The sequence below is a fragment of the Coregonus clupeaformis genome, chromosome 9 (genome assembly GCF_020615455.1).
Source record: "Coregonus clupeaformis isolate EN_2021a chromosome 9, ASM2061545v1, whole genome shotgun sequence".
NCBI classification, from domain to species: domain Eukaryota; kingdom Metazoa; phylum Chordata; class Actinopteri; order Salmoniformes; family Salmonidae; genus Coregonus; species Coregonus clupeaformis.
The window spans coordinates 27,370,341-27,514,086 of record NC_059200.1 but is presented as its reverse complement, the minus strand read 5'-3'; the positions used below and the strand labels follow the sequence as shown (position 1 = coordinate 27,514,086).

At 43.7% G+C, this 143,746-nt stretch overlaps 8 protein-coding genes, 2 long non-coding RNA genes and 1 pseudogene across 17 annotated transcripts in view; 5 read left to right on the top strand and 6 right to left on the bottom strand.

Moving 5' to 3' along the window:
* Positions 1-1,729, bottom strand: part of LOC121573895 (poly [ADP-ribose] polymerase tankyrase-1) — a 128,268-nt gene extending 126,539 nt beyond the window's left edge. The window contains exons 1-2 of one of the 2 annotated variants that reach the window (XM_041886278.2): positions 1,235-1,729; positions 1-87 (exon numbers count right to left, since the gene is read on the bottom strand). The exon at positions 1-87 is cut by the window's left edge and continues 138 nt beyond it. In XM_041886278.2, coding sequence (XP_041742212.2) covers positions 1-87; positions 1,235-1,682 — 535 coding nt within the window. In that variant the 5' untranslated portion in view covers positions 1,683-1,729. The remainder of the gene's footprint in view (positions 88-1,234) is intronic. The other variant, XM_041886279.2, reaches the window with a different exon arrangement.
* A 3,080-nt stretch (positions 1,730-4,809) lies between these two features.
* On the top strand, positions 4,810-5,607 carry LOC121574404 (heat shock protein 30-like). The gene has a single exon (XM_041887029.1). It carries the CDS (start codon positions 4,866-4,868, stop codon positions 5,532-5,534), a length of 669 nt encoding a protein of 222 aa, XP_041742963.1. The 5' UTR covers positions 4,810-4,865; the 3' UTR covers positions 5,535-5,607.
* A 2,681-nt stretch (positions 5,608-8,288) lies between these two features.
* On the top strand, positions 8,289-9,309 carry LOC121574403 (heat shock protein beta-11-like). The gene has a single exon (XM_041887028.2). The coding sequence runs from the start codon at positions 8,446-8,448 to the stop codon at positions 9,073-9,075; it is 630 nt and encodes a 209-aa protein (XP_041742962.1). The 5' UTR covers positions 8,289-8,445; the 3' UTR covers positions 9,076-9,309.
* Positions 9,310-14,919: 5,610 nt separating this feature from the next.
* Positions 14,920-16,180, top strand: LOC123491586. The gene is made up of 2 exons (XR_006661444.1): positions 14,920-15,261; positions 15,340-16,180. It is a non-coding gene; the product is annotated as an uncharacterized LOC123491586 (long non-coding RNA).
* Positions 15,721-16,789, bottom strand: LOC123491587. Its single transcript, XR_006661445.1, has 2 exons — positions 16,177-16,789; positions 15,721-15,984 (listed from the first exon to the last, which is right to left on the bottom strand). It is a non-coding gene; the product is annotated as an uncharacterized LOC123491587 (long non-coding RNA).
* A 425-nt stretch (positions 16,790-17,214) lies between these two features.
* Positions 17,215-18,008, bottom strand: LOC121574220 (heat shock protein 30-like). The gene has a single exon (XM_045222685.1). It carries the CDS (start codon positions 17,974-17,976, stop codon positions 17,215-17,217), a length of 762 nt encoding a protein of 253 aa, XP_045078620.1. The 5' UTR covers positions 17,977-18,008.
* Positions 18,009-20,528: 2,520 nt separating this feature from the next.
* On the top strand, positions 20,529-27,682 carry LOC121574219 (histone-arginine methyltransferase CARM1-like). The gene is made up of 10 exons (XM_041886851.1): positions 20,529-20,691; positions 21,421-21,543; positions 21,597-21,664; positions 21,758-21,862; positions 21,942-22,038; positions 23,787-23,800; positions 25,992-26,117; positions 26,391-26,427; positions 27,108-27,195; positions 27,608-27,682. Exons 1-10 carry the CDS (start codon positions 20,529-20,531, stop codon positions 27,618-27,620), a joined length of 834 nt encoding a protein of 277 aa, XP_041742785.1. The 3' UTR covers positions 27,621-27,682.
* Positions 27,683-36,502: 8,820 nt separating this feature from the next.
* LOC121574217 lies at positions 36,503-49,206 on the top strand (annotated as a pseudogene).
* An 816-nt stretch (positions 49,207-50,022) lies between these two features.
* On the bottom strand, positions 50,023-53,326 carry LOC121574401 (potassium voltage-gated channel subfamily V member 2-like). The gene is made up of 2 exons (XM_041887027.2): positions 51,907-53,326; positions 50,023-50,659 (listed from the first exon to the last, which is right to left on the bottom strand). The coding sequence occupies exons 1-2, from the start codon at positions 53,191-53,193 to the stop codon at positions 50,381-50,383; spliced, it is 1,566 nt and encodes a 521-aa protein (XP_041742961.1). The 5' UTR covers positions 53,194-53,326; the 3' UTR covers positions 50,023-50,380.
* A 1,588-nt stretch (positions 53,327-54,914) lies between these two features.
* LOC121573893 (very low-density lipoprotein receptor) lies at positions 54,915-104,287 on the bottom strand. 4 transcript variants are annotated; one of them, XM_041886274.2, is made up of 20 exons: positions 103,887-104,287; positions 97,987-98,106; positions 68,267-68,389; positions 65,059-65,181; positions 64,348-64,719; positions 63,673-63,795; positions 63,141-63,263; positions 62,473-62,592; positions 62,126-62,251; positions 61,305-61,476; positions 60,799-61,020; positions 60,564-60,682; positions 60,316-60,455; positions 59,719-59,860; positions 59,120-59,269; positions 57,741-57,803; positions 57,167-57,208; positions 56,619-56,699; positions 56,078-56,286; positions 54,915-55,902 (listed from the first exon to the last, which is right to left on the bottom strand). In XM_041886274.2, exons 1-20 carry the CDS (start codon positions 103,951-103,953, stop codon positions 55,867-55,869), a joined length of 2,673 nt encoding a protein of 890 aa, XP_041742208.1. In that variant the 5' UTR covers positions 103,954-104,287; the 3' UTR covers positions 54,915-55,866. The 4 variants fall into 4 exon arrangements, with proteins under 4 accessions (XP_041742208.1, XP_041742209.1, XP_041742210.1 ...); XM_041886275.2 differs by having other exon boundaries at positions 56,117-56,286; positions 103,887-104,285; XM_041886276.2 differs by lacking the exons at positions 57,167-57,208; positions 57,741-57,803 and having other exon boundaries at positions 103,887-104,285.
* Positions 104,288-113,881: 9,594 nt separating this feature from the next.
* LOC121573892 (SH3 domain-binding protein 2) lies at positions 113,882-139,721 on the bottom strand. 4 transcript variants are annotated; one of them, XM_041886273.1, is made up of 14 exons: positions 139,313-139,721; positions 138,794-138,990; positions 128,248-128,387; positions 125,245-125,347; positions 122,354-122,471; positions 119,459-119,526; positions 119,096-119,181; positions 118,929-119,000; positions 117,984-118,668; positions 117,665-117,785; positions 115,823-115,878; positions 115,536-115,611; positions 115,141-115,200; positions 113,882-115,008 (listed from the first exon to the last, which is right to left on the bottom strand). In XM_041886273.1, the coding sequence occupies exons 3-14, from the start codon at positions 128,381-128,383 to the stop codon at positions 114,871-114,873; spliced, it is 1,719 nt and encodes a 572-aa protein (XP_041742207.1). In that variant the 5' UTR covers positions 128,384-128,387; positions 138,794-138,990; positions 139,313-139,721; the 3' UTR covers positions 113,882-114,870. The 4 variants fall into 4 exon arrangements, with proteins under 4 accessions (XP_041742207.1, XP_041742206.1, XP_041742205.1 ...); XM_041886272.1 differs by lacking the exon at positions 138,794-138,990; XM_041886271.1 differs by lacking the exons at positions 138,794-138,990; positions 139,313-139,721 and adding an exon at positions 132,526-132,754 and having other exon boundaries at positions 117,665-117,782.
* Between the last annotated feature and the right edge of the window lie 4,025 nt (positions 139,722-143,746).

The following is a 143,746-nucleotide window of genomic DNA, read 5'->3' as shown; positions in this document are numbered from 1 at the left end:
GCAGAGGGATCAAACCTCCATCATCACGGGCGTGAACGTCGGCCCCTGTCTCAAGGAGGTGCTCCACAACATCCTTCCTCCCAAATCCTACAAAGTAAAGGAAATGGTGGAAAGATTATCAGGTGTGCTGGGCCAGTTCCAGGCAAAAGCTTCATAAGCGGTCACTTAGGTGGCCCCCTGACCAAAAAATAAGAATAATTGTATACATGTATATTTTTTTAGAAACTCAGTTGAGGTCTCAACTTACTATTGCGATTAACACTAACAGATACACCAGGTACATTTCTAAATGTGGTTGTGCATCAGCAGTTTCTCTCTTGTTATGTCAAGCAGTCACTCAATTAGCCATGTCATCTAAACATTTTTAGATTGGTAGTTAGTCTAGCCAGCAATCTAAACTTGTAGTAATCATGGCCGAATACTGACCGGGCACGTGCCCAAGGGCCCTGCCCTCCAGGGGGCCCACATTGATTTAGTTAGTCATTCTCACTCAGATATCATATTAAGATGGCAAAGGTCATTTCAAAATGTGTAGAATTGCAGGAAATTAGCTTAAAAATGGCAAAAGAAATAGAGCCCCCCAACCAAAATCTTCCTTAGGGCCCCCAAAAGGCTAGGGCCCGCTCTGAAGGTGTGTTTATCATCCATAACAGACATCCTGCCACGAATGGGTCACTAATACAGTGAAACACAACCTTCAATCATTGTTTAACATATTTCCTTTATTGTTTATTATGAGAAGACATACTGGTTGTGTGTGTCACATCTACTACCTCTGTCGTTTTTGTTTATTGTCTGCCATGTTGAAAGTTCCTTGTTTAAGACAAACATATCTTACCAAGCCAACTAGCTAGTTAGTTAACTATAATTGTTTTTATATTAATTCCAAATCACGCTGGCTGCCTGACAGGGCCTGTACTTTTTGCTTGCAACTTTCTGGCTAATAGCAACCCCTCCCCCTACCCGAATGGGGAGTCAAAATGTAGGCTAGCTGGCTCGGCCCTTTCGACAATCTAGCCTAACGTTAGCGAACTAACTATCCAAGTTTGTTAGGCAACGTTAGTTACCTAGTTAACAAACTGAGTGAGCAAGATATCGAGCAAACGTTGGCCCAATAAACTTTAGTTAGTTAGCTATTTATCGACGTAGTTGGCTAGCTGCTAGTTAGCAAAACAAACCAGCTCATCATAGTGAGCATAACATGCTAATACGGGTCCCTAAACGCCGTCGTTACCTGCAGCGAAGTGCAGCGGAGTGGATTTTCGCCCAGCCATGTCCTTGGCATTCACGTTAACCGTATCCACCAGCCTCTTCACACGCGATACATCCCCAGTGCGACAGGCTTCAAACAACTCTCTGAAAGCCCCGCTTGTCTCGCAGTCGCCGCCCGTGGGGCTAGTGCTACCCGAGTCAGGACTGGAGCCAGCGCTGCTGCCACCCCCGGTGGTACTAACATTAGTGGAGCTGGTGCTACTGCTCAGGGCCGGGGCGGGGATATCGGGGGAGGCCGGAGTTAACAATGGATCACCGGCGCTGTCTAGTTCAGCACCCGCTGGAGCCGAAATTACTCCACCACCGGGAACTGGAGGAGATCCCGGAGAAGTGAGGGAAAGAGAAGTACTGCGAGGTGGCGAGGTTATGCTCTGTTGTTGCTGATGAGTAGAGCGACGAGACGCCGCCATTTTTACAACAGTCCCACTGGGAACAATAAATATATTGGCTAAACTTCCTGGAAGTGGAGACTGTAACTTCCGGTTTCGATTGTCAGCAGTGAAAGTGGACCCAAAAAATATTTTTTTAAAACTGTTTTAATATTTTTTTAGTGTGTAATCCCACATTTCTGATAAAAAGCTTGTTATTGATACGTTTATTTTTGCTCTTTCAACCAAATAGACTAGCCAATAAACCAATACGATTTGATTTGAATAGACTAGGCAGGGGACCGGCGTGAGACTCCTACTCATGCACAGCAGAATCTGAGGTTTTATAACTCTTCCATGATCTGATCTCTATATCAGTTTAGTGTGAGAGACATAACAGCTACCATAGCCAGTGGCGACCCATCATTCAGGGAAGGTGCACCTGTTTTGAGCCCCACATTTTTAGCTTGCCTGTTTTGCATGTTATTTTGGCATTAATACGTGTCACATATCAGTTTGCAAACAATGTAAAAAATATATATATATATCGTTGAGTTAATAAAGCTGCATACAAACATGGTCTCTCTGTTTTATTGAGTAAGGCAGCTCCAAAATGCAGGTGTTTCAGCGTAGCTCAGTGCTTTCTGTGGTGGTGGGGCAGCCAGCGGAAAATACTGAGTGTAGGTGTTGGTAATGTTCTCTAGTTGCGCCGTGATTGGTTCAGTGTTCTGTCACTCATGGGACACTAGTCACCGCCAAGTCTAAGGGTAGAGCTAAAAAATTCAAACCCCTTGGGTGCTGCCATAGAGTTACATTAGAAGTGCCCATCCAAGAAGTAGCTTTGATTGGACTGATCATGTCAACATCATACTTTCAAAATCTTAGCTAGCAGTCATCATCATGAATCAAGTCGACAATCTACTGGCAAATCCTTTTTAATCCTTGTCATATGAAGATAAATAATTAAGAGAAATGATAGATAAAATGTATCGGCCAATGGACATAAACATTACACAACAAGTTGGAAATAGCAAATTCAAAAATGAGTGGTTTGGAAGGAATCAGTGGCTAACTGCAAGCATTGCAAAGCAATCACTAGCCTGCCATTCAGTGGAGTGGCTGTGTGGTCCCAAGTTTAGGATTAAGGGTCTCTTTTCCAAACCTAAAATGATAAACATTCAACATTGGCCATTCAACATTGGAGTTCAAGACAACTGGGAACTCGGGAAAAAACGAGCTCCGACTTGGAAAATACGTTTTGAACGGTCATCCAACTCAAAATTGTAAATCCGGAACTCGGGGCTCTTTCTAGAGCTATGACCTGAAGATCCCTGATGTCATCATGTTCCCAGTTGTCTTGAAAGCACCATAAATCCAGAGAATGCCAGACATTGATGACAAAGTTTGATGTCAGAATTTGCCCAGGAAGGACCGCCGCACCACCTTCCTGTTCAAGTGGGCACAACACAACAAGGTGAGTCCAAAAATGTATTGTATGCTGCTGCATATCTAAGGAAGTAATACTAAGTGTATGTTGTGTAGTAAGCTGTTAGTAGCCCATGTGCCTCACCCTAATAATTTGGCCTATTTTCCCCTCTTAATTTCGCCTACTGTTCTGACTTGGTGGTGCACATGTAGCCTATAAACTGTTTGACAGAAATGTAATCATCGAATATTGTAAGAGCTTTCATTGTCTGCTTATATGCCCCCTTTATTTATCCTACGGTTCTGACTTGGTGTACAGGGAGAACACTGTAAGAACGGCCCATGTTCTGAATTCTGTTGCTGTACATTTCAAAAGTGCTGAACAAATAGTTACATTGACTACGTCCGTCCTAGTTCGCTCATTAATGTCTTAATCGAAATTACAGATTGCCTCTTATCCGCTTGTCGTCCCCTTATGCCATAGTTTGTACATCTCAATTGTCAGTAGAAACCATATTTGTTTAAGCAAGTCAGCCATATCAGCTGTGTTTTTTTAAAGTATGAAAAATGTATGCACTCACTAACTGTAAGTCGCTCTGGATAAGAGCGTCTGCTAAATGACTAAAATGTAATGTAAATGTTAATGCAGTAAATGAGGCTGAATGAACTGTCTCGCTGCGAGACAAGGCTCCGCTGATAGCCAGGTGTAGCAGTGGTAAGGTTTTGGGACTGCTGTTGGGACTCTGCTGTTGGGACAGCTTTATTTAGGCCCTAACAGTTTGTGGGCACCGTTTGTCACCGTTATAGTGCAATTAATGTATTGTTTAGTGGCTTTGCTGGCATGCATCCCACATTTTTGTTTTGTTTGCCCCACCAAGATTTACATGCAAAAATCGCCTCTGACCATAGCTACAGTATAGCAGCTATACTATAAAATCAACCTTTCCATTTTTGCACCAAACGCAACCCCCAGAATAGCAGAAATCATCTGTCATATGAGATAAGGAAGATTCATTAAACTAAACACAATTTCCCTCTACTCTGTGAAATTCAGTTCGCACATACTGCACAATGACTAAGCATGATATTTCCCTATGCAGATCACATTTTTCACTTAATCTCAAGTAGCCTGAATCACTGCCAGGCTGCCTGTCCTGATATTGACACGGACGTGAAATGAAGCATATCTAACAGGCAATATCTGTTTCAGAAAAGAAAGCTTTCTTGCATGACTTAAATAGAAAATGTAATTTTCAATGAGCAGCTGAAATCACTGTCAGTCAGGTTGGCCTATATAGTTGTTCTGCCTTGCCATTCATAGCCTTGCAAATTATATATTAAAAATGAAAGCTATTTTAAAAACTATAGTCTATAGTTACAATGGTGAAAATGGACATTCTGCAACCATTCCGGTCCTGCCCATTTGAACATTGTAAGCCTATGCTTTTTAAATCTTGGAGTGTATAAGGAAAACTTATGGGAGAAGTACTCTTGGCCTGAAGTGCTGGGAAACACATAGTGAAGAAAATATACTCAAAATCATCACAGATAAAGGACAAAATATGTGCACTGCCTATTCAATTACTGAACATCCAGATTTAGAAAATTAATCCTATGCAGGGTGACACCCAGTGGAGAACTGAGGCAAAGAAAGGAACGTTCCTGAAGACACTGGAGCTCCAAGTGGAAGAATATAAAAGCTGTGAAACTCCCACTGCTTAGACAGAAACCAACACAACCAACACTGAACACACGGTACCATCTCAGAGCAAGGGGACTCAACATTAACACTGACTGAAGATGCTGTGCTCCCAAATATTCCAGTCTTCCCTCAGCCCATTGATGGACTTCTACTGGCCTGTGTGTAGTCTTTGGCCAGAGGTTCAACCTCTTTTTTGCCAGCGGGATCTACTGCAGAGAAACATGCTGGAGCTCAAGAGCAGGCTGGAGCTGATGGAGAAACTTCAGCAGCACATCTTTGAGGAGATGGACTATGTCCCAGCCTCTGTGGTCATCCAACCAGTCTCCTACACACTGGAGAAAGAGGGAGAGGGCTTTGCCCTGACACTGGAGACTAAAGACTTCTCCCCAGAGGAGCTGTCTGTCAAGCAGGTGGGCAGGAAGCTGAGAGTCAGTGGGAAGACAGAGAAGAAGCCGGATGAAATGGAAGGCTCTTACTCTTACAGATGCCAGGAGTTCAGACAGGAGTTTTATCTGCCTGAAGGGGTGAATCCTGAGACAGTCACCTGCTCCCTGGATCATGATGGGAAGCTCCACATTGAGGCTCCAAAGAATCCATTATCTGCTGAGGAGGAAGTGACTGAGAGAGTGGTGCCCATCAACTGTAGCATGGATGTGAAGACGCCACAATTCCTCAGCTCACAGACAGAGGACAGCACCACAGAGGGAAGCACCACAGAGGACAGCACCACAGAGGGAAGCACCACAGACATACAGAGGAATCAATAACTGGGCAAAAGGTTGATAGCCTAAAGACTGAACCTATTTTCACTTCTAATCTCATGTTTTTTATAACACTATCTCTGGAATTTTGTCTTCATATGTGTTGTTTTGTTACCCAATAAAATGTAAAAACTAAATCTATTTTTGTGTACCAATATAAAGCACAAACAGTACTTATAACAGTTGTTTTGAGCTAATTTCATTAACAATATTTCAGTCCCAGTCTTTGGAAAGTCGTTGAAAAGGACCCACTGTAACCCTGACAAAGGTCTGTGAAAACCCAAATATGTTGTGTCATAGTCCTGATTTATATTCAGCCCTCTAGTGTCTCCTCCAAAAGGCTCAGTGGATTTCATCTGATGGTTTAGATATACAGTAACTCATTTTTCTCTTATAACATCTTCCCATATGTTCCTTAAAATTGATTGGCCATGGCAATAATCTGTGTCCAGATCAAGTTCCCCTTGAAACAGTTAATGAACTTGTTGCTGGAAAAATCCCACGAATAGAATCTTAACAGTTCTTGTACATTCAAATCAAGCATATTATTGCATTACAGATGGTGGCTAATTATGCTACTCAATACACAATATGAATAATATTTTGGTTGTGTGATCTTCTCTCTCAATAACCACAAAACTATATTTAGAGACAGCGTAAGGAAGCAATGTTGTCAGTGGGGGTGTCCATTTCAGGGTCACATCCAACAAGAGGGTTGAGGGAAGTTGAATACTGACTAAAGCTATATTAATATATTTACTGCAAGTCATATCAATAAGTGGAACAGATTGCTGAAGTGCACTTGTAATTCCTTCTATGTCTGTATCACTCTTAAGGCAGAACCAGATATTACAGTGAGGGAAAAAGGTATTTGATCCCCTGCTGATTTTGTACGTTTGCCCACTGACAAAGAAATTATCAGTCTATAATTTTAATGGTAGGTTTATTTGAACAGTGAGAGACAGAATAACAACAAAAAAATCCTGAAAAACGCATGTCAAAAATGTTATAAATTTATTTGCATTTTAGTGAGGGAAATAAGTATTTGACCCCTCTGCAAAACATGACTTAGTACTTGGTGGCAAAACCCTTGTTGGCAATCACAGAGGTCAGACGTTTCTTGTAGTTGGCCACCAGGTTTGCACACATCTCAGGAGGGATTTTGTCCCACTTCTCTTTGCAGATCTTCTCCAAGTCATTAAGGTTTCGAGCCTGACGTTTGGCAACTCGAACCTTCAGCTCCCTCCACAGATTTTCTATGGGATTAAGGTCTGGAGACTGGCTAGGCCACTCCAGGACCTTAATGTGCTTCTTCTTGAGCCACTCCTTTGTTGCCTTGGCCGTGTGTTTTGGGTCATTGTCATGCTGGAATACCCATCCACGACCCATTTTCAATGCCCTGGCTGAGGGAAGGAGGTTCTCACCCAAGATTTGACGGTACATGGCCCCGTCCATCGTCCCTTTGATGCGGTGAAGTTGTCCTGTCCCCTTAGCAGAAAAACACCCCCAAAGCATAATGTTTCCACCTCCACGTTTGACGGTGGGGATGGTGTTCTTGGGGTCATAGGCAGCATTCCTCCTCCTCCAAACACGGCAAGTTGAGTTGATGCCAAATAGCTCCATTTTGGTCTCATCTGACCACAACACTTTCACCCAGTTCTCCTCTGAATCATTCAGATGTTCATTGGCAAACTTCAGACAGCCCTGTATATGTGCTTTCTTGAGCAGGGGGACCTTGCGGGTGCTGCAGGATTTCAGTCCTTCACGGCTTAGTGTGTTACCAATTGTTTTCTTGGTGAATATGGTCCCAGCTGCCTTGAGATCATTAACAAGATCCTCCCGTGTAGTTCTGGGCTGATTCCTCACCGTTCTCATGATCATTGCAACTCCACGAGGTGAGATCTTGCATGGAGCCCCAGGCCGAGGGAGATTGACAGTTATTTTGTGTTTCTTCCATTTGCGAATAATCGCACCAACTGTTGTCACCTACTCACCAAGCTGCTTGGCGATGGTCTTGTAGCCCATTCCAGCCTTGTGTAGGTCTACAATCTTGTCCCTGACATCCTTGGAGAGCTCTTTGGTCTTGGCCATGGTGGAGAGTTTGGAATCTGATTGATTGATCGCTTCTGTGGACAGGTGTCTTTTATACAGGTAACAAACTGAGATTAGGAGCACTCCCTTTAAGAGTGTGCTCCTAATCTCAGCTCATTACCTGTATAAAAGACACCTGGGAGCCAGAAATCTTTCTGATTGAGAGGGGGTCAAATACTTATTTCCCTCATTAAAATGCAAATCAATTTATTACATTTTTGACATGCGTTTTTCTGGATTTTGTTGTTGTTATTCTGTCTCTCACTGTTCAAATAAACCTACCATTAAAATTATAGACTGATCATTTCTTTGTCAGTCGGCAAACGTACAAAATCAGCAGGGGATCAAATACTTTTTTCCCTCACTGTATATCTGTTATCTTCATAAGTACAGTGATATCAGGAATACTTTGGATTTGTTGTCAGGGGAAAAGGTTATTCAGGAACAGAAAATGGCAGCATGACAAAGCAGCTGTTGTAGATTCCTTTCTAACTTTGTAGGCTACTCTTGTTTAAAGGACGTTATGTGCCCCTGTGACTCCGACCTGCTTCTGTGGTCACTCTGTAAATAGAGCAAAGATATATCCCAGAGGCATTTGGCAGTCAGACTGCAGTATTACCAGAGGCTTGTTTTGGAGTATGACAGAAGTTGCGTAGTCATAACACTCTAACGTAGCAGTCAAATGGAATGCTACTGGAACTTTCCACTGGACAGTATAAAAGCTGTGAGCCCTAGTCTGCTCGGGACATAAGCTCTCAGAAACACACTCAGAAACAAGAGACCAACAGAGACCAGCAGAAACGACACAGACAGAGTTGATTTGAAGATGCTTTGCCCCAGCATGATGCAGCCTTCCCTCAATCCAATGAGCCCAATGAGCCCCTTCATGGACTTCCACTGGCCCGTCCGCAGCCTATGGCCAGAGACACGGCCTCTCTTCTTCCAGATGGAGCAGGAAATTATGAGAAATATGCAAGAGATGAGGCACAATATGGAATATATGCAACGACTGCACCAAAAGATTTTTGAAGACATTGAAGGCCCATTATCTTCAATTGACTTCAAGCCCATCGCTTTCCAGGTGGGAAAAGAAAACAACCGTTTTGCATTGACACTAAACACTAAAGACTTCTCCCCAGAGGAGCTGTCTGTCAAGCAGGTGGGCAGGAAGCTGAGAGTCAGTGGGAAGACAGAGAAGAAGCAGGATGATATGGAAGGCTCTTACTCTTACAGATGCCAGGAGTTCAGACAGGAGTTTGATCTACCTGAAGGGGTGAATCCTGAGACAGTCACCTGCTCTTTGAACGATGGACAGCTACAGATCCAGGCACCAAAAATGGTGGCTGTGACAGAAGGCAATGAGAGAGTGGTTCCTATCACTTGCTTACCAGCCATAACCTCACCCGGCGCTGCAGCTGAGAGCACTACTGTAGAGGCAGAGCCCAAGAAGGACTGATTACGATGACTCTGTATCATGATATACTGTAGCTAATACCATTAGCTTAATGGCTGGGCAATAATAAAGAACTCCCATGAATACCATTTAATTCACTCACGTCTGTACTATCTCAAGTAAATTGCTATTTTGTGAAATTTGATGAACGCAACATCAATAATTCTCAATGGCATGGAATGTAAAGCCAATGTTTTTGCACATTCAATAAATATAGTTTTTTTTTTTTACAAAGTTTTGCCTTGTTTGATGTCATGTTGTTGTACAAACCAGTATTTCATTATGTTGCATTTGGGTAATTAATATTTTTCCATTTAAATCATGTCCCTGGAGTGGGTGTGATGGGTATGCCCTGGCTTGGTATAGCTGCCATTTCAATAGATGCCTTGAAAATCAAATAGTGGATCGAAAGACTATGTCTTGATATCATAACAGAGTTTGATTTCATAAAGAGTAATGTAGTTAAACAAAATGTTGTTAGGGTAGTTAGAGTAATGTAGTTAAACGGCCCTGTGTAGCTCAGTTGGTAGAGCATGGTGCTTGCAACGCCAGGGTTGTGGGTTCGATTCCCACGGGGGGCTAGTATGAAAAAAAATGTATGCACTCACTAACTGTAAGTCGCTCTGGATAAGAGCGTCTGCTAAATGACTAAAATGTAAATGTAAACAAAATGTTGTTAGGGTAGTTACAGTTGAAGTCGAAAGTTTACATACACTTAGGTTGGAGTCATTAAAACTCGTTTTTCAACCACTCCACACATTTCTTGTTAACAAACTATAGTTTTGGCAAGTCGGTTAGGACATCTACTTTAGGCATGACACAAGTAATTTTTCCAACAATCGTTTACAGACAGATTATTTAACTTATAATTCACTGTATCACAATTCCAGTGGGTCAGAAGTTTACATACACTAAGTTGACGGTGCCTATAAACAGCTTGGAAAATTCCAGAAAATTATGTAATGGCTTTAGAAGCTTCTGATAGGCTAATTGACATCATTTGAGTCAATTGGAGGTGTACCTGTGGATGTATTTCAAGGCCTACCTTCAAACTCAGTGCCTCTTTGCTTGAGATCATGGGAAAATCAAAAGAAATCAAACCTCAGAAAAAAAATTGTAGACCTCCACAAGTCTGGTTCATCCTTGGGAGCAATTTCCAAACGCCTGAAGGTACCACATTCATCTGTACAAACAATAGTACGCAAGTATAAACACCATGGGACCACGCAGCCGTCATACCGCTCAGGAAGGAGACACGTTCTGTCTCCTAGAGATGAACGTACTTTGGTGCAAAAAGTGCAAATCAATCCCAGAACAACAGCAAAGGACCTTGTGACGATGCTGAAAGAAACAGGTACAAAAGTATCTAAATCCACAGTAAAACGAGTCCTATATCGACATAACCTGAAAGGCCGCTCAGCAAGGAAGAAGTCACTGCTCCAAAACCGCCATAAAAAAGCCAGACTACAGGTTTGCAACTGCACATGGGGACTAAGATCTTACTTTTTGGAGAAATGTCCTCTGGTCTGATGAAACAAAAATAGAACTGTTTGCCCATAATGACCATCATTATGTTTGGAGGAAAAAGGGGGTGCCTTGCAAGCCGAAGAACACCATCCCAACCGTGAAGCATGGGGGTGGTAGCAACATGCTGTGGGGGTGCTTTGCTGCAGGAGGGACTGGTGCACTTCACAAAATAGATGGCATCATGAGGAAGGAAAATTATGTGGCTATATTGAAGCAACATCTCAAGACATCAGTCAGGAAGTTAAAGCTTGGTCGCAAATGGGTCTTCCAAATAGACAATGACCCCAAGCATACTTCCAAAGTTGTGGCAAAATGGCTTAAGGACAACAAAGTAAAGGTATTGGAGTGGCCATCACAAAGCCCTGACCTCAATCCTATAAAAAATTTGTGGGCAGAACTGAAAAAGCATGTGCGAGCAAGGAGGCCTACAAACCTGACTCAGTTACACCAGCTCTGTCAGGAGGAATGGGCCAAAATTCACCCAACTTATTGTGGGAAGCTTGTGGAAGGTTACCCGAAACGCTTGACCCAAGTTAAACAATTTAAAGGCAATGCTACCAAATACTAATTGAGTGTATGTAAACTTCTGACCCACTGGGAATGTGATGAAAGAAATAAAAGCTGAAAGAAATAATTCTCTCTACTATTATTCTGACATTTCACATTCTGAAAATAAAGTGGTGATCCTAACTGACCTAAGACAGGGAATTTGTACTATAATTAAATGTCAGGAATTGTGAAAAACTGACTTTAAATGTATTTGGCTAAGGTGTATGTAAACTTCCGACTTCAACTGTATGTAGTTAAACAAAATGTGCACGAACAGGTTATGTGTATGTACAGTATGTTAGGTGCATAGAATAAGGAATTATAATGGTGATTTAATAGGATCTGTATCGTTCTGTGTGTCTGTCTGTGTTAGAGTGTCATATTCACAGTGTTCCAATGTGCTAGAGAATATCCGAGGGTCACAGAAGTTGAGTGGTAGTAGTGGTCAAACCAATCATGTTGTTGTCGTCATGATATCACTGAAGAGACCCTGACATATCTGAACTATTTCTCACAACACTGTAATAGGTTAAGAGGAGTGTGAATACTGCATATCAAAAAGGTGATGAGCAGGAAATTATCCCATGACCTGAACATGTAACTGCAATTAAAGGTCTAGTAAGGTTGTACTGAACTTACAGGGTTTTTCTGATGATTTACAGTGAGGGAAAAAAGTATTTGATCCCCTGCTGATTTTGTACGTTTGCCCACTGACAAAGAAATGATCAGTCTATAATATGAATGGTAGGTTTATTTGAACAGTGAGAGACAGAATAACAACAAAAGAATCCAGAAAAACGCATGTAAAAAATGTTATAAAATGATTTGCATTTTAATGAGGGAAATAAGTATTTGACCCCTCTCAATCAGAAAGATTTCTGGCTCCCAGGTGTCTTTTATACAGGTAACGAGCTGAGATTAGGAGCACACTCTTAAAGGGAGTGCTCCTAATCTCAGTTTGTTACCTGTATAAAAGACACCTGTCCACAGAAGCAATCAATCAATCAGATTCCAAACTCTCCACCATGGCCAAGACCAAAGAGCTCTCCAAGGATGTCAGGGACAAGATTGTAGACCTACACAAGGCTGGAATGGGCTACAAGACCATCGCCAAGCAGCTTGGTGAGAAGGTGACAATAGTTGGTGCGATTATTCGCAAATGGAAGAAACACAAAAGAACTGTCAATCTCCCTCGGCCTGGGGCTCCATGCAAAATCTCACCTCGTGGAGTTGCAATGATCATGAGAATGGTGAGTAATCAGCCCAGAACTACACAAGAGGATCTTGTCAATATCTCAAGGCAGCTGGGACCATAGTCACCAAGAAAACAATTGGTAACACACTACGCCGTGAAGGACTGAAATCCTGCAGCGCCCGCAAGGTCCCCCTGCTCAAGAAAGCACATATACATGCCCTTCTGAAGTTTGCCAATGAACATCTGAATGATTCAGAGGAGAACTTGGTGAAAGTGTTGTGGTCAGATGAGACCAAAATCGAGCTCTTTGGCATCAACTCAACTCGCCGTGTTTGGAGGAGGAGGAATGCTGCCTAAGACCCCAAGAACACCATCCCCACTGTCAAACATGGAGGTGGAAACATTATGCTTTGGGGGTGTTTTTCTGCTAAGGGGACAGGACAACTTCACTGCATCAAAGGGACGATGGACGGGGCCATGTACCGTCAAATCTTGGGTGAGAACCTCCTTCCCTCAACCTTAATCCCATAGAAAATCTGTGGAGGGAGCTGAAGGTTTGAGTTGCCAAACGTCAGCCTCGAAACCTTAATGACTTGGAGAAGATCTGCAAAGAGGAGTGGGACAAAATCCCTCCTGAGATGTGTGCAAACCTGGTGGCCAACTACAAGAAACGTCTGACCTCTGTGATTGCCAACAATGGTTTTGCCACAAGGTACTAAGTCATGTTTTGCATAGATGTCAAATACTTATTTCCCTCATTAAAATGCAAATCAATTGATAACATTTTTTAAATGCGTTTTTCTGGATTTCTTTGTTGTTATTCTGTCTCTCACTGTTCAAAGAAACCTACCATTAAAATGATAGACTAATCATGTCTTTGTCAGTGGGCAAACGTACAAAATCAGCAGGGGATCAAATACTTTTTTCCCTCACTGTATGTCAATAACCATATTCTGATATTTATTTTTTAAAGATTTAAATAAAGATATGGGCCTGAATGTTAAATATACTTCCCTCTAGTTAGCATACTGTAATGGTATATTTAATTTCACAAAAATGAATTTAACAACTGTATTAGAAGTTGTGGAGTACTGCGGACAAGCCACCAGGGGGAGACTCGTCGAGGCCTGGTGACTGACGGAGTATACATCACGCGGCGGTGGCTCCCTCTGCTGGACGTGCCAGGTCTTGACGGGTCCTCCGGCCAGGACTAATTGGGGCTGATTGATGCTGGTGAGTAATCAAGGGTCTGATTGCTCACCAGCCGTACGGGGCCCATAAAGCTGCCAGGAGGGCAGCACACGAGATGGTTGGAGGTAGTGAGACATTGCTACCGGGCAGACGTCCTCACGATCTGATAGAACTGAGGGACTCAGTGTTCTACCCCAGAAAAGACCGCATTCCCCGGAGCCCAGAAGGCGGTGACCCGGAAGAGGTCTCCTGGAGGAGACCTGTTTCTTTTCTTTACATTTACATCATTTAGCAGACGCTCTTATCCAGAGCGACTTACAGTTAGTGCATACATTATTCAAATTTTTTTTTTTTTCTCATACTGGACCCCCATGGGAATCGAACCCACAACCCTGGCGTTGCAAACGCCATGCTCTACCTCCCTGCTGGCCATTCCCTCCCCTACCCTGGACGACACTGGGCCAATTATGCGCCGCCCCATTGGTCTCCCGGTTGCGGCCGGCTACAGCAGAGCCTGGATTCGAACCAGGATCTCTAGTGGCACAGCTAGCACTGCGATGCAGTGCCTTAGACCACTGCGCCACTCGGGAGGATAATACTTTATTGTTGTAAATAAACATCCTTGAAACTGAGGCATCACACTTGTCTCCTTGTCTGATCTGTGTAAACGTCATGATCAAACCCCCTGGGGCCTCATGTATCAATCTTGCGTACGCACGAAAACACGGCGTACGCCAGCTTTCACGTTCACGGTCAGATGTACTAACAGTGAAATTAACGTAAGAATGTGCGTTCTTCCACGTAAACTTCAGGCCTGGCGTACGTACATTTTTGTGATGTTTGTCCGTTGGCGACTCATAGAGGCAATAAAGTGAAGTGGCAAACATTACACTACGAACTGTTCTATCGCACCTGCCAGATATTGCTTATAATTTGTAATTGATAAATGATTTGCCATATTATTGTCACACGAGTCTTATTAGAATATTCTATTAATTATGCAATTAAGTAAGAACATATATAAAGGATGTGAAAATTGATACAACCCGTCTAGCAATGGCAGCTTTGGCTTTATTAGAAGACATTTTCAATGGACAAATCCGGAGAGAACGAGTTTTTAGGGACCACGGTGATTTTCTGGCCCACGACGATGACTGGCTCATCAGCCGTTTCAGATTTCCAAGGGCTATACTCTTGGAGCTCTGCGCTGAGTTGGGTCCGAATTTGGAAAGAGAGACAGTGAGGAGCCACGCATTACCCGTTCCTTTACAGGTGCTTACTACACTTGGTTTCCTAGCAACCGGTTCTTTCCAAAGAGAACTGGCAGACCGCTCAGGAATAAGCCAGTCGTGTTTGAGCCGTGCAATGCCACCTGTATGGGGACGGCATCATCCGCTTGTCTACCAGGTATATAACGTTCCCATACGATGCAGGTGACCAGCCAAACATCAAAGCGCAATTTGCAGCGATAGCCGGTTTTCCTAATGTAATCGGAGCGATCGACTGCACACATATTGCTATAAAGGCGCCATCTGAAGACGAATTTGCATATGTGAATCGGAAACATTTCCATTCAATAAATGTGCAGATTATATGTGATGCACAAATGCGCCTAACAAATATTGTGGCAAGGTGGCCTGGGTCAACCCATGATTCATATATCCTTACAAACAGCATGGTTGGGATGAGACTCCAAGCTGGCAGGGTGCGCGATGGGTGGCTACTTGGTAAGTTATGCATTTAAATGTATGGTTCTATCTAAAAGTAAAATGTTTGTGTCTGTAATTATTATTACTGCCCATCAGGAGACAGTGGTTATCCACTAAAGACGTGGCTGTTAACCCCCCTCACCAACCCACAAACTGACCGAGAGCGCAGATACAATGATGCCCATTCCCGCACTCGGTCAGTTGTGGAGCGGGCGATTGGGCAGCTGAAATGTAGGTGGCGCTGCCTTGACAAGACCGGGGGGATGCTGTTATACCGCCCTGACAAGGTTTGCCGCATCATACTGGCCTGTGGAGTGCTGCACAATGTCGCGCACAGGCATGGCATACCCCTTGGTGAGGTGGGGGCACCGCCAGATGACCCTGACCCAGGACCAGTATATGTGCAGCACAATCAACAAGCCATTCAGGCCCGTCAACGTGTAATTGCGACAATATAAATGGTACTCAGACACAAAGTTCATTTTTTGACCAATTCTTTTAATGAATGGCTTATTTCTGTGAGTGCGTCAGTGACATTTTTAAGGTGACTGTTCATTTCTTCAATGGCCCTAACAATTTGTTGTTGTGACTCCAGAACAGCATGCGTCAAGACACGGCCAGATGGACGGGCTTCAGCACTGGGGGGAACATTAGAGACACGGGAGACGCTGGACTGAATGGGCTCTGGCTGCTCAGGTGGTGCGGACTCTGAGTGCGTGCCAGTGGACGTTCCTGCGGTTCCTAAGTCCAATTAAACACAGGCACATCTTAACAGTAATTTGAGTCTGTTCCTTATTAATGGGTACACGCATTTGCAATAAAAGCAGTGGATACGTGAAATCTCTGGTGTACCTTTTGCTATATTGCATGCATTTTAAAATTAAACGGTGGCTGGCTATGTATATCAAAGTTAAGGAAATAAATCTGAGTCACCTTGCTGGCAGTCCTGTAGTATATCCGAGTCTCCTACATCAGCGGATACGATTCCAGAGATTAACGTGTCTCCTACAATAGAGGCAACTCTCTGATCAAAGGGTGCAAGTTCATCGGTCCCTGTACCACCGCCTGTTCTGCCCACACTTTGTCGGTGCGCAGCAGTTCTCCGCTTAACTTCCACCTTTATGTCTGACCATTTCTTCTTCAGTTCATTTACGGTGCGACTCTCAGATCCCACCGCGTTGACGGCATCAGACAAACTCGCCCACTCTTTTTTCTTTCTTTTGTTATTAATTCCAGAGGACAGATTTCCAAATAAAATATTTTTTCTTGTTTCTACCTCTGATAGTAGCACCTCTAATTCGTTTTCAGTGAAATTTCGTTTCTTGCTTGCTTTAGCCATGTTCTTGCAGGTTTCTTTTGCCAAATTGGACTAATTACCATATTTAAATTGATTTAATTGAGGGAGGAGACAGGGTGTGGTGTGGTGCTCGTGCATGTGCGCTCAATTTCGCGTTGATTGGGATGTACAAAGAGAATGTATGTGGAATGCTGCGTACGCAGAGATTCATACATCAGATTTTTTTGGTGCGTACGCACATTTATGGCTTTGTCCATACGCAATGTTTTAGTATGAATTCAACGCAAGTCTTTGTACATGAGGCCCCTGGTCTGCCACAAAGTATATTGAACATTTTATTGTGTAACAAAACTACACATTGTATCTAAACATATCATGATATTTAGATAATTCATTTGAAAACCAAGACATTCTATAAAGAAGACAGTGAAAATCTTTAGGCCAGCCTTAAGCCCTGTTATTGATTCTCGTTATGTTGATATTCATTGAAGAGTTGATAACGACTGCAATATTGTGTAAAAGTATAGATTTTATTGATTAAATTAAATAGCATCTCAGACTGATTGTTACAAGATATAAAATGTAAATGCATACAGTATCTTAACATGAAAAATATATATTAGAAAATGTAACATCCAGTCAAATAGAAATTAGCATAATAATATGATCAGTCCTTATGTGGAAATAGTGTTCTGTTGTTTCTCCTGTGGGTCTGTGGTGCTTCCCTCTGTGGTGCTTCCCTCTGTGGTGCTGTCCTCTGTGGTGCTTCCCTCTGTGGTGCTGTCCTCTGTGGTGCTGTCCTCTGTGGTGCTGTCCTCTGTGGTGCTGTCCTCTGTGGTGCTGTCCTCTGTCTGTGAGCTGAGGAATTGTGGCGTCTTCACATCCATGCTACAGTTGATGGGCACCACTCTCTCAGTCACCTCCTCCTCAGCAGATAATGGATTCTTTGGAGCCTCAATGTGGAGCTTCCCATCATGATCCAGGGAGCAGGTGACTGTCTCAGGATTCACCCCTTCATGCAGATAAAACTCCTGTCTGAACTCCTGGCATCTGTAAGAGTAAGAGCCTTCCCTATCATCCTGCTTCTTCTCTGTCTTCCCACTGACTCTCAGCTTCCTGCCCACCTGCTTGACAGACAGCTCCTCTGGGGAGAAGTCTTTAGTCTCCAGTGTCAGGGCAAAGCCCTCTCCCTCTTTCTCCAGTGTGTAGGAGACTGGTTGGATGACCACAGAGGCTGGGACATAGTCCATCTCCTCAAAGATGTGCTGCTGAAGTTTCTCCATCAGCTCCAGCCTGCTCTTGAGCTCCAGCATGTTTCTCTGCAGTAGATCCCGCTGGCAGAAAAGAGGTTGAACCTCTGGCCAAAGACTACACACAGGCCAGTAGAAGTCCATCAATGGGCTGAGGGAAGACTGGAATATTTGGGAGCACAGCATCTTCAGTCAGTGTTAATGTTGAGTCCCCTTGCTCTGAGATGATACCGTGTATTCAGTGTTGGTTGTGTTGGTTTCTGTCTCAGTAGTGGGAGTTTCACAGCTTTTATATTCTTCCACTTTGAGCTCCAGTGTCTTCAGGAACTTTTCTGTCGTTGCCACAGTTCTCCACTGGGTGTCACCCTGCAGGAAGTGGTGATGTCAGTCCAGTCAGCTTCTAAATCAGGTAGTTGGAACAAGCTGGATGTTTTCCACATTCATTTACATTACATTTACATTTTACATTTACATCATTTAGCAGATGCTCTTTTTTTTATGGGGGGGTAGAAGGATTACTTTATACTATTCCAGGTATTCCTTAAAGAGGTAGGGTTTCAAGTGTCTCCGGAAGGTGGTCAGTGACTTCGCTGTCCTGGCGTCGTGGGGGAGCTTGTTCCACCATTGGGGTGCCAGAGCAGCAAATAGCTTTGACTGGGCTGAGCGGGAACTGTGCTTCCGTAGAGGTAGGGGAGCTAGCAGGCCAGAGGTGGATGAACGTAGGTAGTGCCCTCGTTTGGGTGTAGGGTCTGATCAGAGCCTGAAGGTAGGAGGTGCCGTTCCCCTCACAGCTCCGTAGGCAAGCACCATGGTCTTGTAGTAGATGCAAGCCTCAACTGGAAGCCAGTGGAGTGTGCGGAGGAGCGGGGTGACATGAGAGAACTTGGGAAGGTCAAACACCAGATGGGCTGCAGCGTTCTGGATAAGTTGTAGGGGTTTAATGGCACAGGCAGGGAGCCCAGCCAACAGCGAGTTGCAGTAATCCAGACAGGAGATGACAAGTGCCTGGATTAGGACCTGTGCCGTTTTCTGTGTAAGGTAGGGTCGTACTCTGCGAATGTTGTAGAGCATGAACCTGCAGGATCGGGTCACTGCTTTGATGTTAGCGGAGAACGACAGGGTGTTGTCCAGGGTCACGCCAAGGTTCTTTGCACTCTGGGAGGAGGACACAATGGAGTTGTCAACCGTGATGGCGAGATCATGGAGCGGGCAGTCCTTCCCCGGGAGGAAGAGCAGCTCCGTCTTGCCGAGGTTCAGCTTGAGGTGGTGATCCGACATCCACACTGATATGTCTGCCAGACATGCAGAGATGCGATTCGCCACCTGGTTATCAGAAGGGGGAAAGGAGAAAATTCAGGTATTAGTGTGCTCTTACCTTCTCACAGATGATTGCTTCAGCCAAATAGGATTATTACTTGTGAAATGAATTGTGAATTAAAATGTGTTTTGAATCATATAATTTTGACATTTGCAATATATATGGAGCATATACAGGCTATTCTTCTTCAGTGTCTTGACATAGATGATGAGCAGAACCAAACCGAAGTGGAAGTACGATCATAAGCTAAGTTATAAAGATAATTGTCATCACAGGTCAGGACTTGTTGTCACAGAGGTCAAAATTTAGATGAACTCATTCAAAAATATTGCAGGGAGAAATCAAATTTTAGACCATTTTTGGGAGATTGTACAGCATTATGAAATTGATAATGTGTAGATGTTGGTGTTATTATAATATTGTTAGAAATGTAATAAATGTTTGTTTGGCAATATATTTGGCATGCATTTTCTAATTAACAATATTTTCAGAATTGTGTGAAAACAATTCCCTCACGTGCAATTAATCTAAAAACACTACAAATGCTCAAAAAGGCCTACATTGCAAACCCTGACAAGTCCCCATAAAAATTTTTTTCAGAAGGTTTATAAACATGTAATGAACATGTTAGAATACAAATAATTTTAGTAGAGCTTTAGAAAATTGAATTTATTGAAACTGATTATTGAAAAATATCAGGCCAGTGAGCTATTGGAATGTTAGCGTTATGTTGATATTGTGCAAACCCACAGTTTCATCAGCGGTCCAGGTGGCTGGTCTCAGACGATCCCGCAGGTGAAGAAGCCTGATGTGGAGGTCTTGGGCTGGTGTGGTTACACGTGGTCTGCGGTTGTGAGGCCGGTTGGACGCACTGCCAAATTCTCTAAAATGACGTTGGAGGCAGCTTATGGAAGAGAAATTGACATTCAATTCTCTGGTAACAGCTTGGGTGGACATCCCTGCAGTCAGCATGCCAATTGCACGCTCCCTCAAAACTTGAGACATCTGTGGCATTGTGTTGCACATTTTAAAGTGCCCTTTTTTTGTCCCCAGCACAAGGTGCACCTGTGTAATGATCATGCTGTTTAATCAGCTTCTTGATATGCCACACCTGTCAGGTGGATGGATTATCTTGGTAAAGGAGAAATGCTCACTAACAGGGATGTAAACAAATTTGTGCACAACATTTTAGAGAAATAAGCTTTTTGTGTGTATGGAACATTTCTGGGATCTTTTATTTTAACTCATGAAACATGGGACCAACACTTTACACATTGCGTTTATATTTCTGTTCAGTATATTAGCTAAATTGAAACTAAAATGTGTTGATTTTTTTGTTTTTATACAGTAATAATTCCCCTCCCACCTCCACCAAACCCATCTGCAGAACCTAATTACAGGAGTTGCTACAGATGGAACTATGGAGAGGAGTTCAGAAGTGACCTGTTTCTCCATCAATCTGTTTTCTGTGAATGAGGACCAGGTACAGGGAGAGATACAGGTGGCCAAACAGAGGCAACACCAAGGCCTTTCTCTACAGTTGAGCTCAGGCCTGGAGGAGACAGAGCTCACTATTCAGAATGGTAAATATGCATGCAAGAAACTAGAACAAGCTAATATGTCAAATTACAGATTTTTTATTTGTATACCTCATACTAGCTCTTTCCATAAGAGGACAATCAATAAGACATATTGGACATAAGTAAATCATGATAGTCTCTTTATTTATGAGTAAAATTACCAATTACCTTCTTTTTCTAAAGACAAACGTAGACATTGTATCGTCCTCTCTCTGGTCTATGAGAAGTCCATGTATGTGTACAAGAGTTTCCCATATGGCAATTTTACTTCTTTCTGTGTGGTCGCTGGACCTGCTGTGTTGACAGGTCTGGAAGATTTACTTCGCCGTTGTGTGCAACCTGTGTATGTGTGTGTGTCCGACTCTATAGCTATGGAGTTCTGCTGGACAGTATGGACCCAGACAGTGTTTTCTATACGGTACAGAGGTCCTAGCCACCATAGCTCTCTGCCTCCTGGTGCACAGAATCAGATAGTGCCACTAAACATTAGTAGCCTTTTGTCACAGTCCACTGCCAGAGTGTGCTGAAGGTCTTCCTGGGATAAAGGCTGACATTGTTATTTATGGTTCTTTTACTGATACATTTACAAAAGGCCCAGTACAAATGAAACTGACTCAGGGCAAATAACACATAGGAACAGACCTCTGGACAATGGATGAGACAGAACACTGTGATTTTATCTTTTATCTTATATTTGAATTAACTGTCTGTTGTGGATTTTTTCCTGTACAGGTGATGGGGTCTGTGTTTTCAAATTCACAGTCACCAGGGAAACAGACTATTGTCAGGTGGGCACCCAGTCTTTCCTCATAACCGTTGGCTGCCTGAGCGTTCTCCTGCCGTTCAGAACACACAGTAGAAGGGAAGATAACCGTTCAGACAGCTGAGAAGGGAAGATAACCCAGCAGCCAGACTGTCTGAGCAGTCTGTGTTTGACCAGAGAACAGAGGACCCCTCTGCCCTGCAGTACTTCCAGGTAGCTTTACTGTACCAATCAACCAGGCCCTCAGAGAGACATACTGGTTGTGTACTAGGTTGTGACTGAACTCGTTCCTCCTTTACAACGTAGTTTTACGGCTGTCTATCACAACAACAGAATATGTTGCAGGATTATTTGAGGACAGCCACATGTCAAAAGGCCATTCTGCTAAACGAGACTGACTTCAAGGACAAGGTAAGAGTAACCAGAACAACAGAACCTGATCGTCTGTTACTGCATGTAGATGTAATGTCTGGCTCCTTCCTGTATCCAGGTAGTACTTGATGTTGGCAGTGGATCAGGGATCCTGTCTTTCTTCGCCATCCATGCTGGAGCAAAGAGGGTGTATGCTGTGGAGGTCAGCCCTAAAGGTGTCTGTTTTACTGCCTGCTCTGGCAGCATCTGATTTTGTTCCTATCAACCTTCCAGGAAATGTTAAAGGAAATTATAAATTAGCATCCTTTTGCACTTTAACATGCACTATTGGGCATTTTCAATCTATAGCACCAGAATTGTTAATAATTGCTCAAAGGTGTATTGTATGATGAATAGGTGGTAACTTCAATAACGTAATTGGTCTGTTGAGATAATTGAACGCTCTTTGCTGTTTTGAAATCTGATTTATGTTTTTGCTGTTTTAGCAGCTTTAACCACTTACGCCTAGAAAGAGAAGGAAAATCTTACGGCTTTGATCAGTGAATAAAGTCATTTGTATTGCTTGGCCCAATAAGTCCCGGGTAAAGATGATGAATCACTTATCACAGTCTTATCACCTGTGTCATCAACGCATCTTGCTCAAACCTCATGGTGTCTACATGGAGCCAAGAACAAACCCTTGATAAAAATCGCACAGCCCTGGAAATGCTATCTCAGAGAGTCACACCTCCAGAACAGAACAGCCCCTATAAACGGACCTCCTGCTTCGCGCACAGAGCATGAAATTCTGAGGGTGTAATGACTTCAGGCTGCTCTTGGCCCAGAAACCAGCTTGGTGGTGAAGGAAACATATTTTCATGGATGGATGGCCTCTAGATTAGCAGTCAGGCATAGTTCACTCTGTTCTATTTCTACTGCTTTACTTGTGTTCATTTCTAGACTGCAACCAAATGTGTCCCTTCCACAGGAGGTTGGTGGCACCTTAATTGGGGAGAACAGGCTCGCGGTAATGACTGGAGCGGAATCAGTGGAATGGTAACAATACATCAAACACATGGTTTCCAGGTGTTTGATGCCATTCCATTTGCGCTGTTCTGGACATTATCATGAGCCGTTCTCCCCTCAGCAGCCTCCTGTGGTCCCTTCATATTTATTTTCTTCCACATTGCAGCTTATCGGCCAATAGCAGAACCCTATACTCAGTTGACAAACGCTACACAAAATAATTGCGGACCTCCATAATGTATTCCTGTTGGGGTGGTTGCATGGTCTCTCTGAGCAGGCTGAATCCCTATCATACTGTAGGCCTAAGCTGTGGTCTATATAAATAGTGTGAGCCTGGGACCACCCCTGTGGATGCTTGGCCAGCGTCAGTATGCATGTGCATGGGACACAGCCTCACAGGAACACTTAACATGCCAAGGTCTGGAAAAACAGGAAGGATGCTCTGCCACGCTCTGGGATGATGAACTACACCGAGAGCACTAACAAATGATTTATACCAGGAGCGCAACTTTGGTTTTAGAAGTGGGGGGGACATCATTATTATTATTTATATTTTTTTGTCAGATAAACACTCCAAACAGCCTACCTGACCGCTCGGAAAGTTGCGCCCCTAATTTATACACTAGATGACTGAAAGCGGTCTCTGTTTTGGCACTCTCCCACCATTGTAAGAAATATTTTGGAATATAGAAATGCATTTATTAATGTCTACATTTGTTTTTGCCACATTTATTATATTACACATACCTTAATGCATACTTTAAAATGATATATTACTTAAATACATGTAATTCTGTCCTTTGTCCTCATTCCTATGGAGGGCTGCTCCTTCTGAGGAGTGCCAATATGGCCGCAAGGTGGCTTCAAAGCCTCTCATTGGCCAATACATAGCATCAGCAATACAGGGTTTATATTTACATTTACATTTATGTCGTTTAGCAGACGCTCTTATCCAGAGCGACTTACAAATTGGTGCATTCACCTTATAGCCAGTGGGATAACCACTATACAATTTTTTTTTTTTTATTCTAAATTTTTAAATTCTTAATTTTTAGAGTATATTTATAATTTTCATTTGTTTTATATATATTTTTATTTATTTATATATTTTTTGTTGTTGTATTTTTCAATCATTTATTATTTATCTTGTCATATTTTTTTTTTTTTTTGTGGGGGTGGTATAGGGGGGGTAGAAGGATTACTTTTATACTATTCCAGGTATTCCTTAAAGAGGTAGGGTTTCAAGTGTCTCCGGAAGGTGGTCAGTGACTCCGCTGTCCTGGCGTCGTGAGGGAGCTTGTTCCACCATTGGGGTGTATTTATATATATATACAGTGGGGGGGAAAAGTATTTAGTCAGCCACCATTTGTGCAAGTTCTCCCACTTAAAAAGATGAGAGAGGCCTGTAATTTTCATCATAGGTACACGTCAACTATGACAGACAAATTGAGGGGAAAAAATCCAGAAAATCACATTGTAGGATTTTTTATGAATTTATTTGCAAATTATGGTGGAAAATAAGTATTTGGTCACCTGCAAACAAGCAAGATTTCTGGCTCTCACAGACCTGTAACTTATTCTTTAAGAGGCTCCTCTGTCCTCCACTCGTTACCTGTATTAATGGCACCTGTTTGAACTTGTTATCAGTATAAAAGACACCTGTCCACAACCTCAAACAGTCACACTCCAAACTCCACTATGGCCAAGACCAAAGAGCTGTCAAAGGACACCAGAAACAAAATTATAGACCTGCACCAGGCTGGGAAGACTGAATCTGCAATAGGTAAGCAGCTTGGTTTGAAGAAATCAACTGTGGGAGCAATTATTAGGAAATGTAAGACATACAAGACCACTGATAATCTCCCTCGATCTGGGGCTCCACGCAAGATCTCACCCCGTGGGGTCAAAATGATCACAAGAACGGTGAGCAAAAATCCCAGAACCACACGGGGGGACCTAGTGAATGACCTGCAGAGAGCTGGGACCAAAGTAACAAAGCCTACCATCAGTAACACACTACGCCGCCAGGGACTCAAATCCTGCAGTGCCAGACGTGTCCCCCTGCTTAAGCCAGTACATGTCCAGGCCCGTCTGAAGTTTGCTAGAGTGCATTTGGATGATCCAGAAGAGGATTGGGAGAATGTCATATGGTCAGATGAAACCAAAATAGAACTTTTTGGTAAAAACTCAACTCGTCGTGTTTGGAGGACAAAGAATGCTGAGTTGCATCCAAAGAACACCATACCTACTGTGAAGCATGGGGGTGGAAACATCATGCTTTAGGGCTGTTTTTCTGCAAAGGGACCAGGACGACTGATCCGTGTAAAGGAAAGAATGAATGGGGCCATGTATCGTGAGATTTTGAGTGAAAACCTCCTTCCATCAGCAAGGGCATTGAAGATGAAACGTGGCTGGGTCTTTCAGCATGACAATGATCCCAAACACACCGCCCGGGCAACGAAGAAGTGGCTTCGTAAGAAGCATTTCAAGGTCCTGGAGTGGCCTAGCCAGTCTCCAGATCTCAACCCCATAGAAAATCTTTGGAGGGAGTTGAAAGTCCGTGTTGCCCAGCGACAGCCCCAAAACATCACTGCTCTAGAGGAGATCTGCATGGAGGAATGGGCCAAAATACCAGCAACAGTGTGTGAAAACCTTGTGGGAGAACTTGCACAATTGGTGGCTGACAAAATACTTTTTTCCCCACTGTATCATTGGAACCAACCAGTGTGGACAACGCCCTATTGAAACACTCCCAGTCAGAGGATATTGCCTGGCCAGCTTTACCTGGTTTGTGTATAATACACCCTACGCTTGTGTCTCTTACTAATCTAAAGACCCAGCAGACTAAGTCTGTCCCTCTCACTCAGTGTGTGTGGAGAAGCTGCCCACCAGCTCTCGCATCATTAAAGCAACTCACTGTTTACACAGCAGGCAAGTGTACTGTACCAGAGCACTTCGAGGGAGAGTTTGCATGCATGAGGGTTTACCAAAACACAATTTGTCAACAGCGGATTATTTCTCTCTAATTTTAGCCAGCAGATGAATGTCTTTATCAAAGCCTCAGGAGTGCAGTGGATCATCAGTAACAAGGAAATCCATCTGATGCAAACAACAGAAACCTTCGTTTAATTTTTTGACAATATGTTTTCTGTTTCCCCTTCAGATGCTGGTCAAGAGCAATGGTCTGTCAGATAGGATCATAGTCCTGGCTGTGAAGATTGAGGAGCTGTTGTGCCCTGAGCAGGTGCCCATTGGATACATGCTGCTGAACGAGAGGATGCTGGAGAGCTACAGTGGCTTGCGAAAGTATTCACCCCCCTTGGCATTTTTCCTATTTTGTTGTCTTACAACCTGGAATAAAAATGTATTTTGGGGGGGGTTGTATCATTTGATTTACACAACATGCCTACTACTTTGAAGATGCAAAATATTTTTTATTGTGAAACAAACAAGAAATAAGACAAAAAAACAGAAAACTTGAGCGTGCATAACTAAATTACAGGTTGTAATGCAACAAAATAGGAAAAACACCAAGGGGGATGAATACTTTTGCAAGGCACTGTACCTTCACTCCAGGAAGTGGCTCAAACCAAGGGTCAGTTCAGTCAGAGAGGAAGCGGTATACTCCACCCAAAACCTGTCCACGAAAATATGCCCACGAAGTGAGGGATTTTTCTATGGAGGTCAATGAGAGTGTTGAATTTGGTCAACCAAAAATGTAATTGCTAATTTGCTACGTGGGGCTTATACGATCGAATAGAAGATGCGTAATGCTTAGGTTTTTACGAATGCCCTGATATAAGTGGACTCACGTGGCATTGCAGCAACTTTGAAAAAAAGACTTTATATCGGAGTTGTGCCTGTTGTCATAGAGATAGAGGACTCATCCTGGATATAACCCATTTTAGAATAGACATTGCCAGTGAGGGCTTCCACCATACAGATATAAAGATGAGTCATCTATCTCTATGGCCCGTTGTGCACATGCGTATCTGCCCTCTCATTGGCTAGAATAGTCCCACCTAATTTCGCCTCCTCCCACCTGCCTTCCATCTTTGAGAACATGTATTTCCATTTTTAGAGTGGTCCCTCGACTATCTTGTCAATAGAATAGACAATATTTGGTTCAGTTCCAACATGGAAAGAGAGATGCCATTTTCCATGCTGCCATCAACCTGTGAATAGTTTTGTCAACGTCTGTATCAAGAGGGCATTATACGAACATCTATGGTTTTGTTTTGCTAATGTAATGTCTCTCTTCTTCTCTTTGCTTGTTCAGGTATGTTACCAACCTATAGTGGCATGCACCTGGCTCCCTTCACAGACGAGCAGCTCTCCATCGAGCATCATGGACACTCCAGCTTCTGGTGAGAGAAAAAAACACATTTCAGAAATATAGCATATGAACACATCATAAACCATGGCAAAAAAAATAGAACCACAGGAAATGAGCTCCAAAACGATTTTTTTTTTTTTATCTCAGCCTCATGGCACAATGTGTAGAATAGCAGGAAATTAGCTTTAAAGATGCACATTTCTCTAAGCCTCATGGCAAAATGTGTAGAATAGCATGAGATTAGCTATAATATTGCAAATGTCTCTCTCTGCCCCATGGCAAAATGTGTAGAACTGTAGGGAGTTAGATGTTTTCCCCGAAACTGCGATATGCCACTGTAATCAGCCACCCACAGCTACAGGTCCTACTGCTACTGGACTGTGAACCCAGCCTAGTGGGTTTCCTGTCAATGTAAAATCACAGGGAGTATTTTCTCTCTGCAGGATGACAGTGTGACTGTCCACTGCTCCTAGTGAACCTCTGACTCACTGGTACCAGGTCCACTGTCACTTCCAGACGCCTCTGTTTGGCAAGGGACAGACTCTGTCCGGAACTGTCCAGTTCATAGCCAACACGAGGTAAGCCGGAGAAGAAGGACAGTGCCTGTAAGAAATGGAATGGGGGAAATTGAAACAATATTATACAGAGATTATAGTGTTTGCTATTCATTTCTACCAGGCAGAGCTACGACATTCACATCACAGCAGTCGTTGATCAGTCAGGCTTCAAATCTGGCAACAGTTTAGAGCTAAAGAATCCTGCTGTTTGGGTCCACAGTGATATTCAATGATATGTTAGTTTTCTCTGTATGGAGACGTCTGTAATGTTGGTCCATACATTTACATTTTAGTCATTTAGCAGACACTCTTATCCAGAGAGACTTAAAGTAGTGAGTGCATACATTTTAGTACCTTTTTGTCCATAGCAGGGCAATAGCAGAAGCTAATAATCTATTCATATCCTTTCAACGAATACAGTCTTTGGTAGAAGCGGGTAGATATGGTAGTATTGTTATTTCCTACTTGCCTAATGTGCTCTGTTGCCTGGACTACACCTCTGTCTGTCCGCCTGTTTAGAGTACCACTGTGGCAGGCAGGCACAAGCCCCGGGACTATAGGCTAGGTAAAGTACACCAGAACTGGCCTGTAGGGTCAGTAGTATAGTCAAATATATATCCCCTTTTTAAGAAAGCACATAGTTCCATCCAACAGGCTCTGTCGTAGCCGGCCGCGACCGGGAGACCCATGGGGCGGCGCACAATTGGCCCAGTGTCGTCCAGGGTAGGGGAGGGAATGGCCGGCAGGGATGTAGCTCAGTTGGTAGAGCATGGCGTTTGCAACGCCATGGTTGTGGGTTCGATTCCCATGGGGGGCCAGTATGAAAAATAAAATAATGTATGCACTCACTAACTGTAAGTGGCTCTGGATAAGAGCGTCTGCTAAATTACTATAATAATAATATGCCATTTAGCAGACGCTTTTATCCAAAGCGACTTACAGTCATGCGTGCATACATTTCTTTGTGTATGGGTGGTCCCGGGGATCGAACCCACTACCTTGGCGTTACAAGCGCCGTGCTCTACCAGCTGAGCTACAGAGGACCACTGTCACGATCGTAGGAGGAAGTGGACCAAGGCGCAGCGTGATATGCCTACATACTTATGTTTATTAGAGTACCACACGAACAAAACAACAAAACGATACGTGAAGTCCTAGGTAACAGACACAAACCATACACGGAACAAGATCCCACAATACACTGTGGAAAACAGGCTGCCTAAGTATGGTTCCCAATCAGAGACAACAAGCAACAGCTGATACTCGTTGCCTCTGATTGAGAACCACCCCGGCCAACACAGAAACACATGAGCTAGATAATGAACCTAGAACACAAACACATAGAAACTACACACCCTGGCTCAACATAACAGAGTCCCAGAGCCAGGGCGTGACAACCACGATGAGTTTGACTTTGTTTCTTTGGTTAAAAATGCATTTTCCTTTCAAAGACATGCCTGAAGTGATCACCACCACTTCAATCAAGTTCCAGGGAACGTCATGTCCTTCACCATAAAACCACAGTTTTAAAAAAGTACAATATTTGTTTATTTTATATAATCATATCTATGAATAGCCAAAGCTATATTTAATGTATTATAGAGTGTACAGGGACACCAAGTGGAAAGAAGTGGCTCTGCAGTACCAATGCACTAAAGAGATCGAGTAGAGATAAATGTGTTTGTTAACCTGTAATACAAAACCAACAAACTTGTGTTATCCATAATAATAAGCTATCATTACTTCTCTACATCAACTAAGATCTGGTTCTAGTTCGTTCCCTGGCTTGTTAGCTCTTACCTGGATTTGATCAGTGACATTTTCAACCTGTTCCTGGCTGAGTCTGTAATACCAACATGTTTCAAGCAGACCACCATAGTCCCTGTGCCCAAGAACACTAAGGTAACCTGCCTAAATGACTACAGACCCGTAGCACTCACGTCTGTCGTCTGTAGTCATGAAGGGCTTTGAAAGGCTGGTCATTGCTCACATCAACACCATTATCCCAGAAACCCTAGACCCACTAATTTGCTTAACGCCCCAACAGATCCACAGACGATGCAATCTCTATTGCACTCCACACTGCCCTTTCCCACCTGGACAAAAGGAACACCTACGTGAGAATGCTATTCATTGACTAGACCTCATCATAGCACTGAGACTGCACTCGTGAAGGTGGTAAATTATATTTTAATGGCGTCAGACCAAGGCTCTGCATTTGTCCTCGTGCTCCTAGACCTTAGTCATGCTTTTGACACCATCGATCACCATATTCTTTTGGAGAGATTGGAAACCTTAATTGGTCTACACGGACAAGTTCTTGCCTGGTTTAGATCTTATCTGTCGGAAAGATATCAGTTCGTCTCTGTGGATGGTTTGTTCTCTGACAAATCAATTGTACATTTCGGTGTTCCTCAAGGTTCCGTTTTAGGACCACTATTTTCACTATATATTTTACCTCTTGGTGATGTCATTCGGAAACACAATGTTAACTTTCATTGCTATGCGGACGACACACAGCTGTACATTTCGATAAAACATGGTGAAGCCCCAAAATTGCCTACCCTGGAAGACTGTGTTTTAGACATAAGGAAGTGGATGGCAGCAAATATTTTACTTTTACACTCGGACAAAACAGAGATGCTAGTTCTAGGTCCCAAGAAACAAAGAGACCTTCTGTTGGATCTGACAATTAATATTGATGGTTGTACAGTCGTCTCCAAAAAACTGTGAAGGACCTCGGCATACTCTGGACCCTGATCTCTCTTTTGACGAACATATCAAGAATATTTCAAGGACAGCTTTTTTCCATCTTCGTAACATTGCAAAAATCTGAAACTTTTTGTCCAAACATTATGCAGAAAAGCTAATCCATGCTTTTGTCACTTCTAGATTAGACTACTGCAATGCTCTACTCTCCAGCTATCCGGATAAAGCACTATATAAACTTCAGTTAGTGCTAAACACGGCTGCTAGAATCTTGACTAGAACCAAAGAATTTGATCATATTACTCCAGTGCTAGCCTCTCTACACTGGCTTCCTGTTAAGGCTAGGGCTGATTTCAAGGTTTTACTGCTAACCTACAAAGCATTACATGGGCTTGCTCCTACCTATCTCTCCGATTTGGTCTTGCCATACATACCTACACGTAAGCTATGGTTACAAGACACAGGCCTCCTTATTGTCCCTAGAATTTCTAAGCAAACAGCTGGAGGCAGGGCTTTCTCCTATAGAGCTCAATTTTTATGGAATGGTCTGCCTATCCATGTGAGAGACGCAGACTCGGTCTCAACCTTTAAGTCTTTACTGAAGACTCATCTCTTCAGTACGTCCTATGATTGAGTGAAGTCTGGCCCAGGGGGGCGAAGGTGAACGGAAAGGCACTGGAGCAACAAACCGCCCTTGCTGTCTCTGCCTGGCCGGTTGCCGTCTCTCCCTATTACGGGGGCTGAGTCACTGGATTACTGGTGCTTTCCATGTTGTCCCTAGGAGGGGCGCGTCACTTGAGTGGGTTGAGTCACTGACGTGGCTGGGTTTCTGTATAGCACTTTGTGACATCTGCTGATGTAAAAAGGGCTTTATAAATACATTTGATTGAATTTGATTGACTACAGCTCAGTGTTCAACACCATAGTGCCCTCAAAGCTCATCACTAAGCTAAGGACCCTGGGACTAAACACCTCCCTCTGCAACTGGATCCTGGACTTCTTGACGGGCCGCCCTCAGGTGGTAAGGGTAGGTAACAACACATCTGCCACGCTGATCCTCAACACGGGGGCCCCTCAGGGGTGCGTGCTCAGTCCTCTCCTGTACTCCCTGTTCAGACATGACTGCATGGCCATGCACGACTCCAACACCATCATTAAGTTTGCAGAAGACTCAACAGTGGTAGGCCTGATCACTGACAACGATGAGACAGCCTATAGGGAGGAGGTCAGAGACCTGGCCGTGTGGTGCCAGGATAACAACCTCTCCCTCAACGTGATCAAGACAAAGGAGATGATTGTGGACTACAGGAAAAGGAGGACTGAGCACACCCCAATTCTCATTGACGGGGCTGTAGTGGAGCAGGTTGAGAGCTTCAAGTTCCTTGGTGTCCACATCACCAACAAACTAACATGGTCCAAACACACCAAGACAGTCGTGAAGAGGGCACGACCAAGCATATTCCCCCTCAGGAGACTGAAAAGATTTGGAATGGGTCCTCAGATCCTCAAAAGGTTCTACAGCTGCACCATCGAGAGCATCCTGACTGGTTGCATCACCGCCTGGTATGGCAACTGCTCTGCCTCCTACCGCAAGGCACTACAGAGTGTAGTGCGTACATCACTGGGGCCAAGCTTCCTGCCATCCAGGACCTCTATACCAGGCAGTGTCAGAGGAAGGCCCTAAAAATAGCCAAAGACTCCAGCCACCCTAGTCATAGACTGTTCTCTCTGCTACCGCACAGCAAGCGCTACCGGAGCGCCAGGTCTAGGTCCAAAAGGCTTCTTAACAGCTTCTACCCCAAGCCATAAGACTCCTGAACAGCTAATCAAATGGCTACCCCCCCGGCTACTCAAATCAAATTGTATTTCTCACATATACGTGTTTAGCAGATGTTATAGCGGGTGTAGCGAAATGTATATATTATGGACAAGCAATGACAGAGCGACATGGACTAAGATACAGTAGAATATTATAGAATAGAATGCAGTATATACACTGCTCAAATAAATAAAGGGAACACTTAAACAACACAATGTAACTCCAAGTCAATCACACTTCTGTGAAATCAAACTGTCCACTTAGGAAGCAACACTGATTGACAATAAATTTCACATGCTGTTGTGCAAATGGAATAGACAACAGGTGGAAATTATAGGCAATTAGCAAGACACCCCCAATAAAGGACTGGTTTTGCAGGTGGTGACCACAGACCACTTCTCAGTTCCTATGCTTCCTGGCTGATGTTTTGGTCACTTTTGAATGCTGGTGGTGCTTTCACTCTAGTGGTAGCATGAGACGGAGTCTACAACCCACACAAGTGGCTCAGGTAGTGCAGCTCATCCAGGATGGCACATCAATGCGAGCTGTGGCAAGAAGGTTTGCTGTGTCTGTCAGCGTAGTGTCCAGAGCATGGAGGCGCTACCAGGAGACAGGCCAGTACATCAGGAGACGTGGAGGAGGCCGTAGGAGGGCAACAACCCAGCAGCAGGACTGCTACCTCCGCCTTTGTGCAAGGAGGAGCAGGAGGAGCATTGCCAGAGCCCTGCAAAATGACCTCCAGCAGGCCACAAATGTGCATGTGTCTGCTCAAACGGTCAGAAACAGACTCCATGAGGGTGGTATGAGGGCCCGACGTCCACAGGTGGGGGTTGTGCTTACAGCCCAACACCGTGCAGGACGTTTGACATTTGCCAAAGAACACCAAGATTGGCAAATTCGCCACTGGCGCCCTGTGCTCTTCACAGATGAAAGCAGGTTCACACTGAGCACATGTGACAGACGTGACAGAGTCTGGAGACGCCGTGGAGAACGTTCTGCTACCTGCAACATCCTCCAGCATGACCGGTTTGGCGGTGGGTCAGTCATGGTGTGGGGTGGCATTTCTTTGGGGGGCCGCACAGCCCTCCATGTGCTCGCCAGAGGTAGCCTGACTGCCATTGGTACCGAGATGAGATCCTCAGACCCCTTGTGAGACCATATGCTGGTGCGGTTGGCCCTGGGTTCCTCCTAATGCAAGACAATGCTAGACCTCATGTGGCTGGAGTGTGTCAGCAGTTCCTGCAAGAGGAAGGCATTGATGCTATGGACTGGCCCGCCCGTTCCCCAGACCTGAATCCAATTGAGCACATCTGGGACATCATGTCTCGCTCCATCCACCAACGCCACGTTGCACCACAGACTGTCCAGGAGTTGGCGGCTGCTTTAGTCCAGGTCTGGGAGGAGATCCCTCAGGAGACCATCCGCCACCTCATCAGGAGCATGCCCAGGCGTTGTAGGGAGGTCATACAGGCACGTGGAGGCCACACACACTACTGAGCCTCATTTTGACTTGTTTTAAGGACATTACATCAAAGTTGGATCAGCCTGTAGTGTGGTTTTCCACTTTAATTTTGAGGGTGACTCCAAATCCAGACCTCCATGGGTTGATAAATTTGATTTCCATTGATAATTTTTGTGTGATTTTGTTGTCAGCACATTCAACTATGTAAAGAAAAAAGTATTTAATAAGATTATTTCATTCATTCAGATCTAGGATGTGTTATTTTAGTGTTCCCTTTATTTTTTTGAGCAGTGTACATATGAGATGAGGAGTGCAAGATATGTAAACATTATTAAAGTGACTTGTGTTCCATTTCTTAAAGTGGCCAGTGATTTCAAAAGGCAGCAGCAGCCTCTAATGTGCTAGTGATGGCTATTTAACAATCTGATGGCCTTGAGATAGAAGCTTTTTTTCATTCTCTTGGTCCCAGCTTTGATGCACCTGTACTGATCTCGCCTTCTGGATGATAGCGGGGTCAACAAGCAGTGGCTCGGGTGGTTGATGTCCTTGATGATCTTTTGGCCTTCCTGTTACATCGGGTGCTGTATGTGTCTTGGAGGGCGGATAGTTTGCCCCCGGTAATGCGTTCGGCAGACCGCACCACCCTCTGGAGAGCCCTGCGGTTGTGGGCGGTGCAGTTGCCGTACCAGGCGGTGATACAGCCCGACAGGATGCTCTCAATTGTGCATCTGTAAAAGTTTGTGAGGGTTTTAGGTGCTAAGCCAAATGTATTCAGCCTCCTGAGGTTGAAGAGGCTATGTTGCGCCTTCTTCACCACACTGTCTGCGTGGGTGGACCATTTCAGTTTGTAGGTGATGTGTATGCGACGGAACTTGAAGCTTTCCACCTTCTCCACTGCGGTCCCGTCGATGTGGATAGGGGGGTGCACCCTCTGCTGTTTCCTGAAGTCCACGATCATCTCCTTTGTTTTGTTGATGTTGAGTGAGAGGTTATTTTCCTGGCACCACACTCCCAGAGCCATCACCTCCTCCCTGTAGGCGGTCTCGTCATTGTTGGTAATCAAGCCTACTACTGTTGTGTCGTCTGCAAACTTGATGATTGAGTTGGAGGCGTGCTTGGCCACGCAGTCATGGGTGAACAGGGAGTACAGGAGGGGGCTGAGCACGCACCCTTGTGGGACCCCAGTGTTGAGGATCAGCGAAGTGGAGATGTTGTTTCCTACCTTCACCACCTGGGGGCGGACGGTCAGGAAGTCCAGGACCCAGTTGCACAGGGCGGGGTTCAGACCCAGGGCCTCGAGCTTAATGATGAGCTTGGAGGGTACTATGGTGTTGAATGCTGAGCTATAGTCAATGAACAGCATTCTTACGTAGGTATTCCTCTTGTCCAGATGGGATAGGGCAGTGTGCAGCGTGATGGCGATTGCATCGTCTGTGGATCTATTGGGGCGGTAAGCAAATTGAAGTGGGTCTAGGGTGACAGGTAAGGTAGAGGTGATATGATCCTTGACTAGTCTCTCAAAGCACTTCATGATGACAGAGGTGAGTGCTACAGGGCGATAGTCATTTAGTTCAGTTACCTTTGCTTTCTTGGGTACAGGAACAATGGTGGCCATCTTGAAGCATGTGGGAACAGCAGACTGGGAAAGGGAGAGATTGAATATTTCCATAAACACCAGCCAGCAGGTCTGCGCATGCTCTGAGGCCGGCAGCCTTGCGGGGGTTAACATGCTTAAATGTCTTAATCACGTCGGCCATGGAGAAGGAGAGGCCACAGTCCTTGGTAGTGGGCCTCGTCAGTGGCACTGTGTTATCCTCAAAGCGGGCGAAGAAGGTGTTTACTCTGTTTATTATCAATGCATAGTCACTTTACCTCTACCTACATTTACATATTATGTAAACTACCTCGACTAACCTGTGCCCCCGCACATTGACTCTGTACCGGTACCCCCTTTATATAGCCTCACTACTGTTATTTTTACTGTTGCTCTTTAATTGTTTTTGATTTTTGTTATTTTTTATATTTTACTTCAGTTTATTTTAGTAAATACTTTAACTCTTTTTTTTTCTTAAAACTGCATTGTTGGTTAAGGGCTTGTAAGTAAGCATTTCACTGTAAGGTCTACACTTGTTGTATTCCGTGCATGTGACAAATAAAATTTGATCATTGATTTGAAGGGACTGGATAGGTGAAAACAAAATGGTGATGGTGAGTGACTTTCTTAGGCTATAAAGGGGATAGATGGAGACATGACTACATTAGGCTACTTAGCTAAATTTACAGTACGTATGTCACAGTTCTTTCTCTAAACAGAAATATATCATTAATGTTGTCGGCTACATGTCGGCAAAAGCCACAGTACCATATGCCGTATCGTTGTGGTATTGTCCCAATCAAAAACATCCAATGCATTTTACGCCAGTCAGGACGGTTTCTGATTGGTCAGATTGGAAGGCTCATGCCGTAAACCGTTACGTTCAGAACCCATGGTAAGGTACGTAACCGTGTGTATTCTATCTGCTGTGTAGGAACATCTTACAATAATGTTGTTTACATGTTTCTTTTGTCAGTGAAAATATATCTACCAGACATGTTTCATTATTGCACATCATACCTTATCTGTTCAGTTCTCTCTGGCCTACCAGGGTTAGTAGCTAGCTACTGTATTTAGCTGGAAAACACAGCACATGCAGTATACAAGCTGGAACTATGATTAGTACATAATGTAAACTGCAACTACCTACTGATCATGCGGGTTGTCATCTTTCGTTTGAATAGTGAGTTCTTAAAAATGGAACCTAAAAATAAACCCTTTTCCCCTAAAGGTGACAAGAAGTTCATACACAACGGGAAAGGTAAGGGAATTTTTGTTGTTGTTGTTTTTTAAGTGGTTTAATGATGCCCTGGATAAAACAACTTGTAGGCCTAACTGACTAGCTACAAATTCTGTTCAGAAGGTACAAGTAAACCTGGGACCAAACCAACAGGTAAACCACCAGGAAAAAGGCAATTCAAACCACTAGTGGCGCAGTGGTCTAAGGCACTGCATCACAGTGCTAACTGTGCCACTAGAGATCCTGGTTCGAATCCAGGCTCTGTCGCAGCCGGCCGCGACCGGGAGACTCATGGGCGGCGCACAATTGGCCCAGCGTCGTCCAGGGTAGGGGAGGGAATGGCCGGCAGGGATGTAGCTCAGTTGATAGAGCATGGCATTTGCAATGCCAGGGTTGTGGGTTCGTTTCCCACGGGGGGCCAGTATAAAAAATTAATAAAATGTATTCACTAACTGTAAGTCGCTCTTGATAAGAGCGTCTGCTAAATGACTAAAATGTAAATGTAAGACCGGAGGAAATGGGACTCCACAGAAATTCTTGAACAAAAAACCCACAGATGGAAAGTTCACCAAACCCAAAGATGCAAAGTTCACCAAAAAGAGAAAGTTCACTCCTGGGAAGGGCAAGGAAGAGGAAGGTATGAAATGTGTACAGTCTCCAATTCCAACGTTTTTAATAGGCTAACAGTACTTTTTGTATTTATTATGGACCCCCATTAGCTGCTGCCAAGGAAGCAGACTCTTCCTGGGGTCCAGCAACATAAGACAGTTACATACAGTTTAAAATACTACATGACATTACATTTCATAATGGCATGCTGAAATTTTTTTATGGTATTTCATGAAATAGGTATATTTCTTAGATTCTAAGTTGCATGAATCTACATCTACGTATGAATGATCAGCGATCACACTAATGGTGGAATGCTTGTCTGTCTGTTTGCTCAGGTTCTGAGACCAAGAAACCCAAATGGGACGAATTCAAACAGCAGAAGAAGGAACTGAAACAGAACCGGCAGCAGACTGAGAAAAAGGAGAGTTATCAAATAGTGAGCAGAGCCAAGCAGGAGTGGGAGATGGTCAGAAGGTAGGCTAAACCAGCTACTCTATTATACTGAACAAAAATATAAAAGCAACATGTAGTGTTGGTCCCTTATTTCATGAGCTGAAATAAAAGATCCCAGAAATGTTCCATATGCACAAAAATATTGTTTCTCTCAAATTCTGTGCACAAATATGTTTACGTCCTTGTTAGTGAGCATTTCTCCTTTGCCAAGAGAATCCATCCACCTGACAGGTGTTGCATATCAAGAAGCTGATTAAACAGCATGATCATTACACAGGTGCACCTTGTGCTGGGGACAATAAAAGGTCACCAAAATGTGCAGTTTTGTGACATAACACAATGCCACAGATGTCTCAAATTAAGGGAGTGTGCAATTGGCATGCTGACTGCAGGAATATCCACCAGAGCTGTTGCCAGAGAATTGAATGTTAATTTCTCTACCAACCGGCCTCACAACCGCATACCACATGTAACCACGCCAGCCCAGGACCTCCACATCTGGCTTCTTCACATGCGGGATCATCTGAGACCAGCCACATGGACAGCTGATGAAAATGAGGAGTATTTCTGTCTGTAATACTGCCCTTTTGTGTGGAAAAACTCATTCTGATTGGCTGGGCCTGGCTCCCCAGTGGGTGGGCCTATGCCCACCCATGGCTGTGCCCATAGATTAGGGCCTAATTCATTTATTTCAATAGACTGATTTCCTTATGAACTAACTCAGTGAAATTGTTGCATGTTGGGTTTATATTTTTGTTCAGTATAGTTATTGTGCCAGCAGTCTTACAAAACGTCCTTCCTTTTTATTGGGGGAGCGATTAGGTTGCATGTATTTAGACCTGTACTTATTTATTATGTATCCCTTTATTTCAATACAGGAAAGACTGCGACAAAGAGAAGAGGATCAAACTCATGAAAGAGCTTCAGGAACTTGTTAAAGGAAAGATCAAAACAGTGAGTACAGGATGACATTTACATTGCTGAAAGGCAGCATTCAAATCTATAATTTAGATTGTACATTATCGCAATTGACACTGCACAAATTGAGAGCATAGCACAATGGAGGATTTAAATAATAGGCCGTCTGCGATCTTTTAAGGTACTTACTACTGTATACTGTCTGTTCCAGGTGTGTAGGAGTCAAGGCACGACTCCAACACCATCATTAAGTTTGCCGATGACACAACAGTGGTAGGCCTGATCACCGACAACGATGAGACAGCCTATAGGGAGGAGGTCAGAGACCTGGCCGTGTGGTGCCAGGATAACAACCTCTCCCTCAACGTGACCAAGACAAAGGAGATGATTGTGGACTACAGGGGAAAAAAAGAGGACTGAGCATGCCCCCATTCTCATCGACGGGGCTGTAGTGGAACAGGTTGAGAGCTTCAAGTTCCTTGGTGTCCACATCACCAACGAACTATCATGGTCCAAACACACCAAGACAGTCGTGAAGAGGGCACGACAAAGCCTATTCCCCCTCAGGAGACTGAAAAGATTCGGCATGGGTCCTCAGATCCACAAAAAATTATACAGCTGCACCATCGAGAGCATCCTGACTGGTTGCATCACCGCCTGGTATGGCAACTGCTTGGCCTCCGACCGCAAGGCACTACAGAGGGTAGTGTGTACGGCCCAGTACATCACTGGGGCCAAGCTTCCTGCCATCCAGGACCTCTATACCAGGCGGTGTCAGAGGAAGGCCCTCAAAATTGTCAAAGACTCCAGCCACCCTAGTCATAGACTGTTCTCTCTGCTACCGCACGGCAAGCGGTACCGGAGTGCCAAGTCTAGGTCCAAAAGACTTCTCAACAGCTTCTACCCCCAAGCCATAAGACTCCTGAACAGCTAATCATGGCTACCCGGAGTATTTGCACTGCCCCCCCACCCCATCTTTTTACGCTGCTGCTACTCAGTTAATTATTTATGCATAGTCACTTTAAGTCTACCCACATGTACATATTACTTCAACTACCTCAACTAGCCGGTGCCCCCGCACATTGACTCTGCACCGGTACCCCCCCTGTATATATAGCCTCCCTACTGTTATTTTATTTTACTTCTGCTCTTTTTTTTCTCAACACTTTTTTGTTGATGTTTTATTTTACTTTTTTATTAAAAATAAATGCACTGTTGGTTAAGGGCTGTAAGTAAGCATTTCACTGTAATGTCTGCACCTGTTGTATTCAGCGCATGTGGCCAATAAAATTTGATTTGATTTGATTTGAAAATAAGAATACTGGAAAAGATGGAGACGTGCACACTGTAAAACAAAAAAATAATAAATCCAAAACTGATGCTTGAATGCAAAATAAAGATGTTTATTAAAACATCATGATGCACAAAAAAATAATTGCATAAATGAAAGGTGAAAACAAATATTTTTGCCTCAGGCCATCATCAGTTTGAATGTCGGCACACACGCCTGGCTTCTATTTCAGGATAATTGCATGTCACATGATCAAGAAGGAAACGCATCAGAAAATCTATGAATCAGTGCCTAGTAGAATAGAATGCATGATCTAGATTATATAAAAAAATATACAAAAGCGGACAGAGAAATGTCATCAATTATTGCTTTTACATATACCATGTGAACATTACCTCAGAATAAATAAGATAGGATTGTAAGAGTAGGGAGCTAGAGATACCACTAGATGGGGGTATCGAACACCAATAAGAGGCAAAATACCAGTTACAGAAAACACTTCAATAACAATTCTTCATTCATGCCGAATGGGTGGAGAGTTTTTAAATATAACATCCACCAGCATTCTGTCTGGAGAAGACTAAGTTCAAGATTACCACCCCTACGTGAACGTTTTATCTGTTGTATAGCACATCTTTATTTTGCATTCAAGCGTCAGTTTTGGATTTATTCCTCTTTTTGTTGACAGTGTGCGGTTCTCCATCTCTTACAATAGAGAATTTGCCATCCACTGAAATTAATGGACAGACAATGACTGTCAATACTTGAATACTATAAAACAGTTGAGCACAATAGACATTCAAATTCGTTTTCAGTGCATGACATCCAAATGCTCAACTCAAGTTTGCGGATAAAGTTAACATCCTTTTTCTTATTCAGATAGCATTTGCTCACGACTCCACCAGAGTCCTCCAGTGTTTTATCCGGTTTGGAAACGACAAGCAAAGACAAGTTTTTGATGAACTCAAAGGTCAGTAGTTTGTTAAGCGGTACTGGAGCGCCAAGTCTAGGTCCAAAAGGCTTCTTAACAGCTTCTACTCCCAAGCCATAAGACTCCTGAACAGCTAATCATGGCGACCTGCACCAGGCTGGGAAGACTGAATCTGCAATAGGTAAGCAGCTTGGTTTGAAGAAATCAACTGTGGGAGCAATTATTAGGAAATGGAAGACATACAAGACCACTGATAATCTCCCTCGATCTGGGGCTCCACGCAAGATCTCACCCCGTGGGGTCAAAATGATCACAAGAACGGTGAGCAAAAATCCCAGAACCACACGGGGGACCTAGTGAATGACTTGCAGAGAGCTGGGACCAAAGTAACAAAGCCTACCATCAGTAACACACTACGCCGCCAGGGACTCAAATCCTGCAGTGCCAGACGTGTCCCCCCTGCTTAAGCCAGTACATGTCCAGGCCCGTCTGAAGTTTGCTAGAGTGCATTTGGATGATCCAGAAGAGGATTGGGAGAATGTCATATGGTCAGATGAAACCAAAATATTACTTTTTGGTAAAAACTCAACTCGTCGTGTTTGGAGGACAAAGAATGCTGAGTTGCATCCAAAGAACACCATACCTACTGTGAAGCATGGGGGTGGAAACATCATGCTTTGGGGCTGTTTTTCTGCAAAGGGACCAGGACGACTGATCCGTGTAAAGGAAAGAATGAATGGGGCCATGTATCGTGAGATTTTGAGTGAAAACCTCCTTCCATCAGCAAGGGCTTTGAAGATGAAACGTGGCTGGGTCTTTCAGCATGACAATGATCCCAAACACACCGCCCGGGCAACGAAGGAGTGGCTTCGTAAGAAGCATTTCAAGGTCCTGGAGTGGCCTAGCCAGTCTCCAGATCTCAACCCCATAGAAAATCTTTGGAGGGAGTTGAAAGTCCGTGTTGCCCAGCGACAGCCCCAAAACATCACTGCTCTAGAGGAGATATGCATGGAGGAATGGGCCAAAATACCAGCAACAGTGTGTGAAAACCTTGTGAAGACTTACAGAAAACGTTTGACCTGTGTCATTGCCAACAAAGGGTATATAACAAAGTATTGAGAAACTTTTGTTATTGACCAAATACTTATTTTCCACCATAATTTGTAGGATTTTTAATGAATTTATTTGCAATGTGGTTTTCTAGAGAAAAAAAATCTCAATTTGTCTGTCATAGTTGACGTGTACCTATGATGAAAATTACAGGCCTCTCTCATCTTTTTAAGTGGGAGAACTTGCACAATTGGTGGCTGACTAAATACTTTTTTTCCCCACTGTATTACCTCAATTACCTCAACTAACCGGTGCCCCTGCACATTGACTCTGTACCGGTACCCTCTGTATATAGCCTCCCTACTATTATTTTATTTTACTGCAGCTTTTTTTTTTTTTACTTAACACTTTTTTTTATTTTCTTAACTGCATTGTTGGTTAAGGGCTTGTAAGTAAGCATTTCACTGTAAGGTCTACACCTGTTGTATTCGGCGCATGTGGCAAATCATATTTGATTTGTTCTGTTCTAATGTTCTGTTATTCCCTGAGTAATGAGTCAGTTGTTTTTGTCATGTCAATCACAATGCTCAATGATGTTATCCTGTTCCGTAGATGATATGGTCGAGCTGAGTAAATCAAAGTATGCCAGAAATATTGTGAAGAAGTTCTTAATGTATGGGTAAGTGAGCCTTTTGCCTTCTAGAAATTTTGCATTTACATAAAGTCGTAGCACTAGCAATACATGTAGTATTTTCATATCTGATATTAGCATTAGATCCTGGCAGGAAAGCTGGCCAAAATAGTCAAAACTAAATAAAAGGGTCATCTTGTTGAATAAATAATCATTGTAAATCTATGCATGATGTACAGTGGGGAGAACAAGTATTTGATACACTGCCGATTTTGCAGGTTTTCCTACTTACAAAGCATGTAGAGGTCTGTAATTTTTATCATAGGTACACTTCAACTGTGAGAGACGGAATCTAAAACAAAAATCCAGAAAATCACATTGTATGATTTAAGTAATTAATTTGCATTTTATTGCATGACATAAGTATTTGATACATCAGAAAAGCAGAACTTAATATTTGGTACAGAAACCTTTGTTTGCAATTACAGAGATCATACGTTTCCTGTAGGTCTTGACCAGGTTTGCATAGACTGCAGCAGGGATTTTGGCCCACTCCTCCATACAGACCTTCTCCAGATCCTTCAGGTTTCGGGGCTGTCGCTGGGCAATACGGACTTTCAGCTCCCTCCAAAGATTTTCTATTGGGTTCAGGTCTGGAGACTGGCTAGGCCACTCCAGGACCTTGAGATGCTTCTTACGGAGCCACTCCTTAGTTGCCCTGGCTGTGTGTTTCGGGTCGTTGTCATGCTGGAAGACCCAGCCACGACCCATCTTCAATGCTCTTACTGAGGGAAGGAGGTTGTTGGCCAAGATCTCGCGATACATGGCCCCATCCATCCTCCCCTCAATACGGTGCAGTCGTCCTGTCCCCTTTGCAGAAAAGCATCCCCAAAGAATGATGTTTCCACCTCCATGCCTCACGGTTGGGATGGTGTTCTTGGGGTTGTACTCATCCTTCTTCTTCCTCCAAATACGGCGAGTGGAGTTTAGACCAAAAATATATATTTTTGTCTCATCAGACCACATGACCTTCTCCCATTCCTCCTCTGGATCATCCAGATGGTCATTGGCAAACTTCAGACGGGCCTGGACATGCTCTGGCTTGAGCAGGGGGACCTTGCGTGCGCTGCAGGATTTTAATCCATGACGGCGTAGTGTGTTACTAATGGTTTTCTTTGAGACTGTGGTCCCAGCTCTCTTCAGGTCATTGACCAGGTCCTGCCGTGTAGTTCTGGGCTGATCCCTCACGATCATTGATGCCGCACGAGGTGAGATCTTGCATGGAGCCCCAGACCGAGGGTGATTGACCGTCATCTTGAACTTCTTCCATTTTCTAATAATTGCGCCAACAGTTGTTGCCTTCTCACCAAGCTGCTTGCCTATTGTCCTGTAGCCCATCCCAGCCTTGTGCAGGTCTACAATTGTATCCCTGATGTCCTTACACAGCTCTCTGGTCTTGGCCATTGTGGAGAGGTTGGAGTCTGTTTGATTGAGTGTGTGGACAGGTGTCTTTTATACAGGTAACGAGTTCAAACTAGGTGCAGTTAATACAGGTAATGAGTGGAGAACAGGAGGGCTTCTTAAAGAAAAACTAACAGGTCTGTGATAGCCGGAATTCTTACTGGTTGGTAGGTGATCAAATACTTATGTCAGGCAATAAAATGCAAATGAATTACTTAAAAATCATACAATGTGATTTTCTGGATTTTAGTTTTAGATTCCGTCTCTCACAGTTGAAGTTATGATAAAAATTACAGACCTCTACATGCTTTGTAAGTAGGAAAACCTGCAAAATCGGCAGTGTATCAAATACTTGTTCTCCCCACTGTACATGATTCAACAGTAATCCTTTGTGATCGCATTTAAAATTAATATTGGCGTGCGGCTTGATCTAATCTGTGGTTGAATTTACTGATCATTTGCTTAGAAGACATTAAAAATGGGAATCAAGTCAATAATTCAAAACTCCACTCATTGTAACCTTCTCTGTAATCCTGACCTTGGCTGAAGATACCAGCTGTTTTTGAGAATAATCTGATTTCATGGCTCAGATATTAAAATGAGGGGAAATGTTATCCCAGTATGAAGGCATATCTTGTAGGATTAATATAAAGGTCATAATTTGATTGAGTCTCTACTCACTACTAGTTTATCTGGCATGCAGTGATGTTTACAGATTAAATAAGTAATCTGACGTCAGGTGTGTGTGTATCGTGTCCCACAGGAGCAAAGAGCAGGTTACAGGTGTGATGGTGGGCTTCAAAGTGAGGCAGATGCTGCGTCACTCGGAGGCGTCGTCGGTGGTGGAGTACGCTTACAACGACAAGGCTATCCTCTCTGAGACTCATGCTCACTGAGGAGCTCTACGGAACCACATTCCAAGTCTTCAAGGTCAGGACACCTCCAACACCTCTCCCACTGTAGCAAAGTGTTGTTCTAAGTAATAGTATAGTTCTAAGCAGTAGTGTAGTTCTTCTCATACACCTCTTCTCTAGTTCAGTGAAAGTCTTGAACAGACTGCATAATCACGTTACCAATAAATCGTCTTTCTGATTGCTTGTCTCTGAATATCTGCTGGTGTGGATGATATGCAGAATCTTACTGACACTTGGTGTTTGTTCCCAGTCGGCAGTGTGCCCCACGCTAGAGAAGGTGCTGGAGGCTAACCCAGACAAGGTTAATGGCATTTTGGAGGAGATGAAACAGATCCTTACCCCCATGGCCACAAAGGGAGCATTATTGAGCACACACACCTCTAACCCTTCACTCTGCACACAGGAAATGATCAAATAAATCAAAATACTGCTTTTGATTTCTGTCCATGTTATCTTTTCCCACAGAGAGGCTGTGATCAAACATTCTCTGGTGCACAAAGTGTTTCTGGACTTCTTCCTGCATGCCCCAGCCAAACAAAGGACTAAGTAGAACCACCAATGACTGAATAAATTACTGAATCCTACATTTTGATCATGTGACTTAACAGGAAATGATTGAGTCGATAAGGGAGTCTGTGGTTTATACGGCCCACACCCACGATGGAGCTAGAGTAGAAATGCGCTGCCTGTGGCATGGGACACCTAAGGTGAGTATTCACTTAGGCCTTCTAGAGAGATGATCCTCACCAACCACAGACTAGTGTGTGTCCTGTGCATGTATGTACACTGATTTATTGGTTCTGTCTTTCAGGACAGAAAAGTCATCATTAAAACCATGAAGACGTACATTGAGAAGTTTGCAACGGTCAGCCAACACAACAGACAATTTGATCGCCGCGGTCAGACATGCAAATATGTAAACGTCAGTGTGTGTGGCTGCACTGGGCCTTTAACATACCTTAATTGCTATTGTGAGGCAATTGGACAGAAATGATGAGATGCCATCCATGCTTCATGCTTTATATAGTCTATACTTTAAAGGATCTGTCTCCATCTGACCCTTTGTCCCTGTAGCAAGAAGGACGTTGCCCTTCGTCGTAAGGAGCTCCTGGAGGCGGTGTCTCCGCCTCTGATTCAGCACCTGTGTGACCACGCCCGCACCATGGTGATGGACAAGGCCTCCAGCGTCACCGTTAGTGAAATTCTGGGGTCCGCCATCGGGGACCTGCGTCCTGCCATGGAGGCTGTCGCTGAGCTGGCCGCTGACGACTTCACACCAGGAGGAGTGGAGGGGCAGGTGAGGACGGGACGGGGCGGGTGAGGAGGGGACGGGGGCGTGGTGTGTCATATTAGAGATCCTCCAGTACTTTTTTTACTTTTTAGCCAGTAGTTCTGAAAGTAGCACTCACCAGCCAAATGTGGTCCCCAGAAATGTCATACTACAAGTGCAGATATGTGCACCACATCATTGCGCTCCCTCTCTCTACTGTGTGTGCATTAGCTGTCACCCAAATGGCGAGGGACTGAAGCTCATTGGCTAGAACTTGAATTGCTAGGGGGCTGGCCCACATGGGGGAAAATGTAGGGAAAATGGCGCAGCGCAACTTTCATCAAACTAGAGATTTTGTTGCTAATTTAGGTAAGACAGTAGTTCTGCTCATAGATGATGCATGTATGAACTGCACATTGACACATCCAGGCCAAATCGGGAGGTTTAAAAAATACTTAGTAATTGCAAATGTTCCGGAGCATGTCTTTAAAGTAGGAGAATTAAGTAGTCTCTCATAGGTGAGAATTGCAATTGTTTTGACGTCTCCATTGGGTTAGCTTTTTCAGTCTGTTTGGTCAACTGCGCGATGATTGAACTGGCTTGATATCAGGAACACTTAAAATGGTAAAATCTGTGGTCTCTACTGTCCTCTAGCAAGTGCTTGGTATTCAGTGTGAACATGTTTTCCTCCTCTGTATCCTGTTCTATAGCTGCACATGGCTGAACACCCTGCCGGGCATCTGGTGCTCAAGTGGCTGATCGAACAAGACAAGATGAAGGAGGCCGAGAGAGAGAGAGAAGGTACGACTGACTGCACAAATATCACCCAACATTTTTATTAAAATAAAATAAAATATGAAGACCTGTAGGCCTGACTGCACAAATATGACCCGCAGGCCTGACTGCACAAATATGACCCGCAGGCCTGACTGCACAAATATGACCCGCAGACCTGACTGCACAAATATGACCTGTAGGCCTGACCGCACAAATATGACCTGTAGGCCTTACTGCACAAATATGACCCGCAGGCCTGACTGCACAAATATGACCCGCAGGCCTGACTGCACAAATATGACCTGTAGGCCTGACCGCACAAATATGACCTGTAGGCCTGACCGCCCAAATATGACCCGCAGGCCTGACTGCACAAATATGACCTGTAGGCCTGACCGCAAAAATATCACCTCACAGTTATGAACTTGATGCGGTATTCTACTCGCAGACAACTGCAAAAATGGCTGTGGACGTGTCCATATTGACTCGGGACTCTATCCTGTATCCCCCTGACCATGACTGTATTGTGATTCTGTATCTTCCTGACCATGTCTCTACAGAGCGTTTCTCCAGGGTCCTGTTGGACAAGGTGGGGATGGACAAGCTAAAGACGTGGGCTGCAGTGAACCGTGGGGCTATCGTGCTCTGCTGGTGAGTACCTCTACACTGTGGGATCCAATTCCTCTACCCAGTCACATATCCAAAACTCTAGCACAATAGACAAATCCTGGAAAGCAAGCAAACTGGTGCTTAACAGTCAAACTAAAATGAGTGTTAATAGATCAGAAATGATTCCAGCTCCTAACGATTTGAAGTTGGCTATATGCTTAGAAATTATCCCTTCTCCTTATTTACAATCCAATCCTTGCAAAACTTGTAAACAAACTGTAACTAGAAGAGTGCTTAGAAATGTGTACCATGACTCTCCGAGCCATGAAAATGGTAATTGAGGACAAACACTTCAGGAATACTAAACACCATCTTTTAACATGAAAAGTTGGAGCATGAGTAAGATTCCTTCGGTCTTCTTAGTTATTTGTCTTCATTTAAACATTAAAATCTTCCCATCACTATGGATTTTCTGCTTGTCATGTCATCCTAGCTGTTTGTTAGTGTAAAGGGAGAATAGGCAGAGGTCAGCTGGGGGTTAAGCATGTTTTACAGGGAGGCTGTGTTTGTATTCATTCTCCATATCACTGGGTGACGTGGGTGAGAAAGGAGCGGGCAGTGGGGCACAGCTGCCCATTGTGAAACAGCAACACAAGCAGTGGATTACACTTCCTCAATACCTTTGCTTTCGTTTTCTTTTCTGGTTTCTCTGCCACTTCCCTTGTTCCTTTTCACTCTAGCCCCCGCCCCACCCCTTCCTCCATGTCTTGTACCACTGTTCCTCCACTGTCCTTCTGTAATCGCTCTAAGACGTTAAACACAGAGATTTGTCTGGTTCTCTTTATAGCTACTATAGTCTGTAACATCAAATTATTTGATTTCATTCTAGCCATTCACTTATTTCTTTGCTATTGATATCCCAAAAAATGTTTTTTGGTTAATTTAGTATGGGTAGAAATGTTGTTACTACCCAATAAGAGATGCATGGAAGAACTCCGTTTTTAAATGTGAGGTAGGTGTAAAGGTTACCTTCAACAAGCTATCTTGTTAGGGGGTTAGGGGAGGGTTTGGCCGGCGTAGGCCGTCATTGTAAATAAGAATTTGTTTTGACCTGACTTGCCTAGTTAAATAAAGAATAAAATTACTCTTTTTTTTTTTTTTTTTTTTACAGTCTCCTGAACAGTGCAGATGGGAGTGTTGCCGGGAAGATCAGGGCGGCATTGAAGGCCTACGCTCCGGAACTACAGAAGATCCAGCACTGTAATGGAGTGGAAGTTCTGCTGGAGAAACTGGCCTGATACTGATTCCATGTCACAGGTTTCAGGTTTCATTACAACAGGTTTATCTGCTGAAAATGACTTCACTGGGGTTTCTATTGTTTTCTCATAGCTATCCATACTGTCCATCCAGTCCTTTGACCTAACCATCCTGGTGAAATCCCTACTATGACATGAAGATGGATGAAAAGAGACGCTGATTTGTACTGCATTTATGTCCAATTAATTTAGGTGTGCTTGTTTGTAAAGCTGTGGAGCAAGTATTTAAATGTAAAAGGCACAGAAATACTGGCAGTGTTTTTGTATAATTTTGTAACTGATCGGTATGAGTTGTACTAGCCAACTGAGGAGCTGGAATTAACTCAAATGTATTATTGCACATCAATAAACTATCCATTGGCAGAGAATGTCAGTAAGCAAATTTCATAATGATTTTTTTCATATATAAAGCCAACTATAAATGTTAATCCTGATGGTGTGTGTGTCTGTTGTCACCAAGCCGTGGCCTGACCTATCAGTCTGCTGGTAGCCTGTTCATCTGTGACGGAAGCCTGCATGCTCACTAGCAAATTAATTTAGTGGGCCCTGCTCAGGTTCCATCTGTCCTGGTCTCTGTGATCCGGACGGACCCAGTCAGGCGAGAAACGGCTTATTCCTTCCAGAGACCTCACATTCTTCTAATCAGTTTAGAGGATTATCAATTGCTGCCTGTGTGGCCACTATTTGGGAGGTTTAGACTCATGGCAGTAGTCCGTCTGACTTGCACTACTTTTGAGGATTTTGTTGATCAAGACCAGTGAGAGCTGTGCTGTTATTTTGATTATGCTCTTTTTAGCTAAAGTCTGCTATCTGCTAAGTGGAAATACATTAGCAATGGCTGGGTGGCTGGTGAACCTTGTGGGTGACAATGACAAAGTTGTCATCTACAAATATTTTCCGGAAGAAAATGTTTGCTTATCTAAGAGTACTTGTGAGGTTTTCCAAACATACAAAATCACAGTGACCTACTCTTTTAATCTTCTAGCTAGTGCGGAAACATTACAAGCTGCTTCTATATTCATAAATCCGCTTTGGGAAGATTCAATCTTACACAGATACCCATACACGGGGTGAGGGGCAGTGTATTTAACCTGTCCGCAGATTCAGATTCATCCAGATGTTGCATTTTGAACATATTATTTCAGACCTGACTGGGTGCTGTTCTGCAGTGGATTATGTCTTCCTGTTGGGATGACATGGCCATAAGGACTGGAGGGGAATGGTGTGGTATAAAAAATATTTCTTTCAAAGGCCACATTTCTTCTGTATTGAAGTGTAATTGAAGGATAATTTTAACATGGAGAAGGGAATACACATTATTAGGAAAGAATAACGATATATTACTTTGTCAGCAGTATTTTTGCTACAATGCAAGGTTGCACTCCGCTCCTTGGGAGCGTTAATATCCAAGCATGTAATTGCATACAAGAATCTCATGTTTGGCAATGAAACTCATATCGATAGGAGAATCAATTTCTAAAACCTGAATTGAACCATTTATACAGTAAACATAGATGCATAGTAACTCCAGCTCCCTTGGAACCCCACTTGGTAGTGGCACAAGTCACAACATAATTGAATGGAAAGTCTCCCATAGTGCTCTTAAGAACATTCACCAGTGTGTCTATGGACCCCATCGTCACAGCATTCGGTTAACTTCCTGGCCGCCCTCTTGGTGAACCTGACCTTGCCCCGAGCCTTCACTGTGGAGGTGTACTCCTGAGACTTCAGCTTGGTGTAGTAGTCTGAGAACTTGTTGTACAGGATGGAGATGGGCATGCCGTTCAAAATGACGCCAAAGGAGATGCAGGTGAAAGCAAACAGCCGGCCCAGGATGGTCTCTGGAAACATGTCTCCATAGCCCACAGTAGAGATGCTCACCTGAGGGAGGGAGAAGGCCAATGGTCATTTTATTTGTAAACATTAACCTAGTCTCTACTGAACTTGCTAACATTGCCAGGACCTGAGCCCTGAGTTGACCCTTCATGATACGTGTGTCTGAGTGCCACAGTCTGCTCACGACAGGCCTGAGAGAAGGTCAAGGAGAGCCCATGTGAAAAGCTTTGTTTGGAGGATTAAATCGAGGGGAGGGCAAGTGAAGTAGTGCGTTTCTGGGGCTATATTCGCCGTCCGCCTGAAGGCTGTTGAATAATTGTTTAATGGAATTACAGAACTAAGGCACTAGGTTGGTCTACAGTGAATGGACATAGGACATGCATGTCCTCATCTAACGCCTTCAATTAATTAAGGTGGAAGTGCCTCAAGGGAAATCCTTCAATACCTTTCCCCTGGCAGAGTCCAGCCATCCTTAATACCATTGTACATGTATGTACACTGAGTGTACAAAACATTAAGAACACCTTCCTAATATTGAGTTGCGCTGCAGCATTGCAGTTGTTGACACAAACCGGTGAACCTGGCACATGCTACCATACCCCGTTCAAAGGCACTTAAACCTTTTGTCTTGCCCATTCACCCTCTGAATGGCACACGTCGCAGTTGTCTCAAGGCTTAAAAATCATTATTTAACAAGTGAGGGATCATAGCTTTCACCTGGTCAGTCAGTCTATGTCATGGAAAGAGCAGGTGTTTTTAATGTTTTGTACACTCAGTGTATATTTTAGGCATGGGAAAATAGCTTCCACATTGGCTCTAAATAAACAAGGTCAGGACATCAGTGCAGGACAGGCTACTTGCAATGTGAAAGTCTCTTGAAGGTAACAGTGATAATAGGCTACTGTAGCCGACGGGTGTGATGAAGCGATCTATTTCTGGCAGCATGTTGGCGACCTTGGCCTACTTTAGTTCTGGGTGGAATTGAAATGTCAGTGAGCAGACATTATCAGAATCTGCAGGTAACAATTAATCAATGTTGCTCCATGTTGTGTAAAACCCAATGGTGTGTGTTGTCAACAGTACCACATAAACAGATACTCAGACTGCAGAGAAGGGCCAGAATGGGAAGAATAATGACAGTCCAGGATTTGCAAATTATTTTAATATACCAGTTACTTACTGGGACATAACAGTACAAACATTTCAAAATAAAGAAACGAATCAATTAAGTAATAAAGTAATCTTTAGCCAATTACTTATAATGACCAATGAAATAGAATGGGATGACTTACAGCTGCCCACCACCATGCCTGAGGGATGCTGGTGAAGTTGGTCTGATGAACGTCATGCTCCACCGTGTACACCATGGCAGAGAAGGTGAGGATTCCCATGGCGATGAAGAGTAAGAGGCAGCCCACTTGCTGGTAGCACTGGCGCAGCGTGAAGCCGAACGCCCTCAGCCCCATAGAGTGACGTGCCAGCTTCAAGACACGGAAGATCCTCATCAGACGCATGATTCTCAGAACCTGGCCCAATTTGCCCACTCGGCCCACCGTCTCGATGTCTTGGTGCTTCCCGTAGTCGTCGTTCTCGAAGCACTCCAGCACCAGCTGCAGGTAGAGGGGTAAGATAGCGATCAGGTCCACCCCGTTCAGGACGCTTTTCCCGAAGCGCAGCAGGTCCGGCGTGGACACCAGACGCAGCAGATACTCCATGGTGAAGAAAGCGATGCAGAAGGTTTCCACATACTCCCCGTAGGTCTTCCCACTCAGCTGTCCCGTGGTGGTGGTATACTGCATCTCCTCCACCGTGTTCAGCGTCATGGCCACCAGGGACATCAGCACGAAGAAGCTGGAGGCCACGGCCATGAGCTTGGCGGTGACCGAAGAGAAGGGCTTCTCCATCAGGTTCCAGATGATGCGACGCGTCTGGCCCAATGCCATCCCGTGGAACAGCTCCTCATTCTCCTCCATCTCCACCTCTGCCTCCAGCTCCCGCTGGATCTTCAGCTGCTCGCTGAGCTCGTCCTGGCGCTCCTCAAAGGAGATTCGGCAGCAGCGGTGTGCGTTCTTGATCCTCACGCCCCAGTAGTTGATCTCCTCCAGGAAGTTCCTGGGACACAGCTCGTCCTTGATCCAGAGGACGCCCGTCCGGTAGAAGTTGAAAATGTTGTGGAAGATGTCTGGGTCTCTGTCGAAGAAGAACTCGTTGTTCTGGACAATATAGTCATCACACAGGTCCAGCTTCCTGTTGTGGTCCGTGTAGGTCGCCAGGCGGCCGATCCTGGTCTTGGGATACTTGGCAGCCACCCTGTAGGAGATCTGATACACCGTCCCACCCACGTTGATGTTCAGCATGTAGTTCTTCACAGGAAATGAGAGGCCTCTTGTCGGGTATGCCATTACATCTTCATACTCTGCGTAGAGGTCTCGGCTGAGCTCTTGCATGGAGTTCCATGGTTTCACCAAGTTGTTCTGGGTGAAGGGAATATTGTGGTCCTTCTCTGGGTCCTTGTATGTGGGGCCTGTCCCCCCCACTTTGTAGTTGGGGAAGAGGCTCTGTCTCCTTTTCTTGAGCATCCCGGAGGTTTGCGCTAGGACCTGGTTAGATGCGGCGGCTCACTGAGTGGTGTGGAGGCATTACCACAGGTCTAATACCCTCTCCTGAGTAACTCACAGAAGTATACCAGCAGAGAGAGAGAGAGAAACAACCCTGACCGTCTAATGTTGCTGACTGAGAGGATCAGGGTGCTTTAAGTTTTAAATACTATTATCCTCTTCCAGTCCCTTTCCCCTATTCTCTCTCGCTCGCTCTCTCTGGCTCAATAGGTCTCTCTCCCCCCACCCTGACGTCTTTCATTTGCCTACGTTCACAGATCAAGTTCCCTATCCAGAGCAGGGGACGCTCTGTGCTGTATTATGAACCATCGCTGACTTCCTGGTTAGTAGTAAAGAAAGGGTGAAGATGCAGCATAAATTCATCTTGAGTTTCAATGATTTTAACACTATCCCATCCTGTTATGTCAGCTAATGTCCAGTGTTTCCAGATTTCTTTGAAATATGACCTATAATTAATTACAATGAGTGAAAGTTTCTTCCAAATATTTTGTTAAAAAGCAGCTTTTCTGTGTTTTAACAGTGTGGGCATATACCGGTCATTAAAAATATTAATGTGAATAGACCACTGATTGGCCATAAACTTTCAAAGTGATATTTTCACTGGACATTTACTTTAACAGCTCTTTACTGCAGAAATTGATATAAGTCCTAAGGAAATCTTTCCGGTCATCTCATGAGACGTGCTTTCAACTTACGCTGCAATACATGCAGCTGCTAATAGTTTAAAAAATATATAATATGTGGAGTATTATAATCCTAGAGGCACGATAACACACCTCAGGCCTGATGTCTACTGGCATGAACATGCAGACCGGAGTCCGGTGGAGGCAGGACAACTCCAGCAGATGCGGCCACCTGCACTGTATGCGAATTCACTGCTCGCCACCAAGTGGCTCCAACCACTCTCTCCCATGCAAATAACTGAATGGCAAATTCCTACACCGTTTATTACCTGCAATGAAACTTTCCTGTGACCCTTCAATCCAATCTGTGGCAAACAAACTAGTTTAAAAGTGCTCTTAAGGAACCTGCCCTAGCGTTTGTGTAAATTCAGTTTCAACCACACTCCTTGTGTGCTTAATCCAGTTAGCCTTTTTGCTGTACACACACAGTCCTGCCCTCCACTGAAATGCAAATATTAGCTTGAAAGACTGATGATCAACCTCCAAGACATTTTTTCATAAGGGAAGGTGGGGGGGGTGAACACTGTTGGTTGCCCGGCAGTATTGGATGGGTTGTCTTTGGGATTACGATGCTGTGCATGATTTCCTGTACATCAAAGCTGAATCTACTGCCACCTGCCTCTGCAATTGTTATATCAGGCACAGCTCAAAATGCAGTTGAAATAGGTTGTCAATCATTAAATGGTGAAGCAATGCACTATTGAATAGCTACTAGGGCCACTACCTTAGTCCTTCAAAAAACCTTCTACACCCTAGGCTGTTTAGATTCTCTACCCTTCTCCAGAAGTGTGCACTCGTTCACCCCCCCGCCCGCATTTAAAAGCATTGGATTTTGGTGCATGCATGACATCCTCACACCCGTCAGTTCCTTTTGAATCAATGAGAGGTGTGTACAAGTGCACAATTCTGGAGAACTGTAGAGAATCAGAATGTAGCCCTAGACACATGGTGGTATAGGATAATACCTAATTCCTCAAAGTCAAGCAATGAGTTTTGAAAGACTTGTGGGGGTTTGTTTTATTTGAAGTGATTGCAAATCATTTTCTTCACGATACAGTATTTAGTCCCCCATATTGTACAAGGTTAGAAAAGGTCACAGCAACAGAACACTAACATACAAAATAGTTTAACAAATTCAGTTTTAAATAAATTTTTACTCTACCCTGGTACTATGCCCAACCATAGCATAAATGTATTCAGTCAAATGTATACAATCTTATTTACAGTGGAACATTTGATCAAAGTGCTTGAGAGTCCTGATTCTGTTCTTAGGGGAAGAGGGTTTATGTACAATATTTTACAAATGTTGTAGTACCATCACATTCCCTATAGCGCTCATATTCCCAGCAGTCACACAAAAATGCTTTAGAAGAATGTGCTTCTGGAGGTAATGTTGATAAGAAAAAAACATACATCTTTTAAGACAGTACTGCCTAAAGTATGCTTTTCATAAATATTCACAAAGACACTTGTCCACTAGGGGACTGAAGGTCAGAACCAGGATCTCTCCCTGCATCACCTCACTTACTTTTTAAATGTTTTAGGGCTGAGGGGGAAGGAGTGAGGATGTAGAGGCCAAGCTCCCAAAATCCCTTGACACTTTGGACACACTAAGGTTGCGTTTAGACAGGAAGCCCAATTCTGATATTTTTTTCCTACCAATTGGTCTTTTGACCAATCACATCAGATCTTTTTCAGAGCTGATCTGATTGGTCAAAACACCAATTTGTGGGAAAAATAAAAATACTCAGAATTGGGCTTCCGGTCTAAACACAGCCCGAGTGTGAGTAAGACAATTCATATTCACACAACTAAATGACAAACATCCCCCAGAAAACACAACTTCATGCTCTTCAGAAGGCATCTGGTTGTAACTCTGCTAAAGAAGCGGAGGTCATTGGCATGGAGACCAAAGGGTCAGTAAACCGATGGGGGTCATTTGGAAGGTTGGTTATGACAAGTCATCTTCTGTATTCACCACTGATATCTGGAAGGAAGACAAAAGCACAATGGAAAGTGGTCATTCGCAGAGAATCTAACCAATTAATAAGCTCTAAAGTGGTCTGGCTGCCAGTAACAATCCTTGCTTAAGATAAGCAGTTTAGAGGGTGGTAAATGTACGGTCATCAGTCACAAAGCAAAAGGGATTGGAAGTTATTTACAGAAGTGATGACTCCCAATCGCTCAAGTAGGCTTCTTACTGCTGGGTATGTGTGGCCTATATTGGAGGTGTGCCTGCTGATATCAATGTTGAGGTCTTCTTCTGTGGTTTTCAGGTACACTGGATTGTCGAAGTTCATGCTCTTTTTATTCTTCAGCTGCCAGTTACGCCACATCAAGTAGCCTCCTGCTGCAGCCATGGCAAGCAACACTGGAGAGAGAGGCCAAAACATAAACAATACTGTATTAGTTTTAGATGGTTCAAATCCAGCTATCAAGCGCTAAGGTTACCATAGCACCTGTGCTATTCAAGGGTTACTTTAATAAATCACGACATTCAATCAATAACTACTACAGCTAGGAAAACCATTGAAGTATTGCTCATCCAACCATTTATCATACAGTTGAGTGGCCTTTAATGCATGATTCATAGACAGCTGCAGGGGTCAAAAGAGAGTGCGAGGTGGAGAGGCAGAACGAGCCAGAAAGCGAGAGAGGGGCAGAGATGGAACGAGGCAGAGAGGGCTGGGCAGTAGCACTTACACACAGGGAGGATAGCCCAGGCAGCTGCAGATCCTCTAGCTGTCCAGTTCACCTCATGGATGGATGTACTGCTGTTGGCTTCTACAATAGAACATGTTAGTCTAAGAGAGAGCGTGAATCTTTTGAGGGACCATGTAAAAATAAATACCAAAATGTCATATACTGGTTCATGTCTTTTTCTCCATTAGTCTCTTATTAGTGTAAGATCAGTTGTAACCAGTACAATACACTTGACTAGTCATGAGTAATTATGGGTGATATGAGACGAGAGTCAGGGTAGTGACAGGACTTGCAAACAAGTGGATGAATGGAAGGGGGAACAAAGATGAGGATCTTTTCTGCTTGTCTGCCAACTGGGGTGGTTCTGTGGTTTCTGGCAACCCCTTGGGGGTCAGCTGGGCTCTGGAACATTATGGCCAACAGGAGCTGGCAGGGCCAGGCTGACAGACCAGTGTTTTGGCACAATCATAGTCTAAGGAAATCTACCACTTCTTTTCACAAAGGGCTCAATGTACTGGCTCGATCAGGGAAGAAGAACTGGGTCTTACCAGCAGGGACAGGTTTGGGGACAACTTTTGGCACTGTGGTCGCTTTGAACGAAACAAAACACTGGGATCAGTGCAACAAAAGGAATCTTACAAATTAAAACATCCTAGAAAAATCTGCCTAAAGAAATTACTTAAAAAGCGGGCTTATCAAATGAAATGCAATATTTGTTACTTTGATTATGGTCCTAAATTATGCATGCGTCCAACAGCTAATTGTAGATGTCACTTAAAAGTTCCTTTAAATATTTTTGGGTGGATTCCTGGGTGGATGGCATTAAAAGATACTTCCTAAATCCACATAAACGTTCCCGTGCTGTCAAACACTCCAGACATCTTTACATGACTGACCAACTTCCCATCTTCACACCACCTCACAACACCCCTAGTAGCAGGCTGCATGCTAATAGGCTAATCACCATGACGATAGGTAGCACAGAGGAGCCAGACCAGACAGTCATTCTAGTATGAAATTATTCTAGAAACTCAGAACCCAAAAGGCCATGAAACTAGTCCACTGGGTCCTGATGCATGGCTATCCAGTCAGGCCAGGCAGGCAGGCGGTTGACGGCTTTACCTTGGGGGTGAGTGGGATGTATTAGAGCTTTCCCATCATCCTTTGAGGGAGCTGAAGGTGTCACTGTCATAAGGGAGCAGAGTAATGCTTTGGCAAAACTTCAAAATCGAACATTTACATTCTGACTACAGAAAAGCTTGTTACCATGCAATACACGGCACTTTGTCATGTTACATTATGTGAAATTAATTCCTAGTGGAAAAACATGTAAATGGAGCAAAGCGAAGCACAAACGCAAAGTACCGTAAGAAGACATGCAGAAGTGATCCAAAATTAAAGGAAAATAACACCCAATTTCTATACTAAATGTCCAGCTAACCATAGAACCCTGTTCAGATATTCACTGGCCAAAGGAATTGGGAAATGAGCTGAAAACGGTAGGACCTATAGTAAGTACTCTATAGTAGTGACAAAACAGAAGGCGGCTCTTATGATTATGAATGGCATGAATTAAATGAAGCAGGAATCATGTGAAGCGGGAGAGAATGATTGGTTGAGATCAGACGAATCAGCAAAATATAAATCACCATACTAGACTCATTACTGGGCCTAAATCACCTTTATTCATTTGATAATTTAATGAAGATTAAATGGAGTAATAAATGCATAGGCTACCCTCTTCATGACACGCATAAGGGTATAGTAGGTGATAAATCTTGGTTAATGTCAGTGGGGTGCATAACCTGAGTGAGCGAGCTTTACCCCGTTAGTACCCTCTAACCAAATTGGACCCCTTTATCACACTCAAAATGAAAAGCATCAAAGCACACGACCAGATAGCCTAGCATTCCATCAATAACCAGACAAGACATTAAATTAATTCAGTTTGCTTCTATTGGGGTATAAAACATGTCACTTTCTGGATCAAATCTAAAAAGCTGTATGTAAAGCATTCATCAAGTGACAGGCGTCCCTCTTATTGGCCCCTACATCACCCCCGGTCCCCTCCCCCGTCCTCTCTGCGTCCTGGGTGGTTCATTCACTCAGAGGGTGTTTAAAAGCCTGGCACCATCTCTACTATATACCCAAACATCAGTGGATCTGGGAGGGAAAGAAAAGAGACCAACGCAGCACACAGAGGCTTCAGCAGGGCAGGGGGACGGAGCAGAATGCAGGCAAACAGACTCAGCCTGGATACAGCAGTCAGGCTTCACAAGCAACACATTTGAACTGCCACACACACACACTCTTACTTAGATATGCCACACACACACACACACACAAAAAAGGGAGGGAGAGAAATGCTTGGTTGACTCAGAAGCAGAATGGGAATGAAAGGCCTCTAAAGAGACTGAGGGCTCCTGAAAACTCACTCAGCATCACAGCACAGTTTAACCCCTTGCTGCCCGACCTGATGGAGCTAACGTTACAGTACTTGCCTGGTCTGCAGTGAAGGCCGTCTGAGGCGAGCGTCTGGTCTTGCGGACACACACACGTGTACTTCGGGGAGTATTTGTTGATCTGTGGAGCTGGCAGGCACATGTAGGCACAGCCTCCGTTCAGACCCTTCTCATTGCACCAGTTTGTTCCTGTATGGAATCAAAAGTGAGGAAACCAGTTAGCCATTGCCTGTGCTCCGTATTGCTAGGCTTCATTACGTAAAGTACTATTGTTACTTTGCCTTTAAAAAGTCAGATGAACTTAGGCACTCCTACATGACAGCATGTTTATAGCCTAAAAGGAGGTCCACTTTTGTGGGGGGAGAGGCTAGCCAGTTAGATAGGTAAAGGTCAGAAATAAGGATCCTGCCATGCACTGTAAAGGAACAGCATACCACCGAGGGTTACAGGGGTCAGGGGAGTTGACTTAAGACTGTGGCGGGGAGCTGTTAATTTCACAGTGGCAGCCAACAAATCCCTACCAAGCCCCTGTGTTCTAGACTAACCAACACAGCTGCTCAAATCCCTGTGTTCTAGACTAACTAACATAGCCCTCCCAAACCGCTGGTCAGGCCAATGCCCTCATCTGGCAGCCTTACCGGACAGCTGGATTAGCTCATGGTAAACAATGATGTCCTGCGGCTCGTTCAGATTGCTTGCCAGGGTAATCACATCAGCGCCTGTGAACTTGTTTGCTCCATAGATCGCCTCGTTCTCCCCATCTGTCCAGAACACTCGATCCTGAAACAGTCACACAGAGTCACACACTCTAAACCCCAGAGCAAATGCCAGAAGAGATGGCTTGGGACCCATGCTTCAGAGAAGGAAAGACCATTGAAGACTGGAAAGGCTATTTATTCTAATACTGTGCCAGTAATTCTGTCAAATGCCACAGGAGGTCAACGTTATTGACCCCACACATATGGAGCAAATAATAGGCTTTACAGTTGACAGAAAACCAGTTACAGTATGATTAAATCAACTCATCTCTTTAAAACAGAGTTTCAGCAAATTACCAATTATGAATGTCAATAGAAGCATGAGTTTGCTTGGTAACGCGTTTGCTCTGCTCTGTAACATCAACACATGAGAAGCAATCAAATTGCTGATGCAAAACAAACCAATCTCAACCATCAACTGCCCTGGCAATATGCTACATGTATATCAGGGCGCCTCATCGAGTCCCATAGCCGCACCTCGAACACAGTGAGAGCGAAGGGGTGAGCCAGGTAGTCTGGGGACTGCAGCACTTTCCTACGGTTGTCTCCATTCAGGTCCACACTACAGAGCATGTGCAGCTTGGAGTCCACCCAGTACAGTCTACTCTTGATCAGGTCTGAGAAGGGAAGGAAAATCATAGGTTTATCAAACCGTGTAGCTGTGAAAGCAGTTGAACCTCTTCAAAAGGTTAAATGCAAATTAGGTATAACATAGCCTGACCCACCTAGAGTGATTCCATTGGGCCACTGAATATCAGTCTGGACCAGGACCTGCCTGTCAACCCCGTTCATACCAGACTTCTCAATCTTCGCTGGTTCACCCCAGTCTGACCAATAGAGGAATCTAGAACACCAGCCGAGAGAAGAGCAGCAGTTCAGAAGGAGTAGCTCAAATTATTATGAGGGTACAAAAAAGATGGAAGCAGAAATTTGGACCCCAATACAATATAGTAACTTTACCCAGAGAGTGGATCCACAGCGATGGACGCAGGCTCTTTCAAACCGCTGCTGAAGAGAACTTTCCGCTTGGTGCCGTTGAAGTTGGCCACTTCAATGGTCTTGGTGCCGAGGTCTGACCAGTAGATGTTGTTATAGATCCAGTCCACAGCGATCCCCACAGGTGTCACATTATCAATCACCTTCACATGACTTCCTACGTCTCCTCGCTTATCCAATACAGTGCTAAATGGGGGTGGGAAACATTTTGGTATTTGGTTTGAGTTTACCCATATTGACCCAAAAACCTAGTTCATAGGGTTGAGGTTGAATAGCTGGTCAGTATAGGAAACATATGCTCAGTGAACTTTACCCTTCTTAGAGCTTACTATGTAAAATGCTTTCATACCGTTTTGAAAAACCAATAGCAACAAGATGTCCAGGGCAAGGTGAACATTGCCCCCATATCCCCATGATAGACTATCTCTGGGGTTTCGACCTCATCTTATGGAGCTGGGACATGTCTCTACCTAAAGATGGCCCTCTGGCTCAGGTCTGCCCAGAAGATCCTCTGCTGGGTGAAGTCTGCGTCCAGTGCCACCGTGTTCCGCAGCTGCTCCACGATCTGGGTGTACTCCCGCCGCTCCAGACCCAGCTTCCGGATGTCCCGGCGGTTAGTGAAGATTAGACAGGGTTCCTTGCCTTGTGGGGAGGAGAGGGAGTCACAGACACTCTTTCATACTGACAATACAATGGAGCCCTTTAGGTCTGTTCTGTCCTCATGTTAGTTAGAACAACACTGATCACAAGTCAGTTAGAACAACACTGATCACAAGTCAGTCAGATGGCACCAAAACATCCCAGCTGGACTTCTCAGATCAAGGTTGTTGTAGTAAATGACATCACTGCTATTCTGTTTACATTTACATTTTAGTCATTTAGCAGACGCTCTTATCCAGAGCGACTTACAGGAGCAATTAGGGTTAAGTGCCTTGCTTAAGGCAAGTCGGCTCGGGGATTTCACCTAGTCGGCTCGGGGATTAGAACCAGCGACCTTTTGTTCACTGGCACAACGCTCTTACCCACTAAGCCACCTGCCGCTCCATGTTTGAACTTGGATTCCATTATAGTGGTGTTGTGTTTTCTTGAAATATTAAAAAGCTGTTTGAGAATTAAAATGCATGTATCAGGAAAGGATATGAAACGTACAGAGTGTGTTGGATCTGATTAGAGCCGACAAAATGAGTGATGCTACTTCCCTCTAGCTCGCTAACATCTGCTTCCACATCCCTCCATCATGTGCTCCTGGGGTTACTATATGGTGTATACAGGCCAGGGTGAGCCAACTTACCCACAGCCTTGCACACTCCTGTGGTGGGGTCCATCTGGTAGCTGTTGTGGCACTCGCACTTATAACCTCCCTTCAGGTTGATACAGATCTGACTACAGATCCCAGGGTTCATACATTCATTGATGTCTGCAAGGAGGGTGGGAAAAACAGGAAGTCACACACAGTAGGAAGTCAAAATGAAAAAAGACACCAAGTCAAATGTAAAAGAGATACCAACCGGGTGGATTATCTTCAAAAACTTATTAAGTCTCAATACCCCATTGCAAATATGAACTGAAAATGACTTTATTTTGTATGAGAGTTTATATTGAATAGTGTATGGGTTAATCATTGTATATGACACCTACCTCCACAGGTCTTGCGGTCTATGAGCTGCAGTCCAGGGGTGCAGTCACACTCGTAGCCAATCACCATGTCCCTGCAGATGTGGGAGCAGCCTCCATTGTTCAGCAGACACTCATTCAGGTCTGAAACAGTAGAACGGTGGTTACTAAAGCACTTCATTCACAAACAAAGGCCTGCCTAAAATCAATCAAAATCAGTGGACTGGCTTTGGCTGGCTGAATGACAGTGATCTAATGCGATTGCTGTAGTGTTGGATAAGGAAAATACGAGGTAGCCTGCATGGGACAGGTCAAAAGGTTAAATCTATTTAGTAGAATACACTAACACACCCATAGCCAAAATACTTGTATCAATACCACAATGTACTGCAGTCTACAACCAGCGCATTATTGCAACTTGTGAATAAACACTAGACAAGCTAACCCACTTTAGTAAATGCACACATAATAAATAAAATGCCATTTAGCAGACGCTTTTATCCAAAGCGACTTAATCACGTGTGCATACATTTTCCCATGGGTGGTCCCGGGAATCGAACCCACTACCCTGGCGTTACAAGCGTCTTCTCTACCAACTGAGCTACAAAGGACACCTCGTGATTCTTCATAGTGAATAAACAATCACAAGACGGCTCCTTAATAAAACACAGGTTTGGCTCTCATCCACTTACTGCAGTCTTTGATGGGCTCGTCGCTCCAGTCTGGACAGTCCCGGGCCTTGTTGCACACTTTACTCATCTCTATACACTCTCCACTCCGACACTTGAACTTGTCAGGGCCATTGCACTGTGTCACTGGGTTGTGAAAGAGAAAAGTGGCATTTCAAAGTAGTGATAATGGAATGCTACACAAAGAGGTACAGTGGTATAACAGAAGTTGGTGTAGGAGGTTGAGAGTCAACCATCTGCATGTCCCCCATAGCAACAGAGGTGTGCTAAATTGCAGGTGCAGCCAAAGCAATTAATTTGTGTGTTTGAAGTCAACACTTCGATAACATCATTACTGTAGTCCTGAAATATCAAATTATAGTATTTATTGAGCATCTTTTGACCCAATTCATACAGGAATAACAGTATTTATGGGATGAGGAACACTGAAGAAAACAACCTTGTTTAGGAAACGTTCTCTAGCAACGGAAACAGTTTTTGTTTTTTTAAGTAGATTCATTTTGGAATGACATTACTTCTGGTTGAACACACTCACAGTTTTTGCAGTTGACCTCATCGGTGCCATCTGCACAATCATGCAAACCGTTGCACTGTCTGCTGCCGTGGATACAGTTGCCATCCTCACACTTGAACTGGTCCGGTCTGCAGGTACGAACAGCTGAAGAGGAGAGGACACACACAGACCTGTTAGACCATTAACCCTTACACACACACACACACACACACACACTACACTAACCACCATGACTTTATTTGCACCCTCATAATGCCTACACCAGTGGTCCCCAACCTTTTTTGGTTACTGCGCCACCAACTGAATTTTGCACTACCCGGAGTACCCCTGAAGTACCCCTTCATGTGGATTTTACCAGTAAGCATATGGTCTCATGAGTCTTCTTAAGTCTCCCCTGTGGATAGGCTAAGTACCCCCAGGGGTCCTAGTACCCCTGGTTGAGAACAACTGGCCTACACCATGATCAACAGACACAAATGATAGCTGCTATGAACACTGAATATAGAGACAAGGATGCATTTTATGACCAGAGCCTTTTATTGCAATATACATTTATTGTAATGGAAGGCTCTGTTTATGACTACATGAAACCAGCTCAATCTCTGACCTGTGCAGCAAAAAGGAAAAAAATTAAAGAAATACTCAGCTGGCCTGTTGGAACGTACAGGTGGTCCGATTAAGCCTCTCCACACTTACAACAGTTGGCTTCGTCGCTGCCATCCTTACAGTCAGGGTCTCCGTCACATCGCCACTTGCGGTGGATGCACTCCCCAGACCCACACTGTGTCTCGCTGGACGAACATTTGGCCGGCGGCGTGGGTTGGCGACCACATCGCTGAGGGGACTCATCCGATTGGTCCTGGCAGTCCACATCATCGTCACAGACCCAGTTGCCAGGGATACAGGTGGCATTGCCACACTGGAACTCACTGGGGCCACAGGAGGACGGGGCACACTCCTGCTCATCACTCCCGTCACCACAGTCGTCCTCTCCGTTACAGACGAAGTTACGGGAGATGCAGCGGCCGCTCGCACAGGTGAACTCCAGCGAGGAGCATGTGATGTTACCTGTGAGAGGGAACAGAGTTCCCATTACCGTGATGCTAATGTAGAAATCAACAACCAATGTGTACTCCTAAATTAACTGTTTCTGCTTAGACTCACTCCAAAACAGTAAAGAAATAAGTTTCCTGTCACACATTTTACATTTTAGTCATTTAGCAGACGCTCTTATCCAGAGCGACTTACAGTTAGTGAGTGCATACATTTTCATACTGGCCCCCTGTGGGAAACGAACCCACAACCTTGGCGTTGCAAGCGCCATGCTCTACCAACTGAGCTACAGGGGACTAGGGTGGTTTGTGAGGGACACCTCCCATCATACGGCTATCAGTCTAATCAACTCACCACAGTTCATTTCATCCTCTCCGTTATCGCAGTCCTTCTCTCCGTCACACTTCCAGAAGACGGGGATGCATTGGGTGGACCCGGCCCCACAGCTAAACTCATTCACACGGCAGGTCCTGGTGTCTGCAGAGCACATGGATGGAGAGGGATTTAATTTATATGCCTTTAGTGATTTGAGTGTTTGAGATGGGAAATGCTTAACACACAACTGCAGGGTGGTAGTGGGCTAGGCTGGCTAATGGAGCTCGGAGCGATTTATTGAGCAGAGCACCCAGTTCAACCCCTCATTTGAAATTTGTTTAACCACATACGTTTGCTACATTTAAAAATCAATCCGGTGAGTACATAAGTCAATTGAGCTACAGTGGGGGGGAAAAAGTATTTAGTCAGCCACCAATTGTGCAAGTTCTCCCACTTAAAAAGATGAGGCCTGTAATTTTCATCATAGGTGCACGTCAACTATGACAGACAAAATGAGAGAAAAAATCCAGAAAATCACATTGTAGGATTTTTTAATACATTTATTTGCAAATTATGGTGGAAAATAAGTATTTGGTCAATAACAAAAGTTTCTCAATACTTTGTTATATACCCTTTGTTGGCAATGACACAGGTCAAACATTTTCTGTAAGTCTTCACAAGGTTTTCACACACTGTTGCTGGTATTTTGGCCCATTCCTCCATGCAGATCTCCTCTAGAGCAGTGATGTTTTGGGGCTGTCGCTGGGCAACACAGACTTTCAACTCCCTCCAAAGATTTTCTATGGGGTTGAGATCTGGAGACTGGCTAGGCCACTCCAGGACCTTGAAATGCTTCACTCCTTCGTTGCCCGGGCGGTGTGTTTGGGATCATTGTCAGCGCTGAAAGACCCAGCCACGTTTAATCTTCAATGCCCTTGCTGATGGAAGGAGGTTTTCACTCAAAATCTCACGATACATGGCCCCATTCATTCTTTCCTTTACACGGATCAGTCGTCCTGGTCCCTTTGCAGAAAAACAGCCCCAAAGCATGATGTTTCCACCCCCATGCTTCACAGTAGGTATGGTGTTCTTTGGATGCAACTCAGCATTCTTTGTCCTCCAAACACGACGAGTTGAGTTTTTACCAAAAAGTTATATTTTGGTTTCATCTGACCATATGACATTCTCCCAATCCTCTTCTGGATCATCCAAATGCACTCTAGCAAACTTCAGACGGGCCTGGACATGTACTGGCTTAAGCAGGGGGACACGTCTGGCACGGCAGGATTTGAGTCCCTGGCGGCGTAGTGTGTTACTGATGGTAGGCTTTGTTACTTTGGTCCCAGCTCTCTGCTGGTCATTCACTAGGTCCCCCCGTGTGGTTCTGGGATTTTTGCTCACCGTTCTTGTGATCATTTTGACCCCACGGGGTGAGATCTTGCGAGGGAGATTATCAGTGGTCTTGTATGTCTTCCATTTCCTAATAATTGCTCCCACAGTTGATTTCTTCAAACCAAGCTGCTTACCTATTGCAGATTCAGTCTTCCCAGCCTGGTGCAGGTCTACAATTTTGTTTCTGGTGTCCTTTGACAGCTCTTTGGTCTTGGCCATAGTGGAGTTTGGAGTGTGACTGTTTGAGGTTGTGGACAGGTGTCTTTTATACTGATAACAAGTTCAAACAGGTGTCATTAATACAGGTAACGAGTGGAGGACAGAGGAGCCTCTTAAAGAATAAGTTACAGGTCTGTGAGAGCCAGAAATCTTGCTTGTTTGTAGGTGACCAAATACTTCTTTTCCACCATAATTTGCTAATAAATTCATTAAAATCCTACAATGTGATTTTCTGGATTTTTTTTTCTCATTTTGTCTGTCATAGTTGACGTGTACCTATGATGAAAATTACAGGCCTCTCATCTTTTTAAGTGGGAGAACTTGCACAATTGGTGGCTGACTAAATACTTTTTCCCCCACTGTATGTGTTCAACAAGATCAGATTGAGGTGTGAGTGTACACACACTGTCCTGTTTAAACTCCCTCAGTCTTTACAGGGTCTGTATCGTATAGATGAGATTATAGCCTCCACAACAACTAGGTTATTATAACCCAGAGAACGTCTGAGCCCATTCAGAACATTTACAAGCTTCTATCTAGAGTGGCTATTGATCCACCATACAATGCCTGTTGTTTAGGGATCAAACCTGGAGGAATTTCAGAGATTTCCATCCCTCATTCCCTTCTACAAGAATATCTATCAGGAACTGATCTGTTCATCATGCGGATTGAAACAGTGGGTTCATGTGTAGCAGGGAGGTCTGTCTTGAGTGATAAGGTAAGAATGTTCTGGTAAGAACGCTAGCTACCAGATCAATGAAGCTCAATTTCTGAGTAATGCACATGAAAGCATGCTGGGCTTTATCAGTCAGAGAAAGGTCCGTTTGTGAAGCATTAGATCCACATCAAAGAAGATAGGCTCTCTCTGTAGGAGTTAATGTAACGTCACAGACACGGAACTCAGACAGTCTAATGTATGATGGCAGATGAACGGGCCGACATGCTGCTTTTGAAAATATTATTCTTAACATCTAACCTAACGCACTTTTGGGAGGGGATTGCTCAAAGCCAACTGCTCCTATGAAAACTGAAGAATTAAAAAAGTTCTTCATTTCCACAGTATTTAGGTCTGGTGACACATTCTCTCTCTCACACACACAACACCCCCCCATACATCCATACTGGTCAAACAAACCAGTGACATGACATCTTGACCTGCTGCATGTACCCACCCTTCCCACTGTGTACTTCAGTGGAATACATTCTTGCTGCCCACACGTTGTTCCATTTGGAACATTCAATTAATGCCCTGTTAATGTAGCCACCTGGTGTCTCTATGCAACTGAACTATGTGAGGTGTGGAAGGGTGAATGGAGGACACACTTAGAGCAGTGTAGCTGAAAGAGCCAGAGTAACCTGATCCACTCTTGATCCAAAGCCATATGTAGAAACTGACACAGCTGTTGTATTGGCTGACAGTTCAAAGCACATGGTGATTCTGGACAACCTGATCCATTTATGTATTATGCTAGACCAAGGCTAAACAAAGTTGAAGAAATGTAACTCGACTCATGAAAAGTGAGGGCAATGAATTGAAGACTGTCTTATACTGTATATAATTATTGATCTAACAAACTACTGAATATGAAGGACTGAAGAACAGATTCCTATCTGGGGCTGGATCCACATGACTTACGGCACACTTCCATGCGCTCGTCAGATCCATCCTCACAGTCTGGCTCTCCGTCGCAGTGCCATCTCTTGGGGACGCATTGGCCGTTTCGACAGACAAAGTCCACTTCTGCACAGGTTTTGCGAACTGCAAAGGCACATAGGAATAGTGTGTTATAATAATACAGTATGCTAGCTTAGGAATCAAAATGGGAAACACAGTAAGTGAAGCATCTTTGTCTTTCAGTGTGAGGCCAAAAATCTGCTCCCAAGTTGGCTGACTGCCAACCAAAAATAAGAGCCAAGTCATACAGATCCATACTAATGATTCACAATGTGCCTTTTAGATCCTAGTCTGTAACCACGTTCCCATCCACAGTTATGAGTGTAAAGTCATACCGTATAAAAAAGGAAATCACGACAGCTGTGACGGAAACAGGACGTTTCGGTAAAATTTTTAAAAAGCCGACAATTTTTTCGTTCGACGTTTGAGTCTGTAAAATTAATTATGCAAGAAATGGCAGTGGAAACACCTTTATGCATAGATATTGATACAGTGAGGGAAAAAAGTATTTGATTCCCTGCTGATTTTGTACGTTTGCCCACTGACAGACATGATCAGTCTATAATTTTAATGGTAGGTTTATTTGAACAGTGAGACAGAACAACAACAACCAAAACCAGAAAAACGCATGTCAAAAATGTTATAAATTGATTTGCATTTTAATGAGGGAAATAAGTATTTGACCCCTCTGCAAAACACGACTTAGTACTTGGTGGCAAAACCCTTGTTGGCAATCACAGAGGTCAGACATTTCTTGTAGTTGGCCACCAGGTTTGCACACGTCAGGAGGGATTTTGTCCCACTCCTCTTTGCAGATCTTCTCCAAGTCATTAAGGTTTCGAGCCTGACGTTTGGCAACTCGAACTTTCAGCTCCCTCCACATATTTTCTATGGGATTAAGGTCTGGAGACTGGCTAGGCCACTCCAGGACCTTAATGTGCTTCTTCTTGAGCCACTCCTTTGTTGCCTTGGCCATGTGTTTTGGGTCATTGTCATGCTAGAATACCCATCAACGACCCATTTTCAATGCCCTGGCTGAGGGAAGGAGGTTTTCTGGATTTTTTGTTGTTATTCTGTCTCTCACTGTTCAAATAAACCTACCATTAAAATTATAGACTGATCATTTCTTTGTCAGTGGGCAAACGTACAAAATCAGAAGGGGATCAAATACTTTTTTCCCCTCACTGTATATAACCATCATATCGTTATGAACTTCACAGGGTGCTGAAAGTGCACGGTATGAGCTTGATGCTCCTTTCCAATAAATGTCTAGGGTCTTATTCTGGTGACAAGATTATCAATGTTTGAGTATCGTTTGACACAGAGCTGTTGGCTAGAGCGCACGTGCCAAGACCAGAGTAGGCACATTTGCTATTTAAACGCAACAGATTGTGACAAAACTAAAATCGGTAGAGTTGAAAATGCCATGGAAACACATTGAACATTCGATTTTTATTCGGTACATGAAAACGTAAGCGAAAAAGTACATTGTGTGCACTACGTCATCACACTGATTATTATTCGCAACAAGTCAGTTTGGTGGAAACACCACTGGTGGGAAAGTGCGCATATTTCCCTAATGAGGATTTTAGAATAGTCGCATGAAAATCTGTCACCAATTGGATGGAAACCTAGCTATAGTCACTACAGAGTATATTTAGCAGTGGTCTAGAGCAGTATTTTTGTTGTAGCCCCGGACAAGCACACCGATTCAACTTGTCAACTAATCATCAAGCGCTCAATGATGAGTTGAATCAGGCGAGTTTGTCCGGGGCTACATCAAAAATGTAGCCCCTGCTGTTGGGGTTACTGGAGGACTGGAGTTGGGAAACACTGGTCTATTGCACTCAGTATATAACAGCATTTGGCAAGACTACAATGGCAAGCAACGCACCCTCCCACCCGCCTACCCCACCCCATTTTCAGTCACTTCATGTCCACTGTGTTCAAGTGCCTCCTCATAGGCTATTCCTCCCTGTGGCTAGAATGGCAATAAGTGGCCATCTAACTATTATAGAAGAACCATCAGCATTAAATGTTACCAGGGAAGGGCTATGTGTGGTTGTGTTGGGGGTCATTTATACAGTAGGTCGAGGGAGCCATGGGCAGAGAGAGAGACCTAGGAAACAAAATGGGCAGGTAATCCATATAAACTCAGCAAAAAAAGAAACGTCCCTTTTTCAGGACCCCCTCTTTCAAAGATAATTCGTGAAAATCCAAATAACTTCACAGATCTTTATTGTAAAGGGTTTAAACGCTGTTTCCCATGCTTGTTCAATGAACCTTAAACAATTAATGAACATGCACCTGTGGAACGGTCGTTAAGACACTAACAGCTTACAGACGGTAGGCAATTAAGGTCACAGTTATGAAAACTTAGGACACTAAAAAGAGGCCTTTCTACTGACTCTGAAAAACACCAAAAGAAAGAAGGGTCCCTGCTCATCTGCGTGAACATGCCTTAGGCATGCTTCAAGGAGGCATGAGGACTGCAGATGTGGCCAGGGCAATAAATTGCAATGTCCGTACTGTGAGACGCCTAAGACAGCGCTACAGGGAGACAGGATGGACAGCTGATCGTCCTCACAGTGGCAGACCACGTGTAACCACACCTGCGGGACAGGTACAGGATGGCAACAACAACTGCCAGAGTTACACCAGGAACACACAATCCCTCCATCAGTGCTCAGACTGTCTGCAATAGGCTGAGAGGGACTGAGGGCTTGTAGGCCTGTTGTAAGGCAGGTCCTCACCAGACATCACCGGTAACAACATCGCCTATGGGCACAAACCCACCGTCGCTGGACCAGACAGGACTGGCAAAAAGTGCTCTTCACTGACGGGTCGCGGTTTTGTCTCACCAGGGGTAATGGTTGGATTTGCGTTTATCGTCGAAGGAATGAGCGTTACACCGAGGCCTGTACTCTGGAGCGGGATCAATTTGGAGGTGGAGGGTCCGTCATGGTCTGGGGCGGTGTGTCACAGCATCATCGGACTGAGCTTGTTGTCATTGCAGGCAATCTCAACGCTGTGCGTTACAGGGAAGACATCCTCCTCCCGCATGTGGTACCCTTCCTGCAGGCTCATCCTGACATGACAATGCCACCAGCCATACTGCTCGTTCTGTGCGTGATTTCCTGCAAGACAGGAATGTCAGTGTTCTGCCATGGCCAGAGAAGAGCCCGGATCTCAATCCCATTGAGCACGTCTGGGACCTGTTGGATCGGAGGGTGAGGGCTAGGGCCATTCCCCCCAGAAATGTCCGGGAACTTGCAGGTGCCTTGGTGGAAGAGTGGGGTAACATCTCACAGCAAGAACTGGCAAATCTGGTGCAGTCCATGAGGAGATGATGCACTGCAGTACTTAATGCAGCTGGTGGCCACACCAGATACTGACTGTTACTTTTGACCCCCCTTTGTTCAGGGACACATTATTCCATCTGTTAGTCACGTCTGTGGAACTTGTTCAGTTTATGCCTCAGTTGTTGAATCTTATGTTCATACAAATATTTACACGTTAAGTTTGCTGAACAAAAACGCAGTTGACGTTTCTTTTTTTGCTGAGTTTAGAAACCCAAACGTAAGGATGGGTGATATGACCAAAAAATATATATATTTTTTTCAAACTTATGGCTGATTCACGAGATACACACCTGTAACATTCTCTCTAAATAACCTTTTTTGCACAATTTAAAAAAAAGGTAAATACACTGCATTTCAAAACAGTCAGGGATAATCGAATGAATTCAGGGCTTGTAAAATTATACCTAGACTTCCACAACCATAAGACCCACTAATAATGTAATTATTTTATCAAAATCGTTTAACCTGCTTTTCTGCAATAATCACTGATCTGGCTTTCAAGTCTGTCTACGCCATTCTTGTTTTTAACCAGAACCATGCACATCCACTAATAATGACCAACTTCTTGTAGCAGGCATCATAGAAAATCAACGTCTCAAACAATATCTCAAGCACAAGCCCACGTGCTAGAGAGTAGCCAATTAATTGTTGTAGCCAACTTGGATCTATTTGCTTGCTAACAAGGTAGAACAGTTGAACTGTTTTGAATGGTCCATCCTGGCCAACTGTTTAAACAGCCTGTTTGTTTAGATATTGAAATCAAGTGGCATACCAGGATAAGACGCATATTTCCCAGAATGAGTGGCCAATTCCTTATATAAATAAGTATTTTTTATGCTCATTGCACATTTATAAAACACAGACTAGACAGCTAGCACACAAGTATGTGGCTAAAATGTTGCGAGCGGGACCATAATGCCACTCGTGACAGTAATTGAGCATTCATTTTCTACAAGTTCATCGATACTCGTTTTAATAGTCTGCTCTGTTCTACATTTTGAGAGTAATGACATAAAAAGGGTATCGTTAGAAAGGTTAAGTTCTTGTCTATTACAGTAAAATAATGTCTAAACGTTTCCATGACAGATTATGTTGGACCAAACCTCAAATGCAAATAGCGAGTTTAAACTGCTTGTAGTCAGATGAAGAAGTTATCTTTCGTCTTTGTTGTGAGTGGCAGGGGGAGGGGCTTGGTGTATGTGTGCGAGTAGGAAGGTGCGTGCACACAGCACAGATGGAACGAAGGAAACAAGACCAAAAGACATAAAACGCTCATAAAAACGACATTCTTGCGATACAGGCATTTGGACTTTCGCGCTAAAACAAATTCAAATGAATTCGATATAAATCGCCCAGCCCTACACAGACGGTTATGTCAGCACAGCTTTAAATTGAGAGACCGCACCACACAACCCTTTCTATGCCAACCCCTCCTTTCCCTCAGTCTCATCCACCATGACCCAGATATCACAGAGAATAAAGGCGAAACACTGTTTGCCCAGATGGGGCTCATTTGCACGTCTGTCACTGCCATTTTCAGCTCTCCAGAACCGCTGCAACTCGCACCAGGTCGTTGCCCTGGTGGATTCACTCACAGCACCAATGGGGCCCAGATAAGTAGGGATGTGTATCTTTCCCCTTCAATACACATCTAGATACATGTTCTCCGATATGATACAGGAACAATACATTTGAGTTTGAAACGATTCGGTTTGATTAGAGAACGAATCGATATGTTGCATTAACACATTCTAATTAAAAATCTGCTGCTGATGGAGCTCATGAGCTGGATCTGTCGTGTGTTAATGATGTAGGCCTATGTACTATGTAGGCACCTGAGATGTACCATAAGGGAAATTAAGCATATACCACTATCAGATTAGGGAGGCAATGTAGCCCATGTTTTTTTGTCCACTCACTTTGGTTCTGAAATTACCATCACCCACTTAAAAAGGTTCACTACGCAGAAATCGCTCCACCATTTCCTGGCTGCCAATAGTTCACCTAATTTCGGTTTGTGACAAAACAAGCAATCATTGTACAGAGAATCATTGTAACAGCTAAACCACTGAAATATATTTTCCATCACCAAAAATATTGTACTTTCATCTGGTGTACCAAACCGAAAGTAAAAGGACACAAAAACTATTTAACGGGAAGCATAGAAATAGCCCACATTGAACAGATCTACCTTAGACTTGCTTCAATAAGAGTGACATATCTATAACTCACATTTCTATGTGAATTTGGTCAGGTCGCCCAAAAAAGTTACATATTGTAGCTTTAACCTGTCATTTATGCAGATTAACTGTTTGAGCTAGTAATGTAGCCAATTAATATATACAGTGAGTGTCGTAGTAAATATATATAATGTTATAGCTTGGTCTGACTAAAATCTTGTGCATGACCCATCTTGTGTTGGGCCTTTGGATTTAATACAATGCACAAAGACTTCTATCTTGTCGGCCTTATCAGCAGGTGGCTATGGACAACACCCACGCCATAGGTCTCTCAGTTCTCTCAACTCACAAGTTATTGCTCTGAGGACATACACACACACACCCCCACACACACACACACACACACACACACACATCATCATTGTTAAACATACACACATACACACACACACACACACACACACACACACACACACATACACACACACACACACACACACACACACACACACACACACACACACACATCATCATTGTTAAGCACACACACACAAAAACCCCCTTCTCTTAGGCTGAACATCTGAAGACAGAGAACCCGACTCAGAGCCAATGCAATGGAAGTGACCTCGACCAACTCATCAGGACCAATCAGAAGATCAGAACTACTAGAATCAACCTACTTTATTTTATTGTATAAAATGTCAGCACACAATGTTTAGGGGCTCGCTCTCTCAGATATCTCCCTACGAGGTTGACGAACGGGTCCGTGCACGCTATTTACAGATATCTTTACCTCTGAATAAACTGCCTCATATTATACAATTATCCACCTTGTCCGAAAGTCTCTACTTGGTCTCCGTTCTCCAGTAAACTTGTTTTATCAACAAACTTGGTAGCAGAGGGTGGTTTTCTAACTCTGAATTCGGTCCATAAAAGTTGATAGAGACAGGAGACAAGTAAGAGACGGATCTGAAAGGACGGGTGACCTATCCGCAGGAGCAGCCGGGAATCCAGCTCGCCTCAGGAAACTGATCTAGACGGCCGTCAATACAAAGGTAAGCAGAACCTGTTAAAACAAAATCTGCATATTGTATTGTAGGATAAACTAAATTATGATCAGTAAGTACTGGGCGTGAGTATGGATTACTGTAAAATTTATAACATATCTATTATGACTCAAAAGGCACATATGTAAAGATATCTGAATTATTTAGGTTTTTACTGTTGAAATGTGACTCTAAGAGAAGAAGTCTAGTTACAGTGGTTTTATTTTCTGTTGAAATGCGGCTTTCTAGTGAGGAGCCTATTACAGAGGTTTTGGTCCACAAGCGATGGACCCCTTTTATTTGATCCACAAGAGAAGGATCTGGTGACTTGATAAAAAGATTCAGATAGTCGGGTTGAGTTAATTCCGTGAGAATCCAAGTCCAGAAAAGGTTCTCCCGACTAGACGCCAGTTGAATGGTTTAAACGACTGGGAGCCTCCTTGAGGAGAATCAAAAAAATAAAAATAAAAATACAAGTTCAGATAGTCGGGCAATTGGTTGACGTGGCACTCAACTATATGTACTGTGAGGAACTTAAACTGAATTCGTGTGTTGCTTAGGTTTTTACTGTTGAAATGTGACTCTAAGAGAAGAAGTCTAGTTACAGTGGTTTTATTTTCTGTTGAAATGCGGCTTTCTAGTGAGGAGCCTATTACAGAGGTTTTGGTCCACAAGCGATGGACCCCTTTTATTTGATCCACAAGAGAAGGATCTGGTGACTTGATAAAAAGATTCAGATAGTCGGGTTGAGTTAATTCCGTGAGAATCCAAGTCCAGAAAAGGTTCTCCCGACTAGACGCCAGTTGAATGGTTTAAACGACTGGGAGTCTCCTTGAGGAGAATCAAAAAAATAAAAATAAAAATACAAGTTCAGATAGTCGGGCAATTGGTTGACGTGGCACTCAACTATATGTACTGTGAGGAACTTAAACTGAATTCGTGTGTTGATGCTGATATGTAATGAAAATGTAATTGTTGAAATGATAACCTGAATGTTGTGTAAGATTGGCCGTTTCATGAGACTAACTAGTGGATAACTTTAAGAGGACCACCGAGTCCTATTTCGCCTGTTATGTAGCCGCTGCGCTAAAAGCTGACTTGAACTTTTTCCCTCTTGTGGTGTTGGTATTTTCATAATTCCTAAAATTAGATTGATAATTATTTTGGAAGCGCTCGAGTTTGTTAATATATTGTTCCAAAAGGGCGGTTCTGATACCTTTTGGGAAAATATATAATAACTCGAATAACTGAAAAACAATAATAACTTTTGCTAAATAATTCCTAAAATTAAATTGATAATTATTTTGGGAGCGCTTGAGTTTGTTAATATATTGTTCCAAAAGGGCGGTTCTGATACCTTTTGGGAAAATATATAATAACTCGAATAACTGAAAAACAATAATAACATTTGCTAAATAATTCCTAAAATTAAATTGATAATTATTTTGGGAGCGCTTGAGTTTGTTAATATATTGTTCCAAAAGGGCGGTTCTGATACCTTTTGGGAAAATATATAATAATTCGAATAATTGAAAAACAATAATACCTTTTGCAAAATAATTCCTAATAATAAAGTATTGAACATTTTTGTGTACGAGGGTGGGACATCAGAGATAAATCTCAGTCAGCGCCAAGAATACATTGCTGGATTCGGCCAGTGACGGGCTAAGAGCACCAAGATAGTCTAAAAAACTGTATAACCATGGCAACCACTACCGTCCCAAAACTCAAGTTTAATGAATATCTAGATAAAAAAATACAGGATAGAGCGGGAGTGGTGCCGAATGGTTTTTTAATTCGATCTAAAAGTTGGTGCGAGAGGAAAAGGCAAATCATCGATCTAAAAACAGACGGAAGAGTGACCTGAAAATCCTGGAGAAATCAACTATTCGTCTTGGCTCAGGGAAACCTGATCAGAGCGCGCTCTTCTAAAAAGGTATGCAGAGCCTGTTAAAACGAAATCTTGCATATTGTATTATAGACCAATACCAAATTATGATCAGTAGTACTGAGCGTGAGTATGAATACTTGTTAAATAATTTTCCATCCTAATGAATTAAGGCATACATGAGATATCTGGTATTGTGTTTTATACTAAGGAATTAAGGAATAAGGAATAAGGAATAAGGAATAAAGATAAACGTATCCAGAATGTGTCGAACTACGGATTGACGCATTGGTGGATAAGATTTGACCCACAACTAGATTCCTAAAGGGACCCAGTTTGAACTGAGACCTTTTGCATAAATCCTATTAGGGGAGGTCCTACCCTATAGGTTGCGAGGAGGTAGAAGTTTAACTGTGGCAGAGTTCTAGACATTAGGTGGAGGGAGAGGTATGGTTTTGAGGGACGTCTGGACGCAGATAAACTCGAATCCATGCTTAAAACAGATACATAAGGTGTGTAAAGGAGAAATGAGCAGTGAGAGAGAAAGAGAGAGTTGCGAGGGGAGGGGCTGGAGAGAGCGAAAGTGTGGCTTTTGGAGCGAGGAAAGACTGGAGTTGGCTGGGAACACCACGGGGTGATTATTTGAGAGGTGCCTGTGGGTTTCTGACGAGGGATGAGATGGGTGAGAAAGTAGAGAATATTTACATTTGCATTTTTGGTGATTTGGCAGACGCTCTTGTCCAGAGCGACTTGCAGGAGCGATTGGGGTTGAGTGCCTTGCTCGAGGGCACATCGGCAGATTTTTCGCCTGGTCGGCTCGGGGATTGGAACCGGCGACCTCTCGGTTCTTGGCGCGGCGCTACTGATCACTAAGCTGCCTGCCGCCCCATATGAGTTTAAGGTTGTGGCGTTGTTTGATCATGTGATAAGGTTTAATTTGTAATCGGACCATAACTAAAGTGGTTGTAGAAGTAATGTATAGGTAGGGGAGAGCCAATAGGGGGCTCCATTGAACTATTATGGTTTATTTGGCATTTCAATGGCATAAGGTGAAATCTGTATGCATGAGGGGAATTCGATTATGTATTATTATAGTATTATGGACACTCCGTAATAAATAAACTGAACCAAACAAGACGTTACTACAGCAATAGAGAATAGTTAATGTTGTTACGTTAGTTCTTAAACCCGATGATAGAGGAAAATGCAGAACGCTGTTAGAGTGTGTTTTATTTAGGCTACTAGGGTGTTTGAGACGGAAGGGCTGGCTAGACGGGGGTGATGACGTGGCTGGATGTGCGACGTGAAAGTATTTACTTTGTGAGAATCGTAGATGGTGTGGAGTGACTGGCGATGTCCCTGGTTCGAACACAGGTAGGGACAGTAGACAAAGCTTTCGCAGTGGGGCTATATACCTAGATTACTATGTGGATGTGAAAGGTTGAATTAGATAGACTTTTCTAGAATACTTCTATTTAAGCTATGAAAATATGTTATAAGGTTACCATGCGCTCTCCCCGAAGGAGCAAGGGGAGGGTGAGAGACAGTACAGTTCAGATGGTAGGAACATTATTAAATGTATGCTAATCAACGATAGCAAGTATTTGTTTTATTAATTAGGGCATAATCAGAGAGAACAGTTAAATAAATTGAATAGCGAACTGAAATGGTTTAGCGGGAAAATATAAATGTTTGGTACATGTAGCAGAGTTAGGGTAATCAATTAAATAATAATTGTATACGCGAGGAATTTTGAGTGGTTTTATAGATTAGTTATGAGGAATTAGATTGATACAAACAATTATTGATGGGTTAAGACTGGGGATAACCAGGAGAAAGAGATTAGCTCATCTCGTTGGAATGTTGCCAAGGGCTAGGGGAGCAGTAGTGAAGTTAGGCCGTATTTAGGTCATGAAAGTGAGCTACCAAATTAAGGCCTGGCTATTTGTGGTTGTTTTTCAAATTGGGTTTTCAAATAAAAACAACACACCTAGTATGATGTTTATAAAGCCTTGTTTCAATTTTTGGGGGGTTTTCAGCAGGTCAAGGGTTATAGGTCTTAAAGGTGCACACAGTGAATTTTATGGATTTTTTTAGGTTTTGGCTGAGTTTGGGGTATATATGATTTCTTATGAGAATGAATGTCATGAGGACTTAATGAACACTTGGGATAACTAACATTTATGAAATATTTAGAATAATGGTAATTGTTTAGTATACTATGGGATTAAACAGTTCGTTAAATGATTTCAATGGCTTCTGAACTCTGTTTTAACATTCTGGTGTTAATTAATCATCCACACTAGTACATTCTAAAGGCATGAGAGGAAGACTTTAAGATAGTTTATTTTACTAAGTTGAGGGTAATTTATAGTACTGTGATAATTGTGAAGAAGATTATAATTTGGTAATAATATATTTGATTTGAACCATAAATAACAGAAGAGAGAGTGGAGGAATGGCAATTGGATAATGAAATACCAATATTAACTAAAGTGATTGTTTAGGTAGGTGGTAATATTGACACATGGCCAAATCATGTGTCAAAGAGGGGGATGGTTGGATTAAATATTAAATATATACGAAGGAGAGGACAAAATACTTTATTAAATATATACGAAGGAGAGGACAAAATACTTAAAAAAAAAAAAAAAACATGTATGATAGTTTATTAACCACACCTGTATGTCAGAGGTTTTGTGCCCCACAGGTGAACTAAAGGAGAAGGTGACCCACTCTATCTAACCAGGAGACTGAATCAGGCCTGGCGGGAAGGGACCCTACCAAGTACTGCCTTTGCCAGCAGAATAGCTGAGAGATCCATCTGGGTGCATGTCACACACTGTACAAAACCAGCTACACCTGACGAACAAACACAGAGTTAGGAGAAAGATCCGATCACCACTATGGTTCGGGGGTTGCCTCCTTAACGAAGATTCCCTTACCCTGTCTGATCATCCCTGTGTGAGTTCGATAGAAGGTAAAGCAATGGGTTGGCCTCTGGCATCTGACATGTTCTCAGGGCAAGGGTGGGGATTCACAGGTCTCCCGACGGTGGGTAGCTGTCTGATTGTGGGGGCCATATTCCTAACACACACGGACCCTCCTGTTTCAGCCAGAAGTGGTAGTTAACCTAACACAAGTTGAAAAGGCATAGGAGACAGCTAGACGTAGGGAAAGGGGAAATTCTAGAGTAAACCTCTCTGAGGGAGGTAGTGAGACCGGGGCTGTGATAAAGATAGTGCAAAACTATGGACCTGGAGGAAGTAGTACAGGTGGAAACGGGGGTATAGAAATCTTAACCTGTGGTTGGAATGGATTCAGTATACGGGAAAAAAACTATGTCTAAAGAGGACTGTTTTGCCTGTAGGACAGCCAAACCAGGGATAACAACTACTCCGTTCCCCTTGACAGGCTTTAACTCTCTGTCAGGTTTTCCTCCATGCAAGCCACCTGGGAATGTGGTGAAAGAGTCTTATGGTAACTTGCACTATCTGTTTCCCCCGATAACAAAGTCATCCCGACCTGGGTTGCCTCAGTTTGAAGTCACAGGGGATTCTTATTATTGTTTTTCTAGGACTAGTAAGGATAGGATACAGGGTAGGGCATCTTAGCTCCTGCTCCCACACAGAGAATGTCACACCTAAAGAGACCATGACTAAATCTCTCCTCTTTGTTGCAGCAAGAGGATTATAGGAGCCAAAACCAGGCCCGTGCTGACATCTGATGGATGTGTGGTGATAACTGATTGTGAACTCACCTACATACGCAAACAATCAAACGTGTCAGAGATTGGTGAGTTGTCACATAGAAAGTAGGACCTCCTCCCGGGATCCTTTGATGAAAGGATATATATTGATGGGATCCACAATCAGATCGCAGCTGGGTTTGAATCAAGTATTTTCTGGTGGTCAAACAATTAAAATGTAGATTGGATAAATTATATTTAATATAACCAGCAAAAGATTTATTAACCACACTCGTGATGCAATAAAGGGATTAGCTGAGCAGACAGCGGCAACTAGCTTAATGACATGGCAGAATAGAATAGCTTTAGATATGCTTTTGGCTGAGCGGGACGGGGTTTGTGTTCTGTTTGGATATATGTGCTGTACTTTCATCTCCAACAATATAGCACCGGACGGGCCCGTGACCAAAGCGCTTGAGTGACCATCACCACGCTGGCGAACGAACTGGTTGAGAACTCTGGTATTGATAGCTCCATAAACGGTTGGTTTGATAACGTATTTGGTAAATGGAAAACTATTGTTGTGACTATTCTGGGTGAAGTTATGGCCTCTATGGGTATACTTGTTCTTTGTGGATGTTGCCTTATTTCCTGGCTGAGTGACTGGTTTGGTGAGTACTCTTCTATGGTGGTTACTGGATTTCTGACCCTAGTAATTGTGTTTTTGCTGTTAATGTGTTGTGCTGCTTGCATCGTCCCCTGTCTCAGGAGGTCAGTGGTAGGAGTGGTGCAGGCGTCAGGTATGATGCTGTTGTTACCGGCCCAGGATGATGCAGGTGACTCTGCTACTGACTCTGAGACCAAGCTGGATGATCCATGTTTTGCCTAGTAAAATACATACACGCATTTATTTTCAGTTCTTGCTCATTTATTACCTTACGTTTTTACTAACCACTGTGATTGTTTATTCTTCCTGATGTGAAGGTAAAGGATTCCTGGGTGGCTGGTAGCCAACTCAGTACATGTTAGGTGTAGGGGAGGAATAGAGGGTTAAAATTATTATTTTTATTTTCTATTAACATTAAATGTTGTGATTTAATTTCCATATCCTGTTATTCTTAAGGGTGATTATACTCTGTTTAGAGTGACACCATAAAATTGTTGGGTTTTATTTTTTTGGATCTGTATGTGATGAATAGCTTGGAAGGAATGCATTAATGAGGAGCACTATACTGATATGGATTGTTTCACATAACAGGCTGATAAGAACACTCTCTCTTTGTTGTCTGTGAAACTGTCCTTGAACATGGGTACATGGAGTACAGTTTTGGGGGGCTCGTCCTTTTGGGTGCTGACTGTTGTACTATTAATAAAAACGTCGATAGAATTAACTGCATACATTAATGTTAAAATTAGGCAATTGGACACAACAAGGTTTTGAGGCGGTGCATGGCCAGTTGGCTGCAACCTCTCTCATGGCTTTCCAAAATCGTATTGCTGTCGACATGTTCCTGGCTGAAAAAGGAGGAGTATGTGCTATGTTTGGTGAACAATGTTGTACCTTTATTCCCAACAATACAGCCACAGATGGCAGTTTGATAATTGCCCTGGAAGGGTTACGAACTCTTAAATGGTAAGATGAAGAGCCACTCAGGGGTGGACACTTCAATGTGGGACTCTTGGATGGATGCGTTTGGTAAATATAAAACGCTTGTTTCTTCTATACTTGTATCCATCTCAATTTTGCTGCAATTCTAGTGCTTTGTGGATGCTGTTGCATTCCATGCATACGGACGCTGACAACCAGGATTATAACCACCGCTATTGATCCACATCCTGCAGATAACGGTCAGATGTTTCCTTTGCTTGCTATTGACGATGCTGACCAAGGATATCTGGATGATGAATAGCATTTAAGCTTTTTGTCACGTCTCTTGTGAGACGTGAAGAGGGGGAATGTAAAACTTTATCTTCTGATAAAGTTTTCCCTATTTTGCCAAATTGCAGCATTTCAGCTTTATGTCACGTCTCTTGTGAGACGTGAGGAGGGGGAATCAAAACTTTATCTTCTGATAAAGTTTTCCCTATTTTGCCAATTACACTGTTAGCTTGTGTCACGTCTTAAGTTTTCCTTCTTTACTGTTACTTGGTCACGTCTCTGGGGAGACGTGAAGAGAGGGATTTGTCGTAGTAAATATATATAATGTTATAGCTTGGTCTGACTAAAATCTTGTGCATGACCCATCTTGTGTTGGGCCTTTGGATTTAATACAATGCACAAAGACTTCTATCTTGTCGGCCTTATCAGCAGGTGGCTATGGACAACACCCACGCCATAGGTCTCTCAGTTCTCTCAACTCACAAGTTATTGCTCTGAGGACATACACACACACACCCCCACACACACACACACACATCATCATTGTTAACACACACACACACACACACACACACACACACATCATCATTGTTAAACACACACACACACACACACACACACACACACACACATCATCATTGTTAAGCACACACACACAAAAACCCCCTTCTCTTAGGCTGAACATCTGAAGACAGAGAACCCGACTCAGAGCCAATGCAATGGAAGTGACCTCGACCAACTCATCAGGACCAATCAGAAGATCAGAACTACTAGAATCAACCTACTTTATTTTATTGTATAAAATGTCAGCACACAATGTTTAGGGGCTCGCTCTCTCAGATATCTCCCTACGAGGTTGACGAACGGGTCCGTGCACGCTATTTACAGATATCTTTACCTCTGAATAAACTGCCTCATATTATACAATTATCCACCTTGTCCGAAAGTCTCTACTTGGTCTCCGTTCTCCAGTAAACTTGTTTTATCAACATGAGGGAAAAAAGAATGATTCCCTGCTGATTTTGTACATTTGCCCACTGACAAAGAAATGATCAGTCTATAATTTTAAATGGTAGGTTTATTTGAACAGTGAGAGACAGAATAACAAACAACAAAATCCAGAAAAACACATGTCAAAAATGTCATACATTGAGTCGCATTTTAATGAGGGAAATAAGTATTTGACCCCCTCTCATTCAGAAAGATTTCTGGCTCCCAGGTGTCTTTTATACAGGTAACGAGCTGAGATTAGGAGCACACTCTTAAAGGGAGTGCTCCTAATCTCAGCTTGTTACCTGTATAAAAGACACCTGTCTACAGAAGCAATCAATCAGATTCCAAACTCTCCACCATGGCCAAGACCAAAGAGCTATCCAAGGATGTCAGGGACAAGATTGTAGACCTACACAAGGCTGGACTGGGCTACAAGACCATCGCCAAGCAGCTTGGTGAGAAGGTGACAGTTGGTGCGATTATTCGCAAATGGAAGAAACACAAACGCACTGTCAATCTCCCTCGGCCTGGGGCTCCATGCAAGATCTCACCTCGTGGAGTTGCAATGATCATGAGAACGGTGAGGAATCAGCCCAGAACTACACGGGAGGATCTTGTCAATGATCTCAAGGCAGCTGGGACCATAGTCACCAAGAAAACAATTGGTAACACACTACGCCGTGAAGGACTGAAATCCTGCAGCACCCGCAAGGTCCCCCTGCTCAAGAAAGCACATATACAGGGCCGTCTGAAGTTTGCCAATTAACATCTGAATGATTCAGAGGAGAACTGGGTGAAAGTGTTGTGGTCAGATGAGACCAAAATTGAGCTATTTGGCATCAACTCGCCGTGTTTGGAGGAATGCTGCCTATGACCCCAAGAACACCATCAAACATGGAGGTGGAAACATTATGCTTTGGGGGTGTTTTTCTGCCAAGGGGACAGGACAACTTCACTGCATCAAAGGGACGATGGACGGGGTCATGTACCATCAAATCTTGGGTGAGAACCTCCTTCCCTCAGCCAGGGCATTGAAAATGGGTCGTGGATGGGTATTCCAGCATGACAATGACCCAAAACACACGGCCAAGGCAACAAAGGAGTGGCTCAAGAAGAAGCACATTACGGTCCTGGAGTGGCCTAGCCAGTCTCCAGACCTTAATCCCATAGAAAATATGTGGAGGGAGCTGAAGGTTCAAGTTGACAAACGTCAGCCTCGAAACCTTAATGACTTGGAGAAGATCTGCAAAGAGGAGTGGGACAAAATCCCTCCTGAGATGTGTGCAAACCTGGTGGCCAACTACAAGAAACGTCTGACCTCTGTGATTGCCAACAAGGGTTTTGCCACCAAGTACTAAGTCATGTTTTGCAGAGGGGTCAAATACTTATTTCCCTCATTAAAATGCAAAATCAATTTATAACATTTTTGACATGCGTTTTTCTGGATTTTTTTGTAGTTATTCTGTCTCTCACTGTTCAAATAAACCTACCATTAAAATTATAGACTGATCATTTCTTTGACAGTGGGCAAACGTACAAAGTCAGCAGGGGATCAAATACTTTTTTCCCCTCACTGTATAGCACAACTGAACAATCGGGGGAGAAGGGCCTTGGTCAGGGAGGTGACCAAGAACCCGATGGTCACTGACAGAGCTCTAGAGTTCCTCTGTGGAGATGGGAGAACTTTCCAGAAGGACAACCATCTCTGCAGCACTCCACCAAATCAGGCCTTTATGGTAGAGTGGCCAGACGGAAGCCACTCAGTAAAAGGCACATGATAGCCCACTTGGAGTTTGCCAAAAGGCACCTAAAGACTCAGACCATGAGAAACAAGATTCTCTGGTCTGATGACACTAAGACTGAACTCTTTGGCCTGAACGTGAAGGGTCACGTCTGGAGGAAACATGGCACCATCCCTACGGTGAAGCATGGTGGCAGCATCATGCTGTGGGGATGTTTTTCAGCGGCAGGGACTGGGAAACTAGTCAGGATCGAGGCAAAGATGAACGGCGCAAAGTACAGAGAGATCCTTAATGAAAACCTGCTCCAGAGCGCTCAAGACCTCAGACTGGGGCGAAGGTTCACCTTCCAACAGGACAACGACCCTCATAGGTTAATGGCGCCAGAGGGGATGGCTGCCGTTTTATGAGCTATTAACAAACTGTGCTATTTTGTGTGTTTTTGTACATAATGTTGCTGATCCCGTCTTTGACCGAAAATAGCTTCTGGACATCAGAACAGCGATTACTCACCTTGAACTGGACAAATATTTTTTATTTAATGAGTCGGACTTGCTCCAGACACCCGACATGGCCCTCATTCCAGTCATTCGCAGTAGAAAGAAAATGAGATATCGCGGAAGAAGATTGGGGTGCCTGGTAAGGAGCCGGCGACAAGTGGCTAATCTGCCTTTGCCATCAATACTATTGGCCAATTTACAATCGCGTGATAATAAAGTGGACGAACTACAAGCACGTATATCCTACCAACAGGACATTAAAAACAGTAATATCTTATGTTTCACCGAGTCGTGGCTGAACGAAGACATGAATAACATACAGCTGGCGGGTTATACACTGTATCGGCAGGATAGAACAGCAGCCTCTGGTAAGACAAGGGGTGGCGGTCTATATATATATATTTGTAAACAACAGCTGGTGCACGATATCTAAGGAAAACTCGAGGTTTTGCTCGCCTGAGGTAGAGTATCTCATGATAAACTGTAGACCACAGTATCTACCAAGACAGTTTATCTATATTCTTCGTAGCTGTCTATTTACCACTACAAACCGATGCTGGCACTAAGACCGCACTCAATGAACTGTATACGGCCATAAGCAAACAGGAAAACGCTCATCCAGAGGCGGCGCTCCTAGTGGCCGGGGACTTTAATGTAGGGAAACTTAAATCCGTTTTACCTCATTTCTACCAGCATGTTAAATGTGCAACCAGAGGGGAAAAAAGCTCTACAGTCGTGGTCAAAAGTTGAGAATGACACAAGTATTGGTCTTCACAAAGTTCGCTGCTTCAGTGTTATGAGATATTTTTGTCAGATGTTACTATGGTATACTGAAGTATAATTACAAGCATTCCATAAGTGTCAAAGGCTGTTATTGACAATTACATTAGGTTTATGCAAAGAGTCAATATTTGCAGTGTTGACCCTTCTTTTTCAAGACCTCTGCAATCTGCTCTGGCATGCTGTCAATTAACTTCTGGGCCACATCCTGACTGACGGCAGCCCATTCTTGCATAATCAATGCTTGGAGTTTGTGGGTTGTTTGTTTGTCCACCCGCCTCTTGAGGATCGACCACAAGTTCTCAATGGGATTAAGGTCTGGGGAGTTTCCTGGCCATGGAAACAAAATGTCTATGTTTTGTTCCCCGAGCCACTTAGTTATCACTTTTGCCTTATGGCAAGGTGCTCCAACGTGCTGGAAAAGGCATTGGTCGTCACCAAACTGTTCTTGGATGGTTGGGAGAAGTTGCTCTCGGAGGATGTGTTGGTACCATTCTTTATTCATGGCTGTGTTCTTAGGCAAAATTGTGAGTGAGCCCACTCCCTTGGCTGAGAAGCAACCCCACACATGAATGGTCTCAGGATGCTTTACGGTTTGCATGACACATGACTGATGGTAGCGCTCACCTTGTCTTCTCCGGACATGGTGTTTTCCGGATACCCTAAACAATCGGTAAGGGGATTCAGAGAAAATGACTTTACCCCAGTCCTCAGCAGTCCAATCCCTGTACATTTTGCAGAATATCAGTCTGTCCCTGATGTTTTTCCTGGAGAGAAGTGGCATCTTTGCTGCCCTTCTTGACACCAGGCCATCCTCCAAAAGTCTTCGCATTACTGTGCGTGCAGATGCACTCACACCTGCCTGCTGCCATTCCTGAGCAAGCTCTGCACTGGTGGTGCCACGATCCCGCAGCTAAATCAAATTTAGGAGACGGTCCTGGCGCTTGCTGGACTTTCTTGGGCGCCCTGACGCCTTCTTCACAACAATTGAACCTCTCTCCTTGAAGTTCTTGATGATACGATAAATGGTTGATTTAGGTGCAATCTTACTAGCAGCAATATCCTTGCCTGTGAAGCCCTTTTTGTGCAAAGCAATGATGACGGCACCTGTTTCCTTGCAGGTAACCATGGTTAACAGAGGAAGAACAATGATTTCAAGCACCACCCTCCTTTTAAAGCTTCCAGTCTGTTATTCTAACTCAATCAGCATGACAGAGTGATCTCCAGCCTTGTCCTCATCAACACTCTCACCTGTGTTAATGAGAGAATCACTGACATGATGGCAGCTGGTCCTTTTGTGGCAGGGATGAAATGCAGTGGAAATGTTTTGGGGGATTAAGTTCATTTTCATGGCAAAGAGGGACTTTACAATTAATCTGATCACTCTTCATGACATTCTGGAGTATATGCAAATTGCCATCATCAAAACTGAGGCAGCAGACTCCGTGAAAATTAGTATCATTCTCAAAACCTTTGACCACGACTGTCCACCACCTTTACTCCACACACAGAGATGCGTACAAAGCTCTCCCTCGCGCTCCATTAGGCAAATCTGACCATAAATCTATCCTCCCGATGCCTGCTTACAAGCAAAAACTAAAGCAGAAAGCACCAGTTACTCCGTCAATAAAAAAAAGTGGTCAGATGAAGCAGATGCTAAGCTACAGGAATGTTTTGCTAGCACAAACTGGAATATGTTCCGGGATTCTTCCGATGGCATTGAGGAGTACACCACATCAGTCACTGGCTTCATCAATAAGTGCATCGATGATGTCGTCCCCAGTGACTGTACGTACATACCCCAACCAGAAGCAATGGATTACAGGCAACATCCGCACTGAGCTAAAGGGTAGAGCTGTCGCTTTCAAGGAGCGGGACTCTAACCCGGAAGCTTATAAGAAATCCCGCTATGCCCTCCAACGAACCATCAAACAGGCAAAGCGTCAATACAGGATTATGATCGAATCGTACTACACCGGCTCCGACGCTCGTCGGATGTGGCAGGGCTTGCAAACTATTACAGACTACAAAGGGAAGCACAGCCGCGAGCTGCCCAGTGACACGAGCCTACCAGATGAGCTAAATTACTTCTATGCTCACTTTGAGGCAAGTGACTGAAACATGCATGAGAGCATCAGCTGTTCCGGACGACTGTGATCACGCTCTCCGTGGCTGATTAACTATCCTGGCGCCGACGAAGATGGCGGCCTCGCGACTAGCTCTTAGGAAACTTTGCAGTATTTTGTTTATTTATGTATTATTTTTTACATTATTAGCTCAGAATGTGTTTTGCATCATTACATACAGCCGGGAAAAACTATTGGATATCAGAGCGGCGGTAACTCACCAGCATTACGACCAGGAATACGACTTTTCCAAAGCAGATCCTTTGTTTGCTCTCCCCAGGGCAACTGAACTGATTCCAGCGGCTGACCCAAAACATTGCCGGCGGCGGAGAGGCACTCGGAGCGGCCAGCTGGTTCGACTTAGGAGGCGCGCACACCACCCACCACTTCCAAGTATTCTACTAGCTAATGTTCAGTCTTTGGTTAACAAGATCAACGAACTACGGGCAAGGATTTCTTTCCAGAGAGACATCAAGGCCTGTAACATACTCTGTTTCACGGAAACATGGCACTCTTGGGATATTCTGTCGAAATCGGTCCAGCCAGATGGGTTCTCAGTTCATCGCGCATACCGGAATAAATATATCTCTGGGAAGCAGAAGGGCGGAGGTGTGTGTTTCATGATTAACGACTCATGGTGTAATTGTAGTAACATACAGGAATTCGAGTCCTTCTGTTCACCCGACCTAGAATATCTCACAATCAAATGCCGACCGTATCATCTCCCAAGATAATTTTAGTCGGTTATAGTCACGGCCGTGTATATCCCCCCCTCAAGCCGATACCACGATGGCCCTCAAAAGAACTTCACTGCACCTTATGCAAACTGGAAACCACATATCCTAAGGCTGCATTTATTGTAGCCGGGGATTTTAACAAAGCAAATTTGAGGAGTAGGCTGCCGAAGTTCTATCAACATATCGACTGTTGTACTTGCGCTGCAAAAATCCTCGACCATTGCTATTCAAACTTCCGGGATGGTTATAAGGCCCTCCCCCGCCCTCCTTTCGGCAAATCTGACCACGACTCCATTTTGCTTCTCCCTTCCTATAGGCAGAAACTCAAACAGGAAGTACCCGTGCTAAGAACTATTCAACGCTGGTCTGACCAATCGGAATCCAATCTTAAACATTGTTTTGATCACGCGGACTGGGATATGTTCCGGGTAGCTTCTGAAAATAATTTAGACATATACACTGAAACGGTGACGGAGTTTATCAGGAAGTGTATAGGTGATGTTGTGCCCACTGTGACTATTAAAACCTACTCTAACCAAAAACCGTGGATAGACGGCAGCATTCGCGCAAATCTGAAAGTGTGAACCACCGCATTCAACCATGCCAAGGTGACTGGAAATATGGCAGAATACAAACAGTGCAGCTACTCAATCCGCAAGGCAATTAAACTGGCAAAACATCAGTATAGAGATAAAGTGGAGTCGCAATTCAACGGCTCAGACGCGAGACGTATGTGGCAGGGTCTACAGACAATCACGGACTACAAAATAAAACCAGCCACGTCGCTGACACCCACGTCTAGCTTCCAGACAAGCTAAACACCTTTGCCAGCTTTGAGGATAACACAGTGCCACTGACGAGGCCAACTACCAAGGACTGTGGCCTCTCCTTCTCCATGGCCGACGTGATTAAGACATTTAAGCATGTTAACCCCCGCAAGGCTGCCGGCCCAGACGGCATCCCTAGCCGCGTCCTCAGAGCATGCGCAGACCAGCTGGCTGGTGTGTTCATGGACATATTCAATCTCTCCCTTTCCCAGTCTGCTGTTCCCACATGCTTCAAGATGGCCACCATTGTTCCTGTACCCAAGAAAGCAAAGGTAACTGAACTAAATGAGTATCGCCCTGTAGCAAACACCTCTGTCATCATGAAGTGCTTTGAGACTAGTCAAGGATCATATCACCCTAGACCCACTTCAATTTGCTTACCGCCCCAATAGATCCACAGACGATGCAATCGCCATCACACTGCCCTATCCCATCTGGACAAGAGGAATACCTATGTAAGAATGCTGTTCATGGTCTATAGCTCAGCATTCAACATCATAGTACTCTCCAAGCTCATCATTAAGCTCGAGGCCTTGGGTCTGAACAACGCCCTGTGCAACTAGGTCCTGGACTTCCTGACGGGCCGCCCCCGGGTGGTAAAGGTAAGAAACAACATCTCCACTTCGCTGATCCTCAACACTGGGGCCCCACAAGGATGCGTGCTCAGCCCCCTCCTATACTCCCTGTTCACCCATGACTGCGTGGCCAAGCACACCTCCAACTCCATCATCAAGTTTGCAGACGACACAACAGTAGTAGGCTTGATTACCAACAATGACGAGACCGCCTACAGGGAGGAGGTGAGGGCTCTGGGAGTGTGGTGCCAGGAAAATAACCTCTCACTCAACATCAACAAAACAAAGGAGATGATTGTGGACGTCAGGAAACAGCAGAGGGTGCACCACCCATCCACAGGACCGCAGTGGAGAAGGTGGAAAGCTTCAAGTTCCTTGGCGTACACATCACTGACAAACTGAAATGGTCCACCCACGCAGACAGTGTGGTGAAGAAGGCGCAACAGAGCCTCTTCAACATCAGGAGGCTGAAGAAATTCGGCTTAGCACCTAAAACCCTCAAACTTTTACAGATGCACAATTGAGAGCATCCTGTCAGGCTGTATCACCACCTGGTACGGCAACTGCACCGCCCACAACCGCAGGGCTCTCCAGAGGGTGGTGCGGTCTGCCGAACGCATTACCGGGGGCAAACTACCTGCCCTCCAAGACACATACAGCATCCGATGTCACAGGAAGGCCAAAAAGATCAACCACCCGAACCACTGCCTGTTCACCCCGCTATCATCCAGAAGGCGAGGTCAGTACAGGTGCATCAAAGCTGGGACCGAGAGAATGAAAAACAGCTTCTATCTCAAGGCCATCAGACTGTTAAATAGCCATCACTAGCACATTAGAGGCTGCTGCTGCCTATTGAAATCACTGCCCACTTTAAGAAATGGAACACTTGTCACTTTAATAATGTTTACATATCTTGCACTACTCATCTCATATGTGTATACTGCATTATTTTCTATTCTACTGTATCTTAGTCCATGCCGCTCTGTCATTGCTTGTCCATATATGTATACATTCTTAAATCCCTTACTAGTTGTGTGTATATGTTGTGAAATTGTTAGATATTACTGCACTGTCGGAGCTAGAAGCACAAGCATTTCGCTGCACCCGCTATCATTTGCTAAACACGTGTATGTAACAAATAACATTTGATTTGATGGGAGTAAGACCTTTAAACTGGGCTCCCGAGTGGCGCAGCGGTCTAAGGCACTGCGTCGCAGTGCTTGAGGCGTCACTACAGACCCCCGGTTCGATTCCAGGCTGTATCACAACCGGCCGTGATTGGGAGTCCCATAGGGCAGCGCACAATTGGCCCAACGTCGTCCGGGTTTGGCCGGTGTAGGCCATCATTGTAAATAAGAATTTGTTCTTAACTGACTTGCCTAGTTAAATAAAATAAATAAATAAATAAATAGACAGGTCAACATTCACAAGCCAGCAGGGCCAGACGGATTACCAGGACGTGTACTCCGAGCATGAGCTGACCAACTGGCAAGTGTCTTCACTGACCTTTGTCAACTTCTCCCTGTCGGAGTCTGTAATACCAACATGTTTCAAGCAGACCACCATAGTCCCTGTGCCCAAGAACACTAAGGTAACCTGCCTAAATGACTACCAACCCGTAGCACTCACGTCTGCAGCCATGAAGTGCTTTGAAAGGCTGGTTATGGCTCACATCAACACCATTATCCCAGAAACCCTAGACCCACTCCAATTTGCATACCGCCCCAACAGATCCACTGATGATGCAATCTCTATTGCGCTCCACACTGCCCTTTCACAACTGGACAAAAGGAACACCTATGTGAGAATGATATTCATTGACTACAGCTCAGCGTTCAACACCATAGTGCCCTCAAAGCTGATCACTAAGCTAAGGACCCTGGGACTAAACACCTCCCTCTGCAACTGGATTGTGGACATCCTGACGGGCCGACCCCAGGTGGTAAGAGTAGGTAACAACATATCCGCCACGCTGATCCTCAACACGGGGCCCCTCAGGGGTGCGCCCAGTCCCCTCCTGTACTCCCTGTTCACTCATAACTGTATGGCCAGGCACAACTCCAACGCCATCATTAAGTTTGCCGATGACACAACAGTGTTAGGCCTAATCACCGACAATGATGAGACAGCCTATAGGGATTAGGTCAGAGAACTGGCCGTGTGGTGCCAGGACAACAACCTCTCCCTTAATGTGATCAAGACAAAGGAGATGATTGTGGACTACAGGGAAAAGAGGACCGAGCACGCCCCATTCTCGTTGACAGGGCTGTAGCGGAGCAAGTTGAGAGCTTCAAGCCTCGAAACCTTAATGACTTGGAGAAGATCTGCGAAGAGGAGTGGGACAAAATCCTTCCTGAGATGTGTGCAAACCTGGTGGCCAGCTACAAGAAACATCTGACCTCTAATTGCCAACAAGGGTTTTGCCACCAAGTAATGTTTTGCAGAGGGGTCAAATACTTATTTCCCCTCATTAAAATGCAAATCAATTTATAACACAGCCACTCCTGCATTGTCTTGGCTGTGTGCTTAGGGTCGTTGTCCTGTTTGAAGGTGAACCTTCGCCCCAGTCTGAGGTCCTGAGCGCTCTGGAGCAGGTTTTCATCAAAGATCTCTCTGTACTTTGCTCCGCTCATCTTTCCCTCGATCCTGACTAGTCTCCCAGTCGCTGTCTCTGAAAAACATCCTCACAGCATGATGCTGCCACCACCATGTTTCACCGTAGGGATGGTGCCAGGTTTCCTCCAGACATGACACTTGGCATTCAGGCCAAAGAGATAAATATTGGTTTCATCAGACCAGAGAATCTTGTTTCTCATGGTCTGAGAGTTTTTAGGTGCCTTTTGGCAAACTCCAAGCGGGCTGTCATGTGCCTTTTACTGAGGAGTGGCTTCCGTCTGGCCACTCTACCATAAAGGCCTGATTTGGTGGAGTGCTGCAGAGATGGTTGTCCTTCTGGAAGGTTGTCCCATCTCCACAGAGGAACTCTAGAGCTCTGTCAGAGTGACCATCAGGTTCTTGTTCACCTCCCTGACCAAGGCCCTTCTCCCCACAATTGCTCATTTTGGCCGGTGTCCAGCTCTAGGAATGAGTCTTGGTTGTTCCAAACCTTTTCAATTTAAGAATGATGGAGGCCACTGGATTCTTGGGGACCTTCAATGCTGCAGAAATTTTTTGGTACCCTTCCCCAGATCTGTGCCTCGACACAATCCTGTCTCGGAGCTCTACGGACAATTCCTTCGACCTCATGGCTTGGTTTTTGCTCTGACATGCACTGTCAACTGTGGGACCTTCTATAGACAGGTGTGTGCCTTTCCAAATCATGTCCAATCAATTGAATTTACCACAGGTGGACTCCAAGTTGTAGAAACATCTCAAGGATGATCAATGGAAACAGGATCCACTTGAGCTCAATTTCGAGTCTCATAGAAAAGGGTCTGAATACTTATGTAAATAAGGTATTTTCGATTCGTCATTATGGATTGTGTGTAGATTGCTGAGGATTTCTATTTTTTAAATCAATTTTAGAATAAGGCTGCAACATAACAAAATGTGGAAAAAGTCAATGGGTCTGAACATTTCCGAATGCACTGTATATATATTTCACTGTGACCTGCTGTTGCTGACTATCAGGCAGTGAACAGGCTGTTACTGAGTGAGTGACTGGTGGAGAGGGAGGGGCCGAAGGGGTGTGTGTGCGTTGGTTGAGAGAGTGCTGCAGCAGAGGCAGCTGAGTCACGGAGACAGACAGTGCAGCACGCGCGCACGTCGTGACAAACTTTTACCTGTTGTCTGTAGGCTATTTAAATTGGTCATTATGGAGATACCCCTTTTCCATAAAACATTAATGCGCTAGAACTGATATAACGGCGACAAAGAATTGGAAAATTACTTTAGGCGCACTAGAGCTCTTTAGATACATTTACTCAGAGGTGGTTTAAAGTAAACTGCATTCTAATGTTGACTTTTCTTATGGATAACAGTATCAAGCGATGGGTTTTACTTCTGCTCAGTAGCGCTGCGCAAGTGGAAATCTGAAATGGAAGTTATGGAACTCCCTCGCATGCTTGTGTTACTGGAAAAAGTCCACAATGAAAATGACAGGAAATGTGGAGAATGATAGGCTACATTTGCATCTGTTGGCCATCAAGTAGGCTATTAATTTATATGCCATTGCAGGCTACTGTAGCCTACCATTTGATACAATAAGTATATTGAAATGACGATATCACTGGAGTCATTGCAAATCAATGTGCCACTTGTGTAGCCTACTTGGAGCTGGCAAAATGATTTAATAAATAGTGTAACAGTGTTGCTTCCGTCCCTCTCCTCGCCCCTACCTGGGCTTGAACCTGGGACCCTCTGCACACATCGACAACAGTCACCCTCGAAGCACCGTTACCCGTCGCTCCACAAAAGCCGCGGCCCTTGCAGAGCAAGGGAAACAACTACTTCAAGGTCTCAGAGCGAGTGACGTCACCGATTGAAACGCTACTAGTGCGCACCGCTAACTAGCTAGCCATTTCACACCGGTTACAATAGCCTATAACTCAGTTTGTTGTTGTAGCCTTGTGTTATTATGCAATTATTCATGGCCATATTTAGTTAATTAAATGTAAAGTTGTCAATTGTAATCATAGTCTCAGCTCTATCGCAAATGTATCATTCTACATTTAATGTCCGTTTCATTGTGGACTTTTCCCTGAAATGAGATGTTGGCCTATCAGGGGCTATAGACTACCTGCATCTAGCTCAGCAAACCATGGCAAAGTTGAATTGCCGAGCACGCCCCATTCTCGTTGACAGGGCTGTAGCGGAGCAAGTTGAGAGCTTCAAGCCTCGAAACCTTAATGACTTGGAGAAGATCTGCGAAGAGGAGTGGGACAAAATCCCTCCTGAGATGTGTGCAAACCTGGTGGCCAACTACAAGAAACGTCTGACCTCTGTGATTGCCAACAAGGGTTTTGCCACCAAGTAATGTTTTGCAGAGGGGTCAAATACTTATTTCCCCTCATTAAAATGCAAATCAATTTATAACATTTTTGACATGTGTTTTTCTGGATTTTTGTTGTTATTCTGTCTCTCACTGTTCAAATAAACCTAGCATTAAAATTATAGACTGATCATGTCTTTGTCAGTGGGCAAACGTACAAAATCAGCAGATGATCAAATACTTTTTTCGCCCTCACTGTATTACCTTGACGCGGTACCAGTACCCCCCTATATAGCCTCGCTATTGTTCGTTTTACTGCTGCTCTTTAATTATTAGATACTTTTATTTTGTATTATTGTTTTTGTGTGATTATTATTTTCTTTTTTTAAGGTATTATTTCTTAAAACTGCATTGCTGGTTAAGGGCTTGTAAGTAATCATTTCACTGTAAGGTCTTCACTTGTTGTATTCGGCACATGGGACAAATAACATTTGATTTGATTTGAGCACAGCCAAGACAATGCAGGAGTGGCTTAGGGACAAGTCTCTGAATGTCCTTGAGTGGCCCAGCCAGAGCCCGGACTTGAACCCGATCGAACATCTCTGGAGAGAGCTGAAAATTGCTGTGCAGCGATGCTCCCCAGCCAACCTGACAGAGCTTGAGAGGATCTGCAGAGAAAATGGAAGAAACTCCCCAAATACAGGTGTGCCAAGCTTGTAGTGTCATACCCAAGAAGACTCGAGGCTGTAATCGCTGCCAAAGGTGCTTCAACAAAGTACTGAGTAAAGGGTCTGAATGTGTTATCAGTTTATTTAAAATAAATTAGCAACATTTTCTAAAAACATGTTTTTGCTTTGTCATTATGGGGTACTGTGTGTAGATTGAGGGGAAATAAAACATGTAATATATTTTAGGATAAGGCTGTAACATAACAAAATGCGGAGAAAGTCAAGGGGTCTGAATACTTTCCGAAGGCACTGTGCAGAGAATCATTGTACCATCTAAACCACTGAAATATATTTTCCATAACCAAAAATATTGCTCAGTGCATTCAGAAAGTCCGGGCTCTGGCTGGGCCAATCAAGGACATTCAGAGACTTGTCCCTAAGCCACTCCTGCATTGTCTTGGCTGTGTGCTTAGGGTCGTTGTCCCGTTGAAAGGTGAACCGTCGCCCCAGTCTGAGGTCCTGAGCAGGTTTTCATTAAGGATCGCTCTGTACTTTGCTCGGTTCATCTTTCCCCTCGATCCTGACTAGTCTCCCAGTCCCTGCCACTGAAAAACATCACCACAGCATGATGTTGCCAGGTTTCCTCCAGACGTGACTCTTGGCATTCAGGCCAAAGAGTTCAATCTTGGTTTCATCAGACCAGAGAATATGGTTTCACATGGTCTGAGAGTCCTTTAGGTGCCTTTTGGCAAACTCCAAGCAGGCTGTCATGTGCTTTTTACTGAGGAGTGGCTTCCGTCTGGCCACTCTACCATAAAGGCCTGATTGATGGAGTGCTGCAGAGATGGTTGTCGTTCAGGAAGGTTCTCCCATCTCCACTCTGGAGCTCTGTCAGAGAGACCATCGGGTTCTTGGTCACCTCCCTGACCAAGGCCCTTCTCCCCAGATTGCTCAGTTTGGCCGGCCAGCTCTAGGAAGAGTCTTGGTGGTAACAATCTTCTTCCATTTAAGAGTCATGGAGACCACTGTTCTTAGACCTTCAATGCTGCAGAAATGTTTTGGTACCCTTCCCCAGATCTGTGCCTCGATACAATCCGGTCTCTGAGCTCTACGGACATTTCCTTCGACCTCATGGCTTGGGTTTTGCCCTGACATGCACGGTCAACTGTGGGACCTTATATAGACAGGTGTGTGCTTTTCCAAATCATGTCCAATCAATTGAATTTACCACAGGTGGACTCCAATCAAGTTGTAGAAACATCTCAAGGATGATCAATGGAAACAGGAAGCACCTGAACTAAATTTCGAGTCATAGGAAAGGGTCTGAATACTTGTAAATAAGGTATCTGTTTTAATTTTTAATACATTTGCAAAAAATTCTAAAAACCTGTTTTCGCTTTGTTATTATAGGGTATTGTTTGTAGATTGATGAGGGAAAAAATATTTCATCCATTTTAGAATAAGGCTGTAACGTAACAAAATATGGAAAAAAAGTCAAGGGGTCTGAATACATTCCGAATGCACTGTATTTTCAGCTGTTTGAAGCTTGTGTACAAAACCAAAAGTAAAAAGACGCAAAAATGAAACTATCACTCACATTTCAATGTGAATTTGGTCAGGTTGCCCAAAAAGTTACATATTGCAGCTTTAAAACATTTGAATCGTGGCCCGAAACGTACCGGTGATTCATTACATCCCTTATAACAAGGGTTGTTTTCTAAAGCAGTAGGCTATGCCGCTGATTTGGGGAGTGTGTCACTCACCGCAGGTGTTCTCATCACTCCCGTCTGAGCAGTCCTCATCCCCGTCACACTGCCAGACAGACGGGATGCAGCGGCCGTTCCCACACTGGAACTGACTGGGCTCACATTCTGTCTTTGATCCTGGAGGAAAGGAACAAGGAAATAAAGATTGGGTAACTCAAAACCATCATCATGTATAACTAGCGTACACATCTCCAGGCCTCAAGCACTACAAATATGTTCCATCACTGAATTGAAAGTCCTCCAACCTGGGTCGTGTTTGTAGGGCACAGAAAACAAAAAAAGCCATTACTATACAGACACGTTCAGCCAAGACGAGTCAAATTCTAAATGAACGTCTATGGGTTAATACTGATTCATTTGACGTCACCAATGACACGCTGTGTTGTAGGTACACCTGCTTAGGGTTGTTACCAGTCAGCCACTAGCCAGTGTAGAGAGGAGAGGAGAAAGTACAGCCAGACCATGTCCAATAACCCCCTGCTCCTCAGTGTGCCTGAGTGATCAGCCCCTCAGCGTGGGATCCTTCTGCAGCAGGGCACTAACAGACCTCAAATCAAATGGTATGTCACATGCGCCAAATACAACAGCTGTAGACCTTAAAGTGAAATGCTTACTTACAGGCCCTTAACCAACAATGCAGTTTTAAGAAAGAATACAAAAAATCTATAAAATCACACTAAAAAAATATAATACAAAATAAAAGCAACAAATAATTAAAGAGCAGCAGTAAAATAACAATAGCGAGGCTATATACAGGGGGTACCGGTACCGAGTCAATGTGCGGGGGCACCGGTTAGTCGAGGTAATATGTAGATGTAGGTAGAGTTATTAAAGTGAATATGCATAGATAATAAACAGAGTAGCAGCAGCGTAAAAGGGTGTGTGGGGGGGCAATGCAAATAGTATGGGCAGCCATTTGAATAGATGTTCAGGAGTCTTATGGCTTGGGGGTAGAAGCTGTTTAGAAGCCTCTTGGACCTAGACTTGGCTCTCCGGTACGGCTTGCCGTGCGGTAGCAGAGAGAACAGTCTATGACTAGGGTGGCTGGAGTCTTTGACAATTTTAGGGCCTTCCTCTGACACTGCCTGGTATAGAGGTCCTGGATGGCAGGAAGCTTGGCCCCAGTGATGTACTGGGCCATACGCACTACCCTCTGTAGTGCCTTGCGGTCGGAGGCCGAGCAGTTGCCATACCAGGCAGTGATTCAACCAGTCAGGATGCTCTCGATGGTGCAGCTGTAGAACCTTTTGAGGATCTGAGGACCCATGCCATATCTTTTCAGTCTCCTTAGGGGGAATATGTTTTGTCGTACCCTCTTCACGACTGTCTTGGTGTGCTTGAACCATGTTAGTTTGCTGGTGATGTGGACACCAAGGAACTTGAAGCTCTCAACCTGTTCCACTACAAATAGTATGGGCAGCCATTTGAATAGATGTTCAGGAGTCTTATGGCTTGGGGGTAGAAGCTGTTTAGAAGCCTCTTGGACCTAGACTTGGCTCTCCGGTACGGCTTGCCGTGCGGTAGCAGAGAGAACAGTCTATGACTAGGGTGGCTGGAGTCTTTGACAATTTTAGGGCCTTCCTCTGACACTGCCTGGTATAGAGGTCCTGGATGGCAGGAAGCTTGGCCCCAGTGATGTACTGGGCCATACGCACTACCCTCTGTAGTGCCTTGCGGTCGGAGGCCGAGCAGTTGCCATACCAGGCAGTGATTCAACCAGTCAGGATGCTCTCGATGGTGCAGCTGTAGAACCTTTTGAGGATCTGAGGACCCATGCCATATCTTTTCAGTCTCCTTAGGGGGAATATGTTTTGTCGTACCCTCTTCACGACTGTCTTGGTGTGCTTGAACCATGTTAGTTTGCTGGTGATGTGGACACCAAGGAACTTGAAGCTCTCAACCTGTTCCACTACAACCCCGTCGATGAGAATGGGGGCATGCTCAGTCCTCTTTTTTTTCCTGTAGTCCACAATCATCTCCTTTGTCTTGATCACGTTGAGGGAGAGGTTGTTGTCCTGGCACCACACGGCCAGATCTCTGACCTCCTCCCTATAGGCTGTCTCGTCGTTGTCGGTGATCAATACCACCAGCACAATCGTCTGCCTGGGACTGAGTGGTAATTGTCCTGGGCAGTGGTCATATGATGAGTCCAAAATGGCACCCTATCCCCTAAATGGTGCATTACTTGTTTTGAACGGAGCCCCATAAGCTATAGTCAAAGGTAGAGCACTATAAGAAATAGGGTGCCATTTCGGATACAGACATCGTTAAACAAGCCAACAGATCAGGCTCCAACAGATGAGGGGTAGAATGCCATAGAACGATTAAGAGGGTTATATAATGCAAAGTGTTTGCAGTGTTAACATTCTCATAAATCTCAGGGGCACTACCAAACAAGACGCCCATCGCTCCACAAAAGCCGCAGCCCTTGAAGAGCAAGGAAACAACTACTTCAAGGTCTCTGAGCGAGTGGCGTCGCAGATTTAAATGCTACTAGCGTGCACCGCTAACTAGCTAGCCATTTCACACCGGTTACACATACACAATGAGGCTGAATCATGTGAATAAAAAAAACGAATTAGTCAACTGTGTAGGTCCTATTGCTCATCTGTTATATGGAGCAAGCAGAGTTCACACCAGGAGTAAACGTGCAACTCATCAGATGTCTCTGCTACTGCACTACATTTAGTGCTGAGGTTTCTTCACTGAAAAGTGAACATGGTAGCGAGCCTGGGGCAGCAGGTTTGTGCTTACCCAGTGTTGATAAAAAAAATTGGCTATAGCTTGGATGTATAATGAACAAAAATATAAACGCAACCATTTTACTGAGTTACAGTTCATAAGGAAATCAGTAAATTGAAATAATTTAATTAGGCCCTAATCTATGGATTTCACATGACTGGGCAGGGGAGCCAGGCCCAGCCAATCAGAATGAGTTTTTCCCCACAAAAAGGGCTTTATTACAGACATGAAACTGAGGAGTATTTCTCAGCTGTCCGGGTGGTTACGACGTTGGAGGCGGCTTATGGTAGAGAAATTAACATTCAATTCAGCTCTAGTGGACATTCCTGCAGTCAGCATGCCAATTGCGTGTTCCCTCAACTTGAAACATCTGTGGCATTGTGTTGTGACAAAACAGCACATTTTAGAGTGGCCTTTTATTGTCCCAAGCACAAGGTGCACCTGTGTAATGATCATGCTGTTTAATCAGCTTCTTGATTCCCACACCTGTCAGGTGGATGGATTATCTTGGCAAAGGAGAAATGCTCACTTACAGGGATGTAAACAAATTTGTGCACAAAATTTGAGAGAAATAAGCGTTTTGTGCATATGAAGAAATGTGGGGATATTTTATTTCAGCTCATGAAACCAACACTTTACATGTTGTGTTTATATTTTTGTTCAGTATACATCAGGGAATAAACCTACCAACCAAACTTTAAAATACGCCTACTGATGCCTATTGGCATCTTGCACCGGTCTCATACTTCACCAGTTTTACATGAATTGTAGGCTTCTCATCAAGTGTTTGCAATTGTGTAAGCCTGGGAAACACTCCAAGGAAATATGTAATGTGTCAGACGGATGTTATTGTGAAATCAGATTACTCAAAATTCTTGGTTAATACTGAACAAACCTGTTTCTATAATGAAAGCTAGAGCGCAAATATTGAAATCAATTGAGGTCAATGAGCCAATCTCTAATTTGCATACAGTATCACTCAATACACAAAGAAAATAAACAATCTGTGTGAGACGCAACAAAAGCCCGTCAGCTGACACTAACAAATGTCATTTTCACGGCGGGTCAAAATTAGCTCTCAAAAACCCTTTTCCATATGTAGGGTTTTCAGTAATTACATTCGCCCACATGTCTTCATGTGAACTACAAATCCGACACTGTGTTTTAACGTTTAGAAAAGTCAATACTCATCGCTTTCAACCGGGTTTTCGAAACATATGATGATATGCCCCTTATCAGCGAGAAATAATCTTTAAAATAAAAAAAAGATACACTTACTGTAGCGGTTTTGCACAGATCCACAAGCTGTGTGCCTCCAGTTGAAGAACTACATTTCCTCCCCAGTTACGCTTACACACAAGTTGGGAGCACGCTAACAGTTAGATAGCTAACGTTAATTAGAACAGGTGGCCGCCTTTGTCTTCCGTAAACAAGCGATGTAACATGGAGATATGACCATGTGGGAACACTAACCCTATAAAAAGGTGTGTAGTAATGTAACACACATACATATACACTTTCTCGCTGATATGAAAAGATAAGTTCCTTATGTTTCCAAAAACGTACCGCAAGCGTTGGGGCTCTTAACTCCCCCGGTCAGAAGATACTATGGGGTAGGGCAAAATATATCCCCTTCATGGTCAAAGACAAACCTCCGAACACACTTCAAATGGGTTAAGTCCTGGGTAGGGTAATATAGCAGAGCAGTTAACTGCCGTGCACCACAATCCAACAGGAATCTCCAAATAAATATTATTATTCGTGTGACTGCGGCAGAATAGATCCATAATACAATGTCCTCTTTTGAACAGCATTTTCCAATCAACCCCTGTGACAACCGCAGACTAGACGCTGTGTTTGTTGCGTATTTCGCAAGACGGGGTGCGGATGCACATTTTGGTCACAAAAATAAAGTTAAGGGGAATGGGAAAATCTTAAAATTGCACCACCAGCTAACTGTGCACCTATAGACTATCCCCCAAAACCCACCACACTTTGGTCATAAGCGACCCTACACCAGGCCGTCGGCCTGAGAAGGTGGAACGAACCCCTTCTCAAAACGTCCTGTAGATCTTCTGCACTAAAATCTCACCCCCAAATATGTCTCTGCTGCTGCAACAACTACCACATCAATCTTCTGTGATTTCCGCTCCATCAGTGCAGTGCAGTTGATCATCATGGCTATAAACGCAAGAAATCCAACCATAATACAACTCATCCACTCTGGATCTCTTTAGGCCTACTCATTGGGGCTATCTACTCTCGTCACTGCCTCAGCATAGGAAACTTTCCCTCCGGCAATCTCAACCTCTCTCTCTCTCTCTCACTGGGTACTTCGTATTCCCAGCTGTTTGGGCACCCCCACAGTTTACAGTCCTTTCTCTATCCCAATTGTACACTCCCTCTGACTATGCCCTCTTGCACATTTCACACATCGTGGGATCTCCCTTCTACACACTACTGCAACATGTCCGAATCCTTGACCCCACAAATAAATCATGGACGTCACCGTACCCCCAGCTGAGAATGCAGTGTTGCTACGCGGCCCCAACGTTTCAGACAACATACCAAGCCACTGAAGGCTTGCCCCCATCTTCAGGAATAAATAAATCATCACTGGGGAAAAATCCTGTACTGAGAGCGAATGTCGGAGAGAAGAAAATTACAATTAAACACAATTGCCCTACACAGGCGTATCAATTTCAGGTTCATTGTAACCAAACCAATGACCCAAACTGACCAGTTAAAAAGAGCATGTACTATTTTTCCTATAACGACGGCGTAGGCTACATTAACACAGGCGAGGGCCTTTTGCCTGGCTGCATTTAAATGACCGACTCCTCTAAAGACTGGACGCAATTATTATTAAAGTATTTCTTTCACTAAAAAACGTAGGCATTTTATTATAAGCAACTGCAAATGTTGGAATAAACAATACGTCGAGCGCACTGTGCAAAACAGGCTGCCCGTGTGTCCGTTTTGGGTCATATTCATAGAACGAAAGCAAGGTGGAATTACCGCTGTCATTCCTGTGTAAAGAAAGCATATAGGCAGGTGTAATGGTCATAACCAACACGGTGTTGTACCGTCACGTTGATATGCCACGATAATAAACCTAAACATAACATTTTGCCAGCGAAAATTAGGCTACTTACCGTGTACAAAACCGCACTGCTGAAGACATATCCGTAGGATAAGAAGCTCCAGAATAGAAGTGAACATTTCGCGGTGTAGCTGAGCGTGAGAGCTGGCCTCGTCGTTCTGCAATGATATTCACACGGCTGTCAGTGCCGATACGACGCCTTTCTGGAGCAAACAGAAGCCACCCGCTTTTTAAAATCTCATCTAGGCGACACAATTTAGGCTCTCCCTTCTCTCAAGCTGGCCATCGAGCTGCAAGCCATGTCCTAATTTACTGATAACGTGAACGTGCACCAAATAACCGCGCTAGCAGAGCTGTGTGTGCGCTTCTCAGCTTTTCCGCCTTCAACATGTAATTTTACACAAACCCTTTCCCTGCCCACCAGTAACGTTAGGCTATGTATGTGCAATGCTATTCTGATGGGAAGTGTTTTGTTTCATATAACATTTCATAACTGTAACTAATATGAAAACGTATGTTTATGTGATTGTCAAGTGTCAAAATTGTGATTGATTGGCTGAGTGATTGATTAACAGATGAATTATGCTAATTGATTAATTGATTGATTACTCTGTCAACCTAATGTGAGTGGGACATATCACCTGCCAGACTTCATGGGACTGTGGATATAAAATCTAACAAATTATAGGACATAATTGCAGTAATTCCAGGTTATTAGTGTTTCCAATGACAATGTTGACCAACATGTCAATATCTCCATCATTAGTTAACTAACAGACTGTCTGAAAAGGGAAAGGGTACAAAGAAAGCCACCACAGGGGTCAATGTGGACCAACTTCTATTACAGTGAGGGAAAAAAGTATTTGATCCCCTGCTGATTTTGTACGTTTGCCCACTGACGAAGAAATGATCAGTCTACAATTTTAATGTTAGGTTTATTTGAACAGTGAGAGACAGAATAACAACAAAAAAATCCAGAAAAACGCATGTCAAAAATTGATTTGCATTTTAGTGAGGGAAATAAGTATTTGACCCCCTCTCAATCAGAAAGATATCTGGCTCCCAGGTGTCTTTTATACAGGTAACGAGCTGAGATTAGGAGCACACTCTTAAAGGGAGTGCTCCAAATCTCAGCTTGTTACCTGTATAAAAGACACCTGTCCACAGAAGCAATCAATCAATCAGATTCCAAACTCTCCACCATGGCCAAGACCAAAGAGCTCTCCAAGGATGTCAGGGACAAGATTGTAGACCTACACAAGGCTGGAATGGGCTACAAGACCATCGCCAAGCAGCTTGGTGAGAAGGTGACAACAGTTGGTGCGATTATTCGCAAATGGAAGAAACACAAAATAACTGTCAATCTCCCTCGGCCTGGGGCTCCATGCAAGATCTTACCTCGTGGAGTTGCAATGATCATGAGAACGGTGAGGAATCAGCCCAGAACTACACGGGATGATCTTGTCAATGATCTCAAGGCAGCTGGGACCATAGTCACCAAGTAAACAATTGGTAACACACTACGCCGTGAAGGACTGAAATCCTGCAGCGCCTGCAAGGTCCCCCTGCTCAAGAAAGCACATATACAGGCCCGTCTGAAGTTTGCCAATGAATATCTGAATGATTCAGAGGAGAACTGGGTGAAAGTGTTGTGCTCAGATGAGACCAAAATCGAGCTCTTTGCCATCAACTCAACTCGCCGTGTTTGGAGGAGGAGGAATGCTGCCTATGACCCCAAGAACACCATCCTCACCGTCAAACATGGAGGTGGAAACATTATGCTTTGGGGGTGTTTTTCTGCTAAGGGGACAGGACAACTTCACCGTATCAAAGGGATGATGGACGGCGCCATGTACCATCAAATCTTGGGGTGAGAACCGCCTTCCCTCAGCCAGGGCATTGAAAATGGGTCGTGGATGGGTATTCCAGCATGACAATGACCCAAAACACACGGCCAAGACAACAAAGGAGTGGCTCAAGAAGAAGCACATTAAGGTCCTGGAGTGGCCTAGCCAGTCTCCAGACCTTAATCCCATAGATAATCTGTGGAGGGAGCTGAAGGTTCGAGTTGCCAAACGTCAGGCTCGAAACGTTAATGACTTGGAGAAGATCTGCAAAGAGGAGTGGGACAAAATCCCTCCTGATCATGTCTTTGTCAGTGGGCAAACGTACAACATCAGCAGGGGATCAAATACTTTTTTCCCTCACTGTATACCTTGTGTGTTTCAGTGGAGGCTGCTGAGGGCAGGATGGCTCACAATGATGGCCGGAACGTAGCAAATGGAATGGCATCAAACACCTGGAAACCATGTGTTTGATGTATTTGATACCATTCCCCTGACTCTGCTCCAGTCATTAACATGAGCCCATTCTCCCCAATTAAGGTGCCACCAACCTCCTGTGTTGTGTTTAGGCTACAAGTTGCAGATATCTGCTTCTTCTTATCCATCTGCTTGTTTTTATTAACAAGACTAGTGGGCGGCAGGTGGCCTAGCGGTTAAGCGCGTTGGGCCAGTAACCGAAAGGTCGCTGGTTTGGATCCCCAAGCCGACTAGGTGAAAAGTTTGTCAATGTGCCCTTGAGCAAGGCACCTAACCCTAATTGTTACTGTAAGTCGCTCTGCATAAGAGTGTCTGCTCAAATCTGTGTGGGCTACTGATTCATCTTCCTGCATCGTGCCTGTTCTGTAGTGTTGCGCTGGAGCCAGTTTGGCTGCGTTTAGACAGGCAGCCCAATTCTGGTATTTTTTTCGCTAATTGGTCTTTTGTGCAAAAAGTTAAAGTACAAAAGGGAAAACAAATAAACATAAATATGGGTTGTATTTACAATGCTGTTTGTTCTTCACTGGTTGCCCTTTTCTTGTGGCAACAGGTCACAAATCTTGCTGCTGTGATTTCACACTGTGCTATTTCACCCAATAGATATGGGAGTTTATCAAACTTGTGTTTGCTTTCGAATTCTTTGTGGGTCTGTGTAATCTGAGGGAAATATGTCTCTAATATGGTCATAATTTGGCAGGAGGTTAGGAAGTGCAGCTCAGTTTCCACCTCATTTTGTGGTCAGTGTGCACTTCTCTTGAGAGCCAGGTCTGCCTATGGCGGCCTTTGTCAATAGCAATGCTCACTGAGTCTGTACATAGTCAAAGCTTTCCTTAAGTTTGGGTCAGTCACAGAGGTCAGGTATTCTGCCCCTGTGTACTCTCTGTTTAGGGCCAAATAATATTCTAGTGATATCCCCCCCGGAAATATCACATTTACATAAGTATTCAGACCCTTTACTCAGTACTTTGTTGAAGCACCTTTGGCAGCGATTACAGCCTCAAGTCTTCTTGGGTATGACGCTACAAGCTTGGCACACCTGTATTTGGGGAGTTTCTCTCATTCTTCTCTGCAGATCCTCTCAAGCTCTGTCAGGTTGGATGGGGAGCGTCACTGCACAGCTATTTTCAGAGATGTTTGATCGGGTTCAAGTCCGGGCTCTTTCTGGGCCACTCAAGGACATTCAGAGACTTGTCCCGAAGCCACTCCTGCATGTCTTGGCTGTGTGCTTAGGGTCGTTGCCCTGTTGGAAGGTGAACCTTTGCCCCAGTATGAGGTTCTGAGCGCTCTGGAGCAGGTTTTCATCAAGGATCTCTCTGTACTTTGCTCTGTTCATCTTTCCCTCGATCCTGACTAGTCTCCCAGTCCCTGCCGCTGAAAAACATCCCCACAGCATGATGCTGCCACAACCATGCTTCACCGTAAGGATTGTGTCAGGTTTCCTCCAGACGTGACGCTTGGCATTCAGGCCAAAGAGTTCAATCTTGGTTTCATCAGACCAGAGAATCTTGTTTCTCATGGTCTGAGTCGTTTAGGTGCCTTTTGGCAAACTCCAAGCGGGCTGTCATGTGCTTTTTACTGAGGAGTGGCTTCTGTCTGGCCACTCTACCATAAAGGCCTGATTGGTGGAGTGCTGCAGAGATGGTTGTCCTTCTGGAAGATTCTCCCATCTCCACAGAGGAACTCTGGAGCTCTGTCAGAGTGACCATCGGGTTCTTGGTCACCTCCCTGACCAAGGCCCTTCTTCCCCGATTGCTCATTTTGGCCGGGCGGACAGCTCTAGGAAGAGTCTTGGTAGTTCCAAACTTCTTCCATTTAAGAATGATGGAAGCTACTGTGTTCTTGGGGACCTTCAATGCTGCAGACATTTTTTGGTACCCTTCCCCAGATCTGTGCCTCATTACAATCCTGTCTCGGGAGCTCTACTGACAATTCCTTCGACCTCATGGCTTGGTTTTTGCTCTGACATGCACTGTCAACTGTGGGACCTTATATAGACAGGTGTGTGCCATTCCAAATCATGTCCAATCAATTGAATGTACCAAAGGTGGACTCCAATCAAGTTGTAGAAACATCTCAAGGATGATCAATGGAAACAGGATGCACCTGAGCTCATTTCCGAGACTCATAGCAAAGGGTCTGAATACTTATGTAAATAAGGTATTTCTGTTTTATATTTTTTATACATTTGCAAAAATTTTGAAAAACCTGTCTTCACTTTGTCATTATGGGGTATTGTGTGTAGATTGGTGAGGGGGGAAAAATATTTCATCCATTTTAGAATGAGGCTGTAACGTGACAAGATGTGGAAAAAGTCAAGGGGTGTGAATACTTTCCGAATGCACTGTATGTGTCAAGTAATTATCTTTTTGTTTTCTCATGATTTGGTTGGGTCTAATTCTGTTGCTATCCTGGGGCTCTGTGGGGTCTGTTTGCGTTTGTGAACAGAGCCCCAGGCCCAGCTTGCTTAGGGTACTCTTCTCCAGGTTAATCTCTCTGTAGGTGAGGGCTTTATTATGGAAGGTTTGGGAATTGCTTCCTTTTAGGTGGTTGTAGAATTTAACGGCTCTTTTCTGGATTTTGATAATTAGCGGGTTTCGGACACATTTTCCTCTGCATGCGTTATTTGGTGTTTTACATTGTACACGGGGGATATTTTTGCAGAATTCTGCATGCAGAGTCTCAATTTGGTGTTTGTCCCATTTAGTAAATTATTGGTTGGTGAGCGGACGACAGACCTCACAACCACAAAGGGCAATGGGTTCTATAACTGATTCAAGTATTTTTAGCCAGATCCTACAGTGGGGGGAAAAAAGTATTTAGTCAGCCACCAATTCTGCAAGTTCTCCCACTTAAAAAGATGAGAGAGGCCTGTCATTTTCATCATAGATACACGTCAACTATGACAGACAAATTGAGAAGAAAAAAAATCCAGAAAATCACATTGTAGGATTTTTAATGAATTTATTTGCAAATTATGGTGGAAAATAAGTATTTGGTCACCTACAAACAAGCAAGATTTCTGGCTCTCACAGACCTGTAACTTCTTCTTTAAGAGGCTCCTCTATCCTCCACTCGTTACCTGTATTAATGGCACCTGTTTGAACTTGTTATCAGTATAAAAGACACCTGTCCACAACCTCAAACAGTCACACTCCAAACTCCACTATGGCCAAGACCAAAGAGCTGTCAAAGGGCACCAGAAACAAAATTGTAGACCTGCACCAGGCTGGGAAGACTGAATCTGCAATAGGTAAGCAGCTTGGTTTGAAGAAATCAGCTGTGGGAGCAATTATTAGGAAATGGAAGACATACAAGACCACTGATAATCTCCCTCGATCTGGGGTTCCACGCAAGATCTCACCCCGTGGGGTCAAAATGATCACAAGAACGGTGAGCAAAAATCCCAGAACCACACGGGGGGACCTAGTGAATGACCTGCAGAGAGCTGGGACCAAAGTAACAAAGCCTACCATCAGTAACACACTACGCCGCCAGGGACTCAAATCCTGCAGTGCCAGACGTGTCCCCCTGCTTAAGCCAGTACATGTCCAGGCCCGTCTGAAGTTTGCTAGAGTGCATTTGGATGATCCAGAAGAGGATTGGGAGAATGTCATATGGTCAGATGAAACCAAAATATAACTTTTTGGTAAAAACTCAACTCGTCGTGTTTGGAAGACAAAGAATGTTGAGTTGCATCCAAAGAACACCCTACCTACTGTGAAGCATGGGGGTGGAAACATCATGCTTTGGGGCTGTTTTTCTGCAAAGGGACCAGGACGACTGATCCGTGTAAAGGAAAGAATGAATGGGGCCATGTATCGTGAGATTTTGAGTGAAAACCTCCTTCCATCAGCAAGGGAATTGAAGATGAAACGTGGATGGGTCTTTCAGCATGACAATGATCCCAAACACACCGCCCGGGCAACGAAGGAGTGGCTTCGTAAGAAGCATTTCAAGGTCCTGGAGTGGCCTAGCCAGTCTACAGATCACAACCCCATAGAAAATCTTTGGAGGGAGTTGAAAGTCCGTGTTGCCCAGCGACAGCCCCAAAACATCACTGCTCTAGAGGAGATCTGCATGGAGGAATGGGCCAAAATACCAGCAACAGTGTGTGAAAACCTTTTGAAGACTTACAGAAAACGTTTGACCTGTGTCATTGCCAACAAAGGGTATATAACAAAGTATTGAGAAACTTTTGTTATTGACCAAATACTTATTTTCCACCATAATTTGCAAATAAATTCATAAAAAATCCTACAATGTGATTTTCTGGATTTTTTTCTCTCATTTTGTCTGTCATAGTTGATGTGTACCTATGATGAAAATTACAGGCCTCTCTCATCTTTTTAAGTGGGAGAACTTGCACAATTGGTGGCTGACTAAATACTTTTTTCCCCCGCTGTAATTGGTATGTCACATTTATGTTCCTTTTGATGGCATAGAAGGCCCTCTCTCTCTTTCGCTGTCTCTCTCTCTTTCCATAATTAGGAATCCATAATTTAGAGCTGTTTGCAAACGTAAACCCAGGATTTAGTGTTGTTTGCAGACATTGATGTTTACATGCCAATACATACATTTACAATGTAGCAAACAAGTAAACTCAGGTTAAGTACTGTAATAGTATGGATTGGAAAAGGATATACTACCTAAGATTGAATACATTGAAATGGTTGTGTGCACAATTCTGAATCAAGTTAATGATTCCCTAACAGTGATATAATATTTTCTACGAGAGAATGAGACTTAACCAAAATATCTGTAGTTTCAACATCGAATATAATTTAATTGAGTCATTTACCACTGTCAACTAGCTTTTAAAATGTTCAATTTAATGGATTTTGACATATTAGATACTATCATTCTGTCAGTGCTGTCTCTAGACTGTGTTAATTAATTCACAGCGATGGATCCTTGTAATCCTGCCTTCATAAATTCTCATTTGCATTGGTGTTCGTCTTCACTGACTCCCATTTAATGAACCAGTTGAAGAACAGTGCTCTAATATCCTGTGCTGCTAACGTGGTGATGATGGTGGTGATATGGCTGTGGCAGAGGAGAGGAGAGAGGAGAGACAGACATAAGAAGTGATTTAGAGCGCTATTTCTTCTGGCTTCCTTCCTTGTCAAGGTCTGAAAGAGACGTTATACAGTGGGGAAAAAAAGTATTTAGTCAGCCACCAATTGTGCAAGTTCTCCCACTTAAAAAGATGAGAGATGCCTGTAATTTTCATCATAGGTACACGTCAACTATGACAGACAAATTGAGAAAAAAAAATCCAGAAAATCACATTGTAGGATTTTTTATGAATTTATTTGCAAATTATGGTGGAAAATAAGTATTTGGTCACCTACAAACGAGCAAGATTTCTGGCTCTCACAGACCTGTAACTTCTTCTTTAAGAGGCTCCTCTGTCCTCCCCTCGTTACCTGTATTAATGGCACCTGTTTGAACTTGTTATCAGTATAAAATACACCTGTCCACAACCTCAAACAGTCACACTCCAAACTCCACTATGGCCAAGACCAAAGAGCTGTCAAAGGACACCAGAAACAAAATTGTAGACCTGCACCAGGCTGGGAAGACTGAATCTGCAATAGGTAAGCAGCTTGGTTTGAAGAAATCAACTGTGGGAGCAATTATTAGAAATGGAAGACATACAACACCACTGATAATCTCCCTCGATCTGGGGCTCCACGCAAGATCTCACCCCGTGGGGTCAAAATGATCACAAGAACGGTGAGCAAAAATCCCAGAACCACACGGGGGACCTAGTGAATGACCTGCAGAGAGCTGGGACCAAAGTAACAAAGCCTACCATCAGTAACACACTACGCCGCCAGGGACTCAAATCCTGCTGTGTCCCCCTGCTTAAGCCAGTACATGTCCAGGCCCGTCTGAAGTTTGCTAGAGTGCATTTGGATGATCCAGAAGAGGATTGGGAGAATGTCATATGGTCAGATGAAACCAAAATATAACTTTTTGGTAAAAACTCAACTCGTCGTGTTTGGAGTACAAAGAATGCTGAGTTGCATCCAAAGAACACCATACCTACTGTGAAGCATGGGGGTGGGAAACATCATGCTTTGGGGCTGTTTTTCTGCAAAGGGACCAGGACGACTGATCCGTGTAAAGGAAAGAATGAATGGGGCCATGTATCGTGAGATTTTGAGTGAAAACCTCCTTCCATCAGCAAGGGCATTGAAGATGAAACGTGGCTGGGTCTTTCAGCATGACAATGATCCCAAACACACCGCCCGGCAACGAAGGAGTGGCTACGTAAGAAGCATTTCAAGGTCCTGGATTGGCCTAGCCAGTCTCCAGATCTCAACCCCATAGAAAATCTTTGGAGGGAGTTGAAAATCCGTGTTGCCCAGCGACAGCCCCAAAACATCACTGCTCTAGAGGAGATCTGCATGGAGGAATGGGCCAAAATACCAGCAACAGTGTGTGAAAACCTTGTGAAGACTTACAGAAAACGTTTGACCTGTGTCATTGCCAACAAAGGGTATATAACAAAGTATTGAGAAACTTTTGTTATTGACCAAATACTTATTTTCCACCATAATTTGCAAATAAATTCATAAAAAATCCTACAATGTGATTTTCTGGAATTTCTTTTCTCATTTTGTCTGTCATAGTTGACGTGTACCTATGATGAAAATTACAGGCCTCTCTCATCTTTTTAAGTGGGAGAACTTGCACAATTGGTGGCTGACTAAATACTTTTTTGCCCCACTGTATAATCTCAATTCTCCTCACTGAGTAAGATGTGAAAACATTGAATATTAATCACGATATCATTATGATTTATTTAGTATGCATGTTTAATGAACCAGCTCCTCTGATGCTTGTGTTGCTGCTGTAGCATTCCTTAAAGGGCAATTCTGCCACTTTTCAACCTCATATTCATTATCTCAGCACCAAACCAGTGTCTACATAGGTTAAAACAGTGCGTTTCGATGATCTGTGGTTAAAATGATAAGAAGAAAGGTACTAAAATGTGAACTTTTAAAACGAGCCGTAAAACACATTTCTACAGACTATCTTTCTTATAGTCTTTTTAGGATTTATAAATTGCTATTTCCTGCCTTGATTTTAAATATATGATGTTTATATTGTATATATATATTTTTATCATTATTACATTTTTTTGCCTATGTAGAGCTTTGGGTAACACTAATGAAAAGCGCTATACAAATTAAATGTATTATTGTTATATATATTTTTTTTACGCTTCTCTGTGACGTCACAGGGTAGGTTTAAAAGTAAGAAAAAGTGATTTTCAAAACCTGCAACGAGGGAGACCTTTTTAACTTGATATTTTTTTCCTACAAAACGTAAAAATGCACCGTTTTCACATATGTAGACACTGGTATTGTGCTGGAGATAATGAAAATGAGGGTGAAAAATGGTGGCTTTAGATTTTATCTGAGCTAATATCTGCCCAGCACTATCAGTGTGTGTCCAGTGTGTGATTCTGTTGCACTTGTCCTCGGGGCTGGAGAATAACACACAGATGAGACAAGATTACAACATAGAAGTATATAGTAGCCATGGTTTCACCTAAAATTCTCTCTACTGAAAAAGTCTGATTGTAATTATGTGGATGTCATTTCAGTTCATTATTTTCTATGACTTAAAGCTACAATATGTAAGTCATAGATCTTTCATTCTCGTTGAAAGAGAGCTGTTCTATGTGCACTATTTCTATGCTTCCCCTTCTTAATTTTAGTTTTTGCATCTTTTAATTTTGGTTTTGTACACCAGCTTAAAATACAATATTTTTGGTTATGGTAAAGATATTTAACAGCAGTGTAGATGGTACAATGATTCCATACACAATGACTGATTGTTCTGTTACATAAACTGAAATTAGGCAAACTATTATAATTTTAGCAACTAGGAAATGGAGGACTGATTTGCATCTTGAGTCACACTCAGACTATTGCATGGGCATGGTTACATGGTGCGGCACCAAACAGCGCCACCCAATGGAATCTACACCTGCCTTCTGCTGTTATCCAGTTATACATTATAAAAACATTTTTATATAATCCGAAATAATATTTTTACAACTTTACAAAATGATTTTTACAATACATACAATTCTATACAGTGCAATACTACATGTGTGGACAGTTTCATTTAAAGTGTGATTACATGATCATAGATATCACTGGTTTTGTGCACTGAGATTTATGTGCATTCAACCCACAAATCTTAACATTTGCTTGCTCCAACATGTATTCTTGGCAACACCACAGCAGTTCACCTGCTGCTATCCAGTGTAATGACAGACCTTTACAGCACTAGTCCTGCAGTAGTCCTCACATAATACAACTGTGTTCTGTAACCCTGTGGCACTCCAGTTGAGCATACAGAAAGACCTATACAGATCATTGTCCTCATTGTCACAGATGCCATATTTTCTTCAACAACTGCAACCATCTGCACTCGTTGCACCTCTGCCCAAAGGTTGTTTAGGGCTAGAATCCATGCCATGATGCTCATCAGAACCGCTCCAACATTTACTCAGGCTCTGTTACAGAGATGCAACAATCTGCCTTGCTTTACAGTGGACACTGTGGCTGTGTTTCTGTTGTAGTAGGTTTCTACTGTAGTTCATTACAGTGGCAGAACCATGGTAGACGCCAAAGAGGAGAGGCTCCATATGGGCAGATGAGGCCGTGACCTCAGGATGGGGTCATGGCGGGGTCACCTTGGCACGATGTAACCATATGGCTTCTGCAGACACAGAGAGCCGTGATTGGGTAGAGGGTGGCTATGGTAGTGCTCCACTAGGGCTGACAGGGAGGGAAATGTCATCTCTAACTCCAAGAACACCCGGGAGTCCTAAACCATAAACAAACACAATGAAATTAACATCAAACAACACAGAGATAGTACTGGAATCCTCCATTGTAATATTGATTTTGTCAGACAATCGACCTGGTAGACAGAGAAGGTAAAGACAGTGGTTCTGACCTCCTCAAAGAGCCGGTAGTTTCTGGCCTTGCACACACTCACATCCCACACCACCAGCACCTTATTCAATGAGAACAAATGTACATTATTCACTAAACCAGTTTCCTTTCAATTATCACTGTGTGATGTGTGGTGAATCCCTAGATGTTTATGCATCACAGCATGTGTTGGTGCGAAAAGCACCTGAAACCCTAACACTTCAAAGAATCCCCCTCCTCACCTCGACCCCCCTGACTTTGCTGATAGCTACTTTATTGAGGAAAAGTGTATTTACTATGCCTGTGATATGTGGTTATCCCACCTAGCTGTCTTAAGATAAATGCACTAACTGTAAGTCGCTCTGGATAAGAGCGTCTGCTAAATGACTAAAATGTAAATGTAAATGCATTTTGTACCTTTGATGTCTTTGTTCCTGAGTTCCTGAAGCAGTAGAGACCATCCTGCGGTGTTCTGGAGCTTTCCTTAAATAACCTGCAATTAAAGCACATTAATAATGTATCAGTCAGACTGCAGTCAGACATGTGTTCTGCTCTTCTCTCAAGAGAAAACAGAGACTTGATTATCAGGAAGTGGTCGAACACACCCTGATCAAACACTAGTGGGCACTTAAAACCATTTCACAAAAATGAACAAGGGGGGGTTCAACAAATGTTCAGTACAGAAATAATTAAGTATGTCTTACTTTTCAATATTGGTTGTTTCTGTTGTGTCCATGAACACAGAATCTGGTAATTGCATCTGAGGTCAGAAACAACGTGCGAAAAGAAAACAACAAGACACATTAGAAGGTTAGATTTGCATCAAGCAGGCCAAGACTAATCTATAGTACACTGATCAATGAGACTAATCTACAGTACACTGGTCAATGAGACTAATCTATAGTACACTGGTCAATGAGACTAATCTATAGTACACTGGTCAATGAGACTAATCTATAATACACTGGTCAATGAGACTAATCTATGTTACAAAGATCAATGAGACTAATCTATGGTACACTGATCAATGAGACTAATCTACAGTACACTGGTCAATGAGACTAATCTATAGTACACTGATCAATGAGACTAATCTATGGTACACTGATCAATGAGACTAATCTATGTTACACTGATCAATGAGACTAATCTATAGTACACTGGTCAATGAGACTAATCTATAGTACACTGGTCAATGAGACTAATCTACAGTACACTGGTCAATGAGACTAATCTATGGTACACTGATCAATGAGACTAATCTATGGTACACTGGTCAATGAGACTAATCTATAGTACACTGGTCAATGAGACTAATCTATAGTACACTGGTCAATGAGACTAATCTATAGTACACTGGTCAATGAGACTAATCTATAGTACACTGGTCAATGAGACTAATCTATGGTACACTGATCAATGAGACTAAGCTATAGTACACTGATCAATGAGACTAATCTATGTTACACTGATCAATGAGACTAATCTATAGTACACTGGTCAATGAGACTAATCTACAGTACACTGGTCAATGAGACTAATCTACAGTACACTGGTCAATGAGACTAATCTATAGTACACTGATCAATGAGACTAATCTATGGTACACTGATCAATGAGACTAATCTATGGTACACTGATCAATGAGACTAATCTATGTTACACTGATCAATGAGACTAATCTATAGTACACTGGTCAATGAGACTAATCTATAGTACACTGGTCAATGAGACTAATCTATAGTACACTGGTCAATGAGACTAATCTATAGTACACTGATCAATGAGACTAATCTATAGTACACTGATCAATGAGACTAATCTATAGTACACTGGTCAATGAGACTAATCTATAGTACACTGGTCAATGAGACTAATCTATAGTACACTGATCAATGAGACTAATCTATAGTACACTGGTCAATGAGACTAATCTATAGTACACTGGTCAATGAGACTAATCTATAGTACACTGGTCAATGAGACTAATCTATAGTACACTGGTCAATGAGACTAATCTATAGTACACTGGTCAATGAGACTAATCTATAGTACACTGGTCAATGAGACTAATCTATAGTACACTGGTCAATGAGACTAATCTATAGTACACTGGTCAATGAGACTAATCTATGTTACACTGATCAATGAGACTAATCTATAGTACACTGGTCAATGAGACTAATCTATAGTACACTGGTCAATGAGACTAAGCTATAGTACACTGAACATGATTTTGTTCAATGAGACTATGGAATTGAGTAAACATGACAACAAAACCATAACACATAACGCAGGTGTTTTTCTCATAGCCTGTGTAAAGTAGAGTTATAGTCGATGGAGAACGGGTGGCAGGTAGCCTAGCAGTTAAGAGCATTGGGCCAGTAACCGAAAGGTCACTGGTTTGAATCCCTGAGTCGACTAGGTGAAAATTCTGTCTGTGCCATTGAGCAAGGCACTTGACCCTAATTGCTCCTGTAAGTCGCTCTGGATAAGAGCGTCTGCTAAATGGCAAAAATGGAAATGAGAATATAGAGACTGCTTACATTCTCATAGTCTTCATCAGAGTCATCATCAGTGTCCTTGGATGGATCCCTGCTCTTTCTGAAAGAGGCAGGCACCTCGTCCACTGTGGTCCGGAAGCTTTGTCCATCTGGAGAAGATCTTCTGAGAAGAAATGGGTGTTTTAAACTGTGCTGTATTTGTGCGTTGTAAAAGATTACAATATAACAATCTTGAAATCAAATTATAATTCATAGAGTTTTCCTGAAAACTCTATGAATAATTCATAGAGTTTTCATAGAGTTTCCCTGAAAGGAAACAGGGATTACCTGTATCTGTAGGAAATTGAAAGGAGACACTTACTGTGCTGACCCTCTGGGTAGTTTAGGCTTGACCGCAGGACATGGAAGTTTGGGTACCAGGGGTGGTTTGTACAGTCCAGGCTTGGTGTGGTTCAGTGCTGGCAAGGCCTGTGGTGGGAGATCTGGAGCTGGTCTAGAGCTGAGGCAGTGGTTGGGCATGCTCGGAATGTGACTGGGGTTGTTGCCACGGCAACCAGGTGGACTAGGGCTGGAATGCAGCACCATCTTCCTTTCCAGGTCGCTGCAGATGGACAGGGTGGCGGGAGACTGCAGGGTCACTGGAACAGGGGGCATCCTGTCTTTGTGTTTCCCCCCAGGTATGGTGGAGATAGAAATCTGCCCCATCATCGCTTGCATCTTTAGGCTGGCCATGGGAGGGGGAGGGTGTATCGGGCTCTTAGGACTCCATGCACTCCTCTCTGAGCTAGGCTTGAGGTGGGTGGGAGGAGGACGAGGGGGGCCCTTGTTTGGGATGTCCTTGTGTCCATGTTGGTTGTGGCTGACCTCTCCGAGCTTGGGTGGAGGTAAGGGCGCTGGCGGTTTCTTTGGAAGGGGGCTGGTGGTGCTCCTGTTGGGGGCAGGCACGGGAGGGGGGAGACCTTTGCAGAATCCTGACATGGATTCCATTCTGAACTGGCATGGGACTGGGGGAGGTGGGTAGGATGGTGGTGGGACGGTTGGCCTTCCTTCAATAGCAGCATAATACGGTATTCAGTGACAGAAAAAAAACTGGAAAATGTGCATTTGTAATACAGTAAATCACTGACAAAAAGTTAGGATACAAAATGATTTCAGCATAGTTATCATTTAGCCATAAAAGATGGGGCCATTAGTTTGAATTGTGATGACATGCCAATCCCATCAAGGGCAGTTTATCACAGTTATAGCACCAGCCACATCAAATACAGCATCAAACTCAAAGATATTTACTATTCTGTAGGCCTACCAGTAGATGTTGCTGGGCTGTCTGGTTTTTCATAGTCATCCTCATCGTCTTCTTCATCCTCTAACATGTAATCTAGAAATGACATAATTGTTAGTGCACAGAGTTAATTGTATGAAACAAGTGTTGTGAAACTGAGACGCATTGCTTCAGAAGTGATTATGTCTTACTGCCTTCTGGGTCATCTGGGGCATGGGTTATGTCCATGGGGCACTCGATCGATCCATAGAAGCTGTCTGCATCAGATTCGGAGTCACTATGGCAACAGAGTATTGTTATTGGCTACTAAGGACAAAGAGAGGACTACATGAATCACCTTGTATTTAATTAATTCACTGATCATGTATACACTGACTCCCATTCATACTTGTTATAACACAGCAAGAGCTTACACTGTATATTCATCTAGGAGATAAAAACTGCAGGCTCAGAAAGTCAATCAGAGCATGCAGCCAAACAGTCTACCATTTATCAGAAAAAGGAAGTCACCACAGATGATATGATTGTGTGAAGGAATGGTTGTGTTGACTTACCTTGAAACATGTGAATCCCTTCTGTCATTGTAGTGATCAATTTCTTTCCGCAGATTTCGCATCCATTTCTGTTAGTAGACAAAAATAATCATAAACATTTACATTTTAGTCATTTGGCAGATGCTCTTATCCAGAGCGCCTTACAGTAAGTAGTGAGTGCATACATTTCCCTATGTATATATATACACTGTATATACAAAAGTATGTGGACAACCCTTCAAATTAGTGGATTCAGCTATTTCAGCCACACCCGTTGCTGACAGGTATATAAAATCGAGAACACAGCCATGCAATCTCCATAGACAAACATTGGCAGTAGAATGGCCTTACTGAAGAGCTCAGTGACTTTCAATGTGGCACCATCCACCTTTCCAACAAGTCAGTACGTCTCATTTCTGCCCTGCTAGAGCTGCCCCGGTCAACTGTAAGTGCTGTTATTGTGAAGTGGAAACGTCTAGGAGCAACAACGGCTCAACCGCAAAGTGGTAGGCCACACAAGCTCACAGAATGGGACCGCTGAGTGCTGAAGCGTGTAGCGTGTAAAAATAATCTGTCCTCGGTTGCAACAGTCACTACCGAGTTCCAAACTGCCTCTGGAAGCAACGTCAGCACAATAACTGTTCGTCGGGAGCTTAATGAAATGGGTTTCCATGGCCAAGCAGACGCACATAAGCCTAACATCCCCATGCGCAATGCCAAGCGTCGACTGGAGTGGTCACCGTCATTGGACTCTGGAGCAGTGGAAACGCGTTCTCTGGAGTGATGAAGCACGCTTCACCATCTGGCAGTCCGACGGACTAATCTGGTTTTAGCGGATACCAGGAGAACGCTACCTGCCCGAATGCATAGTGCCAACTATAAAGTTTGGTGGAGGAGGAATAATGGTCTGGGGCTGTTTGTCATGGTTTGGGCTAGGCCCCTTAGTTCCAGCGAAGGGAAATCTTTACGCTACAGCATTCAATGACATTCTAAACGATTATGTGCTTCCAACTTTATGGCAACAGTTTGGGGAAGGCCCTTTCCTGTTTCAGCATGACAATGCCCCCGTGCACAAAATGAGGTGCCTGCACAGAGCCCTGACCTCAACCCCATTGAAGGGGGGACCAACTCCATATTAATGCCTATTGTTTTGGAATGAGATGTTCGACGAGCAGCTGTCCACATACTTTTGGTCATGTAGTGTATATATATATATATATATATATATATATATATATATATATATATATATACACACACACACACACATACCAGTACCAGTCCAAAGTTTGGACACACCTACTCATTCCAGGGTTTTTCTTTATTTTTACTATTTTCTACATTGTAGAATAATAGTGAAGACATCAAAACTATGAAAGAACACATATGGAATCATGTAGTAACCAAAAAAGTGTTAAACAAATCAAAATATATTTTAGATTTTAGATTATTCAAAGTAGCCACCCTTTGCCTTGATGACAGCTTTGCACACTCTTGGCATTCTCTCAACCAGCTTCATGAGGTAGTCACCTGGAATGCATTTCAATTAACAGGTGTGCCTTGTTAAAAGTTAATACGTGGAATTGCTTTCAGTTGTGTTGTGACAAGGTAGGGTTGGTATACAGAAGATAGCTCTATTTGGTAAAAGACCAGGTCCATATTATGGCAAGAACAGCTCAAATAAGCAAAGAGAAACCACAGTCCATCATTACTTTAAGACATGAAGGTCAGTCAATACGGAAAATGTCAAGAACTTGTAGAGCTTCTTGAAGTGCAGTCACAAAAATCATCAAGCGCTATGATGAAACTGGCTCTCATGAGGACCGCTACAGGAAAGGAAGACCCAGAGTTACCTCTGCTGCAGAGGATAAGTTCATTAGAGTTACCAGCCTCAGAAATTGCAGCCCAAATAAATGCTTCACAGAGTTCAAGTAACAGACACATCTCAACATCAATTGTTCAGAGGAGACTGCATGAATCAGGCCTTCATGGTCGAATTGCTGCAAAGAAACCACTACTAAAGGACACCAATAATAAGAAGAGCCTTGCTTGGGCCAAGAAACACGAGCAATGGATATTAGACCGGTGGAAATCTGTCCTTTGGTCTGATGAGTCCAGATTTACGATTTTTGGTTCCAACCGCCGTGTCTTTGTGAGATGCAGAATAGGTGAACGGATTATCTCTGCATGTGTGGTTCCCACCGTGAAGCATGGAGGAGGAGGTGTGATGGTGTGGGGGTGCCTTGCTGGTGACACTGTCAGTGATTTATTTAGAATTGAAGGCACACTTAACCAGAATGGCTACCACAGCATTCTGCAGCGATACGCCATCCCATCGGGTTTGCACTTAGTGGGACTATAATTTGTTTTTCAACAGGACAATCACCCAACACACCTCCAGGCTGTGCAAGGGCTATTTGACCAAGAAGGAGAGTGATGCAGTGCTGCATCAGATGACCTGGCCTCCACAATCACCCAACCTCAACCCAATTGAGATGGTTTGGGATGAGTTGGACCGCAGAGTGAAGGAAAAGCAGCCAACAAGTGCTCAGCATATATGTGGGAACTCCTTCAAGACTGTTGGAAAAGCATTCCAGGTTAAGCTGGTTGAGAGAATGCCAAGAGTGTGCAAAGCTGTCATCAAGGCAATGGGTGGCTACTTTGAAAAATCCCAAATATATTTTGATTTGTTTAACACTTTTATGGTTACTACATGATTCCATATGTTTTATTTCATAGTTTTGATGTCTTCACTATTATTCTACAATGTAGAACATAGTAAAAAATAAAGAAAAACTCTTGAATGAGTAGGTGTGTCCACATTTTTGACTGGTCACACACACACACACACACCATTATCTATGTAGTGTTACCAGGAATGTGAGAGGTTATTAATCTGTACGTATCGCCCCTCACCCTTCTCTCATCCTCACTGGCTGCTGAGAAGTACCAGGTACGGTGCTTCTTACTGAAGTGGACGATTTTGAAGGGAAACACGTTACTGGAGGTGGTCTCTTCTGCTGCCCTCATCACCCTGGCAACGAGAGGAATAGAAACTGAAACCACACATTGGAGAACACTACATACGTAGCCTACATTTATGAAACAAATTGAGTGTACAAAACATGAAGAACACCTGCTCTTTCCATGACAGACTGACCAGGTGAAAGCTATGATCCCTTATTGATGTCACTTGTTAAATTCACTTCAAATCAGTGTAGATGAAGGGGAGGAGACAGATTAAAGAAGGTTTTTTAAGCCTTGAGGCAACTGAGACATGGATTGTGTATGTGTGCTGTTCAGAGAGTGAATGGGCAAGACAAAAGATTTAAGTGCCTTTGAAAGTGATATGGTAGTAGGTGCTAGGTGCACCAGTTTGTGTTAAGAACTGCAACGCTGCTCCGTTTTTCACGCGTAACAGTTTCCCATGTGTATAAAAAATGGTCCACCACCCAAAGGACATCCAGCCAACTTGACAACTGTGGGAAGCATTGGAGTCAACATGGGCCAGCATCCCTGTGGAAAGCTTTCGACACCTTGTAGAGTCCATGCCTCGACGAATTGAGGCTGTTCTGAGAGCAAAAGCGGGGGGGGGGCCTCACTCTAACCAATCCAATTTCACATTTTGTGGGTAAAACCATCTGGCAACTGTGTCATTGGTTTATTAATGTATTACCGTTTTCATTATTGCTGTAATAACATATAATGACTTCTATGTCACATACTGTATGCTGTGTGAGCTGATTAGGTCTGGCCATGTTTCAGTGTGCCAGAGCTGCACAGCTGTATTAAAGCTCTATTTATACTCAGCCTGAGCATGGAGAGGAGACTCCAGACATGTAATTACACAGTTACCACCATGGAATTGCAGCATACCTCTATAGGGAAGGACTCATTAGAGGGAGGAACTCAATGAAAACACCACAGACTAAGCTAGGGCCTACTTCAATAGCCACTTTAACTTTTCCAAATGTCAAACAAAAATGGAAAAGAGATGGTTGAACATTGCTGTCTCTATTATTGGCTTGTGACCTGATGTAGGAATTAATATGACGAGTCCCCCCCTGTGTTTGGTAATAGTAAGCGAAACCTCGAGACCTTTATAGAGATGATCTCAATCAGCAGGAAGTGGCACATCAACACTCAAAATCAAATCAAATTGTATTTGTTACATGCGCCGAATACAACAGGTGTAGACTTTACCACAGAAAATGCTTACGAGCCCTTTCCCAACAAGAAAAGTTGTCAAAATGTTTAAGAAAAGGAAATAGTAACACAATAAAATAACAATAACAAGACTATATACAAGGAGTACCGGTACCGAGTCAATGTGCAGGGGTACGAGGTAGTTGAGGTATTATGTACATGTAGGTAGGGGTGACTAGGCAATCAGGATAGATAGTAAACAGAGTAGCAGAAGCTTATGTGAAGAGTGTGAAAGAGTTTGAAAGTGTGTCAATGTGTGCGTGTGTGTGTGGTGTCAATATGCATGTGTTTGTGTGTTTTGTGTGTGTGAGCATATCTAGTGGGAGTGTGTGTGTGTGAGTAGAGTCCAGTGAGTGTGCATAGAGCCAGTGCAAGAGAGTCAGTGCAAATAAAAAAAAGGGGGTCAATGCAAATAGTCTGGGTAGCCATTATATTAACTGTTCAGCAGTCTTATGGCTTGGGGGTAGAAGCTGTTCAAGAACCTTTTGGTCCCAGACTTGGTGTGCGGTAGCAGAGAGAACAGTCTATGACTTGAGTCTTTTAAAATTCTTAGGGCCTTCCTCTGACCCCGCCTGGTATAGAGGTCCTGGATGGTAGGGAGCTCGGCCCCAGTGATGTACTGGGCCGCATGCACTACCCTCTGTAGCGCCTTGCGGTCGGATGCCAAGCAGTTGCCATACCAAGCGGTGATGCAGTCAGTCAAGATGCTCTCAATGGTGCAGCTGTAGAACTTTTGGAGGATCTGAGGGCCCATGCCAAATATTTTCAGCCTCCTGAGGGGGAAGAGGCGTTGTTGTGTGTTTGGACCATGATAGGACCTTAGTGATGTGGACACTGAGGAACTTGAAGCTCTCGACCCGCTCCACTACAGCCCTGTCGATGTGAATGGGGACGTGCTCGGCCCTCCGTTTCCTGTAGTTCACGATCAGCTCCTTTGTCTTGTTCACGTTGAGAGAGAGGTTGTTGTCCTGGCACCACACTGCCAGGTCTCTGACCTCCTCCCTATAGACTGTCTCATCGTCGTCAGTGATCAGGCCTACCACCATCGTGTCGTCGGCAAACTTAATGATGGTGTTGGAGACGTGCGCGGCCACGCAGTCGTGGGTGAACAGGGAGTACAGGAGCGGACTAAGCCCCTGAGGGGCCCCCGTGTTGAGGGTCAACGTGGCGGATGTGTTGTTGCTTACCCTCACCACCTGGGGGCGGCCCATCAGGAAGTCCAGGATCCAGTTGCAGAGGGAGGTGTTCAGTCCCAGGGTCCTTAGCTTAGTGATGAGCTTGGAGGGCACTATGGTGTTGAACGCTGAGCTATAGTCAATGAACAGCATTCTCACATAGGGGTTCCTTTTGTCCAGGTGGGAAAGAACAGCACATTGAGAAATGCTTTCATTGTCAACAGACTTTCTCATCTGATCAGGATTTCTCAGCATAACAAACTGATTGCAACTGACAATGCCAGCTGTATTTTAAACATTGATAAACATATGTATGCCTATGTGAGAATGCCAACATGTTTTGCCAAAGCCTATTCAAATTAATGTACTTCTGTGCAAAAAGACAACTGCATGTTGTCCAGAGAGGACACAATAGTGGACACTGACCTGTTGTAGCCATTGAGAGAGAAAGCTCCTTGCGGTGCAGGACTGGTGCTGCTCTTGAAGTAATACACACATCCCTTGTGGATGATTAAGTAGCGAAGAGGCCCTGAAAGATTGCAGAAGGAAAGAAAACATAAGGAAAGGTCTCACTCATAAGCCATGCATAAAAGCAAATATGTTCTCCTAATTTGATGAATCTCCAACCCTGCAAGGGACTGGTGAACTAAACGTTGTGATGAGATGAAAGTATGCAGTGCCACTCATCTCAGACCTTTGTCAGAATCCCAGAATCTCTTGGTACAGTAAACATTAATGAGCCATGTAATGTATGAATGAATGTATGTATGTATGTAAACTCAGCAAAAAAAGAAACGTCCTCTCACTGTCAACTGCGTTTATTTTCAGCAAACTTAACGTGTAAATATTTGTATGAACATAACAAGATTCAACTACTGAGACATAAACTGAACAAGTTCCACAGACATTTGACTAACAGAAATTGAATAATGTGTCCCTGAACAAAGGGGGGGTTAAAATCAAAAGTAACAGTCAGTATCTGGTGTGGCCACCAGCTGCATTAAGTACTGCAGTGCATCTCCTCCTCATGGACTGCACCAGATTTGCCAGTTCTTGCTGTGAGATGTTACCCCACTCTTCCACCAAGGCACCTGCAAGTTCCCTGACATTTCTGGGGGGAATGGCCCTAGCCCTCACCCTCCGATCCAACAGGTCCCAGACGTGCTCAATGGGATTGAGATCCGGGCTCTTCGCTGGCCATGGCAGAACACTGACATTCCTGTCTTGAAGGAAATCACGCACAGAACAAGCAGTATGGCTGGTGGCATTGTCATGCTGGAGGGTCATGTCAGGATGAGCCTGCAGGAAGGGTATCACATGAGGGAGGAGGATGTCTTCCCTGTAACGCACAGCATTGAGACTGCCTGCAATGACAACAAGCTCAGTCCGATGATGCTGTGACACACCTCCCAGACCAGGACGGACCCTCCACCTCCAAATCGATCCCACTCCAGAGTACAGGCCTCGGTGTAACGCTCATTCCTTCGACGATAAATGCAAATCACCCCTGGTGAGACAAAACCGCGACTCGTCAGTGAAGAGCACTTTTTGCCAGTCCTGTCTGGTCCAGCGACGGTGGGTTTGTGCCCATAGGCAACGTTGTTGCCGGTGATGTCTGGTGAGGACCTGCCTTACAACAGGCCTACAAGCCCTCAGTCCAGCCTCTCTCAGCCTATTGCAGACAGTCTGAGCACTGATGGAGGGATTGTGCGTTCCTGGTGTAACTCTGGCAGTTGTTGTTGCCATCCTGTACCTGTCCCGCAGGTGTGATGTTCGGATGTACTGATCCTGTGCAGGTGTTGTTACATGTGGTCTGCCACTGCGAGGACGATCAGCTGTCCATCCTGTCTCCCTGTAGCGTTGTCTTAGGCGTCTCACAGTACGGATATTGCAATTTGTGAGAGACGGAATCTAAAACTAAAATCCAGAAAATCACATTGTATGATTTTTAAGTAATTCATTTGCATTTTATTGCATGACATAAGTATTTGATCACCTACCAACCAGTAAGAATTCCGGCTCTCACAGACCTGTTAGTTTTTCTTTAAGAAGCCCTCCTGTTCTCCACTCATTACCGGTATTAACTGCATCTGTTTGACCTCGTTACCTGTATAAAAGACACCTGTCCACACACTCAATCAAACAGACTCCAACCTCTCCACAATGGCCAAGACCAGAGAGCTGTGTAAGGACATCAGGGATAAAATTGTAGACCTGCACAAGGCTGGGATGGGCTACAGGACAATAGGCAAGCAGCTTGGTGAGAAGGCAACAATTATTAGAAAATGGAAGAAGTTCAAGATGATGGTCAATCACCCTCGGTCTGGGGCTCCATGCAAGATCTCACCTCGTGGGGCATCAATGATCATGAGGAAGGTGAGGGATCAGCCCAGAACTACACGGCAGGACCTGGTCAATGACCTGAAGAGAGCTGGGACCACAGTCTCAAAGAAAACCATTAGTAACACACTACGCCGTCATGGATTAAAATCCTGCAGCGTACGCAAGGTCCCCCTGCTCAAGCCAGCGCATGTCTAGGCCTGTATGAAGTTTGCCAATGAACATCTGGATGATCCAGAGGAGGAATGGGAGAAGGTCATGTGGTCTGATGAGACAAAAATAGCGCTTTTTGGTCTAAACTCCACTCGCCGTGTTTGGAGGAAGAAGAAGGATGAGTACAACCCCAAGAACACCATCCCAACCGTGAAGAATGGAGGTGGAAACATCATTCTTTGGGGATGCTTTTCTGCAAAGGGGACAGGACGACTGCACCGTATTGAGGGGAGGATGGATGGGGCCATGTATCGTGAGATCTTGGCCAACAACCTCCTTCCCTCAGTAAGAGCATTGAAGATGGGTCGTGGCTGGGTCTTCCAGCATGACAACGACCCGAAACACACAGCCAGGGCAACTAAGGAGTGGCTCCGTAAGAAGCATCTCAAGGTCCTGGAGTGGCCTAGCCAGTCTCCAGACCTGAACCCAATAGAACATCTTTGGAGGGAGCTGAAAGTCTGTATTGCCCAGCGACAGCCCCCGAAACCTGAAGGATCTGGAGAAGGTCTGTATGGAGGAGTGGGCCAAAATCCCTGCTGCAGTGTGTGCAAACCTGGTCAAGACCTACAGGAAACGTATGATCTCTGTAATTGCAAACAAAGGTTTCTGTACCAAATATTAAGTTCTGCTTTTCTGATGTATCAAATACTTATGTCATGCAATAAAATGCAAATTAATTACTTAAAAATCATACAATGTGATTTTCTGGATTTTTGTTTTAGATTCTGTCTCTCACAGTTGAAGTGTACCTATGATAAACAATTACAGACCTCTACTTGCTTTGTAAGTAGGAAAACGTGCAAAATCGGCAGTGTAATCAAATACTTGTTCTCCCCACTGTGTGTAAGTAATGTTATGTACTGTAAGGCTACTCACACTTCATAAGGCTGAACTGGCTCCCTCCTTTCTTGTGCACGTAACCAGAGTGGCACACACCCCCTGGCATGGTGAGCAGGTTCTGAGCGCCGATGGCCCTCATGGGGACGGGCCAGGAGACCTCTACTGAAGTCATGTTTCTGAGGGTACAAGGAGGGAGAAATAACACATCATACACCACAGTACACATCACAGAGCTGGCAGTGGGCTGAACATATCGGTTCATATATGTTTATCTAACTTGACATTTCTGAGATGTAACGCTAAATTATTCTCTCAGCAGCTGCATCTTTCAATAATAACACCACAGTGAACTCTGAATCTGATTGCACAAAAACAGCAACACATCATGAACAAGCAGCACTTGAAGACTTGAGGATTCAGACCATATCAACATAATAAAATAAACATCTCATTATGGCTCAGTCATAGGAAACATCTTACATATCCTGACCCAGCAACTTTCTCTCCACTTGAAACTCACATGACAGCAAACATTTCACTGCAATTTATCCTCACTAAGTTCCATCAACAATGACACCACATCAATTCTACATAGAAACAAAGAAACAAACACCCCAGCCAATAGGTCTGCCATCCAATCTAAACCTATAATGCCTGGGAAACGTGCCCCAGCAGCAGCTTACCTCCTGCTCATTCGTCTCCTGAGGGTCTGAACTGCTGAGCTCTCCCTGAGGAGATACATGAATAAACACAATGAGAGAACCACACCACTCGGACTCTGCTAACTTCTAAATCCGACCGAGACGGAGAGAGAGAGCGCTAAGGCAGACTCAGAGAGACACACACCACACTCTCCTCTAAATCTCTAAAACCCTAACACAGTCGAAAACCTGCAGTCTCAAACCTTGACCCTGAACCAGACAAGCAGACAGGAAACTGGACATTTCCCCTGGAATGTGCCTCATGCCCTTTCAGAGCTGTTGATTGCACCCTGTTTTGTGTGCTTCCTGCCTTGCCGCCCAGTGTGCCTGCCTTGCCTTTCCTTGCCCTGACGATGGCTGCCTGCCTTCTGGGAGGGAGTACAGGGAAACCAGCAGCCTCCAAACCCACAAGGACAAATATACTAGCAAGGGGAAGAAAATAGTCAATCTGATTCATTCTACAAGTGACTGCGGAGCACCAGATGAGGGGAGAGGGGCTTCCGTTGACAGCCAAGGGACGAGTGCAGAGGCGTAAGGTCTGACTGTTAGAGGAGGATGGAAATGAGGCATGGGTAATCTGCATCTCTCCCCAGAGTCAGTCAGGGGTAATTTAACTCTCCACAGGAGGAAACAGCCAGGCAGGGAGCTTCAATAAGGATGCAGGAATGTAGTTTAGTCTGATTCGTGGATTAGGCCGGGGAAGAAAAGTATGAAGTATTTATGCAAACGCTTTCATGTTTAAATATGTTTATGCGACCTATCTTTAGCATCTAAATTGGACTGTGACGAGGCAAGCAGATTGACATGTTTTGGACTCAGTTGGGTGGCTTGGTAATTTCTGACCTGTTTGTGGCCTCTGCTTCAAGGGGACTTGAAAGGACAACGGCAGTGTTCATCTGTCCTGCTGCCACCTTTTGATGTTTGTGATAATCGCTGTTCAAAAGGCATGCAGGGTGTGAGACCTACGGACGGACTCATTCCACCAACCTGACTGCATGCCCTGGCTATTTGTTGTGTTGGATACTTGTGGTTGTAAAAGGGAAAGAGAGGTTAAGTTACTCTCTGATTAAAAAATGAAGGACTGCATGAACAGAATGGTCTCTTTGTGTGAAGAATAATTTGCATTACACCTAACTTATTGCAGTTAATCTTATCTTATATATAATAGGTGATAGAAATAAATTATCAGAGCTATGGCTTATAACAATATTCAGATTTATTTGATGTCAGTAATAATCAAATCAAATTTTATTTGCCACATGCGCCGAATACAACAGTTGTAGACATTACCGTGAAATGCTTACTTACAGCCCTTAACCAACAATGCATTTATTTCTTAATAAAAAAGTAAAATAAAACAACAAAAAAAGTGTTGTGAAAAAAAGAGCAGAAGTAAAATAAAATAACAGTAGGGAGGCTATATGCAGGGGGGTACCGGTGCAGAGTCAATGTGCGGGGGCACCGGCTAGTTGAGGTAGTTGAGGTAATATGTACATGTGGGTAGAGTTACTTGATTGAAGGGATACTTTAGCATGCTAGCAGATACCCATAGACTTCCAGTCATTGCACTAATGCTAGTAAGCATTGGCTCGCAAAACTACCTCCAACTTCCTTCGTACTGGACACAGAGACATAAAAATATAAAGTTCATCTGACTCTGGGGAAAAATCTCAAAGTATCCCTTTATAGGTATAGGGGGAAGGTCCAAATCCACAGTCACCTTGAATGTAAGAAGGGCTTTTCAGCACAAACGTGTGTTCTGAACTCTCTAACCTCACTGCTGAGTGAGACAGAGATGCTAATTAGGATTGGATAACTCCTTTTTGCCAGGAACTCAGATGTAAACAGGAGTGGCAAGTATAGAATACAAAGTTATTATTCAAACCTACTTCCTACTGCTACATGCAACAATCCACCGGCAAACTACTCAACACAACCCATGTTTCTAGAGGAGAAACTAAATGAAACTACAAAAATACAGTGTGAACGATTCACAGTGTGCTCTCATCTACGCAACTATGATTTTGCAATTTTCATGAGAATGTTTGGGGGACTTTACACTACTCCTTCCTTCCTGATCTACACATTAAAAGGGAAACAACCACAAAGGTGTGGGGAAAAGATCAGCATCCTTAACTGTACCTTTGACATAAATTTCCCACCCACAGTGTTGCCATGTTTGTACCTCATGATTATATCTCTGGTTTTGCAGATGTCTGCTCAGCTGATAGCAGCTGGTTCCACCACAGTCGAATGAAGAACGTTGATGAGCATAGTCTAACAGGTGTACAACACTCACAGCTGTTGGACAATCTAAAGGTGTAGGCCTACTCCACAGAGGAAGGAGAGTAAGCAAGGCCATGTAGGGAACATGATGAGTTTCTGTTCCCCTGGTCAACCAAGTTTCCGACAACACAGAGTACGTGCATTTCTTTCAGCCTTCACTCATGGCAGGCTACGCTGTAGCAGCAACAACCTCATTCTGCTTTTTGGGGGAGCTTGGCTTTCCCCCGCATCACTTCCTGTCTCCTAATATGAGCATGGCCTCTCTACAGGAAGCTGTCACTCTGATTACACACTCTGATTACAGAGGGAGGCAGTGCATGCCCAGAATAATAAATACTGTAAAAAAGCAGCAACATGACAAAACAAGCACCAGTTCCTCTTATTAGATTCAGGACTAAGAGCTTTAGTTTAGATTCAGGACTAAGAGCTTTAGTTTAGATTCAGGACTAAGAGCTTTAGTTTAGATTCAGAACTAAGAGCTTTAGTTTAGATTCAGGACTAAGAGCTTTAGTTTAGATTCAGGACTAATAGCTTTAGTTTAGATTCAGGACTAAGAGCTTTAGTTTAGATTCAGGACTAAGAGCTTTAGTTTAGATTCAGGACTAATAGCTTTAGTTTAGATTCAGGACTAAGAGCTTTAGTTTAGATTCAGGACTAATAGCTTTAGTTTAGATTCAGGACTAATAGCTTTAGTTTAGATTCAGGACTAAGGGCTTTAGTTTAGATTCAGGACTAAGAGCTTTAGTTTAGATTCAGAACTAAGAGCTTTAGTTTAGATTCAGGACTAAGAGCTTTAGTTTAGATTCAGGACTATTAGCTTTAGTTTAGATTCAGGACTAAGAGCTTTAGTTTAGATTCAGGACTAATAGCTTTAGTTTAGATTCTGGACTAAGGGCTTTAGTTTAGGGGATGCGTCCCTTTTACTTTCCTGAACATGTTAATCACAATCAGAGAGTAACACAGTGATAAAGTAAAAGTGTGTGTTCCCAAATGGGAGTGCCTGTGAGCGCGATCTCGTTTCCTGTAAACAGGATTTTCAATATGACTGTATTTAAACAGTTGCAAACACCTTTGCTTTATAACTCCCAATAAAATAAGCTGTCCATCAGTTAAATTGATGACATAACAGTGTTTGTTGCCCATCATAAAGTCCTTGTTGAGAAAGGTTGATAGTTGAAACCATGATAGCCATCCTCTTCCACACTGGTAGGGCTACTTGTCATCAATGATCTCACTGGCACCTGAGACCTGAAGTCTTTCTCTTTCACTGCATCACCAAATATACAACAAACTGAGTAGGTAGGAAAGTATTACGCCTCACACTTACATGATATCCCGTTCCCAACACATTCTCACACTGGGCTTGCTCGCAAGGACAAACAACTTCTTTTTTCTCACTGACACAGCCATGGGTGGTGCAAGGCAGTCCTCGCTACCATGTTATTTCCGACAGGTTGAGCAGACAGACGGACGGACAGAAGACAGGGACAGACAGACAGAGTGTGCTGCTGTACTAATAAATAGATAGATACTCCTGGAGAGGCTGTCCGTTTGAGGCGCTGCCTGAATGCTGAGAAGCAGCGGCTCATTTCCGGAGGGCCTCGTCTCGGGGCCCACGCTCCACATTGGCCGACGTGCCTGAGAAGCTACTTCCTGCTCTCTGAGGCAGAACGGCTGATTGGATGACGCCCTCATACATTCAGCCTCTCAGCCCACAGGGTCACAGACAGTGTGCTGGCTGTTGGTGGGACTTTCCACCCCCCAGCACCATGGAACAATGAAAGGGGTCACACCGTCACGGACAAATATCCCGAGAGTGCCACTATGACCTATAGGCAGAACACCATGTGTCCTGTATTCTACAATGTGCATCCAAATCACATGCATCTAACAGCTCCTCATTTAGCAGTGCTGCTAAATGACTAAAATGTTAAATGTATATCAACCATGTGTAATAACAAAATGGTTATTACACAGTAATACACATAAACTACTTTCTTACTTTCTAGTGTCCTTTGATCAACATCCTATGTGTAGACCAAAGACCAAAGCTTGCTAAAGGATGTAGCTGGTAGCACAGGAGGTTAGCTTATGATATTAGCGTGGCCTCTCAGAAATACTAAACAATAACAATTCACTGATTTGAAAGATGCAGCACAAGGAAAAACCCTGTCCATAGATCTATCCATTAAATCTATCCATTAAACAGCTAAATTCTGTTTATTTGACATTAATATTGTGCTTACCCGTTGAGTCCTGTAGAAGAAAACTGCTCTCTCTTCTTAACATCAGTGGTATGCAGTGAACACAAGGCCACTTCCTGCACTTCTTTAGCACCATAAAGTGCACTGGTACCCTCGCATTTACAACTTTAAGGCTAAGCATGTACACAAACCAGAACACTCAAAATAACTTGTCACGCCCATGTCTTTAGATCATTTACAAAATCACATTTAGTCCAAGCTGCATGTGCCATTGAAGAGAAATGCGCACAGCATCCACTTCTCTTAAAATGTAGATAAGTGCTCCACATTTCGCTACATTAGATTCTAAATAAAATGCTGTGATAGGCCTATACTGTAATGAAGCAATTTTTTGGGGTGCCATGCTCCTTTTTGTATTGTACTTTGCTTATAGAAGTGTCATGTTTATTTTTGTTAATTTTTATTATATTTCTTACTCTGTAAGTGTCCTTTGGTATCTTGAAAGGCGTAAATAATATGTATTATTATTTATTATTATACAATCAAGTTAATTTGGTGTGGTCGTTCTTTCATCACTAAACTCCACAAACAACTATGACCTTTGAAGTCCATTATCTCATTTGATACAGTATCAAAGTCATTGGAGTGGTAAAATACTTTATGGACCCATATTATCAATGGACTTTTTTCATATTAGATAAGATATAGGCTAGCTAAGTCAGGGACGGGCAACTTTGATGGGGGTGGGGGCCACAAAAAATCTGAACTCATCATGAGGGGCCGCAGTGGCTCGCGGGTCTGCATACCCACACATGTAGTCAGAGCCGGCCCTAAGTAAAAACATGGACAGCAAAAAAAAATTTTTTTTAAATTAGACACATTTTGCAATGGGGCGTAGAGAAAATGTTTTACTTTTATAAAGGTTGATCCATGGTTGATCCATGGGCCTACAAAAGTTATCCTAGTGCTTTTTTTTTTTTGCGCAACAAAGTGGGATTGAAATGGGTTTAGTTGTGATTTTTTGGGTTATTGATCTACACAAAATACTCTAATGTCAGAGTGAAAAGAAAATTCTACAAAAGTTAACAAATTAATAAAAATGTAATAACTAAAATATAGTTGTTGCAAAAGTATTCACCCCTTTTGTTTAGGCAAACCTAATCTAGTTCAGGAGTAACATTTAGCTTAACAAACCACATAAATTACATGGACTGACTATGTGAAATAATTGGGGATGACATGATTTTTGAAAGACTACCCCATACATACAAAATCTGTAAAGGTCCCTTAGTCAAGTACTGAATTTCAAGCGCAGGTTCAACTACAAAGACCTGGGGGGTATCCTGCAAAGCAAGCTAGATCTACTCAGGGGTTTCGAACGCGATCTAACTTCAGTTAACTTCAAATCAAATCAAACTTTATTTGTCACATGCGCCGAATACAACAGGTGTAGACCTTACCGTGAAATTCTTACTTACAAGCCCTTAACCAACAACGCAGTTCAAGAAAGAGTTAAGAAAATACAGTGAGGGAAAAAAGTATTTGATCCCCTGCTGATTTTGTACGTTTGCCCACTGACAAAGACATGATCAGTCTATAATTTTAATGGTAGGTTTATTTGAACAGTGAGAGACATAATAACAACAACAAAAATCCAGAAAAACGCATGTCAAAAATATTATAAATTGATTTGCATTTTAATGAGGGAAATAAGTATGACCCCCTCTCAATCTGTGGACAGGTGTCTTTTATACAGGTAACGAGCTGTGATTAGGAGCACACTCTTAAAGGGAGTGCTCCTAATCTCAGCTTGTTACCTGTATAAAAGACACCTGTCCACAGAAGCAATCAATCAATCAGATTCCAAACCCTCCACCATTGCCAAGACCAAAGAGCTCTCCAAGGATGTCAGGGATTGTAGACCTACACAAGGCTGGAATGGGCTACAAGACCATCGCCAAGCAGCTTGGTGAAAAGGTGACAACAGTTGGTGCGATTATTCGCAAATGGAAGAAACTGTCAATCTCCCTCGGCCTGGGGCTCCATGCAAGATCTCACCTCGTGGAGTTGCAATGATCATGAGAACAGTGAGGAATCAGCCCAGAACTACACGGGAGGATCTTGTCAATGATCTCAAGGCAGCTGGGACCTTAGTCACCAAGAAAACAATTGGTAACACACTACGCCGTGAAGGACTGAAATCCTGCAGCGCCCGCAAGGTCCCCCTGCTCAAGAAGGCACATATACAGGCCCGTCTGAAGTTTACCAATGAACATCTGAATAATTCAGAGGAGAACTGGGTGAAAGTGTTGTGCTCAGATGAGACCAAAACCGAGCTCTTTGGCATCAACTCAACTCGCCGTGTTTGGAGGAGGAATGCTGCCTATGACCCCAAGAACACCATCCCCACCGTCAAACATGGAGGTGGAAATATTATGCTTTGGGGGTGTTTTTCTGCTAAGGGGACAGGACAACTTCACTGCATCAAAGGGACGATGGACGGGGCCATGTACCGTCAAATCTTGGGTGAGAACCTCCTTCCCTCAGCCAGGGCATTGAAAATGGGTCGTGGATGGGTATTCCAGCATGACAATAACCCAAAACACACGGCCAAGGCAACAAAGGAGTGGCTCAAGAAGAAGCACATTAAGGTCCTGGAGTGGCCTAGCCAGTCTGCAGACCTTAATCCCATAGAAAATCTGTGGAGGGAGCTGAAGGTTCGAGTTGCCAAACGTCAGGCTCGAAACCTTAATGACTTGGAGAAGATCTGCAAAGAGGAGTGGGACAGAATCCCTCCTGAGATGTGTGCAAACCTGGTGGCCAACTACAAGAAACATCTGACCTCTGTGATTGCCAAAAAGGGTTTTGCCACCAAGTACTAAGTCATGTTTTGCAGAGGGGTCAAATACTTATTTCCCTCATTAAAATGCAAATCAATTTATAACATTTTTGACATGCGTTTTTTTCTGGATTTTGTTGTTGTTATTCTGTCTCTCACTGTTCAAATAAACCTACCATTAAAATTATAGACTGATCATGTCTTTGTCAGTGGGCAAATGTACAAAATCAGCAGGGGATCAAATACTTTTCCCTCACTGTATTTACCAAATAAACTAAAGTAAAAAATTATAAAAAGTAAAATAACAATAACGAGGCTATGTACAGGGGGTACCGAGTGGTGCAGTGGTCTAAGGCACTGCATCACAGTGCTAGCTGTGCCACTAGAGATCCTGGTTCGAATCCAGGCTCTGTCATGGCCGGCCTCGACCGGGAGACCCATGGGGCGGCGCACAATTGGCCCAGGGTAGGGGAGGGAATGGCCGGCAGGGATGTAGCTCAGTTGGTAGAGCATGGAATTGTGGGTTCGATTCCCACGGGGGGGCAGTATGAAAAATAGTCCGGCTTGGGCTTGGGCGGTAGAAGCTGTTAAGGAGCCTTTTGGTCCTAGACTTGGCGCTCTGGTACCGCTTGCCGTGTGATAGCAGAGAGAACAGTCTATGACTTGGGTGACTGGAGTCTTTGACACTTTTTTGGGCTTTCCTCTGACACCGCCTAGTATATAGGTCCTGGATGGCAGGAAGCTTGGCCCCAGTGATATACTGGGCAGTATGCACTACCCTCTGTAGCGCCTTACGGTCAGATGCCGAGCAGTTGCCATACTAGGCGGTGATGCAACCGGTCAGGATGTATAACTTTTTCACATTCCAGGTCAGGCTTCATCCGTACTATGACGGTGGATATTGCTAATCTGCCTGCCGCTAACTCTAGCAGCCGTGTAAATGCACGTACATGGCTAGTCGAATGCTGAACTCTTCATTGAGACAATGCTGAAACATCAATCCATGGGCGAGTCAGTGCCACATTTTCATTTATGCCGAAATCTAAATGAAATAAAAGTTATCTTGCAAATTCAGCAGAAGTGTTACATTGTGTGAAGTTTAAAATGCATTCTGTCATTACTAAATGTGTGATATATTTTTACATTATTTTATTTAACACAACAACAACAAATCATTTGATGAATAAAATATTTAACAAGTCGTCTTCTTCAAATGAATAGGATGATGACGCAATATTTGGAATCCGATTTCATTGGTCCTCAACTCACGGCCCGGTCATTTCATTCAGGGTATGTGGAGTTAGCTGTAAGTTTGCCTGTCCCGGAGCAGATTAGTTCTGAAGGATTCATTGCCATAGAAATGTATCTGTTTAAAAGGTCAGCCACTTTCGTATGACCGGTTATCCCGAGTTGAACTCAGAGTTGACCAAAGTTACCTCGCTCACTCAGGCAGCTTTTCGAAAGCCTCAAAGTATGGCAGTATTGGTAGATAGGTAACAATAACAATTAATATCTCTTTAAGCATGGTCAAATTAATAATGATGCTGTGGATGATGTACTAAACCACCCAGACACCACAAAGATAGTCGTCCTTCTGAACTGAGCTGCAGGACAGGAAGGAAACTGCTCAGGGATGTCACCATGAGGCCATTGCTGATTTTAAAACAGCTACAGAGTTCAATGGCTGTGAAGGGAATTAACTGAGGATGGATCAACAACATTGTAGTTACTCCACAATAATGACCTAAATGACAGAGTGAAAAGAAGAATACAAATATACAGAATATGCATCCTGTATGCAACAAGGCACTAAAGTAAACTTTTTGGCCTAAATGCAAAGCCTTATATTTGGGGCAGATCCAACACAACACGTCACTGAGTAACCGCCTCCGTATTTTCAAGCATGGTGGTGGCTGCATCATGGTATGGGTATGCTTGACGTCGGCAAAGCCTTGGGAGTTTTTCAGGATAAAAAGATACGCCAAGCACAGGCAAAACCCTAGAGGAAAACCTACTTCAGTCTGCTTTACACCAGACACTGGGAGAGGAATTAAAATAACCTACAACACAAGGCCAAATCTACACTGGAGTTGCTTACCAAGAAGACAGTGAATGTTCCCAAGTGGCCAAGTTACTGTTTTGACTTAAATCTTCTTGAAAATCTATGACAATACTTACACTGCTGTCTAGCCATGATCCCCAACACCTTGACAGAGCTTAAATACATTTTGAAAAGAATAATGGGAAAATATTGCAGAATCCAGGTGTGCAAAAATCACAATTCAATTCATTTAAATCCCACTTTGTAGCAACAAAATGTGAAAAAAATACTTATGATACCCACTGTATATGGCTGTAGCCTTACTGTTACTATCTCCCCCATGTTGCTTATAGTAGTCGTCTGAGACAACGCTGAGAGAAAGCTTGTGAAAGTGAAAGAGGGTGAGACTCACCATGGTGATTCCTGCTAGAACAGACAGAGTACTAGCATGGAAAACAGATTAATGTGCATCATGTCACCAGCCAGACCAGAGAGGAAGTACTTGGACTACCTTGTCAGTTGGGCAACTTCCAGGTTGTGTTGTCTCTCACAGCCGGGGCGTCCTAGTGTCGTTTGTGTATCACTGACTGACTGACTTCTCCTGGTGGCTTTTTACATCCCCCTGACAATCAAACCACGCTAGCCAATAATCCACGCCCACCAAGGCACGTTGAACGTCTTACAGCGGAATAGGAACCAGAAATGTCACTGAAATAAGGAAGAAAGAGATAATGGAAGACAATCTACACACACTAAAATACTTATCAAAATGTTTATTCTTAACTGTCATGTAGGAAAAGAAAGTAACTTGCGTTTATCTTTAGTTCAGGTTCTAGATCACTGGCCACCACACAGACAAGGCTTAAAAGTTTAGCGGTTTTTACTTCAAAAATCTCAGGTGTACACAATCACAAACCAAACTCAGTCCCATAGATAATATCCATGTTGCTGGAGGATTGTCCAAGATAGCCGCCGCCACCATCCTTCGTCGGTTGCTCATGGCTAAATGGCATATTATTATTATTATTACCGTTGGTTCCTCCGTTTGTCGATAATCATTTGGCAGTCGCTCCTCGTCTTCCGTTGTCATCAAGCGTCTGTGGCACCCAGCCCATGGTCCGATCCATTGCAGGCGACAGAGGTGGGAGAGGAAAACATGCATGAGCAGGGAGCCATTCTGAACAGTCGTATTCAACCACACTTTTGGTCCCCCTCTGGCTGCAAGGTCATCCGTGGCTGGGTGTGACGTGGTCCCGGTGACGGTTGCGGCTGTGGCAGCAGTAGTTCGGCGGTAGTCCTACTGTAGGAGAACGCACGTCTGCACGGTTTCACATTGTACATAACTCTGACATTTAATTACATGTGACACTCATTCTGACCACCCATTCATAAATAAAGCAGCACACTGTCCATAACGTACAGTACGAAGTACAGCACATAACGTTAACATACATAACACGCCCCCCCCCCGCCCCCGGGGAAAGTATTCAGACGCCTTGTACTTTCTCCACATTTTGTTACATTACAGCCTTATTCTAAAATGTATTAGACATGTTTTTCCCCTCATCAATCTACACACAATACCCTATAATGACAAAGCAAAAACAGGTTTTTCATTATGGGGTATTGTGTGTAGATTGGTGAGGACATTTAAAAAAAATCCATTTTAGAATAAGGCTGTAATGTAACAACATGTGGAAAAGGGGAAGGGATCTGAATACTTTCCGAATGCACTTTATATAAAAATGTCCATAAGGCCAAGAACCCAGAGTGGTGCCTGTAACAAAGAAACATTAACCCTTAAAACGGCAGAAAGGTAAACAACGACTCTCCAAAACTAGACAGTTCAGTTCATTAACCTGAAGATTGGCTAAAACAGGATTTTCCTAACTCTGTCCTTGGCCCCACCTAATGGAGCCTAAGTACGAAAGGAGGTTAGGTAGTCCTCCAGATGGGCAGGGCAAGTCCGTGCCCTCATAGGCCGATCTTCAGCCGCCACCACTTGTGGCTCTGGCCCTTGGGGAGCCCACAGAGGCTGGGGCACGGGTGGAGGAGGTCTATCATGTCTCTGGCCTGTATGTCCATGTTGTACTGGCCCGTGAGTGGGCATTTTTATTCCATGAGGGGCAGTGACTTTCCTGAGGCGGCTGGCGTGCCAGTGCAATCCATTGCTCAGCATCAAGGTGGCGGATCCCAGTTGTCGACTGATATGAAAGGGGTCCAACCAGAATGAGGCCATTTTGTTGCGCCACTGAGGCCAACGGGCTCGGACCGAGACTGACACTTGGATGATTGGCTTCTTCACCCTGTGTGCCTTGTCAAAGTGGTGTTTTATTGCTCTTTGGTGCTTGGTGACTGCCTACTTTGCTTGGGTGTGCACACGTCGTACCATACATAACACTTACTCCTTCAGCAGCAGTCCAGAAGTCGTCTTCTTTGGTGGAGTTTAACATCCATTATGTTGCAATACCACCTCAAACTGAACTATAGTATAAATCCATTACACTTTGTGACCCAAAATGGGAAAAGGGGAAACAGGAAAAATAACATTTTTAATTACCCTTCCAACTAACCCTACACTCATTAAAACCCACCAACTTATTCCACTACTTTAACCCTATCTGATCCTACCCCAGGCCAACGACCTGAGAGGACGGGACATTACCACTCAACACACCTTGAAACTCTTCTGATGTCAAATCTCGTACCCTGCTGCAGCTGCCACCACATCTATTTTCCATCTCTGCGGTACAGTTCATAACCATTGCTATGAACACTAAGAAGCCAACCTTACTGAAACATACAGTATACTCATTAGACTATCCCTCTGTTGTGGGACAGATCTACTAGTCACAGGGATCCTCTCAATCCCTCACCCTTGATCCTCCCTCCTCATTGACTCAGCATACGACATCTTTTGCACTACTCTGACCACCTTAACCTGCCGCTCTCGTACCGGACACCGGCAATTCCCAGTAACATGGGCACCCCTACAGTTGACATGACTTTTTTCACAGAAACGACACATTATTGTATCCCAAGTCCTCCTGCACACTACCCACATCTTGGAAACTCCCTCCTACACACTGCAACATACTCATAAACATGACATCAGTGGTGGAAAAAGTACCCAATTGTCATACTTGAGTAAACATAAAGATACCTTAATAGAAAATGACTCAAGTAAAAGTGAGTCACCCAGTAAAACACTACTTGAGTAAAAGTCTTATTGTATTTTGTTTAAAATATACTTAAGAATCAAAAGCATAAATCACTTCAAATGCCATGTACTAAGCAAATCAGACAGCACCATTTGAGTGTTTTTTTATTTATGGATAGCCAGGGACACACTCCAACATAATTTACAAATGAAGCATGTGTTTAGTGAGTCCACCAGATCAGAAGCATTAGAGACGACCAGGGATGTTCTCTTGATAAGTGTGTGAATTGGACCACTTTCCTGTCCCTGCTAAACATTCAAAAATGTAACAAGGACTTGGGTGTCAGGGAAAATGTATGGAGTGAAGAGAACATTGTTCTCTTTACGAATGTAGTGAAGTAAAAGTTGTAAAAAATATGTAAAGTACAGATACCGACAAAAACTACTTAAGTATTTTTACTTATGTACTTCACACCACTGCACGACACCTTTAAACCAGCGTATATGGCACAAACGCGCTAACAGCATAACTCATAATAACATTACTTTGTCAGGTAAAGACTGAATCAAGCTAAAAAGAACAGACCGTCACCTCTGTTTCACCATGCTCCCCACCGGATCTGCGTCGCACCAAACGGCAAGCGTCATAAACACTAGGAATCTTCAACTTAAAATTGCTCCACACTTAACTCTAACCCAGAAATTACTCCCCTCAATAGTGCCCTGTACCTAAGCGCAAAACAAGTTGCGTCGCACGGAGTGCCTGCACTCTGATATTAAGAAACAAACATCACAAGTCCACTCCTGGTTACCTCTGTAGCTCAGCTGGTAGAGCACGGCGCTTGTAACGCCAAGGTAGTGGGTTCGATCCCCGGGACCACCCATACACAAACAAAAAGAAATGTATGCACGCATGACTGTAAGTCGCTTTGGATAAAAGCGTCTGCTAAATGGCATATTATATTATTATTATTATACCTCCTCCAACTCAACAGCACCCACCATATTTTCCACCCAACCTGAAACCACCCATGGATCAGCCAAAAGGCCAGGTTCCACCCTCTTCAAAAATCTCGCTCCCACTGGACCAAACTTTACTTTATCATTACCATGTCCATCAATGCAAGGCTCAGGCTCCTCAACACATTTTACCCCTTCCATTTCACCTACAGAACTCAAACTTGCAGCCGGCTCACTCTGTTTGAACTTGACACCAATCTTCCTCGACATACCCTGTCCCTTGTTATTGCTAGCTTCAACAGATTCAAACCTATCCTCTGCCTCCCTCAGTCTTTTCAACCTCCTCGCTCTTTCCCTCCAATTCTCCTCCCATATCCATTTACCCCAACTCCTGAAAATACTCAACTTTTCCAAGCCAAAATCTCCTTTCAACCTCCTCGAGAGACATGCTAAGCCCTGTCCTCCCAGCAGTCCAGAAGTGCGCTGGGAACTCCACTTTAACTAGGCAGGTAGCTCGTTAGGTCAATGAGGCCCAGATGTGCAGTGTTGCCAACTCCTCAGTAAGGAAAGTAGCTATTGGCTGTCCTAAAAGTCGCTAAATGACGTCATCACCTAATTTGCATAATTGGCCATGTGCATGTAATTGTGATGGATGCTGTAGGAGTGAGGAATAACGTTGTGGGAGAGACAAAAAGTGAGTAAAAAACACCCTAAATATGTTTAGAACTACAAATGAACTTTATTCTGTCGATTCTTGTTTTTTTTATGTCACAATTCCAACCCTCCTCCTTTATCCGGACTTGGGACCGGCAAAAGTGACCCAAAAGAGACACTCTGGCGGAGTTACTTCTTTTTTTTTTTTCTTAAGTTTCGTTTGGTTTTTAACCTTATGGTCCACTTAGTCCTCACAGTAAAACATCAACATTTTTAACCATAACATTAAAAAAAAAAATGTGTATACAATCTACATTAACAATCTAAATGGACCAAAAAGAGACAATATAAAAAAACTGTCAATGGCAATGTGAGAAAATGATGGTAACTAGTCTGGCCTCAGGTTAATTGTTTTGTTTTTTCAGACCCCCCTCCATACACACAGGCTGTACTGGCTCACAGAAAGAGTGGGTCATCGTCATTTTGGTCAAGACTCTCTATGGCAGGTTCAGCAACTGAGGGAGCTGACTTAAATGAGTAAGCAGCTGATGTGCCAAAAAGCTGCAAAACATTATCAGGCAGCTGGTGCTCATAGCAAGCCTCACCAGACAGCTTCAGTCCATATCGAATGTATCAAATCAAATTTTATTTGTCACATACACGTGTTTAGCAGATGATATAGCGGGTGTA

Bases quoted from the DNA above. Each gene is read 5' to 3' on its own strand.
- LOC121574401 (XM_041887027.2), bottom strand. From the start codon at position 53,193: ATGCTCAAGAAAAGGAGACAGAGCCTCTTCCCCAACTACAAAGTGGGG. The intron at 50,660-51,906 runs GTAAGTCATCCC...TCCCTCCCTCAG, and splicing joins AGGCATGGTGGTGGGCAGCT to GTGAGCATCTCTACTGTGGG.
- LOC121574220 (XM_045222685.1), bottom strand. From the start codon at position 17,976: ATGCTGTGCTCCCAAATATTCCAGTCTTCCCTCAGCCCATTGATGGAC.
- LOC121574404 (XM_041887029.1), top strand. From the start codon at position 4,866: ATGCTGTGCTCCCAAATATTCCAGTCTTCCCTCAGCCCATTGATGGAC.
- LOC121574219 (XM_041886851.1), top strand. From the start codon at position 20,529: ATGGAGAGGAGTTCAGAAGTGACCTGTTTCTCCATCAATCTGTTTTCT. The intron at 21,544-21,596 runs GTAGAAGGGAAG...ATAACCCAGCAG, and splicing joins CCTGCCGTTCAGAACACACA to CCAGACTGTCTGAGCAGTCT. The intron at 21,665-21,757 runs GTAGCTTTACTG...TTTACAACGTAG, and splicing joins CTGCCCTGCAGTACTTCCAG to TTTTACGGCTGTCTATCACA.
- LOC121573893 (XM_041886274.2), bottom strand. From the start codon at position 103,953: ATGTTCACTTCTATTCTGGAGCTTCTTATCCTACGGATATGTCTTCAG. The intron at 63,796-64,347 runs GTAAGTGTGGAG...TCTCCTCTTCAG, and splicing joins CAGCGACGAAGCCAACTGTT to CTGTTCGTACCTGCAGACCG. The intron at 62,593-63,140 runs GTAAGTGGATGA...CTACTGTTTCAG, and splicing joins CGAGCCCATCAAAGACTGCA to ACCTGAATGAGTGTCTGCTG.
- LOC121574403 (XM_041887028.2), top strand. From the start codon at position 8,446: ATGCTTTGCCCCAGCATGATGCAGCCTTCCCTCAATCCAATGAGCCCA.
- LOC121573892 (XM_041886270.1), bottom strand. From the start codon at position 132,608: ATGGCTGTGTCAGTGAGAAAAAAGAAGTTGTTTGTCCTTGCGAGCAAG. The intron at 119,527-122,353 runs GTGAGGGGCGAT...GTCTACTAACAG, and splicing joins CCAGTGAGGATGAGAGAAGG to AAATGGATGCGAAATCTGCG. The intron at 117,786-117,983 runs GTAAGTGTCTCC...ATTTCTTCTCAG, and splicing joins CTACCCAGAGGGTCAGCACA to AAGATCTTCTCCAGATGGAC.